This window comes from Erinaceus europaeus, chromosome 7 (assembly GCF_950295315.1).
Source record: "Erinaceus europaeus chromosome 7, mEriEur2.1, whole genome shotgun sequence".
Classification (NCBI taxonomy): domain Eukaryota; kingdom Metazoa; phylum Chordata; class Mammalia; order Eulipotyphla; family Erinaceidae; genus Erinaceus; species Erinaceus europaeus.
In genome coordinates, this window is record NC_080168.1 from 120,425,300 (window position 1) to 120,569,478 (window position 144,179).

Below are 144,179 nucleotides of genomic sequence, written 5' to 3' on the forward strand. Positions count from 1 at the left end.
AAAGCAATTTCCAAGTGTCTTTAATCAGAAGAGCAGCTGTTTTTATACTCTCCAAGTAGGGTGGAAACAAGATGTGATATAGAGAGGGTGGAGTGAAAAGTGACTGGTGAAAATCAGAGTGTGACAAGGAGAGGATCAGGGTGTGACAAGGAGAGGGGGTGGAGCAGGTGAGAATTCTACCACTAAACCACCAATGCCCTGGAGGGAGTGTGGTGCTTTATGTAAATATAAAAGTGATTTATGTAAATAGACCAAAGCTTTGAATGGGATTAAATCTATCCCTATATAGGCATATGGTTAAGCAGAAGCCAGGGGGAGCTGGCATACTATCCAACAGGAAGGGACTGGATACAGAGCTCTGGAAGTAGTCATTATGTGGAAATGGACTTCTCTTATCTTATAGTCCTGTCAATATTTCCATTTTATAAATATTTTTTATTTAATTGAGTTCAATTGAACCAGTTTCATTTGTGTGGAGTTTTATGTAGATCTGAATTCATGGAGCACAATACTGTAACAACCTGAAGGTTTAGTGAGAAGAGAGAAAGTGAAGACAATGAATGTCAAAGACTGAAGAGGAGCCCAAATTAACAAGTGTTGGATTGCACACAGACCATAGAAATCCCTTCACAGAGCTGCAAAGTGTTTGGTTTGGGTTTGGGTTTGGTTTTAGTAGTGGGTCAGGAACATTTGTCATTTTAGGCAGAACCCAGACTCCCAGGTTGTCTTGTAAAAGAAGAAGCTCCAGCACCAGGACTTGCATTCTGATGTGGCAGGGCTCAGCCCTGGCAGGGACTGACTGGCACACACACTGCAATTTTTCATTGTCTACCCCAGGCTTCACGATTCTCATTTCCAATGACAGACTGGTCCCTGTACATCTGACTGTGAGACTCAGGTGTCACATACACCAGTGAGGAGAAAAGAGTATCTAGCAAGGTTGACTGGGAGAAAGTTTTGACTTTCTTTATTGTTGTTGTTCTAGTATTTATCTGAGATCCTGTGTGAATGAATACTTGAGAGCCAGTATTCACTTCTCCATACAGTTCTGGGGATAAAACCCACCCAGAATCTCAGGCATCTAAGTCCTGTGTTGGCCCGTTAAGTGATTTCTCCAGCCTTTATTTTTTCGTCCTTTTAAAGTAATTGGGAGGCGGGGAGTGGGAGTGATGCACCTGGTTGAGCGCACATATTACAAAGCACAAGGACCCTGGCTTTGAACCCCCAGCCCCCACCTACAGGGGAAAAGCTTTGCCAGTGGTGAAGAAGTATTGTAGATGTCTCTCTTCCTCTCTCCCTCTCTTATTACTCCCTTTCCTCTCAATTTCTGGCTATCTCTATCCAAGAAATAGATAAATAAATAAATATAATTTTAAAAAAATTAAAGACATGGTGACATTCAGATGGTCTTCCACAGGGGCTGAACTAACCGTGACTTAGTTTTGCAAATCCAAGGACTTAAAAATGGGGAAGAGGGAGAGAGGATGAAAACAGGTGGGAATCATTCAGGACCCCATGGTGGAAAAAGGGGACGACCTAGTGGTGAATGACGTGTACTGATATTCTTTGGGGAAATGCACTACACTTGTGGAACAGCAGACTTTTAAAATAACGTTTCCTTAATGAAATGAAAAAATGTGAAACATTAATCCCCAATAAAGAAATACAATTTTTAATTAAGTTAAATTAAAGAAAAAATATAAACAGATTAGCAACTTGGCAAACCCAAGTTTGAAGCACACACTGTATATGCAAGAATAATGCTTGGGGCCTGGTGGTGGCGCACCTGGTTGAGCGCACATGTTGTAATACACAAGGACCCAGGTTCAAGCCCCCAGTCCCCACCTGCATGGGGAAAACTTTGTGAGTGGTGAAGCAGGGCTGTAGGTGTCTCTCTGTCTCTCACCTTCTCTATTGCCCCCTTCCCTCTTGATGTTTGTCTGTCTCTATCCAATAAGTAAATAAAGATTTAAAAATTATTTAAATATTTTTTAAAGAATGATACTCGGGATCTCTCTTTTCTTTCGCTCATTAAAAAATATTTTCTTTAAAAAATGAATAAATAAATGTGACTAATTTGAGTCTTCCTATATGTTTACTAGCAGAAACAAGAGAATAGTTATTGAAATACTCAACATGTGATTGCTATACAATAGCAGAGAGAAATCAGACCTAGACAAGCAGGATTCCTCCAGAGAACTGAGATATCTGAAGCCACGTTTCAAGAATGGCATCGAATATAAGCCGACTAAGCTCACCTGAGATGGATAGTCCTGAACTTTTCTGATCTTCTACAAAGAACTGGTTGTTAATTACAAAGTCAAAATTTCACTTTCATGTATGCAAAGACTAATATTCAGTTTTCTACAAAGCCCAACATAGCTCGTGGTTGTTTGTTTGTTTGTCTCTGATGAATTACACCCAGCAGTCAGTCCTCTGCCGCCACAATAAGCTCTTCTACGACAGACTGGAGACTCCGTCAGGAACAACAGAATGGACCCTTTTGAGGGCTCCTATAGGACCTTGCCCTCAATGTGGATCAACAATGGTAGGGAATGTTCCATTCTCCAAAGGGAGATTGGATAGCATTCTCTACCTCTCACCTAAGGATGATGGGTCCTGAAATGAGTGCAGCCTGGAATGTTCCTAGACATGACCGCAGACTGTGAGCCCCGACCTACAGAGATGCACAAGCTCCTGTGCTGACTATGAGCTCCAGATCAAATCACTGGGGTTTACAGTTAACGATATTTATATATTTTTTTCCATATTTGGGAGCTACTCTCTTCCCTGATCCAGCTTTCTAGTCCTTTTTCCAACTATGACACCATCTCCCCAGACAATAACTTAGGTCACCTGCATGTCAGATGTCAAACTCAGGCAAAAACTAGTAATGTCATGGGCACCTTGGAATATACCTAAAATAGAACTATGAGCTTTTTCCAAAACGAAGACCCCAAATCTTCATCTGTAATATTTTTGCTTTTAGGTTCATGACTAGACAACAATCTATTCTGCTTTATATCTTAAATCTTTTGCAGCCATCAGGTTCCAGATGCTATCATGATGCCAACCTAACTTCGCTGGGCAGATGACCCCACCCACCTGTTTAATTTAAACACGCTCTAGGGTGTCCTAGAGCCCCACCTCCCCAGACCCCCTACCCCACTAGGGAAAGACAGAGACAGGCTGGGAGTATGAATCAACCTGTCAATACCCATCTTCAGTGGAGAAGCCAGACCTCCCACCTTCTGCACTCCATAGCAATCTTGAGTCCATCCTTCCAGAGCGATAAAGAATAGGAAAGCTATCAAGGGAGGGAACTGTATATGGAGTTCTGGTGGTGGGAACTGTGTGGAACTGTACAACTCTTATCCTCTGGTCTTTTCAATACTTCTATTTTAGAAATAATAATTTTTAAAAGACTGGAGAAAATAAGCTTGTACAACTCCAAGGAGTCTGTAAATCAAGATGACTACAGTACAGTGATTCAGTTCCCAGTTTTGCTAAAGAACATTTTTTTTTTTTTTTACTCCCAAATATCCTAATGAATTTAAACTTCATTTTTCCTCTTGTTGATGTACGGGAGTCAAGTAAAACCACAAAGTACATCAGCTGAGTGGCAACTTTATATGAATTAGTTAGAAAATGAAATGGTGTTGGTTGTGGCATGAATCTAGACTCTGCAAATGACTTAGACTCTGCAAATGCTATAAACTAAATTTCTGGTGGGTCTGGTTTAATCATCACTGCTCCTCCAAATAAAAGGGCAAATAGGTGGCCGGCGGTAGTGCAACTGGTTGATTATACACATTATCTGGGTTCAATCCTCTGCTCCCCACCAGCAGGGAGGGAGCTTCAAGAACAGTGGGTGAAAGAGGTCTGCAGGTATAACTCTTTCTCTCCATCTCCCCTACCCCTCTCACTTTCTCTCTGTTCTACCTAGTAAAAAAAAAAGAAAGAAAGAAAGGTAAGAGAGAAGGAAAGGAAAGGAAAAATGGCCTCTAGGAGTGGTGAATTCATTGTGCAGGCATGGAACCCCAGCAATAATCCTGCTGGTGGTAATAAATAATAATAATGATGATGGCACACACTAAGTGGTTTGTTAATTATGCAATTAAGATAAAACTTCTCCATCTCACATGAAGACCATCTACAACATGGCTGAATTTATGCAAAGTAAATGGGTGAAAAATAATTATTTGGCAGATCAAATTGCTCTGTGGCTAGTTCCACTTGGCTTGGGGTAGTTATTCTACTCCCCAATGATGATAGACTAAATGTTTCACTTGCGCTCACGTCACTGTTGGATTCGCATTTTTGCAAAGCTACATTCTTGAAGATTTAGCATGACAATAATTAAAGTTGAAGAATCTGAAAGCTTTCCACATAGAAAATGATGTCCACATAAACATATGACTAAAATCCTATAATTATTCCAATTTTAGAGAAACTAACCCTTGAGAAATTTATTTCCATAAGTACATTTGAAAACAGAAACACATCACAACCTCTGAGGGAATACTTTAAGATTGTATCCAAAATGTCAATTTTCTATAGACCTATAGTCCCTTAACAGAACATTTTTTTACAGCAAAGAAGGAATATAATATATATACATATGGATGTGACATGAAAGGGAAATGAGAAAGCTTGGAATCAATCACCTACTCATTTTCCAGTAATTCTCTTCAGTTTTATTGAAGTCATGCAGGTCAGCCTAATGTAATCTGATCTGAAAATCTGCAAATGAATGATCTTAAAATTTCTCCATTTCACTTGTGAATATGTCTCTGAAGTTCCTCTGAAAAAGATTTAGTGAAATTTGGAGCCCAGCATGGATTTGTTCCTACTGTCTTTCACACTGATTCACCAAAGAGAATACTGAACAGCCTTCTGTGACCCAGTAGGCACCGTCGGTCAGAGGGACTGAGAAGAATGTGAGATTAGAAGAAGCCCCTTGCTCTTCTAATGTATCTTTTAAAATTCCCTTTCAGTTCATTTTAATTTAAACAGAATTTTGTCAGCGTGTTCTTTTCCCAACACAATAACATTTCTTTGCAAAGGCTTTGACTCTTTTCCAAAGATGAGAGAGCAAATGAGGAAGTTATTGAAACTGGAGAAGAGTTATGTTATAGTTATACTTTGCTAGCCTGGATATGTTTTATAATTCCCTAGTCAGATATCCTAACTTCTTACTTCAAACATTTTATAACATACTAGCCTTCTCAGATTGACTGGATTAGTACAACCATCCATTTCCATCTCATGAAGACTCAAAAAGAACTCACATTATTTCTTACCTTCCTTTCTTTGTGTTCAAATCTTTCTCTATAGATTAGTTTTGTATTGACTCTGCAGCAAGTAAAAAAAAAAAAAAAAAACTCTAGTGGACAATCTATCTCCTTGCCTTTTCTAGCTACTAGAAACATATTCCTTGATTCAAAAACCCCCTTTCTTTCTTTCTTTCTTTCTTTTTTATTTATTTATTTATTTTTGCCACCAGAATTATTATTGGGGTTTGGTTCTGGTGCTGGCAATATGAATCCACCACTCCTGGAGATCTTTTTTTTTTTTTTTTTTCACAGGACAGAGAGAATTTGAGAGGGGAGGGGGAGATAGGGAGAGAAAGATAGATACCTGCAGCCCTGCTTCACCACTCATGAAGTGTCCCTGCTGCTTGGGGAGCGGGGGTTCAAACCCGGGTACTTGTGTGGCTCCTTCTGCATAGTACTATGTGCACTTAACATATTTAAAATAAACACTTCCTTCTTACTTGCATCACTCTGATTTTGCACCTGTCACCCTGTATCCTTCCTTCACAGATTTTGTCTCTGTATTTCCCTGTTACATTCTTAAGGACCATTGTGATTTTTATCAGGCTCAACAACAACAAAATCCAGGACAATCTCCCTACTTGAATATCCGATGATCAACAATCTTAGAACCAGATTTAACTTTTATTGCCCTGAGCCATAAAATCTAACATACACTAACATACATCAGGGAATGTGAACACTATCTATAGAGTGCCACTATGCTGTCTACTGTTTAATACTTTTCTGAAAGTTACTCTCACAGCTACTTTGCTCCTGAAAGGTTAAATTAGAGCAACCTTTATTCATCAGGACAAGATTTCACTCCATTGTTTAAAAACTTCCCAAGAATCTAAGTTCTTGGTAACATGCTATTGTAGAAGAAGTACTGAGTGGTTTTTCCAAAAATCTGAAATCCAAATCTTGGCTAGTGACTAGTGACTAAGATATTTATCCTCTCCTGGGACTATATTCTAAGGAATCAAACACACCCGTCCAAAAAGATCTGTGTACACCTATGTTCTTAGCAGCACAATTTGTAATAGCCAAAACCTGGAAGCAACCCAGGTGTCCAACAACAGATGAGTGGCTGAGTAAATTGTGGTGTACATATACACAATGGAATACTCTTCAGCTATAAAAAACAGTGACTTCACCTTCTTCACCTCATTTGGATGGAGCTTGAAGGAATCATGTTAATCATTTAACATAAGCCAGAAAGAGAAGGGTGAATATGGGATGATCACATTCATAGAAGTTGAAAAATAAGAATAGAGGGGAGAACAAAAAGCAGAACTTGGATAGGAGTTGGTGTATTGCACCAAGTTAAAGGATTCTGCAGGAGGTGGGGGGGTGGGGAGTGTTCAGGTCCTGGAAAATGATGGTGGAAGAGGATTAAATTAGGTGGGGGGGTTAGAGTGTTATGCGGGAAACTGAGAAATGTTGCATATGTACATATAGTAGTCTTATCGGAATATTGTATGCAGCTTTTTATTCTGTTCACCTGATATTTCCCAATACAAGAATCACAAAATTACCTAGACCAGTCAGGGTTAGAAGTATGAGTTGCTCACTATAGTTTTTAGTTAAAGACCACCTTCCCAACTTACTCTATTCAATGTTATTAGTGTTTATTGCTATCAAGTTCCTGTCCACTTGGATTTTCAACCAAGTCTCTGATTAAACCTTTGCATAGCAATATTTTGTGAATATGGATTTGCTGAATTTGTGTATTTATTTTACTACTATTTTATAACTTAAATTCATACTAGTGTTAATGTTCTTATTATGCTACAGGTATCATTTATGCTTAATTTCATTTCTTCTCATTTATCATCGTGAACAGTATTTTGATAGACCATTTAGCAAGTGTAATTTGGGAAGCAGAAATTATGTATAGGAAGCTAGAAGATAAAAATCATCATTTTCTTTTTTTAACGACTTCAGATGACAGATACTGTCAAGAAAAATAACTGATTCAGAAATCTAGGGATCTAGCTCTTCCTCGTGGCAAGATCACTAAGTACGACCTGCCACCTGCCTTGTGGTTTCCATATGGTGTGCACTGGCTCAGAAATGATTGCTGGTTTCTTGGCCTGTTTCTTCAGGTCATTAATTCCAAGCATTCTACTGGCATTTTCTCCCAAATATTTCATTCCATTACAATCTTAATTAGGTTGGATTAGTTTCATTTGGTCTTGAAGCTCTATCACTTAGCTTATTACTTGAGAATGTCTACACACAAAAAAGATTTAGCCCCCTGTGCTACTCAGAAGCTTAAAGAAATGAGTCAATATCATATAAAAGCTCTTACAGTTAACCAACAATTTATTTTAGAATAAATAAATTAAGATGTTCATTGACTGTTGAAAAAAATACAGCAAGTTGATACGAATTTTCAATTCTTGGTTACTAATTAAGCTTTCTGAAGTGAAGCTTACACATCGAGATCTATTTTATTTCAAGTATTTTACATTTCCTCCGACCAGGTGACTCAGGGATATTTTTCCTGAATTGCTCTGTCTCAATAACAGAATTTTTTAAATATTTGTTTTTGCTCTATAACAATTAGGTATAAACAAAGAGAACGCAATGGGAAAAGACGAGAGAGAAAGATGGCGGCACTGCTTCACTGCTCATGAAGCTCCCACCCCCCACCCCCCACCCCACCCCCCGCAGCCCACACACAGGCAGGGACTGTGAGCTTAAATATAGCAAGTTCACTCTACCAGGTGCAGCACCATCTGGCCTCCAAAACAGTCTATTTTCAACCTTCCCCACCGGGATTCATATTGCTCCCTCTGTTCCCTTCTCATTGATCGTCTTGTAGCCATTCATTTATTATTATTATTGTTGTTGTTGTTATTTTGCCTCCAGGGTTATCACTGAGGCTCGGTGCATGCACTACAAATCCACTGCTCCTGGAGGCCATTTTTTCTCATTTTGTTGCCCTTGTTATTGTTATTATTGTTGCCACTGATGTTGTTGTTGGACAGGACAAAGAGAAATGGAGAGAGGAGGGGAAGACAGAGGGGGGAGAGAAAAATAGGCACCTTCAGACCTGCTTCACCGCTTGTGAAGTGACCCTTCCTGCAGGTGGGGAGCTGGGGGCTGGAGCCAGGATCCTTACATTGGTCCTTGCGATTTGCGCCACCTGCGCTTAACCCGCTGTGCTAACACACCAGGAACCCTGCATCCATATGTATTTTAGTAGTGGGTTTCATTCTGTTTTCTCTTGTCTTGTTTTTTCACACATTTTACTCAGGAATTTTGTTAGTTTTTTTCCCATCTCATTATTTATTTTCCTCTAGGGCTTTATGCCTCCAGCAGTAAACCATTCCTAGTCATCTTTCTTTTTCCAGATAGCAAATAATAAGACTGAAAGGATAAGAGGACAGTCAGGAAGGCACTATTTCGCCTCTCTTAAATCTCCCCCCTTTCTGTGGTGCACCCCTGTGGTGGCCAGGAGCTAGAATCTGAGAACTTATACCTAAGGTGTGTGTTCCCACTGGTTAAGTCAGCACCAGGCCCCTTGATATTACTTACTGTTGTCTACTTCAACCATATTCTGCTTCAACCTAGTACTTCTCATATGCTGGAAAAGTTTGTAGCTCATTTAATTGGGGAAATCTCTTCCTCATGCTCATGATCCTTGTTCCTAGACACTATCCCCTCCACACACACACCCAGCAAATTTTTCATTTCAATTTTATCATTAATTTTTCCAAGCCTTCAATATTCTAATCCTCACTTGAAAAAAAAAGTATAAAGAAAATGACTAAATAATGATGACTAGGAACTTTTCTTGGACCAATAAATTTCTGTTCTCTAGTCTTCCGTATACTCTGAAAATATATTCATGAATAAGGAACAGTTCTCAACTGTAGGAAGTCTGAAATGAATCTTAAAAATTAACCAGGTTTCTACGAATCAGTGATTTGGATTAAAATTACAACAATTAAGGATTTCAAGGCTAGGGGGGCTGGGTGGTAGCACAGCGGGTTAAACACATGATGCAAAGTGCAAGGACCAGAGTAAGGATCCCGGTTTGAGCCTCCAGCACCCCACCCATCTGCGGGGGTGGGGGGGTGTCGCTTCACAAGCAGTGAAGCAGGTCTGCAGGTGTCTGTCTTTCTCTCCCCCTTTCTGTCTTCCTCTCCACTCTCCATTTCTCTCTATCCTATCCAACAACAACTATAACAACAATAACAATAACAACCACAACAAGGGCAACAAAATGGTAAAGCAGCCTCTAGAAGCAGGGGATTCCTAGTGTAGGCACAGAGCCCCAGTGATAACCCTGGAGGCAAAAGAAAAAAAAAAAAGAAAAGAATTTCAAGGCTACCAAACTAGAGAGGACACTGGAGGCACAATTCTCCCTGGTGTTTCTGACCTTAGGCAACAGGCAAAAACTGGGAGATAATTATTTGTGGAATTATAGAAGCATAATTAGTTGTTCTGATTATATTTAAGCATTTGATGCCCTTAAATTTTCTGAAATGAAATGAGTAGAAATAGGAGGCATTTTCCAGAAGGTACTGGTATGTGTTTTCACTTGATTCAGGCTCAGAATAATTGTGGACTTCCATTAAAAAAAAAAAAAAAAGCAAATTAATATCCTTCTACCCACTAACGGAGAGCTGAAATATTTAATAGAATCGCATTTTTTCCCAGCATAGTGCAGATTTGGCAGAGCTGCTCAACTATAAAAATAATAGTTGTGGCAGTCTCTCCGCTCCTATATTCACCAATTGTACTAAGAGTTGGAGGCACCTTAGTCCAGTTCAGTTTCAATTATTCTGACTTCTCATTAGAGGAAGGATTGATAACTACAGTTTTGCTAATAGCATATAAAGCTTTTTGTGATCTAGATTTAATTTAGGCTAATTCCCAGCACAGTGTGAGCTACTGTACAGTCCATAGAATAAGACAACCTAATTTTCTCATTTTACATAGTTAGCTATGTGGAGGCTGGGCTCTGAGCAATTTGTCACTTGGGATTTCTTTCATATGTAGATTTTTAATTCACTCTCATTTGTCAATGAAAAAAATCAAAATCTGCCTGTCTTTAGAATAAAATATTCAAACTGGAAAAGTAAAAACTCAAGAAGCAATTAACCCAAATATTTAAAAATAATTCATGAAATAAACATAACTAGCTTTAGATATTTTTTTCATATATAACATTCCTCTGTAAGTACAGTTATTTAAATCTCAACATATACCCTACTGGTTCTTATCCAAAATAGTATTTTCCAAAAGATATTGCAAAAAAATTAAAAAACCCTTTGGTCTATAACATTAGTACATGTTTTACAAATGCAACAGAAATTGGGAGAACTCTGGAGGTTATTGCTGAGGTGGTGGGGGCACAGAAGTGTAGTGTATGAGTGATGTGGAAGTATAGCTCTACTATGTTAGAACCTTTTCAATCACTAATAAAAACAGAATGGAAATATCAGACTGAAACCATCATAAAAATGCTCAATTCCATCCTCTCCAGTCTTTGGCTTTGGGACACCGTGCTCAGTTCCAGGGTTGACCGTGTGTTTTCCTTGTCAAGTTTCTTTCTTAAATTCCACTTAGAGGTGAGATCAGCTGGTATTTATCCTTCTCACTCTGACTCATCTCTACGCTGTCTCCCTTCTCCAGTAGCTGACCTTTTTGACTTGTCTAGAATTTTAATTTGCTTTTCAGTATGCGCACAAGTATATGTTTTGAATGGTCTGAGGATAGTTCTCTTTGTTTTTTGAATGGTCTGAGGATAGTTCTCTTTTTTTTTAATGTATTTAAAATAGGGTCACAATATTTCAAAATTGTAGGGGTATTGTTTCCCATGCATTTGTGTGGATAAGACTCATCACCGCCACCCCCAAATTTCCAGTGTCATTACATCCAAGATGACACCCTCCTATCTGCCTTACCTACTCCCCTCAGATAACCACCACAGTTTTCATGGAGCCGGAGTTGATCTTATTTTTTCTGCCTTTTAGTTATTTACATTTCAAATATGAGTGAGATCATTCAGTAGCTGCCATTCCTTTCCTTACTTATGTCACTTAGCATAATCACCATGAGCTCCAGCCATCCAGTACCGCCATCTTTTTTTTTAATGATCAACTAGTACTCCCTCTTTAAATATCTGGCCTAATAGTTTCTTTATCTGATTACCTGTTGAGAATATTTAAATTCATTCCATCTTCTGGCTGATGAAAGCAGTACTGCTGTGAACATAGGAGTAACATATATCCTTTCAAATTAATGGTTTGTTTTTATTCTTCAGATAAATTCCTATGAGTGATATTGCAGGATCAGAAGGTATTTTCTTCTGCATTTGTGTTATTTTATGGATCTAGCACTTACATATGCACAAGCTCACTGCACTGGGCTAATTTTATGTTTCCAGAAAAAGACAGAGAAAGGCATCACAGTACTGGGGCTTCCACCAGAATCATAGCATCTCCCATATGGTTCTGGCATTAGAACTGGGCTGTGCACATGGCATGGCTCTCATCCCAGCTAGTGGACTTTCTGGTCACTCCCCTTTCTTTCTCTCCCTTCCTTCTTGCCTTTCTCTCTCCTCTCTCTCTCTCTTTTTCTTTCCTTCTTCCTTCCTTTCTTTGTTTCTCTTTTCCTTCTTTGTCACTGTGGCTTTACAACTCTAGGCTGACCTCTGCATATTGAAAGAAACCACAATACTGACGTTTCCCTCAAGGCGGTGGAGGTTGAACTTGAATCTGGGTCACACCCAGCTCATTATCCAGACAGGACCCTCAAAGGTTTTGGGGAACAAGAGTTCATTGAAGTTCTCCAAAATATTGCAGTTACGGAAAACAAGTGATGCTCTCGCTATGCTGCTACTAACTAGTTCCTATGGATTGTCGCCAGGGACATCAAGCCTGAGATGTCACCCTCCCAACTCCTCTAATCTGTCTCCAAGTTGTAGATGCGATCATGATTCCATCCTGACTTCTCTGGGCAGACAACCTCACCAATGTGTCTCAGAACCTCACCTCTCCAGAGAGAGCTCTTAACCCACTAGGGAAAGACAGTAACAGGCTGGAGGTATGGGTTGACCTGCCAATGCCCATGCCCAAGCAGAGAAGCAATTACAGAAGCTACACCTCCCATCTTCTGCACCCCGAACAGAATGTTGGTTCATACTCCCAGTGAGGGAGAAATGACAGTGGGAAGATGACCAGAGGGCTCTGAACTCCAACTCCATCAGGACCTATAGAGATTAGAGGGGGGAAAAGGAAGGACATTCAAAAGTAGTGGAAGGTGCAGGTTTGACTTGGAAAGGAAGAGAAGATAGGACTATGGGGGGAAATGGGTAAATATATACAGATATAAACAGACAGTTGTAGAAATAATAGTCAACCCATATTTGCAGCCTTGGGAGAACTGCTGTAGTTCCCAATGGAGGGGGTGGAGACACAGAAGTCTGGTGGTGGGAATGGTGAAGAGTTATACCCTGTTATCTGATAACTTTGTCACTCAATATTGAATCACCAATAAAAAGTTAAAAAAAGAAAGAAATTCTCATGACCTTTAATCTGATACTGGGCAACGTGGCTAAGAGCAATGAAAAGTAGTCTTTCCCAACTGAATTTAACAGCAGCCTCTTGTTATCACTGTCATTCAAGACTCATTGATCTTGAATTGGGAAATGCTAATCTCATTAAAATAACCATCGTAAAATACATGGAAATGAACTAACCTTATCTCATTCCTGCAACAGAGTAAACCTTCAGTTTTAAGAATGAAGAGAATTTACCAAGCAACATCCAAACCAAAGCTAATATTTATTTGAAAGTTATATGAAGGAGGAAGTTGCATATATGGAGCATTATGGGCCTAGGGATGGATATAAAATAAATATTTTAAACTGACTTGATATCTGCCTTTCTTTAAATGAGAGGCTGTGATAGAGAGAGGTAGAAAGAAAGTAGCAAGAGAGTAAAGCACTGCCTGCCCCTCTGCTCATAAAATTCTGACTTGTTTTGTCTTTATTGTTCTCATGTGGTGCTGATGGATTAAACCAAAGGTCTCATCATTTGCAAGACAGTGATTCTACCACTGTATCATTTCCCAGGTCCCTATTTCTATCTTTGTATGTCTAAGGAAAAAATTAAGGAGGGGGTTGGGCAGTGGTGCACCTGGTTGAGTGCACATAGTATGAAGTGCAAGGACCCATGCAAGGATCCCAGTTAAAGCTGCCGACTCTCCACTTGCAGGGGGGTCACTTCATAAACAGTGAAGCAGGTCTGTAGGTGTCTATCTTTCTCTTCCCCTTTTTGTCTCCCCTTCCCCCTCAATTTCTCTCTGTCTTATCCAGTTTAAAAAAAATGGAAAAAATGGCCTCCAGGAGCAGTGGACTCATAGTGCAGGCAAAGAGCCCCAGCAATAACCCTGGAGACAAATAATAGTAATAATAATAAGAAGAATAAAAAACAAAAGAGATTCAGCCAATATTTAAAGGGAATCATATAAGTCAGCTAATGTGTCATTGGTATTCTTCATTTTAGTGAACATATAATATTCCAACATTGCCTAATAGGGTTATAAAATATGAATAAGGGTATATTTTATTTTTTAAATTAAAGATAGAAGGAGAAAGAAAGAGATAGACAGACTGACTGAATATAACACAGAAGCTTCCTTCAATGTGATAGGGACCAGGCTTGAACTTGGGTTGCATGCATGGCAAATGAGCACACTATCCAAGTGAGCTATTTTGCCAGCCAGCCAGGATTATATTTTACTGGAACTGGAATGATAACAAGCAAATTGAAGAAGAAAGTAAAGGCACAGGTCAGAAGCCATTATGTCAAGCTGCGTAGGAGTGCCTCACAAACTCTGATTGAAGAAGTGAAGTAAGGATCTGTACCTATATGTTGTCTTAAGAAACAGGCATGAGTAAAATATTTCTCTTTTTCAATGCCTTGAAAAAGTGAGAGTCGTACTCACAGGGTTTGCTTGGGGAGGTTCAAGTCCCCACTCCCATCCTGCAGCATGGATACTTCACAAGTGGTGAAACAGATCTGCAGGTGTCTGTCTTTCTCTACCCCTCTCTATCTCCTCCTCCCTTTCAATTTCTTTCTGTCCTATCCAGTAAAATAGAAAAAAAAAAAAATTAAAAGGCCACTGGGAGTGGTGAATTCATAGTGCAGGCAGCTAGCCCCCCAGCGATAACCTTGGTGACAATGAGAGAGGAGAGGGGAGGAGAAGTCAGAGGAGGAGGAGGAGGAGGAGGAGGAGGAGGAGGAGGAGGAGGAGGACCATGTTAGAACTATCACATATAACATGCACTACTTAATATGAACTATTTTTGTAAAACACATGTTAGCAAATTTTGTTTGGTCAGAAGAAATAGCTCACTTGCATAAATATACAGTTTTGCCATGTTTCACAGCTCAGAATTGAGCTGGGCCCTACTACATTGACAGAAGTTTTGGTGCTATGGTGTGTGTGTGTGTGTGTCTTACTCTGCTTTACACATGTAAACTAATAATAATAATAATAACAACTCTTTGAGGTACATACCCTTATAAGGTAAGTATTTTTCTATTACTCCCATTAAGGGTAAGGTATCTGTGGCCCACACAGATTAAATACACAGAACAAAGTTGTATATAAATTCTGAACAAATATAGCTCAACTATCTAAATCCAGTCTTTGCTCTCAAGGTTTATAATCACTCCAAAAGCTTTACTTTCCGAAATTTTAATTTTAATTGCCAGAAGTCAGCATATCTAATAAAAGTAATTATTTTTTAACTCCTAAATGAACACTTAGCCGTGCGTGTTGTTACATGCAGTCAACACATGACTTTCCAACTTTTAAAAGGCTATCTTAAATCCAAAAAGTAATGTTCAAATAAATGCTGTATTGGGATACTTAGGTGTGCCTCTTAAAGAGAGTAGAAGTGTTTTTCTTCTGTGAAAATGAAGCTGAGCTGGAAAGACAGGGAGAGAGACGTGTGATTTGGTTTTTGTTTATCTCGGGAGCTCTCCGGCAATCTGCCGAGCTGCTGTTTTATGCAGTGAGACTTCGCAGACCATGTCAAGACAGCTTGCAGACAACTCATTTTTTATTTAGGAAATGTGTGCTTAATGGCTCCAGCGGCTGAGGTTTCCTTTGAATCAAATTTGGTAGTATGCTCGCTTTCGCTTTACTTTGTTTGAAATTTGACAGAAGAAGAATTGTGAATGAAAACGCTAGTGGTTTGTATATTTTTTTTCTCTGCAAGGAAAAGAGACAGAGCATGAACTACTTATGACTCCATATGAAATCAATACCATGGCCTTCTGTGCTTTAATTCTGATGTGTTGTGATATATTTTCTTATGGCATTATGTAATGTGATCATATTTTCCTCGGTTTTCATCTTTTATGGAGCTATGACAAATAATTTCATTTGGCAGAGCTTAATATTTTTACAGTGGGTGATTACTCTATGCTAATAATCTGCTTTAGTGTTAGCTCTGAAGATACACTGATTACAGAGTCAGTATGCTTCAGAATCAAAGCAAAAAAAAGTTGATTTTTCTCATTATGAACTGAGTGTATTCATCACATGAATAATACTCATAGTAGAATATCCCTATGTATTATCTATTCAGTGTCCACTAGTTAAATACATATTAATCTTTATACTAATGACAAATTTTATATGGATTATATTAGTATAAATGCCCTGTGGACAATAAGTCCATCTTGCTTCTGCAGAAAATTAATTTTTTTTTAAGTCTGGCTTTTGAAGTCAGTGAAGTGTGAACTAAGAAATGTCTTTTAGAAAGGTAACAATGGATAAGAAACCATCGCAGGGACATCTTGATATTATTGATCACAGCTTGTCATGATCATTCAATTACGTAGAACTCTTGTCAGAAGACATTTCCTTATTGTAGCTGAGATGTGCAGGCTCTCAAGTGGAGTGCCTTTTGTGAATGCTTTGATTTCTTTTCAAAGACGAGATGAATATTTTACATACAAAACACAGTGATTCTAGGAAGTGGGTAATTAACTCTATCGCTCATTGGCAATGCAATTATAATGGTAATCATAGTATTTATTCTATCAATAATTTAGGAATGTCATTTTTTTTATCCAGAACACATAAAAGGGGAAGCAGATATGAAAGTGCAGATATAAAAATAAGTTTCACACTTTTTTCAATCTTGATCTTAAATGATAATGAGATCACATCACCCCAAATATTTAATAAGGTCTTTTATTACTTGATTTATTTATTGACTAGGAAAGAGGGAAAGAGAGAGGAAAGATGAGGGGGTAAGATAAGAGTAATTCTCAGCACTGGTGTTAGGTGACAGGAAGGATTCAACTCCAAGATTCAAGGGCCACAGGCATGTGGTGGGTGTTCTAACAAGCTGGGTTATTTCCTAGCTCCCTAACCTCAATTTTTTTTTTTTTAATATCTGTAGCTTCACTGCTCTCAACCAACTTTTACAGAAAGAAAAAGAAATAGGAAGACAGGGAGAGAGGGATACCACAGCACTGAAGCTTCTTGCAAATCCTGAGGACTGTCTCTCCTGTGGCATGTGGCATGTGGCATGTGGCATGTGAGGGCTTGGCCCCGGTTCATAAGGCAAAGCAGCGACCCTTCCAGGTGAGACGTCTCACGGGTTTCTTTAACACTGGACAATTCACCACCCCAAGAAGACTTTTTTTTCTTCTTTTTCAATATCAAATGAGAGGGAGAGAGAGGGAAGGAAAGGGAGAAGGGAGAGAAGAAGAAGGAAAAAAGGAGAAGGAGACGGAGAAGGAGACGGAGATGAATAGCACCACTCATGAAGCTCATTTGTTGCATGTGGCTCCTGTGTGGTGCTGGAAACTCTAACCGGGTCCCTGCACATCATAAAACATGTGCTACCCCAGGTACGCTATCTCTCATTTCTAAAGACAGACAGACAGACAGTTGGACAGACAGAGGAGAAGAATTAGAACATCACCACCATCTGGCCTGTGAGTTTGATTCTCAGTAAGCTGTTCTGATTCTTCTCTCTCCTTCTCTATCTCCCCCATCCCTCTTGATTTCTCTCTGCCCTATCCAATAAACATGAAAAATGGCTGCCAGGAGCAGTGGATTTGTAGTGCCAGCACCAAGCCCCAGTGATAACCTTGGAGGCAAAATAAATAAATAAATAAATAAATAAAAGTATGCAGCTATTAGCCAGGTCAAAAATTGCATTCAAGTGCCAAGGACAGAGGAGGACCTAGTGGTGGTTGAATTGTTATGTGGAAAACTGGGAAATGTTATCCATGTACAAACTATTGTATTTTACTGTTAACTGTAAACCATTAATCCCCCCCAATAAAGAAATTTTTAAAAGTGCCAAGAAATATGTTGATTTGTTTAAACAATTAAACTGCTTCTAGAATAGCAGCTGTGATTGAAATATCACCTGATGAAGTTAACAAAAATCCACAATAACTCTCCAAGACCTTTCTCTCTTCTTCAATGAATGGGCTAGTTGGACAAAAAAATAGTGCCAATCAGCACAGCATCTTTCAAGCTTTCAAAATTGGAACCACTTCTAATAATCAGTGTTGCTTTTGGATTACTTCTCTAAGTAGACAGGGACCATGCTAGTTATAGCGTGACCTTTCCTGTCTTAATATCCTTAACTTTACAGAATAAGAAACCAATGAGGGAGGCCCCTGGTGAGCCGGGTGGGTAGACAGCCACTTTGGGCTGGACGTTGGGAGAAAGGGTGGGTTGTGTCGAGGTGCTTTTAAGCTGCCCGGAAAGGTGTGGCGGAGTGTGCGGCTCTCCTGCTCTGGCGCCTAACGGTATTAACCACAACTCTAGGACCCCAAGCCTGAGACAATGGTGTGCATTCCTTGTATTGTCATTCCGGTTCTGCTCTGGGTCTACAAAAAATTCCTGGAACCATATATCTACCCTCTGATTTCACCTTTTGTTAGTCGGATGTGGCCTAAAAAAGCTATACCAGAATCCAATGATAAAAACAAAGGCAAAGGTGACTGTAAGGATGCAGACATAAATGGATTAACAACCAGAGGAACAGCAGAAATATCTGATAAAAAAAAAAAACACTGAAGGGACATTCCCTGTGATCTCATTGTTTTGAAAATGGACCTGATGATATGCAGCACCCTCTTTGTAATTGTCTCTGACCTTTTTTTTCTGAGACCAGATAGAATGTAGGGTAGATCAAATGATTTCCTGATGCTAATAAGGAAACACATAATATTTATATTTTAGATGTATTTAATTACCCTCACCTCTAAGCTTCTTTTTCATTAATAATATGAATAAATAGAAGGTTGATGCCATTAAAAAAAAAAAAAAAAGAAACCAATGAGGAATTATGCCAGTTGCTGACTCTGTCTTTTGACTATTGTCATTCTTAATGAGCACTACTCTGGAGCTCATTAAGAATGTCAGCACTTCCTTCTCATGCATATTCTTCAAAGTCTAGGAGAAAGAAATATCTGTCGGACCCTTCTAAAATATATCTTTAAGAAGTCCCTGAGAGAGGTCAGGTGGTGGCACACCTAGTTGAGCATACATGTTACTGTGTGCAAGGACCCAGGTTCAAGCCCCCAGTCCCTACCAATTTGGGGAAAGCTTTGCAAGTGGTGAAGCAGTGCTGCAGATGTCTCTCTCTCTCCCTCTCTATCTCCTCCTTCCCTCTCAATTTCTGACTGTCTCTATCCACTAAATAAATAAAGATAATAAAAAATTTTCATTTAAAAATAAATAAAGGAATATTAAAAAGAAGTTGCTGAGCAGGTCTTATCCAGAGCCACTACAGGACTCCGACTGCTATATTCTTCCAAAGAAACTCCAGTATTTTAAGTTTAAGTACAGTCCAATTTTAAGCCTAGGTAACAGACAAAACTTGAAAAGTCACTCATAGATACGAACTAGATCCAGACACGTGGTGCAGCCAGGTCAACGCATTATCCAAATTTACTACTACTGTATATCCTGCCACCTTCACATCTGTCTGCGATCCATTATCACACACATCTCTCAGGCTTTTTTAATGTAAATTTAAAAAATCTTATAGCTGTTTAAAATGTGTATGCTAGCTCTTAATTATTCACACTTTGTGTCTGAACCCTGGAAGCCATTCAGAACTTGAGTTTGGTTATGCACCCGGATGCGATATGAGGTGGTAAGGGCAGATTTCAAGGAGAGAGAGAGAGAGAGACAGAGAGAGAGAGAAATGCTTGAAACTAGAGGGATAGGATACTTTCACTAGAGAAAACCACTCAACAGATTTTATGTGAAATACAGAAAACAAATATAAATATAATTAATTTCAGTTCACCAGAATCCATATTTCCCCAATTAAATTTTCAGTATCTGACTGCTTTCCAAATGATCTTCTAAATATTAGAAAAAATACTCTATGAGTTTGTGAACTACATCAGTGTTGGGACTGAGTCAACCACACACAAGATTAGACTTTCTATTTGTTCTTCAAAAACCCCTCCCCACACCTATAGAACACAAATTCAGAGAAATCACAGAAACTGCATCCCACAATGACCTTGGGTCCATTCCCCCCACCCCCAACTCTTCATCTGCACTATTCCAGCCTTTAGGTTCATGATTAGTCAACTATTTGTTTGGCTTTATATGTTAACTCTCTTTTCAGCCACCAGGTTCCAGATGCTAGCATGATGCCAACCAGACTTTCCTGGATTCCCCAGAGCCACAACCCACTAGGGAAAGAGAGAGACAGGCTGGGAGTATGGATTGACCTGTCAATGCCCATGTTCACTGTGGAAGCAATTACAGAAGCCAGACCTTCCACCTTCTGCACCCCATAATGACTCTGGGTCCATACTTCGATAAAGAATCAGAACACTCTCAGGGGAGGGGAAGGGATACAGAGTTCTGGTGGTGGGAATTGTGCGAAGTTGCACCCCTCTTATCCTATGGTTCTGTCAATGTTTCCTTTTTATAAATAAAAAAAAATTTTAAAGAAATCACAGAAACTTTCTGGTCCTATACTCTTCACCTACAGATTTTAAGCTCTCAAATCAGCACTTTTTTTTGCACAAGTTCTCTATTAAGGGTATGTTACATAGTCACATTGATTTCTTTTTTTAATTTATTATCTTTATTTATTGGGTAGACAGACAGAAACTGAGAGGGAAAGATGTGATAGGGAGACAGACAGAGAGACACCTGTAGCCCTGCTTCACCACTCATGAAGCTTTTCCTTTGCAGGTGGGGACTGGGGGCTTGAACCCAGGTCCTTGTGCACTTTAATGTGTGCACTCAACCAGGTGTGCCACCACCCAGCTGCAGTCCCATTAATTTCTTTAATTTATAGTAAAGTATTCTGTTGTACAACTACTCCAACACAAAGCTAAAACACCTGTAGGCATTAGACTAGATTAGAAATGTCCACACTAATAATTGAAGTAGCTGTTTTGTTACCACAACCAAAGAGCAGCAAGGTTCCTTTATTATTTGTAAAGGGTTTATACCTTTTTTTAAAAAATTTATTTGGGGATTTATGGTTTACAGTCTACAGTAAATACAATAGTGTGTACATGCATGACAGCTCCTAATTTTCCACATAACAATACAACTCCCACTAGATGCTCTTCTATCATGTTCAAGATTCTATAGACTTATATATGCAACACATGTGATCAGTAGAAGTTCACAGGTAAGCATGTTGTGGTGTCTCTCCTGCTGTGGATTAGGACTATGGACAGCTGGGGAGAGTGTAACCTCCAGTAGTCAAGAGCAAAGACAAACTCAATCCTGTTCACGCCTCTGCAGCAGTTTCTCATAATCTCTAGTCCGCAATGAACTTCCTAGCATAGCTGCGGCTTCCTTTCTGCTACTCTAAGAGCATGCAGTCCACTTGTAGACAACTCTAACTGGTCAGAGTTCAAGGGAAGAGGTTCCAGAAAATACTGCTCCACAGGTGTAGCACGCATCATTGTGTGCTTCTCAATTATGCATACATACCTTCCCCAACAAGGAAACATGTTAAAAATTGAAGATTCTCTAATTCCATTCCAGGTGGTTCACTTCCAAACAAAGTCCCAAAACCTAGACATAAACCAGGTCCCCTGAGATAGAGCATATGTTCACACATATCCATAAACTAGGGCAAAATATATGCCTGAAAGCAAGCGTACACAATATTCTGCAGTGAGTACCCCCCAACACTTCATCTGCACTATTCCAGCCTTTAGGTCCATGATTGCTTAACAATTTGTTTGGCTTTGTATGTTAACTCTCTTTTCAGCCACCAGGTTCCAGATGCTAGCATGATGCCAACTAGACTTCCCTCGACAGACAACCCCACCAATGTGTCCTGGAGCTCCACTTCCCCAGAGCCCTTCCCCACTAGGGAAAGAGAGAGGCAGACTGGGAGTATGGATCAACCAGTCAACGCCCATGTTCAGCGGGGAAGCAATTACAGAAGCCAGACCTTCCACCTTCTGCACCCCACAATGACCCTGGGTCCATGCTCCCAGAAGGACAGAGAATGGGAAAGCTATCAGGGGAGGGGGTGGGATACAGAGTTCTGGTGGTGGGAACTATGTGGAGTTGTACTTGTCCTATGGTTTTGTTAATGTCTCCTTTTTTTTTAGATAAATAAAAAAATTAAAATAAAAGTTGAAGATATGAGGGGGAAAACGAGAGAATGAAGATGAAGAAATAATGAGTCAAGGGGAGGGGGTAGATACCATAACGGTTATGCAAAGAGACTCTCATGCCAAAGTCCCAAATTCAATCCCTTGCACCACCACAAACCAGAACGGGGCAGTGCCCTGGTGTTCCTCCCTTCTAGATCTCCTCTCTCTCTCTCTCTCTCTCTCTCTCTCTCTCTCTCCCTCCACCCCCTGCTCTCTCCATCTCTCTCAAAGATAAAACAAGTAAAATTTAAAAAAAAAATAGTGAGTCAAAAACAGAATAAAGAAACTTTAAAGAAGACTGCTCTTTATTTATTTAACTTAACAGAAAACAGAGAGAAACTGAAGAGGTGGAGACTGGGGGTTTGAACCAGGTCCTTGCACTCTGTGTCATAATTTGCATGCTCAGCCAGTTATGACACTGCCCAACTCAGGAGGCTTTTTTATTTAATTAAAGCACAAAGAAGCTAACATTATAATAAAACTAATCAATATAAAATAAAAAAATCTAAATACAAAAGTTGAAGATGAAAAATCTAAAATTGGTGAGAAATTAAGATACATTTGACACATGTTAAAATTGATAGAGTAAAACCTTATTTAAATTGGACAAAAAAAAAACCCTTTTAGAACAAACAGTAAACTTTATCAAGGAGGTTATTAAGAAGTAGAACTACATAAGCAAACAAAAATTATTAGTAGTATATAACCCAGGAAAAACAAAATGGAGATTCTAAGTAGGATCTCGGTTCAAGCCCCTGGGTCCCCATCTGCAGAAGAGTCGCTTCACAGGCAGTGAAGCAGGTCTGCAGGTGTCAATCTTTCTCTCCCCCTCTGTCTTCCCCTCCTCTCTCCATTTCTCTATGTCCTATCCAACAACAATGACATCAATAACAACAACAATAACTACAACAATTAAAAGGGCAACAAAAGGAAATACATAATTAATGATAAAAAAGAAACTGAATTAAAAAAAAGACTTTAAAAAAATATGTATATAACTCATAATTGCTAGCAACATGTATAAAATACATGCAGAAAATTCTAAGAAAAAGAAACTGGACATAAAAAAAACAGAACTATGATATTTTGAATGAATCTTAAAACTGGAGTAATTAATAAACCATACTAGGCAACCAGATGAGAAAAAGAGATGTTGAATTTTCTCTGATTTATTGCCATGTAGGCTTAAATATACCTAAAACACACCTCAAAAAATTGTTCTTAGAAACTGACAGACTGGGGCTGGGTGGTGACGCACCTCCTTAAGTGCACATGTTATAATGCACAAGGACCCCGGTTCAAGTCCCTGATGCCCACCTGCAGGGGGAAAGCTTTGCAAATGAAGAAGCAGGGCTGCAGGTGCCTCTCTGTCTCTCTCCCTATCTATCTCCCCCTTCCCTCTCAATTTCTGGCTGTCTCTATCAAGATAAAGAATTTAAGAAGAGAAAAAGGAACTTACCCAAAGACCCAATCTCATGCCCCGCCCCTACCTGCAGGGGGGGAGCTTCATGAACTCTGAAGCTGTGCTGCAGGTGTCTCTCTCTCCCTCTGTCTTCCTCTTCCCTTTCTTTTTTTTTCTTCCTTTTTTTGCCTCTAGGGTTATAGGCACCTGCACCACTAATCCACTGCTCCTGGAGGCCATTTCTTTTTTCCCTTGTTGGTCTTGTTGCTGTTGTTACTGCTGTTACTGGATAGGACACAGAGACACCAAGAGAGCAGGGGAGAAACAGCCACCTGCAGACCTGCTTCAGGGCTCGTGAAGTGACCTCCCTGTAGGTGGGGAGCTGGGGCTGGAACTGAGATCCTTATGCTGGTCCTTGTGTGCTTAAGCAGCTGTGCTACCATCTACCCCCCCTTCGATTTCTTTTTGTCTCTGTCAAAAGGACAAAAATAAATTCTTTTTCTAAATTTCATTTCTTTATTATTGGCTAGAGACAAAAAGAAATCGAGAGGGATGGGGGAAATAGAAAGGGAGAGACACCTGCAGTTCTACTTGACCATTCGTGAAGCTTTCCCCCTGTAGGTGGAGCTTAAGGGCTTGAACCCGGGTCCTTCTGAGCTAAGTACAGTGTGTGGGCTTAAGCAGCTGCGCCACCTTCTGGCTCCATGACAATAATAAATAAATAAATAAATAAATAAATAAATAAATAAATAAATAAACCAATCAATACACGCGTTCCTTACTTTATCAAAACAAATGACTGGATCAAAAGATCCAAGAAAGTATTTTGAGAAGTAATGAATAAGATTTAATGTGGCTGATCCCGAAAGACAAAACCGCAAAGCAAGTAAAAAGATTATTATGTAAGAACTAGCAGACTAACGGTCAAATGGAGTAAAAATAATTGCACAAACATTCAAAGAGAAGACAGACTCACAGTGATGGTAGGTAGCAGTGAAAGTTAGCATTGGCAAGATCTCAGGGTAGGAGTGGACAGAGAGAAAAAAAGAGGAAAGTTCTTTGAAGAAAAATAAATAGTAATTGTAAAAAACTAATTACCTCATTGAGGAGCAAACTATATACTCACCTAAAGTAAAAAATTCTCCATTAACTGTAACATGAAGTAAAAATAAAATTCTAGGGAAAATTTGGTAACAGGTCAAAATATAGAGAAATAACTATTTTTAAGCTAGTAGCTTTAATTTGATTAGGAAACACATGAACATACTGCAAGCAGTGAGATTACCATAATGAACAACTGTGTTTCTATTTATACAGTTTCAAGAATTATCTACAATTATCTTCAATCTTCTGTGACATGATGGACCAGGTAATAAAGAAAAAAATCTACATATTTGACTATGCAAAGTTACGCAAAAAAAAAAAAGAAACATAAATCCAAATGGCATTTTGCAGAAGATCTGTAAAGAGCTTATAGAGAATTCTGTGATAATTAGCTTGATAAAGGTAATTATTCTTCTTTGCCTGAATCTCAACAAAAACAAACAAAAAAATTAAAAGCACAGCATTTTCAACTAAATAAGAAAATAGCTACAGATTGAATACACTAAAAAAACTAGTTAACAAACACCAGACTTTGGAACAAATAGGGGAGGTTGTAACCTCCCGTGTGTGTGTGGGGGGGGGGGGCGGTATTGAAGACACGATTTCCCCACACAGTAGCCTGTGTCCACCTGCATATTAGCTGTCAGGCAAAGGCAAAAACTAGTAAAGTCATGGGCTGCTTGGGATATACCTAAAATAGACCTATGAGCCTTTTCCAAAATGGAGACCCCACATCTTCATCTGCACTATTCCAGCCTTTAGGTTCATGATTAGTCAGCAATTTGTTTGGCTTTATATGTTAACTCTTTTTCAGCCACCAGGTTCCAGATGCTACCATGATGCCAACCTGACTTCCTTGGGCAGAGGACCCCACCATGTGTCTTGGAGGCCCACCTCCCTAGGTCCCTGCTCCACGAGGGAAAGAGAGAGGCAGGCTAGGAGTATGGATCGAACTGTCAACGCCCATGTTCAGCGGGGAAGCAATTACAGAAGCCAGACCTTCCACCTTCTGCATCCCTCAATGACCTTGGGTCCATACTCCCAAAGGGTTAAAGAATAGGAAAGCTATCAGGGGAGGGGATGGGATATGGAGATCTGGGGATGGGAAATGTGTGGAAAAGCACCCCTCTTCTCCTATAGTCTTGTCAATATTTCCATTTAATAAATAAAAAGAAGTAAAAGATGCAGTTCTTTGATGTCCCAGTTACCTAAACTGGTAAAAGGTGTGAGCTTGGGCCAGGGAGTGAAGTAAACAAGGTTTCCATGGGAACCAAGTGCAAAACAACAGAACACCATTTTGGACACCAGTGCGATTGCGCAGGGAGGTTGTGGGGATGTGGTGGAGCCTGGCAGGGCTTGACCTGAGAGGTGAGTTCACCTGGTAAGTCTCTCTCTCTCTACGGAGGGGTTGAGCAAAAAGGGGGACACATAAACCTCAAAAGGTTGGCGGCTGTGTAAGTCTTCCCTCCCCCACAAAAATATCTGGCATCTTCCCTCTGGAGCCCTACATTCTTTAAAGACATTAAGCCTGCTCCACCCTACATTCCCTGATACTATGGCCTATCTACATAATCACTGTTTTGCCTGAAACATCCCCACCCATTCCATTCTTTTGATCTATCTTCTTTCAACCCTCAAGGCCCTCTTTGCCTCCAGGATATTATTATTAATCCTACCTGTTAAAACCCTCACAACAGTTGCTAAGGAAGTTCCTACCTTTCCAGCCCCTTCCATTTTTCTCTACCCCTTTCCTAACCGTGTATGGTACTGTCAAGCCACTTCTGTTTCTGTCTTGTCTCTTCCGTGTCCTGACCTGGAGGAGGGCAGGCATATAGACCCAGAGGCTGACACCGCCATTGCAGTCTGTGCCATGTGGCTTAACCACGTGTGCTACCCCCATACTCAGGAGAGCTAGGATGAATAAAGATTTTAAACAGCTATAATTATGTATTTAGAAGACACAAGAGTAACAGTGAATGAGAAGACCAATTACAAAATGAAAATATAAAACCAAGGGGCCAGGTGGTAGCACACCTGGTCTTGGGAGCACACTGCAATGTGCAAGCTTCAAATTCAAGCCCTTTCTCCCCCACCCCAACCCCACCTGCGGGGGTGGGGCGATGGGGAGCTCCACTAGCGGTGAAGCAGGGCTGAAGGTGTTTCTCTTTCTTCCTCTCTATCTTCCCTTCCCCTCTCAATTTCTCTCTGTACTAGCAAAGAAACATAAATAAAACATTTAGAACGAAGCTATAAAACCAACAAACAGCTTTGCAGAATATAAACCAAACTGAATTAGAAAACTTAGTGACTATAGGAAGATCTCATTTTTCAACAGGTATAAGAAAAGAAGTGAAGCATGCAGGAAGAAATTTACCTAAGACTGCAGGATATAGGCAAAGAAAGCTCTGAAATCTTTCTAAGGCATTTAAAAAGCCTTGAGGCCAGAGAAATAGCATGATGGGTATGCAAAAGACAGTCGTGCCTGAGGCTCCCAGAGGTCCCCCAGGTGCAACTGCAGACAGCAACATAAACCAGAGCTGAGCAGTGCACTGGTAAACAATTAAAGTTAGATAAACACAAAAAGTCTTAGAAGCGCGTATAGAACTTGTTTATGATTGGGGGTTGGGCGGTAGCACACTGGGTTAAGTGCACATGGTGCAAAGCACAAGGACAAGCAGAAGGATCCTGGTTCGAGCCCCCAACCTCCACCTGCAGGGGAGTCGCTTCACAGGTGGTGAAGCAGGTCTGCAGGTGTCTGTCTTTCTCTGCCCCCTCTGTCTTCCCCTCCTCTCTCCATTTCTCTCTGTCCTATCCAACATGACATCAATAACAATGATAATAATAACCACAACAATGGTAAAAACAACCAGGGTAACAAAAAGGAAAAAATTGGCCTCCAGGAGCAGTGGATTCATGGTGCAGGCACTGAGCCGTGGCAATAACCCAGGGGGGAAAAAAAAAAAAAAGAACTTGTTCATGGAACCCATACTATAAAGTCCATACTATAAAGTTGCTGATTCTGAGGATCAAGGCCTGAACATACCCAGTTATGCACACCCCTCACCATGGTCAATACCTCAATTCAAGTACCACCTCCCCACCTGCAGGTGGGTAGCTTCACAAACAGTAAACAGGACTGCAGTTGGTTCTCTTTCCCTCTCTATCTCCCTCTCCCCCTCTCAATTTCTCCCTGTGCTATCAAGTAAAATGAAAAAAAAAAGTAGGGTTCCCACAGTTAAACCCACTAATGGCTTTTTTTTCTCAGAGCTGAAATCAAAAACTCAAAACAGTTTATGCCTGTTTATACCAATTAATCACACGATTTAATTAAATATTTGTAAACCCATGAATCATGCCTTTAAAAGAAAGGTTATTTCTATGACAACTGCATTAAACATTTTAGACTAGCACAATAACAATAGCTGCTGGAAAAAGTGCTTCTGAACTAGTGTGGCTGAGCAAGTTATGACAAAGTAGGACACGAAAAAAAGCTAGAAGAATTCTCAGAATATTCATAAGCATCACTTTTTTGAGATTATGCTTCATTTTAAATAAAGATTTAAGCATCCCCAGTACAAAACTGATAGCAAAAAAAAAAGTAACAGTCAATTGATAGTCAAAAAAAATGCCTGAGAGCAAAGTCAGGAGAATGGCAAATATATGAACATTTGTAACCTTTAGATTAAAATATTGAAGGTATTGCATAGTTTTTTATTCTGTTTTAATTAGCCTTTTTGATTAACAGACAAAAATGACCATTTCAAATCATGTTTGCTAAGGAAACATCTTTTCTGAGTCAATAATAACAAATAAATAACAAAAATTAGTCCATTATAGTAAATTAGCACTAGCAGGGGTCAGGTGGTGGCACACCTGGCTGAGTAAGTGTGCAAGGAGCTGGGTTCAAGCCCCGTTTCCACCTGCCAGGGGAAAGCTTTGCAAGTGGTGAAACAGGGCTGCAGGTGTCTCTGTCTCTCTTCATCTCTATCTCCCCCTTCCCTCTCGATTTCTGGCTGTCACTATCAAATAAATAAATTTTAACAATTTAACAAGATTTTAAAAGTCAGTAGTTGATATTGTGAAAGTCAGCCAATCATTTGGTAAAAATACAGCACTGTGGAATCTTCATATTTTTACAAAGATAAAATAGAAATGAGAAATTAATATGATAGAATCAAAAATATACAAAAAGCATTAAATATTTCAATACAAGTGTAATAGAGGGAAAATCTAATCATGACTATTATTTGAAAGCCGTAGGTGTTTCTGAAAACAATATAAACCAGTCAGTCAGGAATCACCTGGTCAGCACTATTAAAATAATCTGCCTAACAGGCCCTGCTATCCCCTACCCACTACAACTAAGTAATCTTGCAATAAATACCTACCCACTAAAACCAAGTAATCTTGCAATAAATAATCTTATTGATTTTTTTTTTTCTCCCAGAGTACAACCTTCTCTTTCTCACTCTGCTGGGAAATTGTGCAGATGCAGTCACATCTGCCATGTTGTCCCCTCAGGCTATTGCCAGTTCCCGCGAGAGCTGGGACATTCTCGGAGTGCCTTTCCCAATCAATCTTGTCCTGGCTTCTCACTCCTGGTTTTTGCCCTATAAAGCCCTTCTTCTTCCACCCCTCACTCTCTTGCCTGCTTTTCACTTCAGTGATTAGACAGGGAAGGTTGCTGTGCGAGGTGGCCATTTTGGCTAGCTCCATGTGACCCAAACCACTGCGCTCTCACCCAACTCTGAGGTGCCCGCTCAAATAAAGAATTGTGTTCCCTCTCTGCTCCTGATCTCCTCTCTCTCTCTCTCTCATCACTCCCTTTTACCTATAAAAGCTTTTCATTCTAAACAGCTTCCTGTAGCTTCTTACTATCCACTAAATTGGATCCTGCCATATTCGAATCGATTTTGAGCCAAATAAACATTTAAAATTTTAGTACATATCTCTGTTTGTAATAGTAAAGCAGGAGAATGGAACTGAAGGAGACCCCAGAAGTCACTAGGAGAAAAAGAACAACCCCTATGTAGGTACCTGTTGAATCCTTGAGCAGTGTTTTGCTTCAGAAGTCTGAAAGTCTTGGTTTAGCACTTTTAATTCAACAGATTTTGCATTGTAAGCATTCTAAATCCCCCCTTCTTCCTCCCTCCCTCTCTCTCTCTCCTTCTCCCTCTCCCTCTCTCCTCTCTCTTTTTTCCTTTTCCCCCCTCCCCTCTCCCCTCTCTTTCAAACATTTCCTTTTCAGGATTAATCTGAAAACAAGACTGGACTCTGACTGAGTGCTACTTGTTCAGCATAGAAACCTGTGTGACTTCAGCTAAACTGGGGCCCACTTTGAAGCCTCAGGTGGATTACATTTCATTTCACCCCCACCCTCACCCCTGGCTTTGGAGAAAGCTTAAGCACAGTGATATCTTTTCCTCTATCTCTGAAAAAGTCACCTGCGAACAGTGAAGCACCAGAAACAACAGCAAATTTCTGTTTGTTTGCTTGCTTGTTTGTTTTAAATTTAAGTAGAGGTTACAGGAAAGTGACTCAGCACATCACTGGGCCACATCATAAAAACAAGATGGAAATGAAAAGAACATCATAAATGTTTTTTTTTAATGCTCTGGTCTTTTTTTTTTTTTTTTTAAGTTTCCATCACACACATACACACAGAAAATATTAGGGCCTGGGACTAAATTTAAGTAGAGGTTACAGGAAAGTGACTCAGCAGCACTGCACATGCCTTGCCTGCTAAGTGAGGGCCTAGCCTCCATCCCATCCTTGCACCACATAAAATAACAAAACATAGTTCTGGTGATGCCTCTCGCTGGCTCCTGGGGTCCTGTGTTCACATAATTTAAAAAAAAAAAGGGTGGTTGTTATTAAACACTTTATTTTATTTTATTTTTGCCTCCAAGGTTATAGCTTAAGCTCGGTGTCTGCACTATGAATCCACTGCTCCTGGAGGCCATTTTTTCCCCCTTTGTTGCCCTTGTTGTTTATTGTTGTTGTTGTTATTGCCACCACCACCATCATTATTGGATAGGAGAAATCAAGAGAGAAATCAAGAGAGAAAGGGAAGATAGAGAGGGGGAGAGAAAGATAGACACCTGCAGAATTGTTCCACCACTTGCAGGTAGAGAGCTGGGGGGTTGAACCAGGATCCTTACTCTGGTCCTTGCGCTTTGCATCACGTGCACTTAACCCGGCTGCACTATGGCACTCTATTAGACACTTAGAAAAAAACAAGTCTCAACAAGCAGATTAATGAGTTGTAGACCTAGAACACATCACAGGGAAATTCACATAGAACCCATCTGTAGACAAACATGTTCGTTGCCAAGAGTGGCTAGCAGATAACATCAACTGTTTCATGGATACAAAATGAGGAAAAGGAAAAAGTAACAGCTATTTTTTTTTGTTATAAGAACTCTGGAGTACTCCCTTAAGTTTTCTTTTATATCATAACACACATTACTAACTACCGCCATTACGTTGTATATGCCATCCCTATCATAAATTTATCAGACAGAGAGAAACTGAGAGGGAAGGGGGACAGAATGGGAAAGAGAAGGAGAGATACATGCAGACCTGCTTCACCTCTCAGGAAGCAACCCCCTTACAGGTGGCGAGCAGGGACTTGAAATTGGGTCCTTGTGCATGCTAATAACCCCCCAATTTGTACATTTGTTTGCTTTTGTTTGTTTTGCCTCCAGTTATCACTGGGGCTCAGTGACTACACTACCAATCCACTGCTCCTGGAAGTCATTTTTTTCCATTTTGTTGCCCTTGTTATTGTTATTATTGTAATTGTTGTTGTTGGATAGGACACAGAGAAATCGAGAGCGGAGGGGAAGACAAAAAGAGGGAGAGAAAGATAGACACCTGCAGAATTGCTTCACCGCCTGTGAAGTGATCCTTCCCCTTGCAGGTGGGAAACTAGGGGCTCCAACCAGGATCCTTGCCCTGGTCCTTGCGCACTTAAACTGCTGTGCTACCACCAGGCCCCCCAAACTGTACTTTTCAACTGTCTTTCTCTAATTTCTCCCCTAACCTCTGTCTCTCATAACCACAAGTCCAGTCTCTCTTTCAAGGACTCTAAGAAAAGGATTTGTTTCTCAGCGAGAGAGAGAGAGAGAGATATCGAGAGAGAGAGAGAGAGAGAGGGAGAGAAAGAGAGAAATGAACTAGCCAGGAGCACCATTCTCACACATGTAATGGGAGGGATTGAATTTGTGAGCTAAGATTATGTTTTCAAGTCCAGAGATTAGTCACTGTGCCACCTCCCAGGCCTTCAAAGACTCTGAAACATATTTACACAAAGAGTACAACATGATGAATGCAAACCTTATTGTAAACACTTTTTCTGTAACATTGTTCAGTATTTCCAACCATACACAATCATGATTTGTGTATGGATAACACTAATTCTATGAAGGTAAATAACTACACTTAGTACTTTGGGTTTAATTCTTTACAAACACTAGTCTGAAACAATCAAATTTTGAAAAGGAAGTTTGTAATTACTCACATACCAAGTTAAATGAGTGAAAACATCCAATGCTGTTTTTATGTAAAAACAAAAAATAAATTTTGCTTGTTCAGAAAATAGCATCAGATCCATAAATATCACTTACAAAGAAAAATCTAAAATCCTCTACATATAAATGATATTTTTATTGATATTAGCCATGGATTAGTCTTGGTTTATCTAAAATAATAAATTAAACAGAAAGAACAAAAATATCTACACACAGAGCACTATATATATATATATATATATATATATTAAATATATGTGTATATATATTTTTTAAACAATGAAACACACTATTTCACTCTAAGAAAATGTTAAATATTTATTACAACCTGATAGGTTGATTCATTTGGGTAATCAATAATTAATCACTCTGAAGGCTCAGATCCTTTATAAATATAAAAGACTCTTAATAATTGCTTTACAAAACCTAAGTAGCATAGAATCTACAGACTTCATATGTCAAGGGAAATAAACACATGTTCAAAAGATATGTACTTTAAAATGAATAAACCAGGGAGTCGGGCTGTAGCGCAGTGAGTTAAGCGCAGGTGGCGCAAAGCACAAGGACCGGCATAAGGATCCCTGTTCGAACCCCAACTCCCTACTTGCAGGGGAGTCGCTTCACAGGCGGTGAAGCAGGTCTGCAGGTGTCTATCTTTCTCTCCTCCTCTCTGTGTTCCCCTCCTCTCTCTATTTCTCTCTGTTCTATCCAACAACGACTACAACAATAAAACAACAAGGGCAACAAAAGGGAATAAATAAATAAAATAAATATTTAAAAAAATGAATAAACCAGGGAGTTGGGCAGTAGTGCAGTGGTTAAGCGCACGTAGTGCAAAGCACAAGGACCAGCAAAAGGATCCTGGTTTGAGCCCCTGGCTCCCCACCTGCAGAGGAGTCGCTTCACAGGGGGTGAAGCAGATCTGCAAGTGTAGGTCTTTCTCTCCCCGTTTCTGTCTTCCTCTACTCTCTCCATTTCTCTCTGTCCTGTCCAACAACGATGACATCAGTAACAACAACAATAACTACAACAGTAAAACAAGGGCAACAAAAGGGAATAAATAAATAAATATTAATTAAAAAATAGTAAAAATCTTTAAAAAATAATTTTTAAAAAATTTTAATGAATAAACTAAATTCCACATGTTCATATTTTGAAATTTGTGCTTATAAAAGACTTTGGTGTGATGACAGGAAGGTAAAAATAATACCATCTCTAGGCATAGATTGAGCATGTGTATCAGAAAACATGCTAGCAGAGCAAACTCACTGCCAATTTCTCCTTTCAAATTATTAAATATGAATCCAAGTGACAATTAGTCTGGATAGAGAAGGAAAAAATTAACTTACATAAATGATGTGCACAAATTATCACTTTACACATTTGTATTAACTCCACACTCCAGCATCAGAAGAAATATTAGAATTAACCATATTGAGTTTCAAGTCATATATATTTTTTTCATCCTTCATTTACAATAAATATAATTTTGAGAATTATACTAATGATAATGATTGATGACAGCTTTACACTTAATGTGTGAGCATGGTTCTACATCAAGAACTTACAAGGGAACGGGCGGTGACTCAGTGGGTTAAATGCACATGGCGCACAAAAAGCACAAGGACTGGCTTAAGGATCCTGGTTCAAGCCCCCAGCTCCCCACCTGCAGGGGAGTCACTTCAGAAACTGTGAAGCAGGTCTGCAGGTGTGTATCTTTCTCTCCCCCTCTGTCTTCCCCTCCTCTCTCCATTTCTCTCTGTCTTACCCAACAATGACAGCAATAACAACAAAAATAACAACGGAGGAGATCATCTGGGACAGCAACAAGGCAGGATTAGAAAGACATCAGGAACCCACCAGATCACTGGCGAGTGCAAATACCTGTGGCTTGTGGACAGAGAGAATCCTAGGGAGAGATTAAGTGGCTAGTAACAGTCTGTCAGTTTACCAGTTGAGGCACCACCTCCAATCACTTTTACCAACAAAAAGACTGCCGAAAGGGAGGAGAGGACTCCCCTAAGACTCACCAAATGCAACTGTGAGTCTCCATTGCTACTGCCCTCAGAGGCTGGAGCAGCAGGGGGAGTTCCTGTTCTGACACTATGGGACAGAGAATTGACCAGGAACTACTCAAGGGAATATCTACACCTTGGTGGTCTAGCAGTGGGGCTGTGTGGTGGGAACCATTCCATATAGTTTTCCTGATAAGAACATAGTGAATACTTGCCTCAGAACCTACAGACTATAAATGGGACTTGTTTAGAAACTCACAGGGCCCAGCAGTGCTGCCTGGATTGGCAGAGAAGCCTAACTGAGCATGGAGCTTTGGATCCTTGGGGTATGAGAGTCCATTTGCATAACCACTGTATTATCTATCCCCCACCCTGCTTTATCTCTTTGTTAGGAGTGAGGAATTAAGCTAAGAAGTCTACTAATCATTTAAAAGCCCTCAGGCTAACATAACCTACAGGGAAGAAAAACAACAAAAGAGGCTTTTAAAGCCACTGTGCTCCAACTCAGGGATTAAAATAATATTGAAACAACTGTCAATTTCCATAACTGTGAACCATTTATGTACCTTACTTAGACAGAAGTCAATCCAGGCAACAGTGATAAATAATTTAAAAAGTACTGAGACAGGGACCTCATAAAATACTATATAGAATTGTTAAACTAACAAGAAGAAATATTGGAGAAATAAACCAGGACAAGAGTCCAGCTAAAAGCCCCCCAAAGGTTGAAGCACGAAATAGTGAGGTCAACATCCAAACACTAGTTAAGGAAATAATCACAAGAGTGAGTAAAGAGTTTGAAAGAATTGTCATGAGAAATGTAGAAACAACAAATGAGGCTCCGGAAGAAAACATTAATTATCACAAGTTTATTAGAGAGCTGAAAGCTGAAATAGCTGAGCTAATAACACAACTAGCTGAACAAGTTAATACAGTATCAGAACAGGGTAACAAAATAAATGAACTACAGAAAACAGTAGAGGGGAAAGAGAATAGAATAAATGAGGCCGAAGACTGAGTTAGCAAGATCGAGGATGAATTAGAGACAACTAAAAAAAGATCTCAAAAAGAGATTAAGAGATACTGAAAACAACAACAGAGACCTATGGGATGACTTCAAAAGAAATAATACACACATTATTGGCTTACCAGAGGAAGAAAGAGAGGGAGGGGAAGAAAGCATTCTACAGGACATAATAGTTGAGAACTTCTCTAGTCAAGACAATATCAAAGACATAAAGGTTCAAGAAGCCCAGAGGGTCCCAAAAAGAATTAACCCAGACGAAAAGACAACAGGACACATCATATTTAGAATGAAAAGGAATAAGGATAAAGAAAGGATCCTGAAGGCTGCAAGAGAAAACCCAAGAGTCACCTACAGAGGACAACCCATAAGATTAGCAGAAGACTTCTCCACAGCAACACTACAGGCCAGAAGAGAATGGCAAGATATATATATGGAGCTCTCAGTGAGTAGTCTTGGCTTTCAACCAAGACTAATGTATCCTGCTAGACTGTCATTCAGACTAGATGGAGGCACAAAAATCTTCTCAGACAAGCAACAGTTGAAAGAATCAACTCTCAATGAACCTGCCCTAAAAAGAGGTTCTGAAAGGTCTCCTATAAATAGTCAGTATGCCATATATCGGAACATTCTAAAAATCTACAAGAATGGCATTAAAATATCTTCAATCTTTGATATCAGTAAATGTCAATGGCCTAAATTAACCTATTAAAAGGCACAGAGTAAGAAGATGGATCAGAAAACATAACCCAACAATATGCTGTCTACAGGAAACCCACCTAACTCAACAAGACAAACACAGACTCAGAGTGAAAGGATGGAATACTATCATACAAGCCAATGGCCACAAAAAAGGGCAGTAACAGCTATTCTCATATCTGAAAAGATAGATTTTAAAGTAAATAAAATTTTAAAAGATAGGGATGGACACTACTTAATGCTCAGTGGATCAGTCAATCAAGAGGACTTAACAATTATTAACATTTATGCACCCAATGAGAAGCCATCTAAATACATCAAACTAAATACATCTACTGAAAGAGCTACAGCAATATATTAACAGCAACACAGTCATAGTAGGGGAATTCAGCACCCCACTCTCTCACTCGACAGATCATCCAGGTAGAAAATCAATCAAGAAATGATGGAGGTAAATGAGGAAATAGATAAACTAGATCAGACATTTTCAGAGTCATTCACCCCAAGAAACTGGAATAAAACATTCTACTCAAATCCACATAGGTCATTCTCAAGGACAGACCATATGTTAGGCCACAAGACAGCATCAGTAAATTCAAGAACATTGAAATCATCCCAAGCATCTTCTCAGACCACAGTGGAATTAAAATAACACTTAACAATCAACAACAGATTAGTAACAGTCTCAAAATGTGGAAGTTCAACAGCAAACTCCTTAACAACTACTGGGTCAAAGAGGAAATCAAGGAAGATATCAAAATGTTTCAAGAGTTCAATGAAAATGAAAACACAAGCTATCAAAATATTTGGGAACCAGCTAAGGCAGTACTGAGAGAGAATTTCACAGTCATACAAGCACACATTAGGAAACAAGAAAAATCACAAATAAACAACCTGACTGCACATCTTAAAACAGAAAAGAAGAAGAAGAAGGAGGAGGAGGAGGAGGAGGAGGAGAAGGGGAAGGAGAAGGTGAAGGAGAAGAGGAGGAGGAGAAGACAAAGACAAAGAAGAGAACCCTAAAGCAACCAGAAGGACAGAAATAACTAAAGTTAGGGGAGAAATCAATAACATTGAAAATAAGAAAACCATACAAAAGATAAATGAAAGTAAATGTTGGTTCTTCAAAAGAGTGAAGAAAATTCACAAACCTTTAGCCAGACTCACAAAACAAAAAATGGAGAAGACCCAACTAAATCAGATCATAAATGAAAGAGGAGATACCACAACAGACACCACAGAAATTCAACATATCATGTGAGGCTTCTATGAACAACTATATGCCACAAAGCTAGAGAACCTGAAAGTAATGGATGATTTCCTAAATACCTACAAATTTCCAAAATTAAATAAAGAGGAACTAGATAAGATGAACAGGCTCATCACAGCCAATGAAATTGAAACAGTTATCAAAAACCTTCCCAAAAATAAAAGTCCTGGACCAGATGGTTTTACAAATGAATTCTACAAAATATTCAAAGAAGAACTAATACCTCTACTTTTAAAAGTCTTCCAGAAGATTGAAGACACTGGAATATTCCCTTTCAGCTTCTATGAAGACAATATCACTCTGAAACCAAAAGCAGACAGGGACACAACCATAAAAGAAAACTACAGACCAATATCTCTGATGAACATAGATGCGAAAATATTGAACAAAATTCTAGCCAACCATATATAGCAGTATATTCAAAATTTTTCTCATCATGACCAAGTGAGGTTTATCCCAGGCATGCAAGGTTAGTTTGATATACGTAAATCAATCAACGTGATCCACCACTTCAATAAAAGCAAGACCAAAACTCACATGGTCATATCAATAGATGCAGAGAAAGCCTTTGACAAAATACAACATCCCTTTATGATCAAAACACTACAAAAAATGGGAATAGATTAAAAATTCCTGAAGATAATGGAGTCTATATATAGCAAACCTACAGCCAACATCATACTCAACTGTGAAAAACTGGAAGAATTTCCCCTCAGATCAGGTACTTGACAGGGATGCCCACTATCACCATTACTATTCAACATAGTGTTGGAAGTCCTTGCCATAGCAATCAGGCAGGAGCAAGAAATTAAAGGCATAAAGGTTGGAAGAGAAGAAGTCAAACTCTCCCTATTTGCAGATGATATGATTGTATACATAGAAAAACCTAAGGAATCCACCAAGAAGCTTTTGGAAATCATCAGGCAATACAGTAAGAAGTAAGGCTACAAAATTAACATTCAAAAGGCAGTGGCATTCCTGTATGCAAACACTAAGTTAGAAGAAGTTGAAATCCAGAAATCAATTCCTTTTACTATAGAAACATAAACAATAAAATATCTAGGAATAAACCTAACCACAGAAGTGAAGGACTTGTGTACTGAAAATTATGAGTCACTGTTCAAGGAAACTGAATAAGACACAAAGAAGTTGAAAGATATTCCATGTTCATGGGTTGGAAGAATTAACATCATCAAAATGAATATACTACCCACAGCCATAAAATTTAATGCTATCCCCATCAAGAGCCCAACCACATTTTTTAGGAGAATAGAACAAATACTACAAATGTTTCTGTGGAACCAGAAAAGACCTAGATTGCCAAAACACTCTTGAGAAGAAAGAACAGAACTGGAGGCATCACACTCCCAGATCTCTAATTGTATTATATGGCCATTGTAATCAAAACTGCTTATTATTGGAACATGAATAGACATACTGACCAGTGGAATAGAATCGAGAGCCCAAATGTAAGCCCCTATACCTATGGACATTTAATCTTTGACAAAGGTGCCCAGACTATTAAATGGGGAGCAGGGAATCTCTTCAACAAATTGTGTTGGAAAATATGGGTTGAAACATGCAGAAGAATTAAACTAAACCACTATATATCACCAAACACAAAAGTAAATTCCAAGTGGATCAAGGGCTTGGATATTAGACCAGAAAATATCAGATACTTAGAGGAAAATATTGGCAGAACTCTTTCACATATATTTTAGACATCTTTAGTGAAATAAATACTATTACAAAGAAGACTAAGGCAAGCATAAACCTATGGGACTACATCAAATTAAAAAGATTCTGCATAGCAAAAGAAATCACTACCTAAACCAAGAAACCCCCCACCGAATGATCTTTCCATGCCATACATCAGACAAGAGTTTAATAACCAAAATATAATATAAAGATAATAGCAGTTTTGAAACCAAAGAAAGACCCAACACTGGCCACCAGCTATAGACGAATTTCTCTCCTCTCCGTGTGTTATAAACTCCTTGAGAGGCTGCTTCTGTCACGTATTTCTCCTCTTACAGAGAAATTCCTATCACCCGTCCAAGCTGGTTTCCGCCCAGGAAGATCTACCTGCAAACAAGCCCTGGCCCTCTCAACTTACATTGAAAATGGATTCCAGAAGAATTAAAAGACAGGTGCTGTCTTTGTTGATCTCACAGCAGCCTATGACACGGTCTGGCACCGTGGTCTCCTAGTCAAGATCTCAAGATGCCTGCCTCCATGGGTGGCCAACACTATATCGTTTCTTCTCCAAAACAGAAGATTCCGGGTGCATCTGGGTGACAAGTCTAGCAGATGGAGACTTGTCTCATGTGGCCTCCCCCAGGGCTCTGTTCTGGCTCCTAATCTATTTAATATTTACATCAATGACCTTCCAGAAACTTCTTCAAGGAAGTTCATCTACACCAATGACATCTGCTGTGCAACTCAGGCATCCAAGTTTGACATCCTCTAGGAAACACTCACGAAAGACATGTCTCTGATATCTGATTACTGTAAAAAATGGCGACTAATCCCTAGCACTGCAAAAACGGTATCATCTGTTTTCCATCTACACCATGCCTCGGCCTCGTGTGAGCTTAGTGTGCAGCTTGCCGATGCAAGAATCCGGCATGAAGCCCAGCCAGTCTATCTTGGCGTTACTCTCGATCGCACCCTGTCATTTCACGAACATCTCATAAAAACTGTAGCAAAGGTGGGCGTGAGGAATAACATCATTGCAAGACTGGCCAGCTCCTCACGGGGCGCGAGCGCTTCCACACTACGATCATCATCTCTGGCATTATGCTATTCCACTGCAGAATACTGTGCCCCAGTATGGTTCCGTAGCCCCCATGTCCACTTGGTCGATTCCAAATTATATTCCTCCATGAGGATAATTTCTGGAACCATCCGTTCCATGGCTGCCAGTTCTTAGCAACATCGCCCTGCCAGATATTCGTCGGGATGCGGCATCATCTAAGTTCATTTCCCACCTCTACGCTCCACCGGACCTGCCAATATACGCGGATATCTTCGCCCACCCTGTCCAACACTTGACGTCTCGTCACCCAATCTGGTCCCCTCCGCCTACACTGAACTTCTCTGTTCCAGACTCTTGGAAACAGAGTTGGCAGTCAGCTGAGGTAAAGAACAAACACCTCATCACAGACCCCTGCAAGCGTCAACCCAGCTTTGACCTAGCTCGATTGGGCCCTCCTCAATCGCTATCAAACAGGCCATGGCTGGTGCGCCGCTATGTTCCATCGCTAGGGAGCCAGAGACAACCCGAACTGCCCCTGCAGCTACAGACAGACTATGACCCACATAGTCAATGACTGCCACCTCTCCAGATTCAAAGGAGGTCTCGAAACTTTACATCAGGCTCAACCTGACGCTGTTGACTGTCTACTGAAGAAGGGAAAATGCTAGAAGAAGACAAGAGTTTAATAACCAAAATATATAAAGAGCTTGCCAAACTCAACAAGAAAAAAAATAACCCCATCAAAAATGGGGAGAGGACATGGACAGAATATTCACCACAGACGAGATGCAAAAAGCCGAGAAACACATGAAAAAAAGGCTCCAAGTCTTTGATTGTCAGAGAAATGCAAATCAAGACAACAATGAGATACCACTTCACTCCTGTGAGAATGTCATACATCAGAAAAGGTAGCAGCTACAAATGCTGGAGAGGTTTTGGAATCAAAGGAGACCTCTTGCACTGCTGGTGGGAATGTAAATCAGCCCAACCTCTGTGGAGAACAGTCTGGAGAACTCTCAGAAAGCTAGAAATGGACCTATCCTATGATCCTGCAATTCCTCTCCTGGGGATATATCCTAAGGAACCCAACACACCCATCCAAAAAGATCTGTGTACACCTATGTTCTTAGCAGCTCAATTTGTAATATCCAAAACCTGGAAGCAACCCAGGTGTCCAACAACAGATTAGTGACTGAGCAACTTGTGGTATATATATTCCGATATATATCGGAATACTACTCAGCTATTAAAAATGGTGACTTCACCGTTTTCAGCTGATCTTGGATGGAGCTTGAAGAAATCGTGTTAAGTGAATAAGTCAGAAACAGAAGGATGAATATAGGATGATGTCACTCTCGGGCAGAAGCTGAAAAACAAGATCAGAAGAGAAAACACAAGTAGAACCTGAACTGGAATTGGTGTATTGCACTAAAGTAAAACACTTTGGGGTGGGTGAGGGAGAGAATACAGGTCCAAAAAGGATGACAGAGGACCTGTTGGTGTTGTACTGTTATATGGAAAACTAGAAAATGTTATGTATGTACAAACTATAGTATTTACTGCCAAATGTAAAACATTATTCCCCAATAAAGAAATTTAAAAAATAATAATAACAATAATAAACAACAAGAGTAACAAAAGAAAAAAAATGGCCTCCAGGAACAGTGGATTCATAGTGCTGGCATCAAACCCCAGCAATAACCCTGGAGGCAAAAAAAAAAAAGAATTTACTTACTCATCTCCTTTTATACTTAATAAGTTGTTGGTAGAAATTATTATTATATTTAAATCTAACAATAATGTAACTCGTGATTACATAAAATGTTCAAATGCACAATATATTAATGAATGTTATTTCAAGAATTAAATAAATTGAGCCTGTATAATTTTGGAGTCCAAGGGGGTATGTAGAAACAAGATGTAATTTCTGCCATTCCTGATCCTAAAATTTGGCGATAGATATCAAATTTGTTTTAAGTATTTCCATGTGCCTGACATGATGGCTTAGAATTCAAATTCATAGAAATTTTCAGTGTCCATTTTTCAGTAATTAAAAATAAATAAGTACATAAAGAGTGATTGGACTTAGAAAAAAGCATGGGACTGAAGAACTCATCCACATTCTTCCTTCTACCCATAATGGGTCAGTCTGTACCTTTTACACCTCACCTTTCATTCTCTAACAGTTCATCAGAGCTATTCCCCACTTACAGGTCCAGACAAAGCCTCCAAATGGGGGAGAGAGGCCGGTGGTGGCACACCAGCTTAACTGCACATAGTACAAAGTGCAAGGACTGGGGCAAGGATCTAAGTAGATACCTTGGCTCCCCACCTGCAGGGGAGGGAGTCGCTTCACAAGCAGTAGAGTAGGTCTGTGGGTGTCAATCTTTCTCTTCCCCTCTGTCTTCCCCTCCCCTCTCAATTTCTCTGTTCAATCTGACAACAACAAATGGAAAAAATGGCTACCAGGAGCAGTGGATTCATAGTACAGGCACTGAGCCCCAGCCATATCCCTGGAGGCAAAAACAAACAAGCAAACAAACAAAACCAGGATTCATTGCATTCTTTGAATTTATATCATCACCAGGCATTAAAAGTTTCATGATGCCCAAAATCAAGACAATTTGAAACAAAAACTTTAAAAAGTTATGGAACATATCCCAACTTAAAGAAGTTATATAACTCATCCCAAATAATTCCCTCAGTAAGTAGATATTAAGAACTAATTCTAGAATTATTTCTTCTTTGACTGGAACATAAATCAACATTATTTAACTCCTCCAAGCATGAATATGAGTTCATTATATGGAAGCAGGTACTCTATCAACACCAGAAGTCAGGACACAATCCGGATAAATGTAAGGGGCAAAGAAGCACCTTGTTCTTGGCTTCTCTCCACATGACTGTTTAATTAACTGCCACAGACCAACTTTCTGTGTTTCCACTCATGGCAGAAGCAGAATCTTCAGCTTCTAAACATCGTTCTTTCCACTTAATCTAATAGAATAAACTTAGAATTTTCCAAACCTTATTCAGTATCTTGATAGGTGTCTGCAAAACACGCTCACTCCCAGCTTGGGCCCTTTTCTCCCATCATGCACCAGGTCCCCAAGGCCCCTCCCCACATGCTCCTCTCAGCCCTCCATTCCCAGAGCCCTTTGCTTGGTGCAGTAAACCAAAACCAGAGCAAGTTTCACATCGTGGTTTCCCTCTTTGTCCCAGGTATTTTTTTTTCTGGGCATCAAAACAAACAAAGACATGAAGCTTGCTCTTAAGAAAACTACAGTCTAGAGGAAAATGAAGGTGAATAAGCAAGTAACACCTCCATATAATGGTGACTGCTAAAATAAAGTGGCGTGTCCTTTATCCCACGCTTTTTGCTTACAATACGCCTCACAGTATACAAAGCGTACTATGGAATCTCCCATTTCAAATCTTCTCTAACTTCCTCCAAGCACTCTGAAACAACTCAAAATCACTGCCATGGACTAAACATTCTGCAGGAAATAGACCTGCTTATGTTTCCAGTGTCATCACCTGACATTCTGTCCTTTGCTCCTGCCATAAACTAAGTTCATTCCAAAAACAGAAAAGCCTCTACCTTCACTCATCTCGTTACAGGGTGGTGCTGAACTTAGCTCCTAGCTGCTTTCTTCCTGTAACTGACTTCCTGTGATAACTTCGCTTCTTTAGAGAGATGTTCTGTGAAAGAGATATAAAATGTGAAAGAGATATAAAAAATAAGTACCCCATCTTTGTTTGCTCTTTATTACTATGCCCTTTAACTTTTTCATAGCCCTTGCCACGGACATGAGTACTCATTTAATATCAGTGATTCTGATGACAAAGTCCTTTTGTAGAAGCAGAGATCTGTCTTCATTCCCATGGGTCCAAAATAGCACTTGGCTTATAGCAGTTATTCCACAGGAGTCACCCTGTGATAGTTGAATATGGAGTAGGAGGGGGACTAAAGTAGGAGGGGGACTAAAGGCCTGTTCATATAAAACTTTGTAAAAGAAGTGTTTTCTTTGCTCTTTGATCGCTTTCATTCTTCACACTCAATTCCAGATGCTTGTAACACTCCCTCCTCTCATGGTACCTCTGAAGTGAGAGGAAGTGTTAGAAGCATCTCCCCATGACAGCTGTCTGCAAAACACATGCTCACACCCAGCCTGGATCCTTTTTTCCCATCATGCACCAGGTCCCCAAAGCCCCTCCCCACATGCTCCTCTCAGCCCTCCATTCCCAGAGCCATTTGCTTGGCCAAAACCAGAGCAAGTTTCACATCGTGCTTTCCCTCTTCGTTCCTGTTTTATATTTTATTATTTATTGATTTTATTAATTAATTAATTTATTTATTGGATAGAAACAGAGAGAAATTGAGAGGCAGTGGAGAGGGGGAGAGAGAGACACCTGCAGCACTGGTTTACCACTTGTGAAGATGCTCCCTGCAGATGGGGGCCAGGGACTCGAACCCAAGTCCTATGCATAGGGACATGTGAGCCCTACCTGGTGCTCCACGGCTCAGTTCCTTCTATCCTCGATTTTTAAGTTCCACCTATGAATGAGATCATCTGGTCTTCATCTTTCTCTTTTTGTCTTATCTCAATATGATTCCTTCAAGCGCCATCCTAGATGAGGCAGAGATTGACTTCATCATTTTTAACACAGCTGAGTAGTATTCCACTAGAGCTCATGTTTTACTTTGCATAAGGAACTTCTTCCAGCACCTGACTATCACAAGAAAGAACTCTAGGGAGTCGGGTGGTAGCCTAGCAGGTTAAACGCATGTGGCACAAAGCTCAAGGACCAGCGTAAGGATCTCGGTTGCAGACCCGGGCTCCCCACCTGCAGAGGAGTCGCTTCACAGGCAGTGAAGCAGGTCTGCAGGTGTCTTTCTCTCCTCCTCTCTATCTTCACCTCCTCTCTCCATTTCTCTCTGTCCTATCCAGCAAAGACGACATCAACAATAGCTACAACAATAAAAACAAGGGCAACAAAAGGGAATAAGTAAAAAAAATAAATAAAATAAAGAACTCTGAAAGAGGTAAGTTTCAAAAGTAGTGGATCAGTGCTATGGTGTCTCTCCTCCCACCTCTGTTTCTCTTTCTCTCTGTTTTTTTGTTTGTTTGTTTGTTTGTTTGTTTTGTGTGTGTCACTATATGGAAAATAAAAGAAGAAAAATAAGATTCTGTTGGAAGAGGCACAATTCTGTAGCCACGAAATCTCAGAGAAACGGTAAGAAAATAAATAACAAACAAATAAAGTAATACCAGGAAAGGTGTATAATTGGGCCTTATCAAATAATATTGTCATATGAACTACAAAGCTGGGGATATCTCAATAAATTTTAAATAATATTATATTGTTATTTATTGTTACAATGCTATCTTATAGCCCCAGGAGCTATTTATTTTGTAACAGGAAGTTTACACCATTTGACCCCCTTTCTTGAGAAGTAAGATTATTTTGAATGTTAATTTTATCACTAACTATCTTGCCTTGCTTTCTGTCAACTGCAAATTTTAGTGGTGCAGTTTCTCTATAAAAGTCCATATTATTGATTAAAATGTAGATAGTAGTCAATATTTCTCTACTGTTGAACCAGGTCCATATTGATCTTTGACTTAACTGCTATATATATATATGTTTTTTTCTTAAGTGATAATGAAAGAGATTTTGTCACATTCTGCACATACTTCTGGATCCAATTTTGAAAAGTTTTCTTTGCCATTTTTTCAAGGTAGAGATTTTTTCATTACTAAAAATTGGAGTCATCAAAAGTTGAGTCATCAATCTTAACAGCATCAACCATAACAGAGTTTAGCACTTGAGAATGTCTTATAATATGTGCCTATAAAACATCAAACTTTATTCAACCCAAATAAATACTAGAAGGGACACACTGGAGGCATTGAAACAACAAAATTGATTTGACAAGCAAGTTCTCTAACCACTAAGTAATGTGGCATTCAAAAAATATTAGCTAGTGAGTTGAGATAAAAGAAGAAAATAAGGATATTAAAATATAGAGGAGACTAAGTAATAATTGCTGGCAACTGAAATTCCTGTGTACCTGGAAACCAAAAAGGTCCATTATGGAAGTTCTATCAAAAATGAATTTACTTTAGTACCCAGATATTCAGAAAGGAACTGCCTTCACTATGTATAAAGAATAATCATCAGAAAGCAAAGGTATAAAGGAAACAACGATTGCAATTATAATCATGGGAAAATGATAATCTGCCTAGGAATAAACTTTAAAAAAAAAGCTGATAAAACCTATATGAAAAAAATCTAAAAGACCACAACAATAGGCTGAAACAAATGGCTGAAACAAATGGAAACATATAAACTTGTAATTAAGAGAATTAAACTTCACAACGACATCAAATTGTCCTAAATTTATAGTCAATATATTGTGGGGGAGACAGCATAATAGTTACACAAAAATACTCCCATGCTTGAGGCTCCAAAGTCCCAGGTTCAATCTCCCACACTACCATAAATCAGAGCTTATGTAATGTGATGTCATAACATGCTTCTAAAGTTGAACCAGTATACATAAAATGTCTGAGTGTTGTTAATCTGAATTACCACATATTCAAAAATAAAACATGATAGAGGCATTTATATTATAGAATGGGAAATTTATTGAACAACTTCAATTTTCTAAGCACCCTTTGTTGACCATTTATCATTCTTCATAGTTAAATTCAAAGGAAAATATCGGTGATCTACTAAAACTAAGTGAGGCACAAGAAAATTCAGGAGGGTGTACTCAACATTTTGCAAATGTTCATGGGGATCCCAGATATCAGAAGACGGTGGTAATGCAAGAAGCCCTTTGTAAAAGTTTCTAGTGCTCTTCTGACATTTTTTACCAGGACTTCTAACTCCTGATCTTACAGTTCTTAAGTTATTTCAGTTTGACTTCCTACAAACAGGAATTCAATCTCTCTGAAGACTGTGACTTTGTGGGTCAGGCAGCAATCAGATCAATTTACTTCTAATGCTGAAGCACAAAACAATTTTATGGAATTTTAGAGGGAAAGTAATACCTTCTACTAAGGCCTTCTATTGCTTCAGTTGTCATAAAAACTTTAGAACTGATCATCTTTCAAAGTTCTCTTTCTGACTTTGCAATTAAATGGAAAGAACCTAACTTCCAAAAAGCAGAAAACTGTAAATTCATTGAACACTTGCATAGACTTTAAGACTGTTTTCCTTCAAATCACTGTAATTTTATTGAAATGAAATGGAAACAGAAAATATATAGGAAGAGGGGAATCTAGTAAAATTATATTGTCTCCAGTTATTTCAAATGTAACTTCAAATTAAAGAAACCAAAACTGGATGCATCTCTAAATGCGTTGTGTTATCTTGAATGGCAAAATAACATAAGGGGAAAAAAAAACGTTTAGTGAAAGTCTAGTAAAGCAAAAGTTTAGTGTATATTAATTTACTATTGTCAACTTCTCTTATGTTGACAGTTGTACATTTCTTTACAAATCATTTTATTAGGGAAATAATGATTTACAAAACGGGTGTCACATAAATGCAGTATCTTTATCACCCTGTGATGGTTGTCTGCCCAGAAACTCCTGCCATAATGTAAGTCCTCCCTCATCACCCTGTCCCCAACCCTCTCCCAAATCCCTCCTACCTCCATCCCCAACCCGCAGTACTTGGTTTTGCTGTAATAGAATACACCTTGTTCGGGAGTTGGGGGGTAGCACAGTGGGTTAATCTCACATGGTGCAAGGACCAGCATTGGAGCCCCCGGCTCCCCACCTGCAGGGGAGTCGCTTCACAAGCAGTGAAGCAGGTCTGCAGGTTTCTATCTTTCTCTCCCCCTCTGTCTTCCCCTCCTCTCTCTATTTCTCTGTCCTATCTAACAATGACGACATCAATAACAACAACAATAATAACCACAACAGTAAAAAACAACAAGGGCAACAAAGGGAAAATAAATATAAAAAAAATACACCTTGTTCAAGTTTCACACTATGTTTTCTCTTTCCTTGTTGTATAAGTTCTATCTGTAAGTGAGATAATCTGCTACTCTTCCAACTTCCTCTGGCTTACCACACTTATTCCTTCAAGATCCATCCAAGTTGTTGCAAAGAAGAAGATTTCATCCCTTATTACAGCTGCATAGTATTCTATGGTATATATAAAATATCATTTTCTTACCATTCATCTGTCATAGGGCATCTGGGGATGGGATACAGAGAGAAGATCTGGTGGTGGGAACTGTGTGGAGTTGGACCCCTCTTATCCTATGGTTTTGTTAATGTCTCCGTTTTTAAATAAATGAAATAAATTTAAAAAATAAACATCACAGAGTTTCCTTTCACTAATTTCTTCCATGTATGTATGGTTTCTGTTCTAATGTTCAAGTCATATGTAATAAATAAAACAAACTCTTTTTTAAAAGTTAGCATAGGGGACACTGGGTGAAAGGCATGCAGAAATTGTATGATTATTGTCAGTGATGTCAATGAGGGCAGTAAGGTGAGAACTGAACACTAGCATGACTTTGTAAAAAATAAAAGCCAAAAAAGAAAGTTAACATATCCAATAAAAGAGGGAAACAAATTGTCTCGACTTGGCCAAGTACTTTGCTGTCTTAGTCTTTCCAAACTGGATAACTTATACACTATTAAAAATTATCTTTCACAGCTCTGGAGGATGCAAAGTTATATGTCAAGGCATCTGCTGATTTAGTATCTGTATAAATCTACCTTCTTGGGGCCAGGTAGAGGCAAAACTGGTGTAGTGAACATTACAGCACACAAGGACCTAGGTTCAAGTCCCGGGTCCCCACCTGCAGCTGAAAAGTTTCACAAGTGGTAAAGCAGGGCTGCAGGTGTCTCTCTGGCTCTCTTCCTCTCTGTCCTCTTCTCCCCTCTCAATTTCTCTCTGACTCTAGCTATATAATAATAAATAAATAAAAATAATGTTTAAAGAAATGCTTAAAAAAGAAAAAGAAATCTACCTTCCTGATCCATCAGTAGCTATCGGCTCTCTGTGTCCTAACTTAACAAAAGGGACCTATGAGTAGTCTCTGTCTCTGTCTCTGTCTCTGTCTCTGTCTCTGTCTCTGTCCCTCTCTCTGATTTTCAGCTCATTGGGCTTCCAGCCCATATGATTCCAGGGCTCCTGGAACAATTTTATTCCTTTCAACTTCAACTTCAGATTGTGACAAAGAGGAGAAAGGTAGATAGGGTAGGAGAGAGAGAAGGAGTGAGTTTCAGATAGTGACAGAGAAGAGAGAGACAATTAAAGATCAGGGAGGGAGAGAGTGAGAGTGAGAGAGAAAGAGAGAGAGAGGGAGAGAGGGAGAGAGGGAGAGAGAGAGAAGAGTATCACAGCATCATTCACCACTCATGAAGCATTCACTGGTATAGATTAACTCATTGGGTGCTGCGGTCCTTGAGTATGGTAAAGTGTGCTTTCTACTGGACACTATCTCCAGGCCCCTGGAGGCCTCTTCCATAAAGATATTAATCCTATTTATGATACTAATGATACTCATAACTTAATCACCTCCCAATAGACCCACTTTCAAACACCATCAACACTGGGGAATGATTCAACATGCAAATTGAGGAAAGACACAGACCAATCCTGACACCTACTTACTGTCTATAATAAAAACTTGAAAAATAAAAGCTCTTATTTAGAAACATTCACTTATTTTTCCAAAGATAACAAGGTTTTTAAAACTTAGGTGTAGGGTCAACTAAGAATAACAAAGAAGATCACCTGAGAACACAACAAGACAAGACTCCATTTACTTTGGAAACCCACCAAGTCATGGTGGGTGCAAACACTGTGGCTCATGGATGGAGAGGGGCCTACGGAGAGATTGCTGGGGCTGAAAGTCCAAATCTACTTGGGAGCGACTGGTAACAGTCCCACAGTTTGCTGGTTGAGGCACAACCTCTGGTCTGAGTTTTATTAACAGATAAATTGCTGACTGGAGGAAAGGATCCTCTAAGGCTCACCAAATGCAACTGTGAGTCTCCATTCTACTGTCCTTGGAGGCTGGAGCAGTAGCACAAGAGTCCTGTGCTGACATCCGGGGAAGAGAACTGACCAGGAAACTCAGGAGAAAACATACACTCCCAGTGGTCTGGAAGTGGGGCTGTATAGTGGCAGCCTTTCCACATAGTCCTTCTAAGGAATTCAGGAATTCAAAGACACATTGAATAACTGCCTCAGAACCCACAGAGAACAAACAGGATTTGTTTAGAAACTCACAAGGCTGGGATTCGGGAGGTAGTGCAATGGGTTAAGCGCATGTAGTGCAAAACACAAACGCCAGCATAAGGATCCCGGTTTGAGCCCCCAGCTCCCCACCAGCAGGAGAGTCGCTTCACAAGTGGTGAAGCAGGTCTGCAGGTATCTATCTTTCTCTCCCCCTGTCTTCCCTTACTCTCTCCATTTCTCTCTGTCCTAACAAGGAGACATCAATAATAACAATAATAACTACAACAATAAAACAACAAAGGCAACAAAATGGGAATAAATAAATATAAAAAAATTTAAAAAAAAAAAGAAACTCACAAGAATAATGACTGCTGCACTTCTTGGTCTAACTGCTGCCAGAGAAGCTGAATTGGGCCTGGGGTTTTGGACCCTGGGGGCATAGTCATCTCTTTGCATAAGTGCTGTGCTATCTCTTCCCCACCCTGTTTTATCTTTAAGTTAGGAGTGAGTAACTAAACTAAAAAGCCTACTTATAGTTTTAAAAGCCTGAAGGCTCCCATAGCCTACAAGGAAGGTAAAAAAGAAAAGAGGGTTTAACAGTCACCACATTTTACCTCAAGGATTGAGACATTGAAACAACTGTTAATTTCCATAATTGTGAACTCTTTAAATATCATACTTAGACATAAGTCAATCCAGGCAAGTGTGATTAGTGGGTTGAATAACACTGACAGAGAGACCTCATAACACACCATGTACAATTATTAAACCAAGAGGAAACCTTGGAGAAATGAACTAGGACAAAACCCAGCTAAAAGCCCCCTAAAGGTAGAAGCACTTAAGAATGAGAACAACAGCCAAACAGTAAGGTATTAGTCACAGGAGTGAGGAAAGAGTTTGAAAGTAATATCAGAAATGGGGAAACAGAAAATGAGACTCTGAAAGAAAACACTAACTATTCCCAGGTGATTAGTGAGCTGAAAGCTGAAATAGCTGAGCTAAAAACACAAATAGCTGAACAAGCTAATACAGTATTAGAACAGGGTAACAAATAGCTGAGCTAAAGAAAACAACATAGGGGAGAGAGAATAGAATAAGTGAGGCAGAAAACAGAATTAGCAAGATTGAGGATGAATTAGAGAAAACTAAGAAAGAAGTAAGAGATCTCAAAAAGAAATTAAGAGATAAAGAAAACAACAACAGAGACCTATGGGATGACTTCAAAAGAAACAATATACACATTATTAGCTTGCCAGAGGAAAATAGAGAGGGAGGGGGAAAAAAGCATTCTACAGGACATAATAGCTGAGAACTTCCCTTATCTAGACACCATAAAAGCCATAAAGGTTCAAGAAGCCCAGAGGATCCCAAATGGAATTAACCCAGAGTTAATGACACCAAGACACATCATATTAGAATGAAAAGGAATAAGGATAAAGAAAGGATCCTAAAGGCTGCAAGAGAAAACCCAAGAGTCACCTACAGATAAAAACCCATAAGATTAGCAGCAGACTTCTCCACACAAACACTACAGGCCAAAAGAGAATGGCAAGATATATATATACATGGAACTCTCAACGAGTAGTCTTGCCTTTCAACCAAGACTACTGTTATCCTGCTAGACTGTCATTCAAACTAGATGGAGGCATAAAAACCTTGTCAGACAAGCAACAGCTGAAGGAATCCATTATCACCAATCCTGCCCTGAAAGAAGTTCTGAAAGGTCTCTTATAAATAATCACATAATCATAAACATGACATATGTCAGAAAACTATAAAATTTTAGAATAATGGCATTAAAATATCTTTATTCTATAATACCAATAGATGTCAATGGCCTGAATTCACCTATTAGAAAGCACAGAGTCAGATGGGTCAGAAAACATAGCCCAACCATATGTTGTCACAGGAATCCCACCTAACTCAAAAAGACAAAGTGAAAGGATGGAAAAACAACTATTAAAGCAAATGGACCACAAAAAAGGGCGGGAACAATTTGACATAATAGACCTCAAAATAGATAGAATTTTAAAAGATAGGGATGGACATTACTTAATTCTCATAAGATCAGTCAGTCAAGAGAACTTAACAATTACTAACATCTATACACCCAAGGAGAGGCCATCTAAATACGTCAAACATCTACAGCAATATATTAACAGCAACACAGTAATAGTAGGGGATTTCAACACCCCTCAGATGTTAGACCAGAAACTATCAAATACTTAGAGGAAAATATCGGCAGAGCTCTTTTCCATCTAAATTTTAAAGGCATCTTCAATGAAACAAATCCAATTACCAAAAAAAAAAAAAAAAAAAGTTGAACAATAAACACAAAGCAGAAATTGGACTGGGTCTGGTGTATTGCACCAAAGTAAAGGGCTCTCTGGAGTGTGTGTGTGTGTGTGTGTGTGTGTGTGTGTGTGTGTGTGTGTGTGTGTGTGTGTGTAGGGGAGGGGGGTCAGTTCCTAAAACACAATCGCAGAGGAAAACCTGGGGGGAGACGTTGAATTGTTATGTGGAAAACTGAAAAATGTGAACAGGGGTAGATGGCATAATGGTTATACAAAGAGACTCTTATTCCTGAGGCTCCAGGTCTCAGGCTCATGATGAATTCACCTTCTTTGCCCCATCCTGGATGAAGCTCAAAGATATCATGTTAAGTGAGATAAGTCAGAAACAAAAGGATGAATATGGGATAATCTCATCCATAGGCAGAAGTTGAAAAACAAGATCAGAAGGGAAAACTCAGAACTTGAACTGGAAAAATCAGAACTTGAACTGGAGTTGGTGTATTGCCCCAAAGTAAAAGAGTCTGGAGTAGGGGGGGAGGGTTCAGATGCTGGAACATGATGGCAGAGGAGGACCTAGTGGGGGTTGTATTATTATGTGGAAATATTATGCATGTACAAACTATTGTATTTTACTGTTGACTGTAAACTATTAATCTCCCAATAAATAAATAATAATATAATAATAATAAACTTAGGTGTTGTTCACTGCTGTGTCCCTGGTTTGGAGAACACAATAGCCATTCAATTAGAATTTGGTGAATAAAAAATAAGTTCTTGTTAAGTAATATCTTCTCCTCCCAAAACATTATTTTTATCACATGTAATCAGAGTGAACTAAGGGGGATTATACTAGATCAAATTCATACAATAACAGGAAGACAGCAGCAGCCATTATGTACTAGAATTATTAATGAATGCACACCTAGATAGGATGGTAAATTTTTATTTTTTCATGACAGAAATAAGACTACAAGAAAGTAGTTTGCTATCATTCTTCAGTTGCTATTTCCTACATAGACCATTTTTAGCAAAAAGACTGTGTAGCTTTAAAAAAAATTTTCCTTATGATAGTGAAAATATATGAATAGGTTCTAAGTGTGAAAGTCTTTAGCTTTGTACTACAATAAAAATAATTGATTACATTAAACTGAATATTAGGAGGTCTCTAAAGTAACTGTAAATTTTATTATAAAAGTTCATATACTATGATTTTATACACTTTATTTAAAAAGCTTAGATTTAATACATTAAAATACAACATTTAATTCAATGTATTTAGGAAAATACCTAACTTTGTAACTATTATAGCAACTGAATTATTCAGAAGATTAACAGTGAAATTTACTTCACCGAGACAAAGATTATTAAATGCTTTAATGGAGTCATTCATTTGAAAGAAAGATCTTCATCTTACAATTAATTTTCCAGTTACCACAATGTTAAAATATTAAACTAATAAAAAATTCATATCTTTTTCATGTAGTTAGCAATGTAACTGAACTTCACAAAGTTCAACATCGAATACTTTTGTTTTTGAAGACTTACTTTTTTTTTTCCTCCAGGGTTATCACTGGGGCTCAGTGTCGGCAATACGAATCCACTGCTCCTGGAGGCCATTTTTTTTCCATTTTATTGGACAGGACAGAAATTGAGAGAGGAGCGTAGATAGAGAAGGAGAGAGAAAGACAGGTACCAGAAGACCTGCTTCACCACTTATGAAGTGACCCCGATGCAGGTGGGGAGCCGAGGTCTTGAACTGGAATCCTTGCGCTTCACACCATGAGCACTTAACCCGGTGCACTGCTGCCCAACCCCAAAAGCTTCCTTTCTAAATGTACTAAGAATACATATGATATAAAAGAAATTCAAGGAATACACTGCTGACTGGCAAATAAGGAGCTCTTTGTGGTTCTTTCTTGACTCAAGGAAAGTCACCTGCCATAACATTTATGTTCTTTTATTCTGTTCGTATAGTATTTCATTTTTTAGCCTTTCTTTATTAGATAAGATAGAGAGAACTTGTGAGAGGAGGGGAGATAAAGCCTCACATCTTTCAGGTGATGAGCAGGGGCTCAGACATGGGTCCCACTGTATAGTAGCCTGTAGTTTATTTTACTTTTTATTTTTGTTATTGGATAGAGATAGAGAGATATTGAGAGGGGGAGATAGAGAGGAATAAAGACAGAGTGACACCTGCAGCCCAGCTTCACCACTCCTGAAGCTTTCCCCCTGCAAGTGGGGACCAGAGATTTGAACCTGGGTTCTTGTGCATTGCAATGTGTATGCTTAACCAGGTGCACCATCACCTGGCCCCTATAGTATCATCTATATTCTTTACCTTATCTTATTGCTTAATTCATATGTAACATTACAAGCTATTTGGAATATTTACTTTGGATACTTTGAAAGTTGAAACCAAAAGCATAATAGCACATAAAGACTTTTTATATAAATGTCATAGGTTTTATATGAATTCTACTTCATTTTTTTTTCTAAGAACAGTGTCCTTCTTTAAAAATATCAATCCTATTTGTGGTAAAAATGTTCCTCAGCAACATTCAATTTTTTTTTTATCAAATAACTAAATGTATTCCATGTTTGTATTCACTGAGAATAATTTTATAAGGACTTTCCCCAGAGACTGGGGGATACAATCATTTTCCCGGTAGAGAACATGTGCACATACATCTGACCGTGTGGAAGGACCTGGGTCAGAGCCCCTGGATAACACATTAGCGCACCTGCATGGGGGAAGCTTCGTGAGCAGTAGAGTAGTGCGGCGGTGCTCCTAGTCTTTCCCAAATATACTAAGTGGGTGAAAGTCTACCCTTAATCACCACAGGACATAGTGCAGAATTATACACCTTATGGTACAAAATGAAGAGCAGCAGGGCACCTCATCTTTTTAAATAATCTACAAGTTTTTAATGTGCTAATTAAAACATCTATAGATTCCACTGCAGAAATATCAGTGAGTATGAACTGCTTCGGGAATTTAAATGGCCTCACTCTTGGTTTAAAATAATAATAATAATAATAATAATAATAATAATAATAATAATAATAACAACAACCACATTTCACTATTCCACATGCAAAACTCTTCTTTGGTCCTGAAAACCAGTGTTGTTTCAGATAAGAAGGGAAAGGTTGAACATAAATACTAGATGTTAAACTAAGTCCAAAGCATCTTTGTGTAAGACAGTCATGAAGAAAATGTCAGTGTCAGGGCCTCAGGGCCGGGTGGTGGTACATCAGGTTGAGCGCACGTGCTACAGGGCGCCAGGACCCAAGGACACACTCACTGGTCCCCACCTGCAGGGGGAAAGTTTCTCAGGTGATGAAGCAGTGTTGAAGGTGTCTCTCTTTCTCTCTCCTTCTCTATCTCTCCCCCACCCCTCAATTTCTAGCTGTTTCTATCCAATAAAAACAAATAAATACAGTATTTTTTAAATTATATTTATTTATTTATTCCCTTTTGTTGCCCTTGTTGTTTTATTGTTGTAGTAATTATTACTGATGTCGTTGTTGGATAGGACAGAGAGAAATGGAGAGAGAAGGGAAAGACAGAGAGGGAGAGAGAAAGACAGACACCTGCAGACCTGCTTCACCACTTGTGAAGCAGCTCCCCTGCAAGTGGGGAGCTGGGGGCTCGAACTGGGATCCTTATTCCGGTCCTCTCACTTTGCGCCACCTGCACTTAACTCGCTGCACTACTGCCTGACTCCCAGTATTTTTTTTAATACAATGTCAGTGTTAATATTTACTGTGATTTCCTTACGGCTAAAATAATAAATTACTACAAACTGAGGGGCTTACAGATCAGAAATCTATTTTCTTACAATTCTGAAGTTTACTAGTTGAGCACCAATGTTTATCCATGTACCTTCTTAAAGTTATAAAGAAGGGTCTTCCCAGATGTTTTCCCAAATTCTGGCAGTTGCCAGCAATCTTCTGTTACATCATTCTAATTACTATTTTCATCACAACTGTCTTCCTTTTTAGTACATCTGTGCCTGTTTCTTCATGAGTATCTCTTTTATTTTTAATTTATCACTGAACCGAGACAAGGAGAAATTGAGAGAGGAGATAGAGAAGGAGAGAGGAAGAGACACCAGCAGCCCACTTGTGATGCTTCCCTCCCTGCAGATGGGGACCGGGGGCTTGAACCTGGGTCCTTGAGCACTGTAATGTGAGCACTTAACCAGATGTGTCACTGCCTGGCCCCTTGTATATCTCTTCTATGTCACTGGATTTAGGCCCATTCTAATATTATTTCATTTTAACTTACTTCATAATTATATTTGCTAAAATTACATGTTTAAAGAAGATCACATTCAACCAGAACTTGGATCTTGAAATTAGAATTTGAACATATATTTTGGGAGTGTTAACCCAAAAATAAAGAGCCAGAGTAAGAAGGAACCAAGCATTTATTTGGGAATCAAATAAATGCAATCCAGGGCATGCTACTTCAGGTAGGAACCAAGAATATAACCAAAGAAGTTGAAAAGTTAAGGGGTTCTATGGGCAGAAAAGAGGAAGGTAACCTAGAAAGGAAAAGAAAAGAGTCACCTGGGTTCAAGAGACAGCTCACCCCCAACAAGCAAACATGCTGATGTGCAAGGCTCTGGGTTCAACCCCTGACATTATATGGGGGTGCCACAGACAGAACACAAGCAGTTCCATGTTACCTTTCCTCTCTCTTCCTCAAAGTGAAAAATAAAAGGGGGGGAAGGCAAAAGCTCTTTCTGTCCTGCCACAAATACACAAGATTCTGAATTCATTCCTTTGCACCACATAGAAAATAAAACGAGAGAGAAAGAGAGAGAAAGAGAAGGAGAGAGAAGCATATTAACAACCTTAAGCTATTCTTGGGCATACGTAATTTGTTATTGATTCTTCCCTCTGGAAAAAGTCCTTAATCATCAGTGTCTGTTTTCTGCTACTTTCTCAAACATTGTTTTGCGAAGCAATTGCCATTTGGCCTAATACAAACAAAACACTAAAGTCTTTTGTTTTTTCTTCTAATATGATGCCTCAAGTCCATTTTAAAGTATCTCTAGATAAGCTGTTTTCACAATTCAACCCATTACAGACCCTAAAGAAAAGTCCTATTTCAGAACAATTACTCAAAGAAAAATGCAGCATAATAAATAGACGAGGGTCTGAAAAACTAGGAGTGCACTTCAGCTCAAAGTGAGCATCAAGAAAGGAACCTCAAGTGGCAGAGTATGTCGACCCAGCCTCCCTTCAGAGAGTGGGGCAGGCCCTATCATTGGTATTCCACATTGAGGGCAAGGTCCCCAAGAGGCCTGCAGTCATGTCCACCATGCTGTTCCTGATGGAGATGACCAGTGATGGTGAAGAACAGAATCTGTCAGAGGTCTAGGCCCATCATAGCTGTGTTGGAATCCCAGGATTCCCTGAAAAACTCATCTGCTCTATTCTTACCTTTAGGTTCCTGATTATTAAACAATTTATTCTGCTTTATATCTTAATGCTTTTCAATCACCAAATTGCAGATGCTACCATGATGCCAACGTGACTTCCTTGGGCAGATGACTTCACCAATATGTCCTAGAACCTGACCTCTCCAGAGTCCTGTCCTCCTAGGGAAAGATAGAAACAGGCTAGAAGTATGGATCAACCTGCCAACACCCATGTTCAGCTGGCAAGCAATTACAGAAGCCACACCTTCCACTTTATGCACCCCATAATGATCCTGGGTCCATACTCCCAGAGGGATAAAGAATAGGAAAGCTTCCAATGGAGGGGTTGCGATGCAGAACTCTAGTGGTGAGAATTGTGTGGAATGTACCCTTCTTAGCCAACAGACTTGCTGATCATAATTTATATCAATAAAAAAAAAAAAAAGAAAGGAACTTCTAATGTTTGTTAGTCCAGGAATTTCCACAGTTCAGGAAACCATTCACAGAAGTTACACTCTAAATACTACCTTGTGAAGTATTATGAAGCAAATCTCAATCTCAAAACCTTTACCAGGACAGTGAACTTAGGTATAAATCAAGTCAATCGTATGGTTATAAAAAGGAGTATTAAAGATTGCAAGAAACTGAAGTGCCCTATCTAAAGATCCAGGGTTAGTCAACTTCACTCTACATTAGTCATAAAAGAATGCAGGCCCAGTGCTCCTACATGCTTCTTTTATTACTAAAGATACACATGAAATTTTGTTTCCTAGAAATATTATGGTATTGGGGCATGGGGGTTAGCATACCAGGTTAAGCACACATAGTGCAAAGCTCAAGGACCCGTGAAGGATCACAGTTCAAGCCATCCTGAGCTCCCCACCTGCAGGAGGGATATTTCACAAGCAGTGAAGCAGGTCTTCAGGTATCTTAATCTTTGTCTCCCCCTCTCTATCTTCCCCTCCTCTCTCAATTTCTCTTTGTCCTCTCCAATAAAAAAATTTTTTAAATGGAGGGCTGGGTAGTAACTCAGTGGGTTAAGCGCATGTGGCACGGAGTGCAAGTACCAGCATAAGGATCCCGGTTCAAGCCCTGGTTCCCCACCTACAGGGGAGTCGCTTTACATGCATGAAGCAGGTCTGCAGGTGTCTATCTTTCTCTCCCCCTCTGTCTTCTCCTCCTCTCTCCATTTCTCTCTGTACTATCTAAATATGACGACATCAATAACAGCAACAATAATAACTACAACAATAAAACAACATGGGCAACAAAAGGGGAAAATATATATATATCTCTACATTAAGAAAGTAAAAATTTAAAAAACGGAGTAAAAATGGCCTCCAGAAGCAGTGGATTCGTAGTGCAGGCACCAAGCCCCAGTGGTAACCCTGGAGGCAAAAAAAAAAAAAATTCTGGTGTCTAGGAAGTGAAAAGTACACTTTTTATTAATATAATTAGGTGAGAACTACAAAGTGAAAATCCATCCAAGGGACTATTCCAATGGTGAGTCACTAGTTTTTTAATCTCTCTGATTTGGGCCCACCTGATTCAAGTACAACTCTCTTGCATTAGAAGATATGTGACAGACTAATATTTCTGAAAAATAAGAAAAAAAAGCCAAATGTGAAAACTTTAACCTAAATAGTGACATAGACTATATCCCTTTGACCTAAGTACAAATATACACTAGGGAGGTGGTTTTTATTTCACTACAGAAAAGGAATCCTTCCAGCTCTTACCAAAAACCTGCCAACATCTCCCCCTAAATCCTCTGCTTCTTCCTTATGTTAGAAGGAATGAATGATTCATACTCCTCTTTCAAATGCCATGTGCGGCATCAGTCTTGCTTCCTCTTTGTCCTACCCAAAGCTGGGGCAGTCTTCTCTCCCCTTTCTCACTCCCCTCTTCTTTCTGCCTTCCATACACAGTATTTTCCCTAAAGATCACCTTTCATCTTCATCAGTCTCCAACTCCCTTGTTCCTGTTTGAATGCATGTCACACACTAAACATGCCGATAGCCAGTCAGTAATGACTTCTTCTTTGCAAAACTTAATCGAATCTCAAACTATTGATTTTATTCAGCTTACTAATATGTGTGACCTAGTCCATCACTCCCTTTCCAAATACATTTTCCTTTGACTTCTATAATACTATTCTCTTGGTTATTTTTCTCTAACATGCCTGGCTGACTTTTTTTTTTTACAGTCTCTCCTTTATGTGCCACAGAACATTCAAGAACATGAAAATAAATGTTGAACCATATCCTTGATTTGCCTGTGTCCTTGGTAAGAAACTTAGACACAGCCCATTAATGAAATATAAATAGGCAAACATCTATATGATGAACTGAGAACTGCAGTAGAAACCAGTTAAGAGGTAGAAGTAAAAAAGAGAGTTCATAAAAGAAAATATATATATTGGAGTTTTAAAAAAAATCTGGCAAAATAAGAAAGAAAAGATAGTAAAGGAAGGAACACAGAGGGCAGAGTTACCCCAGGCCCAATGTGAGGGGTGGGTTCCCTGCGTCTGATCTGATGCAAGCCTCACCTGACACGTTTCCACACAGCCCCAACCAACAACGAAGGAAGAGTTCAGATCTAAAGGAGAGGATTACAGGCTCAGCAGTTCTGCCAGTGGCAAAATAAAAAAAAAAAAAAAGACTAAATTAATGGGCAATTATCAAGAAACAGAAGAATCCCTCTTGCCAAAAGGCTATAGAGGTCAAATTTTTTTAAAATATTTTTTACTTCATTTTTAAAAAAACAGACATACTCTGGTACACATGCTGCCAGGAATCAAACTCAGGACCTCAAGCTTGAGAGTCTAATGCTTTCTTTACCCAGTGTGCCACTTCCTGGACAGAAGTTTTTGTTTATTTAGTTGGTTGGTTTGTTTTTTAATTTATTTATAAAAAGGAAACACTGACAAAACCATAGGACAAGAGGGGTACAACTCCACACAATTCCCACCAACAGAACTCCCATGCCCTCTCCTATTCTTTATCCCTCTGGGAGTTAGGACCCAAGGTCACTGTGGGGTAGTATAGAGGTTTTGATGGAAGCTGATAATACTAGGGTAGCAGTGGAAGCTTTCCTCACAGGCAAGAAGGCATCAACTTTCCACTACACAGAAGGCAGCTAGAGAGGCAAACACCAGAGGGAGGAATATCAGAATAAAATGTACCAATTTCTACCCTAATGCACAATTTTATCACTTCTTTCCCAGAGGAAAGAGTCCAGGAGACAGATATGAGGTGAAAGCTAGGTTTCCTGTTAATCAAGTCTATCAAACTGAAATTAATGTCAAAATATTTAAAATAATTCTACTGAGATTTTCAAAGTATGTTTGGTTTTTAATCTTGCCCCTACCTTTGAATTCTTGTAAGAAGTCCGTGAAAATGTTTCGACTTAGAACAATGGTAATAATCTCACAGCATTTTTGGAGTTTAAACACTATAAGAGCTTTTAGGCCCTACCTCAACCCTTCCCCCTTTTGGCCTTTCAATAGAGTTGGCCAGGGACTCTTTCTACTGTTACCAGAGGGAAATTCAAAGCAAACAAACTCAGACCCTACACAAGTCACTGCCATCAATCTCCTTGTTCAAGCCTTTGCAGGATTGTTCTCAGCAAGTTTCATTGTTTGAGCAGTACACCTGTTGCTAATTCTTTCTTGGCCTGTGTGACATTATGATCCAGCAAACCACTCTGAGGCATTTATCCAGGCGACACTCAAACACTAATTAGAAGAGACATATGCACCCCTATGTTTATAGCTATATTATTCACTGTGCTATTCACTGTGTTATTCACAATAGGCAAAGAGTGGGAGCAGGCTGAATGCCCATCAGCAGATGATAGGCTAGAGAAATTATGGGGTGTATATTCCATGGAACATTGCTCTGCAGGCAAAAAAGATGATGGTGTGTCCTTTGGGACAAAATGGATGGAACTCAAGGTGATTATTCTTAGCAAAATAAATAAAGAGATGAGAGACAACTACCACATTACCACATGCTTTTACTCACATCTGGAATCTAGAGATCTGATTTACACAAACTTTCCAAAAGAAAAAAAAAAAAAACAGAAGCAAGCTGTATGTAAGACTTGTGAGAACTCTGGTGGTTCTTTGGGAGGTGGGAGGGTGGCGACACAGAACTCTGGTGGTGGGTGTGGTGTGGACTTCTACACTGTCACCTTACAATACTGTAGCAAACTATTAATCACAAAGAAAAATTACGTGTGTGTGTGTGTGTGTGTGTGTGTGTGTGTGTGTGTGTGTGTGTATGTGAAAAAGACAATACAGACACTGAAGGGAAATAAAAAATGTTTGTAGAAAGTAGAATATAAATGGTCATGCTACCAGTTCTCAATGATATAAAGACGTCTTAAGAAGTATTTCCAATGCACCTCCATAGAAACAGAAGATCTGGGGGTTGGGCGGTGGCGCAGTGGGTTAAGCGCACGTGGCACAAAGCGAAAGGACTGGCTCCCCACCTGCAGGGGAGTCGCTTCATGGGTGGTGAAGCAGGTCTGCAGGTGTCTATCTTTCTCTCCCCTTCTCTGTCTTCCCCTCCTCTCTCCATTTCTCTCTGTCCTATCCAACAACGAACAACATCAACAATGGTAATAATAACCACAATGAGGATACAGCAACAAGGGCAACAAAAGAGGGAAAAAATGGCCTCCAGGAGCGGTGGATTCATGGTGCAGGCACCGAGCCCAGCAATAACCCTGGAGGAAAAAAAAAAAGAAACAGAAGATCTTTGTCGGGAACACACAAGTTTCTTGTAGTCAAATGACATCAATGTCTATGAAAGATACATATATGTATGTAATTGGCGTAGCAAAAAAAAAAACAGCTACACCTGGCTGGTGCACCTTCTTTGCTATGCATACAACCCAGGTTTGACCCTAGCCTCCACTGCACTGAAACAAGCCTCAGTGTTATGGTATCTCCTTCCCTCTATCTCAATCTCTCTGCTTCTATCTGAAAAAGAGAAAGGAAAAGTCAGCCGCAATGGTGGGTGGAGCCGTGAAGACAATCAGAATAACTGAGAAAGTAAATAAGCGAATGCACTATAACCTAAGGAAGACATAAGCACATTGCAAAGATACTTCATTGCCTTAGGAAACCTCTTCCTGTCTTTGCCATATGCAATTTTTGTCTGGTGTTATTCAGCACAAAGCACAGATTTATAAAAATGTTAAACCTTTTCCATATGATCACAATCTATCCACGTAAGCTGGAAACTGTTACAGAAGTCTTGTGGCATCTTTGGAGAATAGAAGAAGCAAGGGGAGGAGCAAATCTGATTAAATCTTTCTTCTCTTCGCCTAAGGAAAGAGAAAAATCCATAAAAAGAAGTCCTTAGGGAACATTGATTTTTATCTTAAAAAAAAAAACAGAAAGGAAAAAAAGGAAGAGAAGAAGGGCCCCAAAGAAAATTAAAGCTGCAAAACAAACGCTGAATGTGCTTTGCATGCCAAAAATGCTTGTTGATACTCAGAAAGTCAACCTCTGAGGCTAAAATGTCATTGGTTTAGGATAAATTCTTAGTGCATGTAGACCATAAACCTAGCACTCTACTTGCCATGACCTACATTTTGAATTTTACTACTTGAAAGTTCTGATGGGAGTCAGGCGGTAGCACAGCGGGTTAAGCACAGGTGGCGCAAAGCGCAAGGACCCGCATAAGGATCCCAGTTCGAGCCCCCGGCTCCCTACATACAGAGGAGTAGCTTCACAGGTGGTGAAACAGGTCTGCAGGTGTCTGTCTTTCTCTCCCCCTCTCTGTCTTCCCCTCCTCTCTCCACTTCTCTGTCCTGTCCAATAACGATGACAACAGTAACTACAACAATAAAACAACAAGGGCATCAAAAGGGAATGAATAAATAAATATTTTTTAAAACGTTCAGACATGGATTTAAGCTATAATAATAGGACTGGTAAAAGAGATGTCTGAATGAATAGCAGAGCAAAATTCACTAACCTTTGCAACTGAATCCAGACTTACGAAAATAACAGTCCCAGGGAAAACAACTTTAAAAGTCCATTAACAACAGCCTGCTAATTCAAAGCATCTTAAGGGTATGACAGGATGTTACACTGTGTCTAGCCTATACAACTAAAGTAACAGAAATAATGTATTCTCCCCCCACCCCAATTTTCATCCTGCCCAACCAGAATATTCTATAAAAATATTACTCATGAAATTTCTTGTGACACTATTCTTTAGTCTTGACTTAGAATCTCATATACTTTAATTTCATCAGGGAAATATACACTCAAATATCTCTCACACATGCTGTCTTTATTGATAGGAAAACAGTCTACTTTCGAGATATTCTCAGAGAATGACAGAGAGCAAATGCTTTATCAGTAACAAAAAAAATGCCTAGATTAGTGTTTTGCAAATATGTTCTCAAAAGAAGTGTGTGTAAAGTCAAGAGACCAGCAAGTGAAAAGGAAGATGGTGAATTGTCTCAATGCTGCATTTCATTAACACACTGAAAGGCCAATACATTATATGATATTTTGACAAATGTGGCTGTTAGAACATCCTCTAGAAAGCTTCCCTCTGGATTTCTTTCTTCCTTGAAGTGAAATACATAAAGGTTTCTGGGGATTAGGCAAGAGACTACTTCAGTTGTCTCTTTTCCCTAACTTACTCCATCACTCTCCTTAATTGTGTCAGCAAAACCAAACTGTACCTGCGGGAATTGAGAAAGACGAGGATCAGACTTTACAAAACCCAAAGAAAATAAGACATTTTTGTGTCTGGAAACCCTTTAAGAGACACAAAAATCTGCCTTCTATCCCTATCAGGCAAGCATTCAAAGAAAGATTAAAAGGGAAAAAAATCAAGAAACTATTATAAGAAAGATCTATTGTTCAAATGTAATGTCTTCAGCACTACAGAAGGAAAAGAAAGGGAAGAAAGAAAGAGAGAGAAGGAAGAAAAAAAGGAAGGAAGGAAAGAAAGATAAAAATGGCTGCAGAGAAAAGAATAAACTAAAACAGAACCAACTTTACAGTCAACGTGGATCATTGGAAAACCAGAGCAATAATTTAGTCTTTGACTAAGTTTAGTAGCCTTCCATTGCGTTAGTTTTCATTTGCTACATAAAGATGTCAAAAACATGCATCTGTTTCTGTGGATTAGGAATTTTGATATGGTCTCTCTAATTTAAGGTTTTACACAGCTGCAAAAAGTCAAACTGGGCTATGTTCTAAGTGAAAATACTGGGATTATAGAATAATAGTCATCCTGTGTCCAGAGACATCAGGTCTGCGATGTCAACTTTCCAGCTCCAATACTCTGGTGAGACCTTTCCTAGCTCATAAAATTCTTTATTCCACTTCAGGTGGTGCACTTCCTAACAAAGTTATAGAACCTAGATATAGACCAGGACCCATGAGATAAAGCACATGTACCCATACATTGGGGGAAATATATACCTTAAAGTAAAAGTATGCAATAGTTTACAGTGACTCAAAAAGCGCAGCAAACAAGTAGAAAGACCTAAAAAAGACACCATAAGGCACTTAATCAAATAGTTTCTACTTAGACCTAGATACCCTCCTCACCTACTTCCTTCAATCACTTCCTTCAATCACTCTAAATCCAACTGTGTCAGATAAAGTAAGGACTACAAAAGCTGGATAAAGGTAAGAGACTAGCACACTTTAATGATGGCTCTTTTGGTCACTATCAGGCCACCCCAACATCCGGGGCCCTAGGCAGGGAATTCTGGGATTCCCACATAGATATGATGGGCCTAGACCTTTAACAGATCCCTCTCTCCACCATCACTGGTCCTCTCCATCAGGAATAACATCATAAACCCTCTTGTGGGCCTCTATAGGATCTTGCCCTCAATGTGGAACAGCAATGGTAGGGACTGCTCCACTCTCCAAAGGGAGGCTGTGTCAACATACTCTATCACTAGAGGAAGACTTGGTCCTGAAATGAGTGCAGCCTAGAAAGTTCCTAGCTATGACCATGGACTGCGAGTTCAGACTGACAGGGATGCAGAGGTTATACAAGCCCCTGTGCTAAATATGAATAGACATGAGACCTAGGTAAATGGGATTTACAGTTAATGTATTTATATACTTTTCCCATATTTGGGAGCTTCTCTCTGAGCTGATCCGGCTTTCTACTCCTATTCTTAACTCTGACAACATCTTCCCAGACAGTATTCCTAGCCCACATGCATGTTAGTTGTCAGGCTCAGGCAAAAATTAGTCAAGTCATGGAATATAACTAAAACAGTTTTCCTAGCTCCTTCCAACATGAAGACCCAAATTTTATCTACTATACTCCTACCTTTAGGTTCCTTATTATTAAAAAAAATTGCCCTGCTTTATATCTTAATTCTTTTCAGCCACCAAGTTTCAGATGCTACCATGACACCAATGTGACTTCCCTGGGCAGACAACCTCACTAATGTGTCCTGAAACCCCATCTCTCCAGAGTCCTACCCCTACCCCACTAGGGAAAGATAGAAACAAGCTGGGAGTATGGATCAATCCGGCAACATCTATGTCTAATGGAGAAGCAATTACAGAAGTCAGATCTTCCACCTTCTGCATCCCATGAAGATCTTTGCTTCATACTCCCAGAAGAATAAAGACTAGGGAAACTTCCAGTGGAGGGGAGAGGATAAGGAACTCTGGTGGTGGAATTAGTATGGACTTGTACCCCTCTTAGCCCACAATCTTGTCAATCATTACTAAATCACTAAAAATAAAAAACAATAGTCATCAACACCATTTGTTTAAAGGGTATGAATTAGGTGTTCTCTCTAAGCAGAGAAGTAGATTTGGGAAGAAAATATTCCCCTAAAGATAATTTGAAGACATTCATTAACTACCAAGAAAAGCTGCCCAAAGAATGACAGCCCTTGCCAGCAATACTAACAGCAGACATTAGTCACAATCTTGGCACACGAACGGATACTAGAGTCCTACAACTTCACTTGCAAGTGGCTAAAACCAAGCACATCATTTCAGCATGTCACAGCTATGTAACATTTCAGGAGAAGAGATTACCAATCAGTTTAAGTAAGGTAGCCCAAACCTAAGGACATTTTTTTCCAAATTATTTCTACCCTGTAGCCTTGCTGTGTGTCTCCAAATTCCACTCTTCTTGTGTATTTCCCAAGTGCGTTATTATTCAGAGCGATTAAAAGCCTGTTCAGATCACTCACAGAAATCCCATAAGCTCTAGCAGTATCCTGGCCAGTTAATAGAACTAAATGAGGAGTCTTTCTCTTAACTTCAGTGCTAAAGGGTCAAATTCTAAAGCATTGATCTAACAATAGATTACAAACTGTTCCTCTGTTGACATATAGATCAAGGATTATTTGAAACTGGTTTCCCATATCCTTATTAGTTTAGAGGAACTGCAGATTGTTGTTTCATTGGTATTGACAGTGCTAAATGATGTCAATTTGAATTTGAAATGCCTTTTTTTCATCACCAAGGTCTTTCCTGAGACATGTACATTGAATTTGCCCAGTTCCACCCCAGTAGGTAAGTTTCCGCTGGAGACAAAGCTCTAACAGCTGATGAGTTGGCATCGTAGAGAGCAGCTGTAGGATAGCCTTCTGTTCCATTCCCTTAATAGACTTTGATTTTCTCCAGATTTCAGCTCCTTCAGGCAAGATACATCGGCAAAGAGAGCAACAGATGCTTTTACAATAAAAGTATAAATTAGACTTTAGAGAGATAAGAAATGTAACTAGCAAAACCCTCTAACAGTCATCATTTTACTAGTTGTAACATTAACAGTGTAAACATCATTCTACAATAATACTAGTTAGTAACAGCCAGCATTTTGGTGGGACATATGGGGAAATCAGAGTGTTGGACTATTAATGACTATTAATCAGAGTGAACTTACTCTTATTCCCATTTTAGAAAGATATTAAACTTTGAACCTTTTCATAAGCTTTATCCAAGGTATCTCACTGATAAGTGCCAGAGGCAAGATTCACACTTGGTTGTATATTCCGTGAATTCTTAAAGATATGTAGTATGGCTATTTTCATTCCAAGGAGTTGGAAATGAGAAATGAGAAAACTAAATGAGAAAAAAATTGGAACCGGAAAATAGTTAACCCAGTAGAGCACGTCCTGCCATGTGCAAGACCCTGGGTTCATTCCCATAAGTTGGAGGAGGAGGAAGACGATGACGAGAACAAGGAGAAGGAGGAGAACATGATAATTTAGAAAAATATATTCCAGTTCTTGGATGGCAGAGGACCTAGTGGGGGGAATGTATTGTTGTATGGGAAACTGGGAAATGTTATGCATGTACAAACTATTGTATTTACTGTCAACTGTAAAACATTAATCTCCCAATAAATTTAAAAAATAAATAAAATAGAATCTCTGTGAAAAAAAGAAAAAAAAATGAGTTCTTACTGTCCATATCTCAACGCATGAGCACTGACCCAAAAAATATTGCACTGATTTCCTGAAAATTATAATCTCAAGAGTACCATCATCGTTCTTAAGCATAGAAAAATAGAGCTAGTGTTCTATAATTTTAACTTGACTAGCTATTCTTTTACTATTCTTAACATGTGTCTATCATTTAAAAGTGTAAGATGATAGACTTGATAGTGCTTACAAATAAATTTGAGATATCAGGTCGCTCCTCTTTGTCTTTCCCAGGACAACACACAAGAGCCTCTTTATCATTATCTGCCACAAGGAAAACTTACCAGTGAAACCATTACCTCCTGATCTAAATAAAAGTGAAGGCTATAGTCCTCAACTCATGACTCTCTCTTTCTCTCCCTCCCTCCTTCCCTTCTTCCCTCCCTCTCTTTCTCTCTCTCTTTTTCTCCCTCCTTAGCTTGAATTCTGGACACATAATCAGGCCATTACAAATACTGCCTGTGGGAAATGTGGAAGTAGAGCCATTAATATGTTCTGCCAACTGACATACCAGATGACAGCCAACTGCATAGCATTTAGCCAATGAAACAAACAGAACTCGCATGGAGGCTTCCGTGCACGGAGGAGAGTTGCAAGCATATGCTCACCAGGCCTTTCTTAATTGAAGGTGCTGGTGTTCAGCTTAGTCTGAAGTATCTATTGTGTCACATTCCACTCAGAGCAGTCTGGAGAGTGTGAAGAAGAGAATAAAGAACATAGAGAGAAACTGTATGATGTTTACATGGGGGGGCAACTCTATGAAATGATTATGGTTTCTGTCTTTCCCACTTCCTATGTATTTTTTCATTTCCTGTGTCTTGAAAGCATGCCTAACCTGCCCAAGTGTCTCAGTTCAATAGCAGGATCAACACCTGGCATAGGATCTACATTTCCCCTTCTTTTCCCATTATCTTTGTCACTCCTGGGTAGACTGGTGGTAAACAGCACAGTTAAGAAGTACAGTACACTTCTCGGAACCTATCACTTCAAAATAATTGATGAAGGTGGAACTGAGCTTAGTGAGGGAAATGACTGCACCATTTATCAAACTATTGCCTCTTAGTTCCAGATGAGATTGGGCGTGTTCAGAGTGGCATGGCCAGAGACTGTCTCTTGGTTCCAACTTAACCTTCTCCTCTTTGTGACAGTACTCTGCAAGCCACTTTTCTTGTACAGATCTCTTGTCTGTTCAGCTTTGATAGTGATGTGAGCTAGGAGGTGTCTGCTAGATTGGAGAAGAAGAGACTGAAAAAAGAAAAGATTTTTCTTATCCTCTCCTGGTTTTCTTGGGTCTCCTAACTGTGGATCTGTGACTTTCCTATCAGTAGGTCTCCTTCCCTTAGAAAGAGAAAAGCTGGAGACAGAAAAAGGAGGCATGTTCCTTTCCACGTGGTCCCTGTGTGTCTCTTCTGAGATTCCAGCCTGCATTAGTTTCTAAGAAGTGTCGATGCAGCTTCACATCTTAATGCTGCCATGGGTAGTTCCTTCTCAAAGCAACTACTGAATCCAATTTTCAGTTTTCCCAAAATTTGCAGCACAAGGTTCATGCATATCAGCTCCTTATCATTGACACTTGCTCCTCTAAGTCTGGGCTGCAGCCCTCTGGAGCCTCTCCTGTGAGCTCGAAGATGACAGTGCCATCTCTTCAGAAAGATGTGGTCTGCTAGATGCTGTCCTGCCAAGCTCCAGATGAAATATGAATGAATAATGTCTTTCAACCCTCAGTGAATTCTAAAGACTTTCAAGCTTCTGCTGACTGTTATAATAGAGCAAATGGGAGAGACAGGTAGGTCCTGGAGCTGGAGAATTCACTTCTCAGCTGCTTTTAGTTCCTCATTTTTGCAATCTATATTTAGAGTCTGTTAATAGCGCTACCTTATTTTAACTGCTGTGTTGTCCCTAAGAGTTTATATATCTTTGAAGGCCAATACTGTAAGCTCCTGGAGGGTAGGAGCCTTTTGTTCTGTGAGCTCCATACAATGAGGGTGGTCAATATATCTGAAATGAGAACAAAAGCAAGGAATTGCATGGCTTCTGTTACAGTCCCTGATTTGTATGTTGTGACCAGCAGGTTGCTGGAAAGACTCTAGCTATAGTATGTAGAGACAGGGTTGTCCCCATGGAACAGAATGGAAACTTAATAACTACCCTAATTCAAAGAGTCAGTGGGGGGGATAAAACGTAAATAGCAGCAAGAAATGGTAAATTGCAGCTTCTGTAGGGCAAGGGGGAGAGAAGACAGAGCGAGAGAGAGAGAGAGTCTAGAGAGTTGTCATAAGATTGCTTATGTAAAGCTTTCTGAAAACAGCAGTCACTGGGGGCTGCCTACTGGCATCCTTAATATTACAGGCCAGGAATAGATGCTGTGAAGCTCTGTGAAGCTACCAAAGGGTGAAGAGAAACTGAAAGGGTGAGTCAAACAACTAAAGGCAAAAAAATACTAGACTTATGAAACCATTTATTCCACAGCAACTGATTGCTTTTCTAATGTCTTAAATCAAACAGCAGGTATCTACAGCCTTGAGGCAAAAATATTAAGCATTAGCTAACTTTCAGACTTGAAACATTGCATAAGTGGAGCTGGGATATTTCATAGGGTAGTTTCTCCACCATTTTTAACCATCATATCCTAAAACCTAATTATAATAAAATTTCATTTCTATTTTCCTCTGTTGTGGAGTTCACTGTACTCATTCCTGTGCAAAGAAAGACACTTTTCATATAACCGCTGGTCTGTTTCAACCAGTGTTCTGGAATTGTTTCTTCTCAAAACATATCTGTGTGTTTTAATAGCTAAAACCTGGAAGCAACCCAGGTGTCTGACAATAGATGAGTGGCTGAGCAAGTTGTGGTCTATATACTCAATGGGACACTACTCAGCTATTAAAAGTGGTGATTTCACTGTTTTCAACACATCCTGGATGAAACTTGAAGAAATCACGTGAAGTGAGATAAGCCAGAAACAGACGGATGAATATGGGAGGATCTCACTCACAGGTAGAAGTTGACAGACAAGATCAGAAGAGAAAACACTCAGCAGAACTTGGACTGGAGTTGGTGTAGTGCACCAAAGTAAGACTCTGGGTGGGTGGGGGAGAGGGTTCAGGTCCTGGAACAGGATGGCAGAGGACCTAGTGGGAGGTTGTATTGTTATGTGGAAAACTGGGAAATGTTATGCATGTACAAACTATTGTGTTTACTGTTGACTACAAAATACTAATCCCCCAATAAAGAAATTAGTGTGTGTGTGTGTGTGTGTGTGTGTGTGTGTGTGTGTGTGTGTTGGAGAAAAAGGAGGATGATGAGAAAGGGAAGAGAGGGGAAGAGAGAGGGGAGGGAGGGGAAAGAATGGGAGGAATAGGAAGAAAAGAGAAAGGAGAAAAGAGAAAAAAAGTGAAGATTCAAAATAAAGTAAAAGAATTTGTGGTTCTTTTACTTTCTCTTTACAAACAATAAATAGTAAGAGGTATTAGCACTAAGCATGGATAAGCTTCAAAAAAAAAAAAAGCCTTGGACTTGAGAATCATTTAGTCAACCAGAAGGAAGCTGAAACGTCATCTAGAAGATACTCATCAACTTTATTTTTTTTTGGGGGGGGGCCTTCTGGTAGAAACCAGAAGGCCTGCTAGACAAATTCTAAAAGAGCTGTAACACTCTTATCAACTTTTTTCACAGAGCCAAACATTGAGCCCTTTAGGCTTTGTCAACCATACAGTCCCTGGCATGTCGCTCTGTCATACAACAACATACTGCTGGTCTACCATTGCAATATAAAGTGATAAATAAATGAGAATCTATATTTTATCAGATTTTATTTACAAATGCAGATGATGGACTAGATTTTATCCTTAGGGGTTATAATTTGAAATCCTTCCTAATAATTGTGAAGATAGTTTCAAGACTTCAGTCCTGGTCCAGGAGCATCACATTGTCTATACACTAGAGGTGTAAGCTCAGTAGTGTGTAAGTCATGGCTAAGTTTCATGTTCCTTAGCACAAAGTGGAGACCTTCATGCAAAATAGAGGACTTCCATAAGGCACACACATACAAAAAAAAATATCTTTTTCATTCAACCTTCTCCAAAGCATTCTTAGATATTGTACAAAAAAAAAAAATCAGGTGACTAGTACGTTTAAATTCTGTGTCGTTTGGACCCCTGGCTAAGTAGCTTAGTTCTGTCTACTATTTTACCTCTAACATTTATTTACATTTCATGCATTGATTTTCTAAAGAGAATAAGACCCAGGATCAAAGAAGTGTAGATCCCTGAGATGTTCTATAAGTACTGTAGCTCTCTAGAGTAGAAAAATGAAGAGAATAAAACTAAAGCTCTAGTCCTATATGAGGAGCCAACAAAACACATTTCCAGACTTCAGATATTCTGATTCAGAGAGCATATCCAGTGTAGGAAGGAAGGAGAGACCATGTTGCCAATCAGGATATATGTCTCAGGTCTCTCTCAGTTTGGCCTGAGCCTTTGAGGACCTTCACCCTCATAACCATATAGCAATCACTCATACCAACTAAGAGTTCTACACTCTGGTTTCTCTTCAGATGATACAAATCTTTCGCCTTTTAAAAAATATTTATTTATTTATTTTCCCTTTTGTTGCCCTTGCTGTTTTTTATTGTTGTTATGGTTATTATTGTTGTTATTGATGTCATCATTGTTAGATAGGACAGAGAGAAATGGAGAGAGGAGGGGAAGACAGAGAGGGGGAGAGAAAGACAGACACCTACAGACCTGCTTCACCACCTGTGAAGCAACTCCCCTGCAGGTGGGGAGCCCGGGGCTCAAACCAGGATCCTTATGCCGGTCTTTGCAGTTTGCACCACCTGTGCATACATAACCCGCTGCACTACTGCCCAACTCCCATCTTTCGCCTTTTACCAACTAAAAGTTCTGATACTTGTGCATGCGATTTGACAATCCACTCTATGTATAAGCATGCATGTGTTTCAAAACTACTCCATCAATAGCCCCAACGATCACCACTCAATCATTTTTCTTTGAGAGCACACTCTAATCTTAGACATTTTTGACATTCCAGAGAGTTCTTTATATTAGGACTTGAATTCACATAATCCTGTTATAACATTCTGAGGAAAAAGGATTCTATTTCTTTCTTGTTTACAGGTCTTGAGCAGATGCTTCCTATTGGGAACTTACGGGATCTAACTGCTCCTTCAAGAAGCCAGATTTTAGAAAGTCTGCAATTTTCAATGTGCTTGGCTTCCAGATTCACCCTGAAGGTTGTGATTCTGGCTAGTCAAAAAGGAGAGAGCAGAAAGGAGCCATTTGAGCTATTTTGTGTGCCAGAGGCAGAAGCACATCCATCACCCTGGTCATTTTCATGGCTTACAGCTTACTCACATGACCTCTCCTCCCTGCAAAGTGGGCTATTAAACACAGTCTAGCTTTGTACTGGCAAAGGAGGGAGAGAGAATGGGTTCTGGACAGCCAAGTCTCTGCCACAACTCCTAACAAATGGATTAATCCTTTTCTAAAGGAGACAAATAGACCGCTAAGAGAGGTCAGAGAAGGGTGTCTTGACAAGTCTTTTATTTCCTAAGATAATAAACAATAATTGGATGGTTTTTCCCACAGGCTTCTTAGCTCTCTGATAACGCTTGGCTATTTATTAAAATAGCCAAGTCCTGTAAGATCTCCTTTTCCCCTATCATCTTCTACAGAATAAAAGAAATGCAGCAATAGTAATATTCAACAGATATTCCTCCACAGCTACGTTTAAAGAGACAGTGCATCCTCCAACTTACCAACACCCGACGTATTTTACGAACTGGTTGATTAGCAGTGATCTGATTCACTGGTGATGTTTCCATGGTCTCTACGGAGAAATCAAAAACTATAAAGTAGCTGACAAAAACTGTGAACACAGGGAGAGACAGGAACTTTGGAAGATATCATTCATTCCTCTGTTCTCCCTTTGTATCATGCACACACTGTTTCTTCAGATGGAACAGTTCTGACTCATTCGAGAAAGAATAGTGATCATTTTTCAATGATGAAGGTGAAGAAAGACCTGTCACAAGACAAAGATCCAAAAGACTTCTCAATCCATGATCAAGCTTTTTTTTTTTTTTTGAAAGGCCCCCTGGGAGGCAGAGGGGGGCAAATTTCTCATTTCTGTGATATAGCTCCATGGAGCTCCCTTTAGGACAACTACAAAGATATGATTTATTTTGTAGCTATTTGATTTATGCTTTTCACATCCCCTCAACTAAAAAAAATAGCTTCATAAGAGCAGTAACCTGTTTTTTTTTTTTTTGGCTCATAATTTAATTCCTGCTGTCTAGCAGCAAGCATGGCATATAAATGAAACCCCATAGCATTGCTATGTAAATAAAAGACAAGAAAAAAAAAGGTAATGCCAGATAACATAGAAACCATTCTATACACAGCATAATACTAAAAAGTTCATATACAGCTGCCCTGTGAGATACAGAAAAGGCCTGATTCCCCTCCTCCCCTCACAAAGTGAGAATTTAGAGATGGAGAGTAAGGCACCAAAGTAAAATCCCTGGGGTGAGGGTAAGGGGCAGTGGGGGTGGCGGGGCATAGGAGGGATGGGACACAGTCTTCTGGTGGTGGGAATGGTGTCTATGTACACTCCTATTAATTTGTAGTCATATAAATCACTATTTAACTAATATGAGAGGGGAAAATTGATTGTATGTCTCAAACTTTTTAAAGCACACACTGAATCTTTTTAATACATAGGCTGAGTCTTTGATATGTTGACTCTCTCAAAAGCCTAAACCAGGGAGAACAGAAGCAACCAGTGGCACAGCTATATACAAGATGCTGGGTATTATACACCAAATCCTAACAAAGGCATTTTTCAAAGTTAACCCAATTACCAAATAATATGATGATAACAATAACTATTGTCTTCTTGAACTCTAAGACAGCAGGAACCTCATATTTCCACTATAGAGCCTATATTTTCCCCAGTCCTGGAACCTTAGGGTGGGGCGCACTTACCTGCATGCTTCTCTCAATTCATACCAAATAATATTGCATCTGCCAATTCCAACCTAATCAACGCAACGAGTGCCACCTCAGCATGCTTCACCTCAGACTGTGTCCAGAGACTTCAGGTGTGGAATGACAACCCTTCAGCTTCATCCCTCGGGTGAGACCTTTCCTTTCATAGTATTCTCTAATTCCATCCCAGGTGGTTCAGCTCTAACGAAGTCCCAAAACCTAGATATACACCAGGTTCCGTGATATAGAGCATATGTTCACAAGTATCCATAAACTAGGGCAAAATATATACCTGAAAGCAGAAGTACACAATAGTCTGCAGTGAGTACCCCCCAGCACTTCATCTGCACTATTTCAGCCTTTAGGTCCATGATTGTTCAGCAATTTGTTTGGCTCTGTATGTTAACTCTCTTTTCAGCCACCAGGTTCCAGATGCCAGCATGTTGCCAACTAGACTTCCCTAGACAGATGACCCCACCAATGTGTCCTGGAGCTCCACTTCCCTAGAGCCCCACCCTACTAGGGAAAGAGAGAGACAGGCTGGGAGTATGGATCAACCAGTCAACACCCATGTTCATCGGGGAAGCAATTACAGAAGCCAGACCTTCCACCTTCTGCAACCCACAATGGCCTTGGGTCCATACTTCCAGAGGGATAAAGAATAGGAAAGCTATCAGGGGAGGGGATGGGATACAGAGATCTGGTGGTGGGAATTGAGTGGAGTTGTACCCCTCCTATCCTATGGTTTTGTTAATGTCTCCTTTATAAAATAAATAAATTAATTTAAAAAAAGAATTTAGAGACGGGATCATTTGCCCAAAGTCACCCAGGTAGAAAGTGCTGAGTCAGAGAAAGTCCAAAAGTTGATATGCACTAATCTAGGCTTATGTTCTATCTAGTTTGTTCTTTTGTTCTTTTTGTCTTTCTTATCTTATTAATTCACATCTTTTTTTGTTGTTGTTTAATATTACAGCAGAAAAAGAACTAGTGGATCAGATTTTACAAGTAGCTTTTACATTGATTTCAAACTGTAGGGTCTTCCTTAGCTAATTTTTCAATGAATCTAGTCCTGAAGAATAGAAAACAAAATTCAGCCCCTCTGGCACTCTCCTTGAAAAAAAATCTGAGGTCACAGATGCATTTGAAAAACAATATCAAAAAAGGGCTTTTTGGTTGTTTTTTCTTTTAACTCAAAAGGATATCTGATCATGCCTATTAGTATCAGCACAAAAAGCAAAATGCGAAAGAGCAAAAGCAAAATGCAGGGACTTGATAATAAAAGTAGGTGTAAAGGTGGGTAGTTTGCATGTTCTGTTTCCTATGGATGGCTACTCTTTTCTTGTTTAACATTTTACCATCTACTTTCTCAACTCCAGCAGTGTTGACATTTGGGATAGGGAACTCTATTGCAAGGGTCTTTCATGTGTATTGTAGAATATTTAGTAACATCCTCTACCTATTGAATGGCAGTAATGTCCCTAACTGTGGCCAATAATCTTCTCATTAGCAATAAAAGGAGGGGGGCCAGGTAGTGGCACACCTGACTTGACTAAGCGTACACATTACAGTTCAAGGTTCAAGCCCCTGGTCCCCACCTGCAGGAAGGAAACTTCAGCAGTGGTGAAGCAGAGCTGCAGATGTCTCTCTATCTCTTTCCCTCTCGACCTCCCGTCCCCTCTCAATTTCTCTCTATCCAATAACAAATAAATAAACCATTTTTTATCTTTTTAAAATTTTTATTAGCTTTATTTATTTATTGTATAGGGACAGCCAGAAATTGAGAGGGAAGGGGGAGATAGAGAGAGAGACAGAGAGATAGAGAGACACCTGAAGCCCTGCTTCACCATTCATGAAGCTTTCCCCCTGCAGGTGGGGACCAGGGGCTTGAACCTGGGTCCTTGTGCACTGTAACATGTGTGCTCAACCAGGTGCGCCACCACCTGGCCCCAAAATATTTTTTAAAAAGGAGAAAAACATACCTTAACTCTGGTTGAGAAGCAATGTTTTTGGAAAAATTATAATAATTTTAACACTTAATTTTTCCCAAAAACAGGAAAGACATAGCCAAATTTTAAATCTGTGAGAATTAGCAACTCTCCTCATGGGATAGGACATCTGTCTGAAGAATACCCCAAAATAACTGTGAAGCTCAGTATCACCCACTTCTTGTGGTTCAATAGTATTTAGATATAGTCTCTATGCAATATTAAGTTAGTTCAAGTTGTATAACACAAAACATTGATATTTGTGTATACTGTGATCACAATAACACCCATCACTCCACACACATATTTATCTCGTGATGATGACTTCCACTGGGATTAACGCAGAGGCTCCTGCACTAAGAACTCACTGCTGCCGGCAGTCTTTTTATTTTTTCCTTTATTTTATTTTATTTTATTTTTCTTACTATGTTATTTGACTGGACAGAGAGCAATTTGAAAGGGGTGTGAGGAATAGAGAGGAAGAGAGGAAGACACCTGCCAACTTGGCGTTCCCCACAATCCTTGGGAAGTAGGGTTCGAACCCTGGTTCCTTGAGCATGGTAATGTGAGCACAGAACCAGGTGTACCACGTCCTGGCCCCTTGTGATAACTTCAGAGCTCCTCTCTCATTTCCCAATAGACAACACAGTGTTGGTCACAACAATCCTCATGAAATACATTACAGCCCTAGAACTCATTTAAGACTTGTGTACATTTTACAGTCATCAGAAGAGATCATATTGTGTGGACTTTTCCTAAAAACAATCAGAATATGAATTTTTCAATGTCCTATGATTTTTCAAAACTCTTGTTCCACTTTAGGAATGAATTTTCACTACTTTTTCATATATCTGAATATTTTATTTCTAATGACTCGAAATGAGAATTTCTAAACATCATCCATTGTTGAAAGCAGCTGTATTACATAAGGGTTAACCTGTCACCTACTCATTGTCTGATAGGCCTCACGGTTGTGATCAAGAGAGTGCTCCTGGTATGAAAGATGCACTTATTGTTACCTATCTCACGTTCACTAACACATGCCTGTCCCTTCATTTATCAAGTTCTCAGTTTTCTAGTCCAGTATCTAACAAAGGAGCTGACAAGTTTCTCTTTCATCCTAATTGTGACAGGCAGTAACTAGCTGCTACTTTAAAATCCCCCTGTATTCAAGCTAACTTTAAGTTCCCCCCCTTTTTCATTTTAGGTTTAGATGTTAAGTTTTTGAGTGTTTAGTGTTAAGTTCCCCTTTTTCCCTACAAGTTCCCCTTCTTATTCTTGTTTTTGAAAGCCCCCGGTTGTTTGCTAAGTAAAAAGCCCCTTGCCCTTTCCCTTTTGAAAAACAGGGCTAATCAGTGAAGGACATCAGGTGTTTTGTAGAAGTTCTGTATGAGGGCTAGCCTTATCAGGACCTCTGCACAGCCCCAGCAGTATACTGGTCGCCAGATGGCCTGGTATGATGGTAGGGGGATGTGAGGACCTAATACCTGGTCAAGTCTTATTGGTTGTCTGGTTTTGCAAGGTTTGAAATTAGCCCACGCTTCGCTTTGTATGGACCCTGCTTTTTGCTTGGTTTAAAATGATTGGATTCCATGTTTTTTGTAATATGTAATTGGACATAGATTGTAAGATGGAGTGGACCCCCTCTTCAAGTGTGTTCTGAATTCTTACAAGTTGTGTGTTTTGAGCCCTGTTCAGGGTCGAGCTTGGTAGACTGCTGCCAGTCACCATCTCGGCCCAGATTGCAATTCGTCAATAAACATCTTTGCTTCCTTTCAGTGGATGGTGGTTTGATTTATGCTCGCTAACATTTGGAGGCCCCAGCAAGATCCCTCAGATGGGAATTCCTGAGGACGCCCCATCCCAGGTCCGGACCCCCAGAAGCCTTGGAAGCCCTGGCCAGTGCCAGTAAGTCAGGCCTAAATTTTGTGCGGTACTGTTTTCAGTTTTGTGCCTCCGGAGGACTGGTAAGTCAAGCTTGATTTTTGTGCACGTTCCCACGGGGCTTGGGGGTCTGTGGATTGCAGGACGCCGCTTTGAAATCCCAGACTGCAGCACTGGGAAGTGACGACTTCCAGGCTGCTAGGGTTGGGTGATAACTGGATCTGAAACAGGGTCCGCACCCTAAGGATCTGAAACAGGGTCTGACAGCCCAGGGTTGGGTGATACTTGGATCTGAAACAGGGTCCTACCACGTTTTGTCTCTTGTGGCCACACTTTGTCTTCTTTGTCTTTTTTCCACTTTGGGGATTCACGAAAAGGCTGAGCCTGCTAGTGCAACTGAGGGGTCTGGCCGGAGCTACTCTCCGGTGATTCCCGAAGGCCTAACTAGCAATATTCCTTAGTAGCAGCGGCCGGAATGATAATTGCCCTATCTTGACTGAGTGAGTGATCTGCTTTAAGTGTCTGTGTGTGAATGCTATGTGCCTCATGGCCTCAAAGATATGGGGCTTGAGTGGGCTCTAACCTGCGTGTCCGTTGGGTCGTTTCAGCTGAGTGAGGTTCTCAATTCGTTTGAGACCTGGACCGGGGATCATACAGTCACCCCTAAGCTAAGACCCCTTGAGGTCCCGCGAGGGGCCCAGCCAGGCGAGTACTGTCGAGTGTCTGACGTCCTTCGGATGTCAGTTCTTTTTCTCCACTTGTAATCTTCTGTCTTGTCAGACTCGCAGTACTTGCGGTCTGTCTCTTTGTTTGTCTCTCCCCGTTTTGTGTTACGGTACCACAAGAGGCTAAAAATTGAAGATTAGAAAACTGGAGTCTCCACTAATAGAAGTCTCCCATAACCCTGAAAGGGGAGAAGGTCCCAAGTGGACACCCTTTGTGTTGATAGGGAGAAGGTGTGAGAGTGGGAGAACGTATGAGAGCATTTTGTGTGCTGGCCAGCAAGTGAGTGGACGAGTAAAGGTGGTTCTAAGTGTGACTGCTGTGATAATTGTTACCTTGTTTCCTTACTATTCCATTTTGACAGGGAAATGGGACAGAACCAGTCGAAGACCTACCCTCTCTCCCCCCTGGAATGTCTAATTAAAAATTTCCCAGACTTCTCTCACAGGGCTGCCGGGTTTGGGGTTCAGGTGGATGCCTTCACGCTGCAGAAGTTCTGTGCCAGAGAATGGCCCACCTTTGGAGTGGGCTGCCCGGAGGAAGGGAGCCTGGACCCAGGCACCTGTGCGTCCATGCAAGATGTGATTTTTGGGGACCCGGGGCACACCAACCAGATGCCATACATAGAGATTTGGGATGGTATTATTTATAATAAGCCTAAGTATTTACAAGAGTGTCAGAAGGGTTCCAAGGAGAAGGGAGAGTCCAAAAGAAAATCAGGAGTGTACATGGTACGGGGGGACAGGAGAGCTGGGACACTTTGGCGTCCCTCCTATCCTCTTCTCCCGAGCCTCCCTGAGTCTCCTCCGAGACCAGGTAGATGGAGGAGTGGGGGGCCCCCTCCATACTCCGGCTCCTTTAAGGCCACTGCTCCCGAACCGGACTCCACCACAGGGGTCCCTTCGGGTCTCTTAAGCCCGCCCCACACTAGGACGGGGACAACCTTTGCACCTGAGACAGCACCGGCAGGAGCTTTCCCCTTAAGGGAGGCGGGGGAGTCAGATGCTGGAGGGAGGCCTTAAGAGTGTATGTTCCTTTCACTACCTCCGACTTATATAATTGGAAGAATCAAAACCCTCCCTTCTCAGTGGACCCAGAAGGAGTAGCTACCCTGCTTGAGTCTGTCTTTTACACTCACCAACCTACTTGGGATGACTGTCAGCAGCTGTTAAATACTTTGTTTATGGTGGAAGAAAGGGAAAGAATTAAGCAGGAGGGAAAGAAGCAGGTTCAGAATCATCAGGGAGAAACACTCGCAGACCCAGAGGTGGAGAAGGTGTTTCCTCAAACCCACCCTAAATGGGACCCGAACACAAGTGCTGGGTTTGAAGCCCTTGCCAGGCACCGCCAGACTCTATTAAGAGGAATTCGGGCTGCTGGACGAAAGCCTACTAATTTGTCTAAGGTGACCGAGTGTAGGCAGGAGGCGAACGAAAGCCCAACTGCTTTTCTGGAGAGGCTTTACCAAGTGTATCGCACTTGGACTCCTAAAGCCCCAGAGAATGCGCAAGCTTTCGTTCTCCAGTTCGTAGCCCAATCCGCCCCAGATATTAGAAAGAAGTTGCAGAAATTAGAAGGTTTCGAAGGGAAGTCTCTTTCTGAGTTACTGGCAATATCCCAGAAGGTATTTGAGAATAGAGAGGATCCGGCAAAGGCTACGGTGGAGCTTAGTAAAAATATGACCCAAGGTTCTTATGGCAAGAGAGACAAAAGGCAGAGAAGGGAGAAGAAGTTTTAGAAAGGAAAGCGGAGGAGGAAAGAGTTGGGGACTGCCTAGGAATCCAGGGAAAACCAAACCTTTGGGGAAGGACCAGTGTGCATTTTGTAAGAAGGAGGGACATTGGAAGAAGGACTGTCCGGAGTACCAGAAGACTAAGAAGTCTCCCCTGGAAGAGGAGACGCCCCTATTGGTCTTTGATTAGGAAGGTCAGGGCTCCCTTAGCCCCCAGGAGCCCAGGGTAAAACTCTCGGTAGGGGGAAAGTTAGTTGATTTCTTAGTGGATACCGGGGCCACTCATTCAGTAATTCAGCAACCAGTAGGGCCTACTGGACAAGAAAAAGTAAAGATTGTGGGTGCTACTGGGGAAGTAAAGAGTTATCCAAAGTCTATAGGGAGAATTGCTGGCCCTGGCCTACAGACTATCATCCATTACTTCCTGGTAATCCCTGAATGCCCAGAACTACTCCTAGGAAGAGATCTCCTCCATAAGCTTCAGGCGACTGTCTCGTTTGAGGCAGATAAGGGACCCATGGTGCAACTTGGTGGGCAGATCCTGCTCACTATGCCAGCAAGTGAGGAGTACCGGCTGTATGAGGACCCGGAAAAGGTAAACAATTTGGACTTGCTAGAGCAGTGGAAGAAGGAGGTTCCTAATGTCTGGGACAAGACCAACCCTCCTGGGTTAGCTAAACATGTGATCCCCATAGTGGTGCAATTAATCAGTTCTGCCACTCCAGCCCGTGTTCGTCAGTATCCCATGAGCCGAGAAGCCCAGCAAGGCATCAGGACACATATCCAGTGCCTGAAGGAGGCCAGTATATTGGTACCCTGTAAATCAGTGTGGAACACGCCTCTTTTCCTGGTTCGGAAGCCTGGAACAAATGACTACAGGCTGGTGCAGGACCTGCGAGAGGTAAATAAGAGAGTAGAGACTATTCACCCCACAGTTCCTAATCCTTACACTCTCCTCAGCCTCCTGCCACCGGAACGGACTTGGTATAGCATCTTAGACTTGAAGGATGCCTTCTTCAGCATCCCTCTGGCCCCCCAGAGCCAGCCCATATTTGCTTTTGAATGAACAGACCCTGAAGAAGGGGAGACCGGACAGCTGACTTGGACCCGTCTTCCACAAGGGTTCAAGAACTCCCCTACCCTGTCTGATGAAGCCTTGAGCAAGGACCTATCTAGCTTTCGGGATGAACATCCAGGGTGCAGCCTCTTGCAGTACGTGGACAACCTTTTAATTGCTGCCTCCTCCCAGAGAGATTGTGAAGAGGCTACTCAAGACCTGTTAAAGGTACTGGGGGCCCTGGGGTACAGAGTGTCTGCCAAGAAAGCCCAACTGTGTGCCCAAGAAGTAACCTACCTGGGCTACCAAATAAAGGAGGTCCAACGGGCGTTGTCCCAGGGAAGGATGCAGACGGTCCTGAAATCCCGACCCCTTCCACAAAAAGACAGGTTCAGGAATTCCTAGGGGCAGTAGGCTACTGCAGGTTATGGATCCCAGGGTTTGCAGAATTGGCCAAGCCCCTCTACACTGCCACCGGTGGAGGTGATGCGCCGTTGAAGTGGACAGAGACGGAGGAGAATGCCTTCCAGGCACTGAAAAAAGCCCTGGTGAGTGCCCCTGCCTTGAGCCTCCCTGACCTTGATAAACCTTTCCAGCTGTTCGTCGCAGAAAGTGCTGGGGTGGCCAAGGGGGTGCTCACCCAGACCCTGGGACCCTGGAAGAAACCTGTAGCCTATCTGTCTAAACTCCTGGATCCTGTGGCAGCTGAGTGGCCGGGATGCCTGCAAACAGTGGCTGCCACCACTTTACTGGTAAAGGAGGATACTAAATTGACATTTGGACAGACTCTAGAAATTGTGACTTCCCATAATCTGGCTAGCCTGCTTCACTCTCCCCCGGACCAGTGGATGACCAACTCCCGGATCACACATTATCAGGTACTGTTGCTTGACCCGCCCCGTGTCACTTTCAAGCAGATAGCAGCTTTGAATCCTGCCACCCTGCTCCCCAACCCAGAGGACGAAGTCAACCATGACTGTGGAGACATCCTGGAAGCCCTGACCTCACTAAGAGCTGATTTGACAGATGTCCCACTGCCAGATGCACTGGTAACCCTCTACATGGATGGAAGCAGCTTTGTGGAGGACGGTCTAAGGTATGGAGGGGCAGCCGTGGTCACTAACCAAGAGGTCTTGTGGGCTGCTTCATTACCACAAGGGACTTCAGCCCAGAAGGCGGAGTTAATAGCAATGACGCAAGCACTCAAATGGGGAGCAGGGAAGAAGATAAATGTGTACACTGACAGCAGATACGCTTTTGCCACTGTCCATGTCCACGGGGCACTGTATAAAGAGAGAGGACTGCTAACTGCAGGAGGAAAAGCCATCAAACATGCACCAGAAATTTTAGCCTTGCTGGCAGTTGTATGGGGACCAGAGAAGGTGGCCGTGATCCACTGTAAGGGGCACCAAAAAGATAACTCAGATATCAAAAGGGTAATCAATTGTCAGACAAGACTACCCAGGAGGTGGCAAAAAGACTAGTGGGGACCCATACCCAGCTAGTAGTGTCCTCACCCAAGGAACTACTACAAAGACAAAAGCCAGACTATTCAAAACAAGAGGAAGAATGAGGCAAAAGACTCGGAGGGAAGCCAAGTAAAGATGGATGGATGATCCTCCCAGATGAAAGGATCCTGTTGCCTCAACAGCTGGGAAGACAGGTGGTAACGTTGGCACATGGAAGCACTCATCTCGGGGGAGAAAAATTAGCAGAATTAATAAATAAATTCTATTTGATAGTAGGTTTGCCTAGGATCTCCCGAAGTGTGGCGAGCCTCTGTGTCACATGTGCCAGGGTGAATGCAAACCCCATCCAGGTTAAGGGATCCGGAACCCGATGGAGAGGAGAAGAACCTGGAGAACACTGGGAAGTGGACTTCACTGAGATGCCTACAGCTCCAGGAGGCTATAAGTATCTCTTAGTTATGATATACACCTTCTCAGGATGGGCTGAGGCCTTCCCCACTAAGAAGGAGACTTCCCAGGTAGTGGTAAAACAAATGGTCTTTGAAATTATTCCAAGGTTTGGACTCCCTTATTCACTGGGGTCGGATAATGGTCTGGCGTTTATCGCCAAGGTCACCCAACAATTGGCAGAGACTTTACAAATTAAATGGAAGCTACATTGCATCTATCGCCCCCAGAGTTCAGGGCAAGTGGAAAGGATGAATAGGACACTTAAGGAAAGTTTGACCAAGTTAAAAATAGAGACTGGCGGGAACTGGGTCTCCCTTTTACCTTTTGTATTGTTAAAAAGTAGAAATACCCCCTATGTGTCTGGATTCACCCCATTTGAAATTGTGTATGGCAAGCTGCCTACCCTTGTGCCCCGGATAGGGGCTGAAAAACTGGCTGAGGTGGCGCGAGGTAATTTCTTAGAATCTCTCCAGGCTCTTCAAGTGGTGCGTGGGAAGGCCAGGCTCACCATCCGGACTGTGAAACCTGGAACCCGGAGGGAGGAAGGCCGAGACCAAATCGTCCCCCTGTTCAAGCCTGGTGACTCCGTGCTGGTGAAGAAACTGCATCCTGATCATCTTGAGGCTCGGTGGGAAGGACCGTTCACTATAATCCTGAGCACACCAACCGCTTCAAGAGTCGCAGGAAAATGACACTGGATTCACCACACCCGCCTGAAGAAGTTTGCTGTGGACGCTGCAGACCCTCCAGAGGCTGACAAACAGAAGAGATGGCGCGCTGTGCCCACCGCCAACCCAATGAAGGTCCGACTGCTCTCGGACTAGTCCCAGTGCTCCTGTTTTGCCTCGGCTGGTACTCCCGAGCCGACCGACCTGCAGTCTCCCCCTTATACATGTGGAAGCTGGTGAATGCAGACGAACGGGTAATCCTTGAGTACATTACCTCTGGACAGGCCATATTCATTTTTGAACTTTGCGACTTATTTGGTTCCAACTGGAGCAGAAGGAATGATTCCAGCCAAATCACCAACAATGGAGGGTGCAGCACCATAGATAGAGAGCACCATCTGAGGGGCAGACCGCTCACTGTCTGCACTCAGGGACCCTGGAGCCAACCTCCCAGGGGGACTGGACCTCATGGACGTCAATATATACAACCTCAGTGTTATACAATCTCCCCAGTGAGAAACTCTGCCCCTCATATAGCCGATACATATATAGAACTCCAGAGGATCCATCGGGATGATGACAGCAACTCTCATCACCAGGAGCCTCACACTGGAGGCTCTTGCACCATAGAAGACTGTAACCCATTGAGCATAAAAGTTAAAACCTGGTATGATGCTGACTTATGGACAAAGGGTAAGACATGGGGCATGGTGGTGGATTTCACTGGGCAGAACCCCAGTACCTTCTTCACTGTTGTTTTTGACGGGTTATGTTGCTTTCGCCGGGCTGGCTTCACGGGCGGGTAACAGACGACCAGGGACTCATGGTTGAGCTGTAGGCAGTGCCGGGATAGCCTGAGGGTACTTCTTCCCGAGCTAGTGCTCTCTGGGTTGGAGAGAACTCAACTGGAGCTGATCTAGGCTGCTGTGTGGGAGAGGGATCAGGAACGCGTGCTGCACCAACTTCCGCAGGAGATACACTCTGGAACTCTCGGAGCCGGAAAGCAATTTCCAAGTGTCTTTAATCAGAAGAGCAGCTGTTTTTATACTCTCCAAGTAGGGTGGAAACAGGATGTGATATAGAGAGGGTGGAGAGAAAAGTGACTGGTGAAAATCAGAGTGTGACAAGGAGGGGGCGGAACAGGCGAGAATCCTATAACTGAACCACCAATGCCCTGGAGTGCTTTATGTAAAAGTGATTTATGTAAATAGACCAAATCTTTGGATCAGTAAATCCCTATATAGCCATATGGATAAGAAGAAGCCAGGGGGAGATGGCAACTACCCAACATCTCCCCCTTTCTTTTTAACTTTTTGCCATAGTATCAGGAGTGTGGGGCACTTTGTGAGGCAGGGAGACTGATAAGAGGCACACCTTTTTTGGGGTTCTACTGTCCCTCCTTGCTCAACCTCTCCGTGGAGAGAGAGACTAACAGGATTGACACACCCCTCAGGCTCAAGCCCTTCCAAGCTCAACCATATCCTCACAATTCCCCAACATCTTCCTCTTACTTAATGGCCATATATAACTGGGTCAATGTCTGTAAAAGGCTTCATCTCTGTCAGGGGAATAGCAGTGTAGGGGTGAACGGAAACCTGTTGGGAAGAAAGCAGAATGATAGTGTGTAAGTGTCTTCAAAAATAACTAGCACAAGACAGGGAGGGATAAGTAAGAGTAGCAAGAGACAGAGTGAGCCTGATGGGTGGAGGAGTGGGGGCCTGATAAGCCGAGGGGCTAGAGGGGTGATCTGGCATTGCAAAATCCCGAGTCAGCCTGCTACAGTCATTCTTCAAGAAGTCCAGGAGTATAAAAGGAGTGTCCAGCAAGTTCTATAGAAGCATCAGTCCAATGTCAACGGCCAGGAAATAAATGCCACACGTCTATCTTGATGGAGGAGGACGGCCACCGGAACTTTTCTTCTCTGTAGAGAGTGACCTGGAACCGCCAAAACATGATGGGCGAAACAGAAGCAGGAAGAGCAGACACCGATGGTTGAGAGAAAGGCAGTAGGAAAGTCTTGTCCTTCGGAGTCTGTGAATCAGGTTCTCCAGATCGTGTCAGGTCACATCATGGGTTTCTGGGGATGGCTGTAATTGTGGGTGATGTCAGAGGTCAGGGGTCCAAGATGGATTTCTGGGGATTCTATATGAGCAGATGCTTCTTTATGCGAAGGCTTGTCATAGCTGTAGTCAGTTACTTATGAAAAAACTTTGTAACAAATTAGAAGTTTACTACAATTGATAACTCAATGATTATAACTGGTTTAGGTATCTTTATAATTTTGTGTAAAGGTCATCTTAGGTGACCTCATGTAGCAGTCTTTATATAGCAAAGTTTTCATACCGAATTTAAGTTACATATATTGATTGTTAACTATTTTTACATTGGGTTTTTAAGCAAACTCAGGTTACTAGAGTTAACACATTTTAGTGACATTCTTTTTTTTTGGTACATTTACAATATCAGATTGATGCCAAATTTGTTGTGGATTAATTTCCACAAGATAGCTTACAGGACATTTTTGGGGGCCCTCCAAAAATGTCCTGTATAGAGAATTTGTATTTTAACTTAGGAGATGATGAATTGTCACATTGAATATTTAGAGTTTTACCTTAAACACTCAGTTACTTAAATGAATTGATTTTACCTCTTCTCGTAAAAATGTAACTTCGAAATTACGATTTAACTGTCAAGTTAATGTTTACCAAACTTGAAACACGCATATTAAATATATAGTTTATAACACACAGGAGGAGAAAAACTTGTAAATAAGATATATCATTTCAAATGTGAATTTAGAACTACTGTCATAGTTGAACCATCTTTACTCACACAGTTTAAGACTAAACATTTCATATTGATATCAAGACTTAAAAAAGAAATCAAAAGGGGGAATGAACAATTTTTGGACTGTTTCTGGACGTCTCCAGAAACCATGGCTGCGTCCAGCCGTTTGATATAAAGTCAGTTAACTTTCAGAGTACTCTGAGCACAATGGGTCATACAAAAATTTTGGTCACTCAACTCACTCAATTTTTTTTTTCACTCACTCACTCACTCACAAAACACAACTGGCCAGTCATAGCATAAGACATTCATTCAGGGGGGGGGGGAGAGTTCTGTGAATCAGATTTTTTTTTTTTTTGATTCTGCCATGCTGTATTATGGATCCTGGGGTGCATCCTGTAGCCAGTCCTCTTGCAGCCAGTCTTCTTGCAGTGTTTCTTGTTCTTCAGGGATATCAGCATCATCATGTGGGTATTGCCGGACATGGCGGGCAGGAACCCAAACAGGCTTGGAGTAATTTTGTGGAAAAATACATGCGAAACCCCTCCCCATAGTCAACAGGGGGTCAGGTCCTTTCCAAATTTTATCAAGTGGGTCTTTCCATTTGACTTTAATAGCTGGGAGGGTGGGTGGTGTTTTCCAATGAAGAATTATAGGAGGTTGGTCGGAGTTTTTGTAAATATTAAAGAGATTTAATGTAGTTAAGGCTTTTGCCAGCTGGATATTAGGGGGGTACATTTCCCCTTTTTCTTTATTTAATTGAGCCTTAAGAGTTTGATGGGCCCTCTCAACAATGCCTTGTCCCTGTGGATTATACGGAATGCCTGTAGTATGAGTAATGTTCCAGAGGGAACAAAAATCTTTAAATTGTTTGCTGGTAAAAGCAGGTCCATTATCCGTTTTAAGTTGAAGAGGTAAGCCCATTACAGGAAAACAGGAGAACATATGGCTTATAAGCTTTTTTGAGTTTTCTCCAGTCTGAGCTGTAGCCCACATAAACTTAGAGAAGGTATCAATTGAGACGAACACATATTTTTGTTTGCCAAAGTTAGGTATGTGGGTAACATCAATTTGCCAAAGAGCGTTGGCTTTTAAACCTCGAGGATTAACCCCCAGAGTCTGAATAGCAGGTGTTTTGATTAGACCTGCACAGGAGGAACATGTAGCAAGAATACGTTTTAACTGTGGCAGAGGAATATCAGGAAATCGAGCTCGAAGACCTTTAAGATTAACATGGGTTAGGGAATGAAAGTCAGCAGGATTAGAGACAGAGGCTAGGAGAATTCCTGTGGAGGCAAGGCGGTCAGCTGCAGCATTCCCTTCGGACAGGGGACCAGGAAGAGGGCTGTGGGAACATAGGTGCTGAACATACAGTGGATGGGTTCGAGAACAGAGCATAGAGGCAATTTGAATTAAAAGAGGAGAAAGTGGGTTGTCATCAATTCTTACATAAGATCGAGCAAGCCATGGAAGTAAGTTAACAGTATACACACTGTCAGAAAAAAGGTTGAAGGATTCTGGTACAGCTTTTAATGCAAGGAAAACAGCATAAAGTTCTTTGTACTGAGGGGAATTATCAGGAAGTTCAGTAAAGAGAGGTTTGGGGTATTTCTGGTCTGGATAATATATAAGGGCAGCAGCTCCCTTTTTTCCACCATCAGTGAACACTGTAGGAGCAGAGGGGATGGGATCTCGAGAGAAAAGTTTAGGTACTAGTAGAGGCAACAGAGGTAAAGAAGCTATCAAATTATTAGAGGGAAAATGATTATCTAATTGTCCTGGAAAACCCATTAAACTTATGGCAAAACGAGAATGGTGGCGTATGAGCCATTCTGTATCAGTGAGAGAAAAGGGAAGAATGATTGAATCTGGTTCCCTTCCTAAGACCTGAACCGATCTGTTTCTTCCTTGGCGAACCATAAATGCTAAGGCATCAATCTCGGTAAGGAGTCTTGGAGCTCCGCCTACTGGCGTATGAAGCCATTCGAGAACGCCATGTTTCTGCCACAATGCCCCCACTACCGTGGGGGTGGAGTTAAAGATTAGAAGATTTACTGGAGAGGAGGGGGAGAATCGAACGAGGTGCATGTCCTGGAGAGCCTGGTTAACTTTTTCCAGAGCCAAGGATGCTTCGGGGGTTAACATACGCTTTGAGGAGGGCTGTTTGTTTCCTTTTAACAGATCGAACAGTGGTTGCAGGCAGCTCGTAGGCAGATAAAGATACTGCCTAAGCCAATTCAAATTTCCAAAAAAACTTTGTAAAGAAGCAAGAGTGAGATTAGAAGGAAAAGTAACACAAGGTTTTAAAGGACGAATCTGCGTTAGGGAAATCTCTGAGCCTAAGAAAGATATTGGAGGGATTAGCTGTATCTTCTCAGGAGCTACATTAAGTCCACTTCTCTTTAAGGCAGGGATTAGAAAATCACGTAGGGCGGAGAGATCTGTATCTAATTCTCCCCATATTAACACGTCATCCATATAATGAAAAACCTTAAGGCCCTTATGAATATATGGAAAAAGGGCAGATTTAACAACCTCTTGACAAATAGTAGGACTATTAGCCATGCCCTGGGGCAGTACCACCCATTCAAATCTATCGGCAGGGCTGGCATTATTAATAGAAGGAACAGAGAAAGCAAAACGTTTACAATCTTGTGGGTGTAAGGGAATAGAGAAAAAACAATCCTGTATATCAATAGCTATGATTGGAATTCCTGTGGGAATTGCGGAAGCAAGAGGCAAACCCCTTTGGGGGGAGCCCCAAACCTGCATGGTTTTATTAACTGCACGAAGATCTTGGAGGAGGCGCCATTTTCCTGAGCGCTTTTTAATTACAAAGACTGGAGTATTCCATGGGCTCCGAGAATGACGAATGTGTCCCAACGATAACTGCTCTTGAACGAGTTCTTTTAAAATTTCTAGCTTCTCCCTAGGCAAAGGCCACTGTTCCACCCAGACAGGCTCATTAGAAAGCCAATCTAAGCGGGGAGTTCTGTTACAAACAGTGGCAGTTAGTATTGGGGGTGCTGGTTGGGTCTAGCAGTCTCACAGGAGTGAGTGTGGTGTCCTGCAGAGGTGTCTGAGGATATCACTACATCTAAAGATTCCAGCAAGTCTCTTCCCAATAAATTGGTGCTTATATCAGCTATTAAAGGCTGAAAGCGTCCGGTAGTCCCTTCTGGATCTTCCCACACAAGGGAATCTCGTGTGCGGAATGCCTGAGTCAATCCTCCAACACCATGTAAGCGTGGTCCTGGGAGGAGTTCCCAACTCTGGGGAACCTCTGCTTGTCTTAATATTGTCTTATCTGCTCCCGTGTCAATCAAACACTTAAAAGGAATATTACCAATCTTTACTGTCATAGTTGGGTGACCCCTTTCTAAAACAGGGGTGGTCCATAAAATCTCAGGCTCTGAATTCGAGCTGTTCTCTTGCTCCAGCCGGTTATTTCTATGCTGGAAGTTCCCACATACCCCGGGTTCCTCCTTCTGCTCACCCTCTGTTATTGTTACTTGGCGTGGTGGGTATAGCGACGGATTGGGTCCCAAGCTGGGCTTCTGTTTGTGGAAGAAGGGCACAGCTCCAAGCGGGCGACCTGCTTCCTTCCCTCTTGGGGGCGGGGCTAAGGGAAGCCCCATACCTAGTTTAAATCCCTGTTTACATTTGGCAGAGGCGTGCCGTTCCTATGGAACCTTGACCAACAATCTCTCCTCCAGTGAAATCCTTTCTGGCATCTGGGACAAGGCATTCGTGGTCTCTGATTCCCTGTCTGGAGGCGGGGTTGCCCTGATTGGAGGTGGGGTCGCCCTGACTGGAGGCGGGGTCGCGGTCTATTTTCTGGACATTGGTTACGCCAATGCCCTTGGCGACCGCACTGAAAGCAAGCTCCTTTTTGCTTATGTAAGGTAGCTGCATAGGCCTGTAACATAGGTCCTTGAAAAGAGCTTGATCTGAGATCCTGTGTAGCTAGAATCCAAGTATCTGGGTGTTCATTTTTAAGAGTGATACAGGCCTGTCGAAAATGCGGAAGCATTCCATCCCAGACTATGGATCGCAGAAGGAGAAAACGAGCGTCAGGATTATAAATCTTCCTTTCCAAACTCGACTGGACCCTGGCAATGAATTTAGCGAGGGATTCATCAGGTTCTTGTTGCAGGGAGAGAATGGGGGCTGAGGCTGCTCCCATGGGTGGTGTTAATCGCTCCCATGCTTTTAATGCACACAGGCGTACTTGATCAAAATACCCCGCTGGAAACTTGGCTTCCGCCTGTTGAATCCCTGTTTCTAATTGGCCTGTTCCAAACAATGCATCAAAATTACCCTCTGGCTGATTTTGAATATTTTTCCGCGATTGTTGTAAACATTCATCGCGAAAGAATGCCTCCCATTGCAGGAAGAGGGGGCCTGGGAGCGTAGCACGAGTCACATCTCTCCAATCTTGAGGGGTATTAAGGTTCTGAAGCAGGCCTTGTAAAATGGACCTGGTCCATGGGGCATGAACACCGTCATCTTTGATAGCCTGGCGTAGTTCCTTCAGGTCTGTGGCGGAATATGGATACCAGGCCTGAGGTTTTTGTCTATTGGGGGCAACATTGACCGGAAATGTGTGGACTTCCTCTGATAAGTGTGTAGTGGTAGGAGGAGTCACTGAAGTGGAAGCTTCTGGACAAGTGGCCGAAGAAGTGGTTTTGGAGGCTACAGGAGAATTCGGACATGTGTCTATCAAAACAGGGTGGGGTGAAGAAGCAGCCGTGGAGGCAGCAGGAGGTTCCGGACACGTGTCTGCCAAAATGGGGGTGGCCGAAGAAGTGGCTGTGGAGTCCAAAGGAGAATTCGGACATATGTCTTCCAAAATAGGGGCCTCAGGGCAAGATGCCAAAATAGGGGCCTCAGGGCAAGATGCAGAGGAATTAGGGTGGGTCAAGATCACAACAGGCCTTTGCTTCTTCTTGTTTTTAAGGTGCTGGTTAAGTTCTATGATTACTTCCTTTATCTCTTGGACCTCAGCCTCTAGTTTCTTAAGCCTTTTGAGAGGTTGCCCTATATATCCCTTAAAAGCTGCTATGATGATCAACAGGATATAAGGTGAAGCCCCGAGAAAAATGTCCCAGATATATAAAAATTGTATACTGGAAAAAGAATGCAGGATTTGGAAAAGATTTTCCATGGTGGAAAGATCTCCAGAAAACAATAAAAAGAAAAAAAATCACAGTGCCTTAACACAATATTGCAGATACCCAAAAGGTGTGTACTTATCTAAGATGTCTTCTTGTAAATCTGCTGCTTACGGGTCCCTGTTCCGGGCGCCAGATGCCGGGATAGCCTGAGGGTACTTCTTCCCGAGCTAGTGCTCTCTGGGTTGGAGAGAACTCAACTGGAGCTGATCTAGGCTGCTGTGTGGGAGAGGGATCAGGAACGCGTGCTGCACCAACTTCCGCAGGAGATACACTCTGGAACTCTCGGAGCCGGAAAGCAATTTCCAAGTGTCTTTAATCAGAAGAGCAGCTGTTTTTATACTCTCCAAGTAGGGTGGAAACAGGATGTGATATAGAGAGGGTGGAGAGAAAAGTGACTGGTGAAAATCAGAGTGTGACAAGGAGGGGGCGGAACAGGCGAGAATCCTATAACTGAACCACCAATGCCCTGGAGTGCTTTATGTAAAAGTGATTTATGTAAATAGACCAAACCTTTGGATCAGTAAATCCCTATATAGCCATATGGATAAGAAGAAGCCAGGGGGAGATGGCAACTACCCAACAAGGCAGTATCTCTTTATTCATGCAGGATGCAGCACAATCTAAGAGGAGCTAAGTTAAACTCAAAGTACAGTACAGTACTCTAAAACTCACAATGCTGTCTTTATATATACTTCCCAAGTAGGGTGGAAACAGGATGTGACATAGAGAGGGTGGAGAGAAAAGTGACTGGTGAAAATCAGGGTGTGATAAAGAAGGGATCAGGGTGTGACAAGGAGGGGGGGTGGAGCAAAAACATATCATGAAACAGTGGGGATTAAACCAATGCCCTGGAGGGAGGTGCTTGTTAATAGCGGTTATGTAAATAGAATGAAGTGGTTATGTAAATAGAATAGTGTTAAGCAGGGGGTATTTAAACCAAATGAAACAGAAGGGGTCTCATGCATACCAACACTTCACCATCCAGTTGGAAGTGCAGCCATGGTCCCAGAACCCCATTGGACCTTTGAGACCAATTCTTTTGGGTCAGGACCCCCGGGTCACTTCACCACCCCTGACAGTAGCGGAGGCTGGGGAAGACCAGATCGGCCCGGAGCCAACCGGGATAGTGGGACAAGGCACCAACATCCCACCTGAAGTACATCACAGAGTGAAGACGCTGATAAGGTCTGTAGAACTGATGTATAACCTTTTAAATGACTCTGCCCCAAATGTAACCCGTGATTGTTGGTTGTGTCTACACCCTGAACCCCCTTATTACATAGGAGTGGCAGCCATAGCAGAAATAGGCTCAAGCAAGGGCGACATTAAGAAGCTGACCCTCTCATCAGGAAATTCCAATGGCCCAGAGTGTAGGTGGGGAACACAATCCCACATGACCCTAGCAGATATCCAAGGAAGAGGAATGTGCATTATCACTATTAACTATAAGCTGTACCTCTCTCCTTTTCAGGGTAAATGCAATAATACCATTAGGGTTAGCAAAACCCAGGAATGGGCAGTTCTTTTAAAGGCTCCAGAGGGGACCTGGTGGGCCTGTACTTCAGGTATGGCTCCCTGCATATCCCCTTACGGGATATCTAAGGAGAGCCTTTGTGTTCTGGTCCACATCCTGCTCCATGTATACTATGCTCACGGTGGGACAGGATGGGAGCACCTAGAAAGGTGACCACTACCTCGGGCCAAGGAGGCAGAAGCGAGCCCCAGTATTAGTCCCCCTATTGGCAGGAGCTGCAATACCTGGGTCACTTGCTGTTGGAGCCACCGTGTTAGCAAAAGAGTCCACTATAGTGCAGCTGGACCAAGCGGTAAATAAAGATTTAATGACACTAGAAGGCTTCATTGAAGCCCTAGAGGGGTTGCTAACCTCCCTGGCTGAGATGGTTCTCCAAAACCGTAGAGGACTTGATTTGGTCTTCCTGAAACAGGGAGGGTTATGTGTGGCTCTCAACGAGGCCTGCTGCTTCTATGCAAATCATTCTGGGCTAATAAAGAAAACTTTGAGTGAAGTAAAAGCAAGAATAGAAGACAGGGCCCAGAAATGGAAGGAGTTGAGCGAGGACAACTGGTTCACCGGCTGGTTTTCAAACCTATTTGCCAGCTGGCCATCTTGGGTTAAGACACTGATTAGCACCATAGCTGGACCCATGATTGCCTTGCTTTTGATTATCACTCTGGGTCCCTGCTTATGGAAGACTCTGGTATCTTTGACTCAGAGGAGAATTGTTAAAACTATGCTTCTTGAAACCTATATAGAGACAGGGGGATACATTGATTATGACACAGAAGAAGAAAGAGAAGGTGAGGAAGAATCAAGGATTTGATTTGCAGCCAAGACTAGTGGGGAATGTGACAGGCAGTAACTAGCTGCTACTTTAAAATCCCCCTGTATTCAAGCTAACTTTAAGTTTCCCCCCTTTTCATTTTAGGTTTAGATGTTAAGTTTTTGAGTGTTTAGTGTTAAGTTCCCCTTTTTCCCTACAATTTCCCCTTCTTATTCTTGTTTTTGAAAGCCCCCAGTTGTTTGCTAAGTAAAAAGCCCCTTGCCCTTTCCCTTTTGAAAAACAGGGCTAATCAGTGAAGGACATCAGGTGTTTTGTAGAAGTTCTGTATGAGGGCTAGCCTTATCAGGACCTCTGCACAGCCCCAGCAGTATACTGGTCGCCAGATGGCCTGGTATGATGGTAGGGGGATGTGAGGACCTAATACCTGGTCAAGTCTTATTGGTTGTCTGGTTTTGCAAGGTTTGAAATTAGCCCACGCTTCGCTTTGTATGGACCCTGCTTTTTGCTTGGTTTAAAATGGTTGGATTCCATGTTTTTTGTAATACGTAATTGGACATAGATTGTAAGATGGAGTGGACCCCCTCCTCAAGTGTGTTCTGAATTCCTATAAATTGTGTGGTTTGAGCCCTGTTCAGGGTCGAGCTTGGTAGACTGCTGCCAGTCACCATCTCGGCCCGGATTGCAATTCGTCAATAAACATCTTTGCTTCCTTTCAGTGGATGGTGGATTGATTTATGCTTGCTAACACTAATAAGAAGTAAACCTCAGTAAATGGAGAACATCAACAAATCATTCTTGTGTTGTTGAGGTAAGTGAAGTCACAGGGCAAACTGCTGCCCCATCGCCTCAGACTGGAAAGACAGGCAGGCAGAGAGAACCTCGATTTAGCACAGCAGAACCCCACTACCAGGAAGCACCTCAGGGACCAGTTCAAGTCTCTCTACTCGGCAGTGTTCATGAGGTTTTTTGTTTGTTTGCTTTGTTGCTTTTTTTAAATTCAGTTTTTGCCTCCAGGGTTATCACTGGGGCTTGGCACCAGTGCGAGGAATCCACTGCTCCTGGTGGCCATTTTTTCCCATTTTATTGGACAGGACAGAGAAATTGAGAGAGGAGGGGGAGACAGAGACAGAGAGAGAGAGACCTGCAGACCTGCTGCACTGCTTGTGACACTTTCCCCCTGCAGGTGGGGTGAGCAGGAGCTTGAACCAAGATCCTTGTGTGGATCCACTAGGCCCATTTATCATTACTTTATTTTTTTTTACCAGAACACTACTAAGCTCTGGCTCAGTGTGGGGGTGGGGGAGGGGACTTGGGGCTTGGGGGGATGGATTGAGCCTGGAACTTCAGAGCCTCAGGCATGAGAGTTTGTTTGCATGACCATTATGCTACCTCCCCAACCCCTAAGTACTGACCTTGTAATGACCCTGAATGGGGTCAGTTGAGAGAGAATTACAAGTAATCAATTAGAAAGTAACTACTGCTTGCTTGCAAAGATATTAATAGCCATGGGAAAAGTAAAATTTTTTTAAAAGTCTGGCTATGCTTAGAGACCCCCAAGTAAACTAAAATAAATAGAGGTTATTACAGCAGACTTTTGAAATAAGGTATAGATATCAGCATAAAGGGATGGGGTGGAGGGGGTCAAGGGTCCTGATGATTGTGGACCTAGGCTGAAGAAGAGAGTTCCTGCCAACATCTGTCATTGGGAAATGACAGGCTGTACTTATGTCAACAAATCTACTGTAAAACATTATCCACCCCACCCCCGGTAAAGTGGAAGAGATACTAATAATTAAAAAGTAAATCTGTATATGTATATGTATATGTATATGTATATGTATATACACACACACACATATATATATATATGACATTTCACATTTCAGTACTAAATTGAGTCAATCTGAGATGCTTTCTGGACTTAATATTTGTGGCACTGAAATCTGTTTCAGGTTATGGTGAAAACTATCAAGTACTTTTATTTATTTATTTACTTATTTGTTTAACATTTTTTTAATCAGACCACAGTTCAACTCTGGTTTATGGTGATGCTAGGGATTGATTCTGAGAGTTTAGAGCCTCAGGCATGAAAGTCGTTTGCATAAGCATTATACTGTCTCCCCAGCTCCAACCAGCTATTATTGACTCTAAGAAAAAGCCTCCCTCTCTTAGCAAAGAGATACTCAGTGGTATTTTCTCTCTCCCATATGCGTCCCCCCCATATATATATGGAATAGAGGGGGCTTGAACCCAAGTCCTTGTGCTTTGTAACGTGTGCTCTCAAGCAGGTATGCCACCACCCAGCCCTTTCCCGTACCTCTTCTTAGTGGTTTGTAACCGCAGCCCTTTTTGCTACCATTTGAATTATATGTTTATATTATTGTAATAAGGACTCTCCCCCAAAAAAGTTATGTTATATATGTGATTGACTTGAGTTGTGAGCCCTCTCCACTTCTCTGAAGTATTTCTGAGATCCAAACCTCAGATTAGAAAAGCAAAGGGGAGAAAAAAAAAGACTGAAAATTAAAAAGAGAGAGAGAGAAGATTAAAGAGAGATTGGATTCTGTGCTTTTCATGGCATGTTATTGGTTGTAGAGTGATAAGGTTATACATTCCCCCTTCCTGAGTGTATTCTGAAATCCTGTAAATTGTGTGGTTTGAGCTTTGTTCAGGGTGGAGCCTGGTGGACTGCTGTCAGTCACCTCTTGACCTGGATTCGAATTTGTGAATAAACATCTTTTGCTTCCTTGCAGTGGATGGTGGTTTGATTTTGCTCGCTAACATATTGCTCACATCCAGCGGAGCAGCAGTTACAGAAGCCAGAATTCCTACCTTCTGCTCCCCAAAAACAACCTCGATCCATATTCCCAGAGGGAGAAGTGATAGGAGGAGGAGAATAAGAGGGCTCTGAACTCCAGCTCCATTAGCAACCAAAGAGAGAGAAGGAAAAGGAGAGGGACATATGGAGGTAGTAATGTGATTATGAGTGGCTTGGAGGGGAAGGGAGCATTGGATCAGGAATAACAAAAAGGGGGGGGGGCAACTATGTATAAATGTGGACAGATAGTTGTAGAGAAGACGGCTGGCCCATGTGGACAAACGGGAACTGTGGTGGATTGCAGTGGGGAGACTGAAGATTCAGAACCCTGGTGGTTGGAATGGTGTGGATTTAAAACCCTGTTGACATGTAATTTTGTAAAATAAAAAAATAGTAATAATAAAATTTTTTTAAAAAACGTGTCTTTAAAAAAGAGCATCAGGTAACATGGCAGCTTTTACCTCTAAGGCTCAGAGGTTCTGGCTGTCATCACCACCACCAGTAGCAGCCAAAATTGAGTGGTAATGTTCTCCTCTCTCTCTTTCTCTTATCACAATAAATTTTCTTTAAAAATCAAGAGAGAGGGAGTTGGTGGTAGCACAGCGAGTTTAGCGCAGGTGGCACAAAGTGCAAAAACCGGCTTAAGGATCCCGGTTCGGCTTAAGGATCCGGCTCCCCACCTGCAGGGGGAGTCGCTTCACAGGCGGTGAAGCAGGTCTGCAGGTGTCTATCTTTCTCTCCCCCTCTCTGTCTTCCCCTCCTCTCTCCATTTCTCTCGGTCCTATTTAACAACGATGACATCAACAACAAATAATAACTACAATAGAAAACAAGGGCAACAAGAAGGGAAAAATAAATATAAAAAAATCAAAAGAGAGCGAGAAGGAGAGATACGGAGAGAAAGACACCTGCAACCTCCTTCACTCATGAAGCCCCTACACACACACACAGAGGGTAGTGGGGGGAGGGAGGCTCGAACCGAGATCTTTGCATGGGCCCTTGTGCGTAGTACTATGTGCACTTAACCAGATATGCCACCGCCCTGCCCTCTAAAGCTTTTTAAAAAACAAAAGTAATAAAAAAAAAATCTTGAAAAATCCCAGAGTATAAAAATAACTTGCCTTTAAGTGAGTAAACAAAATTGCATCTACTTTTTCAGGAACTATGTAAGGAAAGAGAGGATGGAATATTAAAAGAATTTAAAGAATTCAGAGAAAAACACACCAAACTATTCTAAAAATTATCCTTCAATGTTGGGTAGTATGCCACCTGCCCCTGGCTTCTGCTTAACCATATGCCTATATAGGGATTTACTGATCCAAAGCTTTGGTCTATTTACATAAATCACTTTTACATTTACATAAAGCACTCCCTCCAAGGCATTGGTGGTTCAGTGATAGGATTCTCGCCTGTTCCACCCCCTCCTTGTCACACTCTGATTTTCACCAGTCACTTTTCTCTCCACCCTCTCTATATCAAATCCTGTTTCCACCCTACTTGGAGATTATAAAAACAGCTGCTCTTCTGATTAAAGACACTTGGACATTGCTTTCCGGCTCCGAGAGTTCCAGAGTGTATCTCCTGCGGAAGTTAGTGCGGCACGAGTTCCTGATCCCTCTCCCACGCAGCAGCCTAGATCGGCTCCAGTTGAGTTCTCTCCAAGCCAGAGAGCACTAGCTCGGGAAGAAGTACCCTCAGGCTATCCCGGCACTTCAATAGGAAGCATTAAAACTTTCAAACAAAAATGAAGGTTTGATTCCAGTACACTTATCTCCAAAGAAATATTTAAAAATGTTTATAGAGAGAAGGAAAGGTAAAAACGAAACATTTTTATCGACATCAAGAACGAAAAAAATAGAAAAATAAAAACATAATTTTTTATTATATTTATTTTCCCTTTTGTTGCCCTTGTTTTTATTGTTGCTGTAGTCATTGATATCGTCGTTGTTGGATAGGACAGAGAGAAATGGAGAGAGGAGGTGAACACAGAGAGGGGGAGAGAAAAACAGACACCTGCAGACCTGCTTCACCTCATGTGAAGCGACTCCTCTGCAGGTGGGAAGCCGGGGGCTTGAACCGGGATCCTTATGCTGGTCTTTGCGCTTTGCACCAACTGCGCTAAACCGCCTGACTCCCATAAAAACGTAATTTGGGGGCGGAGGGTAGATAGCGTAATGGTTATGAAAAAGACTCTCATGCCTGATGCTACAAAGTCCCAGGTTAAATCCCCCACATCACAATAAACCACAGCTGAACAGTGCTCTGGTAAAAAATAAAATAAAACAAATTTAAAAAAACGTAATTTTGAAAAATTTTATTCTACTTAATCTAAGTGATTTCTTCCAAATAATAATACTAATAATAATAATAATAGTGTATTCTACCACACACACACATGCTGCCTTCATGCCTGTGTGTGTTTACATTTATTTACATGCTTACATATAAACAACATGACGGAAGAGAAAGAGGAACTAGGGATATAAGAATAGAACGTGTCATTAATTGGTTCCAGAAGGTATGCATGCTAAACAAAAAATGAGTACTTGCTGAATTTTTCCCTTAAGGAATCATGAAAATCGAAATAACTCATTTCTGGTCCCCCTGACATTTCTTTTCTTCTTCTTCTTTTTTTTTTTTTTTTATCCAACTGTATACATATACCACTACTTTCTTCATCTTTTCTTTATTTTTTTCCTTTATTGGGGGATGAATGTTTTACAGTTGCCAGTAGCCAAATACAACAGTTTGCACACGCAAACATTTCATAGTTTCCCACGTAACTATACAAACCCCATTAGGTCCTCCTCTGCCATCCTGTTCCAGGACCTGCTATTTTATAGTTTATTTGGCAGTTTATAATGCCATGGGTTTGTTTTTGTTTATTGTTTTTGTTTGTTTTGTTTTGTTGGGGGGGTACAGATCCTTGAAACTAGACTAATTTTTTTTTTATTTAAAAAAAAGGGGGAAGTCGGGCGGTGGCGCAGCGGGTTAAGCGCCACAGGCGCAAAGCGCAAGGACCGGCATATACCTTTTGTTTGGCAAACACTAAACTTGTGTTAGTTTTGCCCCAGCTCTGCACCTTCTCCCCTATTTCTCTTCTTGCTTTATTCCTTGCATCCCCCTGTATTCCCAGATGGAAGGAATATTACCATCCTAACTCCAGCACTTCTGACCTGCTGGCCCCCATAGCTATGACTGATTTAAGTAGGGCCTCGGGCAGAAAATGTCACCTTTCTGAGGAAGCAGAAACACCAGAGCTACAGCTCAACCCTGGAGAGGAATACCAAATTTGAACTGGGGTGATTTGGGCTGTTCTCTTCTCTCCCCTAATGCAATTCATGGCTGCCAGCATGATCTCTTGGCAAGGGCTTCACGAAGAAAAGATGCCCTAGAGTGTCCCCTGTTCCATCTGTCTTTATGTTTTTATTTTCAAATACTATAGAAAGCCCCAAGCTACATTATAGCTACTCTGGATCCTTATAAACTGAAATAAGTTATTTTTTTTTCTTCATAAAAAGTGCCTTCGATGAAAAGGTTATGCTTTGTTTATTTTCATGTCTGAATATTTCTACTGCTAGCATCAGTGAGTTAGAAATAAATGTACCCAAACAAAATGTCTCATTGTGCCTGTTTCCCAGATTTATTTCCCACTTCTGTGAGTGTGCTGACCTCTAGTGTTTTGAGTGCTTATTTTCAAGTTCATTTGTATTTACTCTCTAAGTTCCCTGAGTTTGGTTCTGTTCTTAGCAGAATCTGATAAAAATGTTACACCCAGTAATAAATAACCCTTGTATGATACAAGAACTAAGGTCTTAGAGATGTTTTAAATATAAAGCTTTTTAAAAGATTGAAGTTTTTTTTTTATTATACTTACAGGCATTCATTCCTCTTGAAGCATTCCAAACTGACGGTAAACCAAAACCAAATACTTTTTTTTCCCGGTTCCAGCACTACGAATCCACTGCTCCTGGCAGCCATATGTTCCATTTTATTGGACAGGACAGAGAAAAAGTGAGAGAGGAAGGGAAGATAAAGAGGGAGAGAGAAAGACAGATAGACACCTGCAGACCTGCTTCGAGGCCTGTGGTGTGTCCTGCCTGCAGATGAGGAACCAGGGACTGGAATCTGGATCCTTGCACGGGTACTTGCGCTTAGTACTATCTGCACTTAACTGTGTGTGACACCGCCCAGCCCCGGACACCAAATACTTTATTCCTATCCAACCTCCCTTTCATACGTTTTAATCCTTGAAAAGGAAGTGCCAGGTAGTGGCACACCTGGTTAAGTGCACATGTTACAATGTGCAATGACCTGGGTTCGAGGCCCCGGTCCCCACCTTCAGGGGGAAAGCTTTTTGAGTGGTGAAGCAGTGCTGCAGTTCTCTTTCTTTTCCTCTATCTCCCTCTACCCTCTCAAGTTCTGTCTGTCTCTATCAATAAATAAAGATTAAAAAAAAAAATTTAAGTCCTTGAAAGGGCCCAAGAGATAAGTCACAGGGTACCCTGTCATGCCTAACACCCAGAATGGAGCCACAGCACTACATGTGAGGCACTATGGCAGCAGTGATAACATTATCTTCTTCTCTCTCTCTCTTCCCGCCTCTATTTCTCTCAAAGTTAATCTTGACTTGTTTATTTCTCTCACCCTCAGATTCATGAGAAATCTTGGATCCCCACTATTTTTATGTATTTATTCCCTTTTGTTGCCCTTGTTGTTTTATTATTGTAGTTATTATTGCTGTTGTCTTTGTTGGATAGGACAGAGAGAAATGGAGAGAGGAGGGGGAAGACAGAGAGGGGGAAGAGAAAGATAGATACCTGCAGACCTGCTTCACCACTTGTGAAGCGACTCCCCTGCAGGTGGGGAGCCAGGGCTCTAACCCGGATCCTTACATTGGTCCCTGCGCTTTGCGCCACGTGTGCTTAATCCGCTGTGCTACAGCCCGGATCCCGGATCCCCACTATTGAAGCCATCAGAATCCAGCTGTTTCATGCCTTTTCACCATCCCCATCAAACCAATGCTCTCTCACTGGGATTGTGGTGATAACCTAGAAGGCCTTCCTAAAACAATGACTTCCCCCCACACACATGACATCTTTCAGCTTCTAGAATGAAGCAGGAGGCAGCTTGGGGCATTCCCTTGCTCAAAACCTTCAAATAGCATTGAGGATAGTGTTTTTGCTTGGTTTGTTTTGGGTTTTGGTTGTTTCTTTTCCTTTTGTTTATTGCTCCACTCCTAACATTTGATAGATGTAGAAGGGAAGCACTTATATAAGTATTGTTGCATTAAAAAAATACATGAATTAACAGGCAAAAGCTTTTATTTATATGTAGTGCCTTTTGTATATTTGAGGCAAAACCCCATTTACCTCTAGTCATTCAGTTATCCAGAACTTGGTTAAGTGCTGTTGGTATGCATGAGACCCCTTCTGTTTCACTTGGTTTAAATCCCCCCTGCTTAACACTATTCTATTTACATAACCACTGTTAACAAGTTCCACCCTCCCTCCAGGGCATTTGTGGTTCAGTGATAGGATTCTCGCCTAATCTGCCCCCTCTTTGTCACACTCTGATTTTCACCAGTCACTTTTCTCTCCACCCTCTCTATGTCACATCCTGTTTCCACCAAACTTGGGAAGTATATATAAAGACAGCTTTGTGAGTTTTACAGTACTGTACCTTGAGTTCAGCTTAGCTCATCTTAGATTGTGCTGTGTCCTGCATGAATAAAGAGATACTGCCTACAGCTCAACCATGAGTCCCTGGTCGTCTGTTACCCGCCCGTGAAGCCAGCCCATTGAAAACAACATAACCGGTCGAAAACAACAAAGTGCTGATTTAAACAGGACAGGCAACTTCAATATAATATATATGTGAATGTGTTCCAGATGGGATTCTGTAAGAGCCTAGCAAGATATGAGGTCAAACAAGCAAAGGTGCTAGACCCAGAAATAATTAACCTGGCAGAGCATGTGCTACCTACTAGTGCCACACTGCTGAGGGCACATCTATGAATGATGAGGGGATGCTCTGGTGTCTCTTCCTCTCTAGCTGCGGCTCTCCCTCTCACAGTCTATTCATATGAAATAAAAAGAATTTGAAAGGGAAAAAAAGGATTAAGAAAAAATGGAAAACAAACAAACAAAAAAAGATCAGATCTGAAGTAATTGAATTGCATCTATTTAAGACCTTGGTGCTGGGAGTCGGGCGGTAGCGCAACGGGTTAAGTGCACTTGATGCAAAGCACAAGAATTGGCCTAAGGACTCTGGTTCGAGCCCTAGGCTCCCCACCTGCATAGGAGTCGCTTCACAGGCAGTGAAGCAGGTCTGCGGGTGTCTGTCCTTCTCTCCCCCTCTCTGTCTTCCCCTCCTCTCTCCATTTCTCTCTGTCCTATCCAACAACAATGACATCAACAACAATAATAACTACAACAATAAAACAACAAAGGGCAGCAAAAGAAAATAAATATTTAAGAGAAAAAATAAGACCTTGGTGCTATAGATAGACAGAGAAAGACAGAGAAGAAAAAGAAAGGGGGGAGTCGGGCTGTAGCGCAGCGGGTTAAGCGCAGGTGGCGCAAAGCACAAGGACCAGCATAAGGATCCCGGTTCGATCCCTGGCTCCCCACCTGCAGGGGAGTCGCTTCACAGGCGGTGAAGCAGGTCTGCAGGTGTCTATCTTTCGCTCCTCCTCTCTGTCTTCCCCTCCTCTCTCCATTTCTCTCTGTCCTATCCAACAACGACAACAACAATAATAACTACAACAATAAAACAACAAGGGCAACAAAAGAGAATAAATAAATAAAATAAATATTAAAAAAAAGAAAAAGAAAAGAAAAAGAAAGGGGCCAGGCGGTGGCGCACTTGGTTAAGTGCTCACATTACACTGTTCAAGGACCCAGGTTCAAGCCCTTGGTCCCCACTGGCAGGGGGAAAGCTTCACAAGTGGTGAAGTAAGGCTGCTGGTGTCTCTGTCTCTTTCCCTCTATCTCTCCCCCATCCCTCTCAATTTCTCTCTGTCTCTAGCCAATAATATATATATACATATATATTTAAAAAGAGGGAGAATAAAAAAGAAAAAGTACTAGTAAAACTAACGTACTGCATTAGAAGAAGCACATACTTACACATTTCATAATTTTATCACTTCCCTTTTGTTCTTCTGAGTTACTGACTCAGCAAGTCTACTGAATAATATAGGTTATTTTTAGAAGGCATAATAATGAAAGTGAAATTTCTGTTAGAATGAAACAAACATAAAAACATTTGCTACTTAAAAAAACATTTTCGGGGGTCGGGTGGTGGCGCAGTGGGTTAAGTGCATGTGGCGCAAAGCGCAGGGACCGGCGTAAGGATCCCGGTTCGAGCCCCCGGCTCCCCACCTGCAGGGGAGTCGCTTCACAGGCGGTGAAGCAGGTCTGCAGGTGTCTTTCTCTCCCCTTCTCTGTCTTCCCCTCCTCTCTCCATTTCTCTCTGTCCTATCTAACAACGAATTGCGTCAACAAGGGCAATAATAATAACCACAACGAAGCTACAAGGGCAACAAAAGGGGGAAAAAAATGGCCTCCAGGAGCGGTGGATTCATGGTGCAGGCACCGAGCCCAGCAATAACCCTGGAGGAGGAAAAAAAAAAAAAAAAAAAAACATTTTCATGGTCCGAGAGGTGGCCGGAATTGTCATATTCACTCTCCTGGGTTTGGATCAATCGCTGTGGGACTTTTCACACCACAGAGCTAATAATGCTACAAATTGCTACTAGTTTTCTTGAGTAGCAGTTACGAGACACTGACCAGCACGCCACTAGATAGAGGCTAACACTGATTTTTAACATCTCTGAAAATAAACAACCCTCTGTATAACAATGAACTTATTAGCATAAGGGCATATTCAGATATGATATTGATATAGTTAAGAGTAAAATTTGCAAATTGTATAACACAATGACAGACTTGAGATGCTCAAATATATATGTATCTAATATTTATTCATGCAAATGGAGTCATTTCCTCCCAATAATGAGAGCAACATTTTTCTGAGTATTCCGATCCATGGAAGAAGCAGTATGTGGCTAATGCAAAAAAAAAAAAAAAAATCCACCTAATAAATATTTCCCATAAAAATTTTAATATCCCTTTTAGATGAAAAAAATTCTATTTTGACTAAGAAATCATTTGGTAGAATGTTAAGTAACTTTATATCCTTTAGACATAATAATCCATTTGTTAAAGAGGAAAAAGAGAAGCTTCTGAGTGCTAAAAGGAGAGAAATTTGAAATTATTTCCCTGTGGAAAGTCCCATGAACATCATTTAGTTGACTATCTGCAGAGCTACTATGCCTTAGGCTAGAAATTTCCCATGGCTACCTGTCTAGGGAGTGTAAATTATTAGATCGCCATTTTTAAAAAGAAACATGAAAAAGCTTTACATTGTTCTGCTGTGATTTGTTGCTTAATTTGAATACTACCATATAGCAAATTAGTTTTGTTCTGATTATGTTTTAGATATATTCTTATTAAAATATTAGATGTAAATATGTTCCTGAATGAGAAGCTCAGGAAGGCAAAGGAAACGTGTGTGCTTCCATAAGCTAGTGGACAAGGAAGAAGTGAGCCTGGCAATTATCAATCTGTTCTCAAAAGCAGTGGCAAGCTATACATATAGCCTATACCGCATTGGGAATATCAAGATTTTTATTATACTGAGTTGCTATGAAAAGCATGCAAGTTGAATATGAAATTATGCTCTGATAGTATGGTCACATTACTGTCACCATATTGATTAGCAAGTGGTGAAAACCTATCAGGAGCCTTTTGGTAACAGTAAATAGTTTCCACTCATTTGCAGGAACTTGTGTGCTTCTACGTTCATAGCTGCATTATTCACAACAGCCAAAGAATGGAAGCAGCCTAAATGCCCATCAACAGATGACTGGATAAAGAAGTTATAGAAAAGTGGAAGAAGGGGGGTAGATAGTATAGTGGTTATGGAAACAGACTCTCATGATGCCTGAGGCTACAATGTCCCAGGTTCAATCCCCTACACCACCATAAGCCAGAGCTGAGTAGTGCTCTAGTAATAATAATAATAAAAAGTTATAGAATATATATTCCATGGAATACTACTCTGCATTCAAAAAAAATGTGCTATTGTGTCCTTTGGGATAAAATGGGTGGGACTAAAGGTAATCATGTTTAGCAAAATAAGTAAAGGGTAAAAGACAACAACTCGATGTTGTCACTCATGTGTGAACTCTAGAGAACTGATACACATAGAGTGGGGGGAAAAAAACAACAGAAGCAAGCAAACTGGTTTTTTTTATTTAAGAAAGGAGACATTAACAAAACCATAGAATAAGAGGGGTACAACTCCACACAATTCCCATAACCCGATCTCCATATCCCATCCCTTCCCCTGATAGCTTTCCCATTCTTTATCCCTCTGGGAGTATGGACCCAGGGTCCTTGTGGGTTGCAGAGGGTGGGAGGTCTGGCTTCTATAATTGCTTCCCAGCTGAACATGGCCGTTGACTGGTCGATCCATACTCCCAGTCTGCCTCTTTCTTTCCCTAGTGGGGTTGGGGCCCTGAGGAAGCGGAGCTCCAGGACACATTGATGGGGTAGTCTGTCCAGGGAAGTCTGGTCAGCATCTTCCTGGCATCTGGAACCTGGTGACTGAAAAGACAGTTAACATACAAAACTGTTGAACCATCATGGACCTAAAGACTGGAATAGTGCAGATGAGTGTTGGGGGGTATTCCCTGCATGCTCTTGTGTACTTCTGCTTTCAGATATATATTTTCCCTAGTTTATGGGCACATGTGAACAAACCTATCCTCTATCTCAGGGGACCTGGGCTATATCTAGGTTTGGGGACTTTATTGGGGAGTGGACCACCTGGAATGGAATTAGAGAATACTATGAAAGGAAAGGTCTCACCCGAGGGATGAAGCTGAAGGGTTGTCATTCCACACCTGAGGTCTCTGGTCACAGTCTGAAGTGAAGCATATTGGGGTGGCACTAGTTGTGTTGATTAGGTTGCGATCCATGGATGCAAAATTATTTGATATGAATTGAGAGCATCATGCAGGAAAGTGCACCCCACCCTAAGGTTGCAGGACTGGGGTAAATATAGGCTCTATAGTGGAAATGTGAGGTTCCTGCTTTCTTAGGATTCAAGAAGACAATGGATAGTTATTGTTTGGTGATTGGGTTAACTTTGGAAAGTCCCTTTGTTAGGGTTTGGGGTATAATACCCAGCATCTTGTATATAGCTGTGCTACCGATTGCTTCTGTTCTCCCTGGTCTAGGCTTTTGAGAGAGTCAACATATCAAAGACAGACTATGTATTCAAAAGACTCAGTCTGTGTTTTAAGAAGTTCTAGACATATGATCAATTTTTCCCGTCTCATATTAATTAAATAGTGGTTTATATGTTTACACTTTAATAGGAATGTACATAAACACCATTCCCACCACCAAAAGACTGTGTCCCATCCCCACCACCCCAACCCCCAACACTGCTCCGGGAAGCCCAAAGTCCACCCTCTCCTTCACCACAGGGTTTTTACATTGGTGCCCTGCTCTCGATTTAATCAGGTCCTGCTTTTAGTTTCCCTTTCTGTTCTTCTTTCTCAACTTCTGTTGATGATACTCATCTTTATCTTTCTGACTTAGCTGACTTAACATGAAAACTATTTTTAAGAGTTTTGAGAACTCTGGTGGTTATCTTTGGAAGATGGGAGGGTGAGATACAGAACTTTGGTGGTGGGTGTGGTGTGGAACTCTACACTGTCACTTCTTATAATCTTAACCCTATAAATAAAATAGTAAAATAAAAAGTAAATGGTGGGATCCAGGTGGTGGCACAGAGGGTTAACCACACATGGAGTGAAGCACAAGGGCCAGCCTAAGGATCCTGGTTCAAGCCCCTACCTCCCCACCTGCAGGGGGGTCACTTCACAGGCAGGCGGTGAAGCAGGTCTGCAGGTGTCTATCTTTCTCTCCCCCTCTCTGTCTTCCTCTCTTCATTTCTCTCTGTCTTATCCAACAACAATGACAACAACAACAACAACAATAAACAAGGGCAACAAAAGGGGAAAAAATAAAAAATAAAATAAAATAAAAAAATTTTTTTAAAGTAAATGGTTTCCATTTACCAAGAAACATTCCTAGCTAAGAAACACCTCTCACACTTTCATAGCTTCACCCTAATGCCCTTAACAATGCTACTAGGATATTATTATCATGAATGAGGAAATATATATACAGAGACATTAATATAATCCTTTTAAGTCAAAAAACTAGCAAAGGGAAAGACCAGAGAAAATTCGAAGACACACTTCTGGCTCCAAAGCCTGTGTAAGTTTATTGACCTTATTGAACTTACAGTCTTCTTTCTAACTTCCCCTAGTTGTTATCTGTCTCCCGTCCATGAAGCTCAGCCCGACATATGGCGCCCGAACAGGGACCTGAAATAAGCCCTGAAACATGGACTGGCATCAACGTGGGACCTAACCCACCCATCGCCCAGATAAGTAAACTTGGCTACCCATCCACCATGGGTTGCCTTTCTACTTATGAAGAGGTTTGCCAAAGCCTCTACTGTTTCATTATGAGACAGTTTCTCTGTCTCTGGAACATTTTACTCTGGATCACACTTCGGTTCCCTCACCGGGAACTTTGGTTTCTTATGACCGGGATCATAGAGCTTGGGAGATGCACTGAGATTTCTCCTTGGACTTTCTGGATTCCCTCTCTCATGTTTCCCGAGGAAAAGGACTACATTTTGCTCCCAGCCACAATTTGGTTCTTTATGACCATCGTAGACCTTGGGATATGCATGGAGATTTCCACTGAGACTTTCTGGACTTCTTCTCACATGTTTCCCATGGAGAAGGACTACTCTAATTTGAGGAGTGTTCTCCAGTACCCTGGCAGTCCCCAAGAATGGAGACACATGGTTAGTTCTACTCTCCTGAATGGATTCTTTCTTTGATGGGAAGACACTTTTAAAAATGGGTGCCTGAAGCAATCCAGCAGGAACAGTCAGAAGCACCCTAAATGGAATTTCAAGGAGCTTTTTGGACTAGGACGCCCTCCGGGGACTCATGATGCTACATGATGAGATCTGTTTCGTTAAGAGAGTGATTTGAATGACTGAATCTTTGTTTGACATTGACTTAAAAAAAATGCTGGATGCAGCCATGATTTCTAGAGACATCCAGAAACAATCCAAAAAATTGTTTTTTCCCTCCTTTGATTTCTCTTTTACATCTTGACATGAATCTGAAACGTTTAATCCTGAAAACTATATGAGTTATGGGTGGGGCAATGATTATGTTAATTATTCTCATGCCTAAGGCTTCTACCGTGGTTCTTCTGTTTACCTTTCCACATTTTATTGAGTTTAAACTGTTTAAACAACCTTGAAATCATACTAGAAAAGACTTCCAATTATATTGGAGTTATCAATTATAGTAAACTTCTAATCTGCTACAAGTTTTGTTTGACAAGTAAGTGAATTTCAGCTGTCAAGTCTTCACATGAAAAAGCATCTACTCAAATGAAAATTTCTGGAAATGCATTTGGACCCCTGTTCTCTGACATCGCCCACAAGATGGAATAACTACAACGCACCCCCAGAAACCAGTGATGTGACCTGGCATGACCTGAAGAAACAGATTCACAGACTCCAAAGCTCACTCTCTACAGAAAAGCAGAATTCTGGTGGCCGACACCCCCCATCGAGACAGACATGCAGCGTTTCATCCCTTGGCATTTTCTTCCATGGTCATCTACTTTGAACTGACACTTCCATCGGACTTACTGGTACACGTTGCTGTGTTTCTCAAAGTCTAACTTCAGCCAGAGCCTTGGGACTTTATAGGCCATGTCCCCTCGCCTGCAGGCTCTGTCCCCCAAGTCAGAGAACTCCCCCTCCTTATTAGGTTATGCCCACAGAGGCAAGAAACGCCCTTTGAGGCAAGAGATGCCCCCAGAGGCATGAAGCGCTCCCAGAAGCAAGAAATACCTTTTCGCCTGCTAGGCCTTGCCCTTTGAGGCAAGAAACGCTCCCCTTGGCATCACACTAGTTATTGCTGCTCACCTATTTTGTTTTCCATGTCTTATGCCAGTTCTTTTGAAAATTCCTGTATGACATAGGTTTCTGTTCACCCCCACACTGCTATTCCCCTGACAGAGATGAAGCCTTTCACAGACATTGACCCAGTTATATATTGCCATAAAGTAAGAGAGAGATGTTGGGGAATTGTGAGGGTGTAGTTGAGCTTGGAAGGGCTTGAGCTTGAGGGGTGTGTCAATCCTGTTAGTCTCTCTCTCCATGAAAAGGTTGAGCAAGGAGGGACAGTAGAACCTCAAAAAGGTGTGCCTCTTATCAGTCTCCCTGCCTCACAAAATGCCCCACAATCCCAATACTATGGCCATTAGTTAAAAAGAAAGGGGGAATTGTTGGTATCTTCTAATTCTGCTTTTAAAAACCCCTTCTGTTTCATTTGGTTTAAATCCCCCCTGCTTAACACTGCATTCTATTTACATAACACTGCATTTTATTTACATAACCACTGCCGTCTATTTACATAAATCACTTTTACATTTACATAAAGCACCACCTTCCCTCCAGGGCATTGGTGGTTTAGTGGTAGAATTCTCACCTGCTCCACCCCCTCTCCTTGTCACACCCTGATCCTCTCCTTGTCACCCCCTAATTTTCACCAGTCACTTTTCTCTCCACCCTCTCTGCATCACATCCTGTTCACACCCTACTTGGGAAGTATATATAAAGACAACATTGTTCGTCTTAGTTAGTTGTTAGTTTAGCTTAGCTTGGTATAGATTGTGCTGCGTCCTGCATGAATAAAGAGATACTGTGAACAGCTCAACCATGAGTCCCTGGTCGTCTGTTACCTGCCCGTGAAGGCAGCCTGTTGAAAACAACAGTTATATATGGCAGTCTCTCCCTAGGTAAAAGGGATAAGCTTCTACTTGGCACTGGTAACAATTAGCTTCACAAATACTACCATATACAAAGCCAATTCAAAACAGATTGAATCAGAACCAAAAGTTCTCCCAGTCTTACTGTGGGTGATCTGTTTTGATTAGCCTACAAATGGTACAAATTGTCCTTTTGAGTTCATGCCAGCAGCAAAATAGAAATTGCGGGCTTTGTTTTTTCCAGTTGGTTTAGACTCCAATTTGTGACAAAATAATTATAAGTAAAAAAAGAAACTGGCTGTAGCTGTCATTTATTTCCAAGTCAAATAAATGATAGCCTCTGGTAAAAGAGCTTAAAGATCATGTTCAAAGGAAAAGGTGTCTATAGTAAAATTTTTTCTTAAAGATAGCATAGATATATATTAAGATTAGAGTTGAAAGCAAGTTATTTGGGTCCCTCTGGTGATAATGTTTGATACTTGTCTGTGAGACGAGTATGGGCATGGAGAAACAATAAACAAAGTAGAGAAATATCACGAAACCCCCTCCAAAGAGTTAAAATCTCAGAGGATTGCTGTCTAATTTCTAATTCGTATACCCTTTTTTATTTGGCAAGAGTAGTTAGAGGTTTTAAGTGATTTAAAAAAGAAATTGGCTTTTCTTTACCCCCTTCTTCTTACCCAAATATGAACAATCATAGCAATGAATCCAGTTTTATGAAACTTGTCCTTCAGTGATAGATCTCTACATATTGCTTGGCATGGCTATTCTCAACCAGTTCCTACTAATTGTAAAGTTTTTCCCAGGATATGTAAGTATTTGATTCAACTTTGATGTGAGATTGGGGATATTCTCTCTCTCTGTCTCTCTTTTGTTTGAGTGTATGGATAATCATCTTGCCAAAAACATCTGTTTAATAGCCTATCAGTCTGAATTATGAATTCTGTCACAAGTCAGATTTATATAAAATGGTTTGGGGGCAACTATGTCCTTTCTCATTTTGTCTCAAATATGATAACAATGTGAACATTAGGCTTTAACAAATATAAAATATAACTTCTTATTATCAGAAACTTTTAGACTAAATCTTGATATATAACAGGGCAATGCCTTTGAGTGGCATCCTGTCACTTCTCAAGAGTTGGGAATTGCACATTAATTTTAGAATAAGCTGGTCAAGTCTTATGAAAAGAAACATCTGAGATATTTATTATTTTCAGAATATTTTATTTATTTTGTGAAGGAAGGAAGGCCAGAATAGCTCCAGCATTGGGTCTCCGACAAGCAAGTTGTTAATTTTTAAAAAATTATTTATTTACTTATTGTCACCAGGGTTACTGTTGGGGCTTATGTTGACAAAGGGAATCCACTGCTCCTGGTGGCCATTCTTTTCCTTTTTTTCTTTCTTTCTTCCTATTCACTTGATAGGACAGAGAAAAGTTGGAGAAGGGGGATAGAAATTGAGATAGAGGGAGTCGGGTGGTAGCGCTGCAGGTTAAGTGCACGTGGCTCAAAGCGCAAGGACCTGCGTAAGGATCCCAGTTCCAGCCCCGGGCTCCAACAATGACATAAATAAGAACAATAATAACTGCAACAATAAAAACAAGGGCAACAAAAGGGAAAATAAGTATTAAAAAATTTTTTTTAAAGAAAGTGAGATAGAGGCGTCGGGGTGGTGGCGCACCCTGTTAAGTGCAAGTAGCATGAAGATCAAGGACCCACAAGGATCCCGGTTCGAGTCCTTATGCATATGTAATATGTGCATTTATCTGTGTGAGCCACTGCCTGGCCCCACAAGTCCTGAATTTTTTCCACTAATAATTTTTCTTACTCTAGGAACTTGATAAACATAATACTGAACAGACCATGCTGCAAACAGTTGACATGTTGGAGTACATTGTGTCTGTCTATGAGTATGATATGATATTTTATTTGCTTAGGTGTTATTAATAATTTGCATTCATGAAGAAAATCTTGGTCACTTGTTAGTTTCAGGACTACACATCTTATACTTTCATTGTTTTTGTTTGTCTGTTTGCTAGTTTTGTTTTTGTCTTTTGCCTCCAGGGTTATCACTGCGGCTCAGTGCTTGCACTGTGAATCTACTGGTGAGGTGGCTATCTTTTTTCTGTTGCTGTTGTTACTATTATTGTTATTATTGTTGTTGGATAGGACAAAGAGAAATGGAGAGAGGAGGGGAAGACAGAGAGAGGGAGAGACAGATAGACACCTGCAGACCTGCTTCACTGCTTGCTAAGTGAACCCTGCAGGTTGAGCTGGGGCTCAAACAGGGATCCTTGCACTTTGCACCCTATGTGCTTAACCCAGTGTGCTACCATCAGACCCCCTGTTTTTTGTTTTGTTTTGTTTTGTTTTTTATAAATATATACTTTCTAGCTTATTCTGAACATGTGCTAATATATAAAAATACAATTGACTTTTTATCTATCAAGCTTATACCCCAAATAACACCTTTTGATAATTATAATTTGCAATATTTTACATTATATAAACATATTTGCACACGTGTAAGAATAATGGTATATTTATTTTCTTAATTTTCGTTCTGTGGTCTGTTACACTTTTATCAACTTACTGAACCAAGTCAGATCTTTAGAGGGGTCCGGTGGTAACGCAGCGGGTTAAGCACAAAGTGCAAGGACCAGTGTAAGAATCCCGGTTCGAGGCCCCGCCTCCCCGCCTGCAAGGGGGTCGCTTCACAAGCAGTGAAGCAGGTCTGCAGGTGTCTTTCTCTCTCCCTCTCTGTATCCCCTCCTCTCTCAATTTATCTCTGTTCTATCCAACAACAACAACAGCAGTGACAACAATAATAACAACAACAAGGGTAGCAACAAGGGCAACAAAATGGGAAAAATGCCCCCTAGGAGCAGTGGATTCATAATGCAGGGACCGAGCCTAAGTGATAATCCTAGAGTCAAAAAAAAAAAAAAAAACTTTAAGAAAATGGTGAATTGAAGTAGTAAAGGAACACACTTGTTCTTCAATTTGATTGAAATTGAATATATTTCTTGCATATAGAACTTACAGATTTCCTTTATTAATTTAAGGAGTGTCCTCTTATTCCTAGTTTGCTAAGACTTAGTTGCATTCCTTGTTTTTTTGTCAGCAGTGTTATCGCTGGGCTCGGTGCCTGCACTATAGGTCCACTGCTCCTGATGGCCATCTTTTTTCCATCGTTGTCGTTCCTGTAATTGTTGTTGTTGTTGTTGTTGGATAAGACAGAAAGATATCGAGAGAGGAGGGGAAGACAGAGAAAAAGACACCTGCGGACCTGCTTCACCGCTTGTGAAGCGACCCTACTTGCAGGTGCGAAGCTGGGGCTCCAACCGCCATCCTTGAACTTCGCACTATGTGTGCTTAACCCGCTGCGCTACCATCCGACCCCTGACTTAGTTACATTCTACCCATTTGATAAGCAAGTGAAATAGAGCCTTAAAAGAGCTGGGCTCCCAGCGTCTGATATAACATTATGGCAACAGAAGAGAATGACTTGAGTCTCTTATTGGACTAAATGAAGCATCCTTGCCTCCTATTCCTGCTGACAACCTCCTCTCTGATGGACTTTATCCTAGCAGTGGTCAACTGGAGGCCTTAAAAACCTCCCTGGTTGTCCCAAATCCAGCTGGTGGCTGTCCCAGACTTCCTCATTTCCAGCTTCTAAAAATCTGGACACTCTTTGGAATGGAGAGAGGTGATTTTACAATAAGGAGTGTTTCCCTAGGGCCAGGCAGTGGTGCATCCCGTTAAGCACACAAATCACCCTAAGCAAGGACCAGGGTATGAGCCCCACTTCCCACCTGCGGGAGCGGAGGAAAGTTGCACAAGCAGTGAAGCAGACGTGCAGGTGTTTATCATTCTCTCTCCCTCTCACTTTCTTTCTGTCTTGTCGTATAAAATAGGAAGAAAAATAGATAAATGAAATAGTGGGTGTGTAGTGCTGCCTCCAAGCCCTAGCAATATCACTGGAGGCAAAAAAAAAAAAAAAAGAATTCCTTGGAGTTGTTAAGTGGTTAACCTGATTAAGTGCATGTATCATACACCTCTCTCTCTCTCTCTCTCTCTCTCTCTCTCTCCAGCTGAATGAAAAAGTGCCTCTGAATAGTGAAATTGCACACACACAAGACCCAGACTACATGCAAACCCAGGCTAGTGTAACAGAACAGAGTTCTGTCTGTAGCAGTGGTATTTAGAAATGTCTTCTAAGTTCCACAAACATAACTATCTTTATTCATTTTTATTGATTTAGCCAAATTTTATTACAAAGTTTATGTACACTTAGCAAATTCTCTGGAACTTACTGACACTCGTTTTAGTATCAATTCTATGCTGTTTCCACAGACTGATATGTATTTTTTTTTAAATAGGTTCTTCAGTTGTTGAATTTAAAAATGTGTTTTTCTATTTCACTGTATTAAAAATTGTCATAGTTAGACACTTAACACAAAACTAATATATTTTTTAAAAAATTTAAAAGATATTTTATTTCATTGTAATGAGAGAGAGAAAGAGAGAGAGAGAGAGAGAGAGAGAGAGAGAGAGAGAGAGAATGACCAGAGCACTGCTCAGCTCTGGTTTATGGTTGGGCTGGGGATGAACCTGGAACCTCAGAGCCTCAGGCATGAAAGTCTTGCATAACCATTATGCTGTCTTCCCAGCCCCACAAAGCTAATTCTTGAGCTCAAGATTGTAGCTCTTTCCAGAAGCCCACTGTGTAGCTGAATTCTGTTTGTTTATTTATTTGTTTATTTACTCACTTCTGTTGCCCTTGTTGTTTATTGTTGTAGCTATTATTGTTGTTGTGTTGGATAAGACAGAGAGAAATGAAGAGAAGAGGGGAAGACAGAGAGGGGAAGAGAAAGACAAGACACTTGTAGACCTGCTTCACCACCTGTGAAATCCCCTGCAGGTAGGGAGCCAGTGGCAGGAACCAGGATCCTTACGCCACAGGTCCTTGCACTTTGTACCACCTGTGTTTAACCCGCTGCACTACCGCCTGACTCTTTTAATTCTCTGGTTTTTAACTCAATCAGCTTGAGTGCATTCCATTCAGGAAGCTCTAGGGAAAATCTACTTCCAAACTCATTCAAGTTGCTAGACAAATTCAAATCTTGCAATTGTAAGATTGAGGTCTCCATTTCTTTATTGGCTGTATAGGTCACTCTGAGAACTAAATGCCACCACGTCCCTTGTCCTGACCCCTTATCTTCAAATCCAGCTACAGAGAATCTCCTTTGCATTGACTCTCTTTCACAGGTCTAATTCCATTCTTCAGGATATAAACCCAGCAACTTTTGAGAAGTTAAAGACTAGATCAGGATCTAATACCCTGGAAGGGCATACTGAATTCAACCAGGAGCATCCAGATAATCTCCCTTTCTTCAAATCAATAGCAGAATCTAATCATAGGCGTGGCATTTTATCATATTTACACTGCTGGGAATTATACAAAAGAATCAAGGATGGTGGGACAGGAATTTTTACAGTCAACAATATTTATGCCCTTTTCCCATATTAAGGAGCTACTCTCTTCCCTGATCCAGCTTTCTGGTCCTTTTTCCAGCCATGAAATCATCTCCCCAACTTGGATCCACTGGCATATCAAATTTTAGGCTCAGGGGCAAAAAGAAAAAAGAAAAAAAAAACTAGTATAGCCACAGGCCCTTTGGAATTTAACTAAAATATGCCTACTAGCTATCTAAAAACTGGAGGACCTCCCAACTCTTCATCTGCACTATTCCAGCCTTTAGGTCCATGATTGGGCAACAATTTGTTTGGCTTTGTATGTTAACTCTCTTTTCAACCACCAGGTTCCAGATGCTAACATGATGCTGACCAGACTTCCCTGGACAGACAACCCCACCAATGTGCCCTGGAGCTCCGCTTCCCTAGAACCCTTCCCCACTAGGGAAAGAGAGAGACAGGCTGGGAGTATAGATCAACCTGTCAACACCCATGTTCAGCAGGGAAGCAATTACAGAAGCCAGACCTTCCACCTTCTGCATACCACAATGACCTTGGGTCCATATTCCCAGAGGGTTAAAGAGTAGGAAAACTATCAGGGGAGGGGAGGGGATACAGAGTTCTGGTGGTGGGAATTGTGCAAAGCTGTACCTCTCTTATCCTATGGTTTTGTCAATGTTTCCTTTTTATAAATAAATTTTTTAAAAAAAGAAACATCTTAGAATTCTAATAACAAAAGTAATCTATTATCATTAAGTTGGGCTTACTAGTTTTTTAGTTGAAACTTCCTATGTCTTGTATGACACTCAATCCATCAACCACTGAGTGTTCTGTCGAAACCATTAGCCCTATTTATTCATTTCCACTTGTAGTTCTGCCCAACTGTCTTTATAAACATTTATGTACATCCTCAATGAGCAAAAACATGTATTCATATGAAACTCCTCTTTAGATCTAGTAATAATAGTTTTCTTGTCCTAATGATACAATGTTAATACAGAAACATTAGGGCCCAAGAAATAGCTTACCAGGTAAGACATGTGCTTTGCCAAATGGGAAGCTCAGGTGAAGGAACTGACATCACACAGACTGTGTTATGGCACCAGAGGAAACTGGGGAAAATAGAGAAAGAGGGGAGAAACCTCTCTATGTCTCTATTTTAGGTGTATCTATGTAGAGAGATACATGCATAATATATATGTTTTATTTTACTTGGTACAACCCACAACAACCCTGGGTCCATACTCCCAGAGAGGTAGAGAATAGGAAAGCTATCAAGGGAGGGGATGGGATATGGAGACCCAGTGGTGGGAACTGTGTGGAACTGTACCCCTCCTATCCTACAGTTTTGTTAATATCTCCTTTCTTAAATAAATAATAAAAAAACTTCAGAATACAAAAGCATTTGAAAGTATGATGTTAGAATAGGGTAACCTGTATATTCCATCCCAGGCTGATGCATACATGATTAAGTGCACACATTATACTGCACAAGGACCCAGGTTCAAGTCACTGATCCCCACAGAGCAGGGAGAAAGCTTCACTAGTGGTGAAGCAGAGTAGGTATCTCTCTGTCTCTTTCACTTTGACTCTATCCAATAATAATAAATAAAATAGAATATTTAAAAATATTCTCTGTCTCCATCCTAAATAAATAACTATTATTTTTTTAAAAAAGCAATTCTAAGATAAGGTAGTATATGTTTATATTGTCTGCACCATTGGTTTTCTATTCTACTTCTCTCTGTGTAGTGCTTTAAGAGTTCCTGTCTTTTGTGAGGGTTCCAAGCATCTTCTCTTTTGGACATTGTCTCTTCTTTTTACATTTGTGAATCACTAAAGCCCAAAGTCTAAAGCACCAGGGATTTGCAGAACTCTCAAGACTAAACACCAGTTCTCATGTTTCCTTACTATTCTGGATTCCCTCTTAATCATCTGGTCTCCTAGGAAATCTGTTTCTCACCTGCCCTGACAAGCACTGAAAGTGTTACTTTGTCTGCATTGTTTTCTTTCCCAGTATGACAGATTTGGATGTGTTATTCCAGAATCTGTTTCTCTGAATAAATATTTCACCATACTGCTGGAAACCAAAGACTCGTGTTTTCATTCTTTATAGCTATGTAGATTTTGTTTCATATCATCTACAATTTACTGGCCACTATGTGTCAGACAGTATGCTAACCACTACCCATAAGTTTGTCAATTTTAAATCATTAAGTGATTTAACATCATCATAAATAAATCATAAATCAAGTTAATAACTACACATGCATAACTATACAGGGCCAGGTGTAGGGGCCAGAGGTGGTACACCTGGTTAAGCACATGCATTAGAATGTGCAAGGATCCAGGTTCAAGCCCCTGGTCTCCACCTGCAGGGGAGAAAGCTTCACAAGTGGTGAAACAGGGCTGTAAGTCTCTCTCTCTCTCTCTTGTTAGATGCAGTAGTTTTAAAGTTTTAAGTATAGTTGCTTTTTCTGCTTATAGTGTGAGATGGAAAATTCCTTACCCTTTCCCCTAGAAAAACAGAACCTAATCAGTAAGCCACCAGTTGTTTACCAAGACCCCGCATACAGGCAAGGCTTATCAGGACCTTTACACTAGGAAGTTGTTTACCAGAAGGCTCAAGCTGATGGCAGAAGGATGTGGTGACCCTACCTGGCTAGGTTCTATTGGTTGTGTGGTTTTGCAATGTTTGAAATTAGCCCGTGCTTTGCTTTGAGTGGATCATGCTTTTTGCTAGGTTTGAAATGATTGGATTCCGTGTTTTCTATAGAATGTTACTGGATATAGATTGATAAGGTGATGTGTTCCCCCTCCCTGAGTGTATTCAAAAATCCTATAAATTGTGTGGTTTGGGCCTTGTTCAGGGTCGAGCTGGTGGACTGCTGTCAGTCACCTCTCAGCCCGGATTCGAATTCGTGAATAAACATCTTTTGCTTCCTTGCAGTGGATGGTGGTTTGATTTTGCTCGCTAACATCTCTCTCTCTCCTCTCTCTCTCTCTTTCCCACTACTCTCTCACTGTTCCTAGCCAATAATAAATAAATTCAGGAAAACCAAGGGTGACTCAATGTCACTCTTTAATAAAAAAATAAATAGAAATAGAAATCCTGCTTATATTTAAACTCCTGGGACAATTCAGAGTTCTTCACTAGAAACTAGATGTGTGAAGAACTTTGTGTTCCTGACACAAGAGGCCTCCTCTTTGTCTTCTCTTCTATTTCCTCTATTTCTATTTTGGAGGACATACACATAAGAACACATATAGGGACAGAACAATGTGAACTTTCCACCTCCAACACTCTGCAATCGCTTCACAATCTGCTCCCCTGTAAAGATTTATCTGGGACAGAAAAGACAGTTCACTAAGGACACATGTTCTCTCAGGTGTTCTGCCCAGACCTAAGCCCTGGAACTATGTGGAAGATGCCATGGCACTAGGGGAAGTTTGGTGCCAGTCCCTTTCTGTCTCTGTTTTGTTGTTGTTGTTTTGCCTCTAGGGTTATTGCTGGGACTTTGTGCCAGCTAGTCCACTGCTCCTGGTGGCCATTTTTTCCATTTTATTAGATAGGACAGAGAGAAACTGAGAAGGGAGGGGGAGATAGGGAGAAAGAAAGACACCTGTAGCCATGCTTCACTGCTTGTGAAGCTTCCCTCCTGCAGGTTCCAAGTGGGGCTCAAACCAGATCCTTGCATGGGTCCCTGCACTTAGTATTATAAGCACTTAACCAGGTGCATCACCACCCAACCTCCTCTATTTCTCTATCTGAATGAAAACAACAGCATGGGAATGGTGAAATCATGTGCTAGGCCAAACACACACACAGACACATAAAGACATGCCTTGGAGAGATCCTATCCTGACAGTCCTCGAATGGGCTATGGATGATTTGAACAGTGAAAATTGCCATCTTGGGTATAACATCTGGCCCTAGGAGGAAAAGAACGTCTTCATATGCATATGACCCCCGAGGTCTGCTGAGGCCTTGGTTCTTGAAAGTCTCTCAAAATACAAGACTTTTGTCAATGATCCTATGCTCCTGAGGCAACAAAAGGAAAATCCAAAGATAGACAGTAGATTTTTCAGTAAATAGCAAGTGATTTATTACCTCAGAGAACATCAAAGACCAGGGTTCAAGCTCCCAGTCCACACCTGGAGGGGGAAAGCTTCACAAGTGGTGAAGCAGGGCTGCAGGTGTCTCTCTGCCTCTATCTTCCCCTTCCTCTCAATTTCTGGCTGTCTCTATCCTATAAGTAAATAAAGATAACGAAAAAAAAATAATGCTATCTGCAATAACAGCTCTCTGGAAAGCACATGGATAGGGCCAGGTGGTTACGCAACTGGTTGAGTGCATATGTTACAGTGTACAAGGATCAGGGTTCGAGTGCCCCAGTCCCCACCTGCAGGGGGAAAGCTTCACAGATTGTGAAACAGTGTTGTGTCTAGCTCTGTTCCTCTCTATCTCCCCTTCCCTCTCCATTTCTGGCTATCTCTATCCAATAAATGATTATAATTTAAAAGGAAAAAAGCACATTGTCACAATTTTCCCCCCTCCATCCTAAAATAGAAGAGACTATCACTTCCAAATGTAAGAGTTAATGCCTCCTCCCACAGTACTAGTGTGGAGTATAGAACACTACCTCATATAATACCCCATAAAGGCACTCCCGTTCATAAAGGTACTGGAAGGTTCGCAAGACAGTCCACCTGGACAGTGTATTTTTTTTGTCCTGTGCACAACCCAGATTTGAGCTCCCTGGTACTGAAGTGTCTCTTTCTTTCTGTTTGAAAACGTGGGTCTGAAACAGTACAGCCCCTGTGATGACCACAAATAAATGGAACTAAATGGAATCCTAAGGATGTAAAAAATATATATATATATAGGAGATATTTGGGGGGCTGTGTAGTGGTGCACACGGTTGAGCACACGTTACAATGCATGAGGACCCAGGTTCAACTCCCCCCCAGTCCCCACCTGCAGGGGGAAGTTTCACGAGTGGTGAAGCAGATGTGCAGGTGTCTCCCTGTCTCTTTCTGTATCTCTCCCTTCCTTCTCGATTTCTGGCTGTCTCTATCCAATAAATAATTTAAAATTTTTAATATATATACGTGTGTGTGTGTGTGTGTGTGTGTGTGTGTGTGTGTGTCTGTGCGTTAAATCTTTGTGATCAATATTAAGCCAAATTACCACGAAGTATTTGCAAGACATGGCTTCTGTCTACCCACTTTACCTCTACTATTTCACTCATCACATTCTGTTAATGCTTAACTCAGGTGTTGACATCACATTATATTATTTGAGAAAACTAATTGGTTTATTGTTGTAGTGTTAATACCTAGCAGAGTGCTTGACTTCAGAAAGTGTCCTTTTGGCAGTATTGATTGAATTGCTGACAGACATTGTATATTTCTCCTTCCTCACAAAAACTGTGTCTCCTACTTGATGGTATTAGGAGGTGACTACCTTGTGAGGACACATCCTTCATGAGTGGGATTTGTGTCCATATAATAAGGTTTTCTCTTCCTTTCCTTTCAGTTACCTATCCATATCTATAATGGAATATATTTCTATTTGAGCCATTCCACTAAGTTGTATCAGCCCCAGCAAGCTAACAAACAATGTATTCAACAAGCATTCTGTCGTTACTGCATTGTGAAATAGAATTGAAAACACCAAAGAAAATTATTGAAAGATTTTTTTTTTGGACATACCTTTGGGTTTTTTGTTGTTGCCTCCAGGGTTATCGCTGGGACTCGATGCCTGCACTACAAATCCATTGCTCTTGGAGGCTATTTTTCTCTTTTGTTGCCTTTGCTGTTTATCATTGTTGTTATTGTTGTTGTTGTTATTGCTGCCGTTGTTGTTGGATAGGACAGAGAGAAATCGAGAAAGGAGGGGAAAATAGGGAGGGGGAGAGAAAAATAAACACCTACAGACCTGCCTCACTGCCCCCCCCCCCAACATGTGCAGGTGGGGACCCGGGGGCTCGAACCTGGATCCTTCCGATGGTCCTTGCACTTCGCACCATGTGCACTTAACCCACTGTGCCACTGCCCCAAAAGATTTTTTTTTAATATGCTACAAATATAATGATCCACCATGAAACCTAGATTCAGCATTCTGTTTTAGGTTAAGGTTTACTATCTTTTTCCTCTTGGCTATTTTATTTTTATTTTTTAATTGCCACCCAGGGTTACTGCTAGGGCTAGGTGTCAGGAACAGATGAAACAAGAATGAGAAAGAAACAGAATAGAAAGACATTTTCTGCACAACTCCACTGCTTGTGATGCTTTCCTACTACAGATGGGGACAAGGGCCCTCAAACTGAATCTTCACACATGTTCACTGGGTGATCTACTGGATAAATCATCATCTGGTCACTTATCAGTATAAATTATAAAAATAGCATTTGGAGCTGATAAGACAGTGCAACCGGATAGCATGCCTGCTTTGCCACATGTACAACCCAACTTCAAATCCCAACCCCCTCTGCTCTGGAGTAAGCTTCAGGGCTCTGGTTATCTTTCTCTATCTCCCTCTCTTTCTATTCGGAAAAAAAAAAATAGTTGAAGTAGTGAGGTCTCCCTGATAACAAGAAAATTGCATTTGAAAGGTTAATTACCAGGGGTCCAGGTGATGGTGCACCTAGTTGAGCTCACATTACAGTGCGCGAGAACCCAGGTTCAAGCCCCCTGGTCCCCACCTGCAGGGGGAAAGCTTCACAAGTGGTGAAGCAGGGCTGCAAGTGTCTCTCTGTCCCTCTCCTTCTCTATCGCCCCCTTCCCTCTCAATTTCTGGCTGGCTCTATCCAATAAACAAATAAAGATAATTAAAAAATTCTTTTTTAAAAAAAAAAGGCTAACTACTTATATTGCCCTTATACTTGTATAATGTTTGTAGCATACATTTGTCAAGTTTTTGTTTCATTCACTCATTCACCCTGCAGGTGTGACTCTCTCTCTTTCTCCATATATATATACATATATATACTAAATGAGATGGAAATAAGCTTTGAAATGGTGTCTTTTTTATATTGGTAAGCATTTCTTCTTCTGAAATTATTTTATTTTATTTTATTTTTCCTCCAGGGTTATTGCTGGGCTCGGTGCCTGCACCATGAATCCATCGCTCCTGGAGGCCATTTTTTTCCCCTTTTGTTGCCCTTGTTGTTGTAGCCTCCTTGTGGTTATTATTATTGCCATTGTTGATGTTGTTTGTTATTGGATAGGACAGAGAGAAATGGAGAGAGGAGGGGAAGACCTGCTTCACTGCCTGTGAAGCGACTCCCCTGCAGGTGGGGAGCAGGGGACTCGAACCGGGATCGTTACGCTGGTTCTTGCACTTTGCGCTTAACCCACTGCCCCACCGCCCGACCCCCCTTCTGAAATTATTAAAGCTTTAAAACCTCACCCACTCTTGGGGAACCACATTGTCAATTTACATGGGTTTTTTTCCCCTCTGTCAAGTCCTTATTTCCATTATGATTGTATAAATTTTGTTTTCATAAGAGGGACATGCTTTTCAATTTTATGTGTGGCTCTTCTCAGCAGATAAATTTTTTTAGTTGTCAATTAAAAGGCATTCTTTAGCAACTGTCCTGCAAAATAAGCCTATCTGCATTTCTTCCTATAAAACACCAAAGCGCTTTTCTTTTAGAATTCTTCTAAACTATAACCCTGAAAAGCCATTGAATTTGTTTACACTTGATATGTTATTATTCCCTGAGGGGCCCAGCTTAAAATTTAGGTAAAGAAAGATTTAAGTTTTCTTCTGTAAAGAAACTTGTAAAGCAGACAGACCAACAGTGTACTTTTTCTCCTCACTCTGTAGAATCTTAGTTCACAATTAAAGAATGATTTTTAATCGTCAAACTTAAATTTTATTAAATGTCTGTGGAAATGCGTTGAATGAATTCCAGACCTACATAAATACGCAAGCAGCTGGTTGTAATTTGCATTTTTATCAGTTTTGAAAGAGCACAATGTACTTCCCTGCATATTATTTTCAGAATTTGCATTTTATCATCTTTGGCTATCCAGTATATAGTATGAAGTACGTGAATATCTCATTCTTTGAATTTTCATTTTGATAGTAAATCAGATGATGTCTGGTACTTTTCTCTTTTGTCATTTTTCTCTTTTTTTTCTTTTCATCCTTCAGGTTTACTTGCTCCCATTTCTTCTTGGCTCTAATAATAAAACATACACAGAAATATTACTATGACTTTCCTTTCTGCATTCTTCAGGGCCCCTGCAGTTTGCGCTTCTTTTGCTAATTATTGGCCATATATCTAGAAGCAAAGCAAAAACCAAGCTTTCAATGGATGAATTTTCAAAATGTCATTCAAATGAACTCCTTCCTTCCGCTACCCACCCTCCCTCCAACCTTAATACTGCGGTCTGTATTTGCATGGAGGGGTGAAAAAGAATGGGGAAAAATAAAAACTGTACAAAAGGTTGTACGCAGCACCCAGGATGAACAGAATGGATGTGCCCATCAGCCGTCTGGAGGCTCCCGCCTGGGAGACACTCCAGTCACACCAACTACAGCCCTATCGAAAGGACACAGGACCACAAGGGGAGAAAGCTATCTCAGAGCACTCAGTGCTTTGCTTCTGCTGCCACAGGTACATCCTCCTCCTATTGCACTTTCCTCACAGCAAGCTGCAGCCCTTTCCCCAAAGGCTCCCTAGCCCATTTACAAGTCTGTGGCCTTGGCTCCCAGATATTCCTTAGGGGAATGAGCCAGTGACAGCTTGTGTTTTCTGCCTCCACTCTCAAGCAGTCCATTTGCCCACTGGGAAATGTTAAAATCCCTCCTCTGTGTCCCAGCAGGAAGTAGAGGGCAGGAAGCACAATCCTTCTCTTCAGATTCTGGTGGCGATATGGGTAAGAATTTTAAAGTCTGTAAATTTCCCAGGCTAGGTAACTAAGAAAATAAAATTTATTTTGCTAGAATGCCCCCCCCCTTTTTTCTCCAGGGTTATTGGTGGGGCTCATGCCTGCACTATGAATCCAATGCTCCTGGAGGCTATTTTTTCCCTTTTGTTGCCCTTCCTTGTTGTTTATCAGTGTTGTTGTTACTATTATTGTTGTCGTTGTTGTTGGATAGAACAGAGAGAGCTGGAGAGGAGAGGGGAAGACAGAGAGGGGGAGAGAAAGACAGACACCTGCAGGCCTGCTTCATTGCCTGTGAAGGGATTCCCCTGCAGGTGGGGAGCCAGGGTCTAGAACCAGGATCCTTACACTGGTCCTTGTGCTTCACGCCATGCCATGTGCGTTTAAACGGCTGTGCTACCACCCAGTCCCCTAGAATGTCACTTTTTTGTTATTTGTTTTGCCTTTATTTTTTTATGTCTTATAATAGACTTTCTAAAACAGTTTTATATTACAAATTTTAATTTTTATAACCTAAATATAATTGTTCTGAGGGTCCAAGACTAAACTTTGAAAAGGCAACTTTTAAAAATTTTTCTTGAGGGGCCGGGTGGTGGCACACCTGTTTAAGCGTACATGTTACAATACACAAGGATCCAGATTCAAGCCCCTGGTCCCCACTTGCAGGGGGGGATGCTTCACAAGTTGTGAAGCAGGGCTGCAGGTGTCTGTCTCTCTCCCTCTGTATCTCCTCCTCCCTTCCTGATATCTGGCTGTTTCTATCCAATAAAGATAATTTAAAAAAACATTTAAAGGAAATACATTATTCTTGAAATACCAAAAAAAAAAAAAATTAAAGGCTCATTGCTGCTTTTTTTCCACTTGATTGGGGCTTAATAATTTATAGTGCAGTTGTTGACACATAAGTAGAACTCCACTTCATTTCTTGACTCTAAATACCCAGTCTCTCTGATGTTGAAAACCTGTTTAATCCTTTGTACATAAACGTAGTCCAATTAAAAGTTTGTGTGCACATATGTTTCAACCACATTCACATTTGAATTTTTTTCTCCCTTCTCCACCTCTCTGTTGTTCACTCTAACTGTAAGTATATGAACCATGGAGGGGAGGTTGCTGGTGCATGGCAGAAAGAGCATGTGATCTTTTTTTTTTCCTTTAATCATCATTATTTATTTGTTGGATAGAGACAGCCAAAAATTGAGAGGGAAGGGGGAGATAGAGAGGATGAAAGACAGAGAGACACTTGCAGCCCTGATTCACCACTCACAAGTCTTTCTCCCCTGCAGGTGAGAACCTGGGGCTCGAACCTGGGTCCTTGAGCACTGCAACATGTGTTACAACCAGGGGCACCACCAGCCAGGCCCCAAGAGAATGTAATCTTAACCTTGAGTCTCAACAATCTGAGTCATATGCTGTTGGTTAGTGACCCAGGTAATCTAAGATTTCCTCAAACTTCAGTATGTGTCCTCATCAATTCAGAGAGGAATCTTATTGTGTATGTCTTGAGATGAGGTTTCTACATTTCTAACAAATTCCCAGGTGATGTCTTTGTTGGTTTCCCTCAGACTATCCTTCAAGGAACAGGATTTGATCAGTGGATGAGGCTAGGTTTCTTCGCCTTATGTAGTTGGACAGGGCACTACACAGCTCTGATTCTACTGATGGTGCTGGGTGGGGGTTGAACGTGGAGTCTCTCTCTATGCTAGTCCTGTGTGCTACCACTGCACCATCTCCTCGACCCAATGTTCTTGCTCTCTGCTGAAACAACTTGTTGAAACTGCGACTACTGACACCTCCCTTTCAACGAGACCCAACTGCAGAAACACCTTCTTGATTCTGTCTCTTCACTCTAGTCGAGATAGTCTGTACCAGATTGTTGGTTCTTGTTCCCAGAAATACACTTTCACTTGAAACGCACAGGGATATGTGATTCTGTAACCAGTCAACCTCAGATACTGAACGTCTCTGGTGACTGTTCCTAGGCCTCATGCGATGGACCTGGCATGGTCTTCTCTCTACCCATTCACTAGATGGCATTGTGACATTCTCTCTAGAGCTTCCACCCCACCCCCCTTAGCCCTGTGTCATATTAGGAAGTGAAAAGTAAATCCCCTTGATTATGTTCAGTTTCTTATAAATCTCCAAGGGGAAATCTATCCCTGATCTCTCTGTCCTTGGAACCTGGTATGACTGGTGGAGCTAGGAGAAAAGAAGGGGATTCATACCAGATAAACGTACTGGATAAATGGCTCCACACTCCTTTCCCCTAATGCTCCTCCTTACTCTCCAGATTGAAACAGCAATTTCAATTCCATCAGCTTATATCCCTTTCAGTCTCCTTTCCTGTGCTATATGCATACGTACGTGCGGTACATGCGGTACGTGCTTCCTGCTCTCAAGTGACATCATCTTGCCCCAAGTCCTTCTGTAATTTACGTTGAACTATCTGAAGGAAGTGAGTGGAAGAAGGATGCTGAGATACAAGAAGGGTCACTGGGACTGGGGAAGATGACCACGTCCCTCCATACTCCACATGCCATCCTGCCCACAAGGAAACCAGGGAATAACAAGATGTGGTCCAACATCTTCATTTGATCCAGGATTTTCATTGACTCACCACACACAGCCCCCCATCCCCATTAGCTGCAAACACATATGAAAATGCCCACAGAGGTAAGAGGAAATGTCATCAGTTTCCCTCAGACTTTCTTGCCATGCAACATGAGTTGGGAAGAGATGGGGAGACAACATTTACCCTTAAGAGTTAGAGAATCGGGAGTCGGGCTGTAGTGCAGCGGGTTAAGCGCAGGTGGCGCAAAGCACAAGGACCGGCATAAGGATCCCGGTTCGAACCCCGGCTCCCACCTGCAGGGGAGTCACTTCACAGGCAGTGAAGCAGGTCTGCAGGTGTCTATCTTTCTCTCCTCCTCTCTGTCTTCCCCTCCTCTCTCCATTTCTCTCTGTCCTATCCAACAACGACAACAACAATAATAACTACAACAATAAAACAACAAGGGCAACAAAAGGGAATAAATAAATACAATAAATATTAAAAAGAAAAGAGTTAGAGAATCACTGTCTTTAGAAGATCTCAGTTATCTGTCTCTCAAAAAGAACAATTTTTAGACTGGATGTGTTCTAGTTCATTCTGGGAAGATCTTATATGAGAGCTTATAGATTTCAGATCATTCTGAATGGTTATTGACTGGGTCATCTGAACTCTTTTTCTGAAAGGCTCACATTTCTTGGAAGTAACGGGAATCACTGTCTACCATATGTTTGTCCAAAGCTATTCAGTCAGCACCAGGACAAGCAATAAAAAGACACTGAACATTCTACACAAGAACCACCAAATATGGTCTATAAAAAAAAATAAATAAAAAGAAAGTTATCCCAAGTCTAGGTTAAAAATAATAATTAAAAAAAAAATAAGACAGACAAAACTGGGCATCTTTTTAGAGTCTAGTTTCAGATTTATTTGCCAGAGTAGAAAATGATTGGTTAAGATTAAAATTCAATCAATCAGAGCTTGGCAAATGTCCCACTAATCAGAACTACACTAACTGAAAGCTCATTTGCATCTAGCAAAACCGGGTGTGAACTAGCCCACCTTGTCCCGTGTATTAGTACTGTCCACCAGAGGTAACATAGAGATCAAGTGATTTCTGAGTCACAAACTCCAATTTTTTTGTTTCCTTTTGTAGACGTAAGGTCTATTACAAACTACTGTTTTAATGAGTCCTCCAGGATGTCCAAGCCATTGGCACTGGGAAAGACTATAGCCACTGGAATCTTTCAGCTAACACTTTTCCATGGTTTTCCATGGAAGGGCTTTCATGTATTATGTCAAAACATAGTTTCATAGTGGTTTTCTGAAAAGTTGTGAAGTGTTTTTTCATAGAAAAATATCCAAAAATACATCATGATTTTTCCACAACCCAATATATTAAATTTTTTTAGTTTAGCATTATACACCACAGAACTTCTTTGCTTGTAGTTAAGGAGAAAAATCTGTTGAAATATTTTTGGTGACATAAAAGCAAGCCAAGGAGAACATAATAAAGTAAAGTTATTGGTAGACAAGAATCTACTAAGCTCCAAATTTTATTAACTTTAAAGTTTTCTAGAATATGATCTTTGAGTTTAAAACTTGCATTCGCTTTTTGAATTGTACGATACATCAAGAGAACAATGAAATATTTACCTGTATATATCTTTTCAGTCTTTGAATATGTTTTTGAAAAGGGAATTCTTTTTCGCCACGCTGAACCGTTATATGATGTTGGCATATATTTGTCTGAGGAAGAAAAGGAAAATAAAATTAAATATTTTATAACTTTAAAGTAATATTCCAAGAGGGGCTGGGAAAAGAGCATCATGGTTATGCAAAAAGGCTTTCATGCCTGAAGCACCAAAGATCCCAGATTCAGTCCCCAATACCACCATAAGCCAGAGTTAAGCAGTGCTCTGGAAAAAAAAAAAAAAAAGGAAGAGTTATAAACATTTCAGAAGTGGAGCTAATGTAGTTTACCACTTCTAAGTTGAAACATCAGAGACAGAAGGGAGTTTGTTAATGCCATTTAAGATATTAAAGAATATGGCCTCCCAATTCTTTTTTTAAATATTTATTTATTTATTTAGCTGCCAGGGTTATTGGGGCTCATTGCCTGCATTACGAATCCACTGCTCCTGGAAGCCACCTTTTCCCTTTTGTTGCCCTTGTTTATTGTTGTTGTTATTTTATTGTTGTTGTTGGATAGGTCAGAGAGAAATTGAGAGAGGAGGGGGAAGAGAAAGACACCTGCAGACCTGCTTCACCGCCTGTGAAGCAACCCCCCCCCCGCATGTGGGGAGCCAGGGGCTTGAACCAGGATTATTATGCCAGTCCTTGCACTTTGCGCCACGTGCTGGTAACCCGCTATACGACTGCCTGCCCCCCCACCCTGGCCTCCCAATTCTTAATTGGCTCTCCAATTCCTTGAGTAAAGCTCTTTCCCTGGAGACTTAAGTAAGAAAAGTATAATACACAAAAGTAGAAAGTCTGGATGTGCTCTGTTTTACCATGATTTTACATTAAACTCTGTCGATATTTATAAAGTCTTAAGAAAGACACAAAGACAAGTATAGGCAGTACTATCCAGTTACTGTTCTTAAAACAATTCCCATGATGGTAACAGTTTCTATCCCAGAGCAAGCTCCATGTCCCAGGGGACCAAAGCATTCATATACTGATATGACCATCAATATCTACTTTCTTTTGACAGATCTGTATTTGAATTACTATCTAGTAATGTATTTGTGTTTTCAAGTGCCACTATACAGTAGTGCTTTCTCCAAGCATAAATCATAATCTCAGGATTTGTTTTTCCCTCTGTGTTGGCATTTGTACTCATGGTGCCAATGCAGCCTTAAGTATAACTGCAGTTGCCTTCACACACACATAAACAATGGCGCCAAGTTGTTCACAGTCAGCCACTAACAATAGATCATGACAACAATAATAAGCAAAAGCTTTGTTTTCAGTTAAGGATATGCTTAGATACACCCTTACATCATTCTGTTTTTTAAAAGGTAGAAGAAAGGGGGCCGGAAGGTAGCGCGCCGGGTTAAGTGCACATGGTGCAAGGCATAAGGACCGTAGTAAGACTGACGGTTTGAGCCCCCGCCCAACTCCGCATCTGAGGAAAGGGGGGGTCACTTTACAAGCAGTGAAGCAGGACTGCAGGTGTTTTTCTCTCCCCTCTTTCTACCTTCCCCTTCTCTCTCAGTTTCTCTCTGCCCTATCCAACGACAACAATAGCAGTAATAACAGCAACAACAATAATGGGGGGGGAGGGCCTTCAGGAGCAGCGGATTCATGGTGCAGGCACCGAGCTCCAGCGATAGCCCTGGAGGCAAAAAAAAAAAAAAAAAGTAGAAAAATCAATTTAAATAAAGCTAATGTCTATTTAAATTATAAAATGTCCTAAGAAAGACAATGTATGCCTGCGTTTCAAAAGGCACATAACATTCAGAACTCTACCAATTACAGTGTCAATACAAATAACAAGAACTGGGCAGTAGCACACCTGGTTAAGTACACTCATTATCAAAAAACAACTATAAGGAACTCAGTGTCCCTTCGTTGAGAAAACTTAAATCCCAACTTCAAAAGAGCAAAACTCATGTGAGACAGGAAGAAAGAAATGGATTCAGCCCTGCCTCCCCTGTGGCTTCATACATCCTGACATACTCTGTGACTTTGCCTATTACCTGATGAAATGACTTGGAAGCAATTTGTGGATGGTGGGAGAAGCTGAGAGGTTGTCAAAAATATTGCAGTTAACCCCCAAACTAACCCTTTCAGAAAGTAATCATGAGGGCCTCAAGAAAAGCCAAGGCACTAGTCTGAAAGTGATAATTGAACAATGCAGTTAGTGGAACAAGAAAATGTCAACCACTCGAAAACAATCCTCCAGAGGGAAATAAAGCTACCCAGGGGGAACTTCTCTGAGACAAAAACTCTAGGAAGGGTCAATGTTAAGTCATCTGCACCCGACATGAGTTTTCTTCCATGTCCTTTACATCATGCACCCTCCTGCACAGGGGAAGGAATCCTCTCACCAGTTTTCTAAGATGGGATGATGATGTTATCCTGGGGAAAGAAGGGGGTGGATAGCAAAGGAGAGAAACTGCTGTCTTCAGGTGATTCTAAACAGGAATGATAACTGCAGTGGTGAATAAAGCCTAGAGCTAAACAGTCTCACCTGGAGAGAGTTTAGGTTCCTTGTTAGTGTCCCCTTTATTGTAGGATCCATTTGTGGGTCTGCTGCGGGGAGGTGCGTTCAATGAGACAGCCCTGACAGCATCTCTCTGAACATGGATATAGGGTGCGTTCTCAGCATTCCTATTTTTATTATTGCGATAACTCATCTTATTTTTAGGATTCTGAGCTTGTACAGCTGTCAAGTAAAAGAAAAGGGGGTAAGGGAATAAAGACAGCAAGAGTTAAAACAATCTGACTGCAGAACATGGAACATAGCACTTGGAGTGCTGGCTAGCACAGTGTGAGATGATGAGAACTCAAAGAACCGAGTTACTAGCACTGCGTTAGCATCCACACCAACAGATCGAACAAGCATCATGCTTCTCTTTCTCTCTCTCTCTTTTCTCCTTTTTTTTCTTGTGAGAAAATGTCACTGAGATATTTAATCTCTTCTCTGATTAGAATTTTAAGAATATCAAATGTATAGTTGATTTACCTCTCCTCATTCCTGGGCCAGAAAAGTTCTTTGGTTCATCATAGATCCATTTTCTTTTTTTCACACCTTTAAAATGAGGTTTCCTCACTGGCTGGACATCATTCACTTAGAAAAGATACAAAGTTTTACAGTTTTTTTTTTAAAAAAATGCTTTCATCTGAAAATTACTGTTAAATGATAATTACATATCTGTGCATTCACATGTCAAGCAAAAGAAAAAAAAAAACACCACCATAGTACTTTGCTTTTTTAGAACAAAGAGTGATTTATTTTTAAGTACCAAAAAAGGTCTAACATAGAAATTGACAAGAAAACTTTCAGTAAGGAACATTTCTCAGAGAAAAATGTATTTCACCAGAGATGTGTAGACTCTTTATAACATCAGAGCACATTCCCATTATAATTATAAATATTATAGTGTTATTTTAACTATTGTCAGGTTATTATTTTGAGTGTAAACCCTTTTGTACTTTTTTTAAGCTAAACTATTATTTCTTAAGAAGTTGCATTCAAATAAAATTTTTTAGAGAACATTACTTTTCTAAAATCTTAAAAGTTTGGGAATATAGATAGCGTAACCAATAGGACTCAATAATCAGATTTAAATACTAAAATCATTAGCTAGTTCACTCTAGCATCTTTTTATATCAGAAATATATATATATATATACTCAATTTTCCAGGAATTTCCTATTGTACATTTTTTCAAAGAAGGTTAAAACTATTTAAGATCTATAGAGAGAAGCATTCTTTCCTATTTCTCGGTGCAGAAACGTTCACAACTACTGCACAGAGAAAATAAACATCAGTTGCACTGTGTGGATTATATTATCTAGCTTTGCCCTAGCTCTTTACCTCAGTTTAAGCCCATCCCCTCTTCAAATATCACGTTCGATCTTTTCTCTAGAAGCTCATACCCCTAGGATTTGGAAACTGTATTCCTGTATTCTTTGTTTTTTCCCCCTCCAGGGTTATTGCTGGGGCTCCGTGCCTGCACTACGAATCCACTGCTCCTGGAGGTTTTTTCCCTTTTATTGCCCTTGTTGTTTATCATTGTTGGTATCGTTGTTGTTATTGCTATCGTTGTTACTGGATAGGACAGAGAAATCGAGAGAGAAGGGGAAGACAGAGAGGGAGAGAGAAAGATAGACACCTGCAGAGTGCTGTGAAGCGACTCTCCACTGCAGGTGTGTGTGTGTGTGTGGGGAGGGGTTGCGCTCGAACCCGGATTCTTAACGCTGCACTTTGCACTATGTGCGCTTAACCCGCTGTGCTACCACCCGGCCCCCGGAAATTGTATACTTGACAAGCGCCACTAACTGGGCTTCTTGTGGACAAGCCGTCACAGTTCCCTTAATTGCCTAGCTGAAACCCTACAGTATTATATGGCTTCAATAAACAAAATAAGGGAAAGAAGGAAAAGGAAAGAGGATGAAAAGGAAGATTCAAGAGTCTTAATTGCATCGAAAGCAGCAGCTCAGTAGACTGAATTGCAAGGAGAAGCTAAATCAAGAAAAATAATCCAGGGCCCAAGTGGTGATGCAACTGGTTGAGCACACATATTACAGTACACAAGGACTTGGGTTCAAGACCCCCAGCCCCACCTGCAGGGGGAAGCCTCATGAGTGCTGAAGCAGTGCTGCAGGTGTCTCTCTCCCCTTTCCCTCTTCTGTTTGTATCCAATAAGTAAATAATAAATAAAAAATAAATAAATCACTTAAAAAAACTGACAGGAGTGGTGAATTCATCATGTAGGTACTAAACCCCAGAAATAACTCTGTTAAAATAAATTCTGTTTAAACAAAAGGAAAACTAATCCAAAGATGATTCTTAAAAACTTGTGACAATTTCCCACTTATGGATTTAATTTTAAATGCTGTACTATTAATCTTCCAAGAAGGTAATATGTTATTAATTTTAATGCTGCTATAAAACCAGTGGGGGAAATACAGACGTCACTAAAACTTAGATCACAATGCAGGGTCAAGAATTTGTAGAAGGAGTCAGGTGGTAGCGCAGCGGGCTAAGCGCATGTGGCGCAAAGCGCAAGGACCGGCATAAGGAGACTGGTTTGCGAGCCCCCGACCCCCCACCTGCAGGGGAGTCACTTCACAAGCGGTGAAGCAGGTCTGCAGGTGTCTTTCTCTCCCCATCCCTGTCTTCCCCTCCTCTCTCCATTTCTCTCTGTCCTATCCAACAACGACATCAACAACAATAACTACAACAATAAAACAAGGACAGCAAAAGGAATAAACAAATATTTTTTAAAATGTATATAAAAAAAGAATTTGTAGAATAGCATGACTTTAATTCCTAATACTGAATCATTTTCAAACCAGTCCTTTTTTATTTCTTTTGCAAATAAACAAAGCCACAATAAGACAAATATATCTAAAGGCCAAAAAGTAATAGAAGAGGGTTCCTCTCTGCATTTCATACTGACATTCTCAGTAGCATTTAATATAAGTGTTGTACTAGCCCAGTAGCTAGGAACCCTTTGGATGAGGACTGTCCATGTTTTCTTTTAAAGCAAATTCAGAAAATAAAATATCAGCATTAGTAAGAAGCATCATCTCATGTGGCATTTCACTGTACTAACATTATATAATGGACATCCTACCTCCTCTGAATCGATATGTATGTTGATTTGTAGTTTTTGTTTGGTGTTTCAATTGTACGAAGGTTCCAAAAATATGTTTTTTTTAATTATTGATTTAATAATCATCGACAAGTCTGTTGGACAGGAGAGGTACAATTCCACACAACTCCCACCACCAGAGTGCCATATTCCCTCCCCTCCACTGGAAGCTTCCCTATTCTTTATCCCTCTGGGAAGATGGACCCAGGATCATTATAGGGAGCAGAAGGTGGAAGGTCTGGCTTCCATAATTGCTTCTCTGCTGGAAATGGGTGTTGGCAGGTTGATTCATACTCCCAGCCTGTATCCAGAAATATTTTAAATGTAATAATTTTCACTTGTTCTGTGTTTTCAAGCATGACTAATACCATCTTCCACAAATGCGGGTAGTATCAAAATCTATGTTTTCTCAAATGATAATGAGCAATAGTACAATGGAAGGGCTAACTTTACATTTTCTTTACTTTTAATTGAAATAGTCATACAAGGATGGTGGCTCCTGCGCTTCATGTAGTTAAGGATTTTCTACATAGGAAGGATACTTTGCAACTGCAGAGACAGCACAGTGGTTATATAACAGACTTTCATGCCTAAGACTCTGAAGTCCACGGTTCAATCCCCAGCACCACCATAAGCCAGAGCTGAGCAGTGTTCTGGTCTCTCTTTCTCTCCCTCCTCTCTCTCTCTCTCTCTCTCTCTCTCTCTCATTAATAAATAAGATTTATTTTTAAATTATTATTTTGGCTTCAAGTGCTTTTTCCCAATCTTGAGAACATGTATTGAAAAGTGGTAAAAATAGTAGATGAAATTGGCTAGTGTCTAGATGGAATCTATGTGTGACTAATTACAGTACAGCATTTAGTCTCTGACTAAGATGTCCAGCATAGATGCTAGTTAGAAGATTCTAAGGTGATTATAAACTATAAAGAATAGATTTTATTTTCATAATCTTAATTGTTCATATAATAGAAATCATAATTAATAATAGAAATCATAATTAATAATAGAAATCATAATTAATAATAGAAATCATAATTAATAATAGAAATCATAATTAAATGGAGAAAACCGAGTCATCAAAGGCTAATAGTATTTGTGGTATTTACAAAGTTTTCTAAGAAAATGCAACAGCATTGTGTAGGTAAAGTTGGAAAGAGAATCTGACAAGGATTTGCAGAGAAAACCTACTGGTTTTCTTTAGAGCTAGCAAGACTCTTGGAAATTATGTTGTCCAATAAGCTAATTTTTCAGTAAAGGAAATAAAAGCTGGAAAAAATAAGTTGCCTGCCTCCACAATCGGGAACAGAGCCAAAACTGAAGGCTTTAGGAAAAAACTGAAGCCTTTAAGGTTCTTGACTCTTACTTTGTGTTTATTTCTATTTATTACCTGGTTTCTTGTCTTGGCTTCTACAGCTGACCTTTATGTTTACCTTATCAGTCCAATTGTAAGTGGGTCAAGATTATAGAATGGCTCATTACCTTTCGTATTTGCACATTTCAATGTGGTGGTCTCCTTCTCTTCAACTAAAGCTTCCTTTTCCTCTACTTCAAGAAATACAATCCTCTGTGGAACAGAGCAGTCACCTCCTATGGTAATAACTTACTGTCAGTGATAGGGATATCAGCAAGTTGTACAAAGCTAACTTTGAATCCAGGAATAACTTTTACAATATCTTTTTGTTTACTTCTGCTTAAACAGAAATACAAAAGAATTTCTACCATGATATATACATATATAACAGTAGAAATTATTAACTTTATATGTTGGTAGAAAGGTATTATCTTTATATATGAATACATGTATATATATATATATAAACATATATATATATATATATATATATATGAATAATGGTATGTCTGTTCAAATACAGATAGTTCCCAGAAAATTCTCAACTAAAATAATCTTTAACATAACAATATTTGCCTTCAGTCTAAACCATCATCACTTAAAGGGGCACAAGATAAATATAATTTATTTTCCATGTAGTATATGCCAATATATTAATGCGGTCTAATGTCCCTTTAAGATCTATTTTACAAGTATCCAGTTTCTTTCAATGTTACTTCTATAGTTAATTTCTTGATCCTTCATGATATAACTCATCCTTTCTAAACTTAGAACTTTTGTTTCAAGTGAATTTCTTTTATAATGATAACCAACTGTGAGCTACCTGTATAAAAAATAAGTGGAATTAGCACAAATGGCAGACATAGGTAATGAATTCATATGTCACTCATCTAAGAACATTAAATGATATATAATAGCTAATTATCTTCTTATACGACTCTAAGCAACTATGACATATATTACTGAATGATAGTGAAATCTTGTACCCAGCACCAAAAAAAAGTCACTTTTTTTCCTCACAATCATTTCAGGTTTTTTCCAACATTAAGGACCTCTACCATTAATATTTTAAATATAATTACAGATTTTGTTTGTCATTGTTTGGAGTTTGCCTTGTTAGATATGGCTCATTATTCCATCCTACTAACTTACACACATCTACAAATTTGACAAACTTGTTGCCACAAAGTAACAATCAGTTTAAACAATATATGCTACAAATATTTATGGAGTACACATCGTGTGTGAGAGATTCTATTAAGTTTATTTAATGTAAACGATTCTATATAGTTCCTGTCTTTAAGGAGATTACATAAAGCTAATGATAAAAACATCAAAAAGATTTTAATTCCTCCCATAAAAGAGTATCATAGGGAGTAGCACAGCGGGTTAAGCGCAGGTGGCGCAAAGCACAATGACCGGCATAAGGATCCCGGTTCGAACCCCAGCTCCCCACCTGCAGGAGCGTCGCTTCACAGGCGGTGAAGCAGGTCTGCAGGTGTCTATCTTTCTCTCCCCCTCTCTGTCTTCCCCTCCTCTCTCCATTTTTCTCTGTCCTATCCAACAATGACAACAACAATAATAACTACAACAATAAAACAAGGGCAACAAAAGGGAATAAATAAAAAAATAAATATTAAAAAAAAGAGTATCATATATCAGCTTCCTTGCCAATCTCAATTTTGAATTACTGAAAACAAGTTAGTGAAGGACATTGGCAAGCTAGGGAGACAGCCTAATCATTCCGCAAAGAAAAACTGTCATGCCTGAGGCTCCCAGGCCACAGGTTCAATTCCCCAGCACCACCATATGCCAGAGCCAAGCAGTGCTCTGGCCTCTTTTACATTGTCTCTCTCTTACTGAAATAGAATAAGTAAAATATTAAAATAATAATAAGATTGGCAAAGAGCTCAGTGATATTATAAACCCTAAGAAAAATGAGAATGGGCAAAGTAAAATTAACATTCAACCTGTGAGAGATGGTTAGGTCTTCTCTTCAAAAGAACATGAATAGAACAACTGTTTACAGACATGATGGGCCTAGACCTCGAATAGATCCCTCTCTCCATTGTTATAGGTCATTCCTAGCAGGGACAACACAATAGACCCTTTTGTGGGCCTCCATAGGACCTTGCCCTCAAATTGGATCAACGATAGAAGAGAATGTTCCATCCTCCGAAGGGAGGATAGACAATATACTCTATGCTACACCTGAGGAAGATGGGTCCTGATATTGGGGCAGTTTGGAACGTTCCTACTTATGACCACAGAATGTGAGCTTAGATCTACAGGGATGCAGAGGTCACATAGGCTCCTAAGCTGAATATGGGCCCCAGATCACATCAAATGGATGGGATTTACAGTCAACAATATTTATACACCTTTCCCATATTTGGGAGCTACTCTCTTTCCTGACCCAGCTTTCTGGTCCTTCTGCCAGCCATGACATCACATCCCCAGACAATAATTAGGATCCACCTGCATATCAGATTTCAGGCTCAGGCAAAAAACAAACAAACAAACAAACAAACAAAAAAACACTAGTATAGCCACAGGCCCTTTGGAATATAACTAAAATATGCCTACTATCTACAAAATAGAGGGCCCCCCCAACTCTTCATCTGAACTATTTCCAGCCCTTAGGTCCATGATTGTTCAACAATTTGTTTGGCATTGTATGTTAACTCTCTTTTCAGCCACCAGGTTCCAGATGCTAGCATGATGCTGACCAGACTTCCCTGGACAGACAACCCCACCAATGTGTTCTGGAGCTCTGCTTCCCCAGAGCCCTTCCCCACTAGGGAAATTGAGAGATACAGGCTGGGAGTATGGATCGACCTGTCAATGCCCATGTTCAGCGGGGAAGCAATTACAGAAGCCAGACCTTCCTGTACCCCTCTTATCCTATGGTTTAGTCAATGTTTCCTTTTTATAAATAAAACATTAAAAAAAATAACAACTGTTTAGTACAAAAATTCTGTTTATAAATTGTTATCTGTGACCCCTGTGGCCAGGAGTGCTGGATTCTCTAGGTCAGCTCCTTACAGTGCTTGCTAATCCTCCAGCAGAGACCCTCAGACTCTCTTTCTCCTTCCCTCATTTAGGCAACGGGGAGACTGTGAGCTCTGATGCCCAGCCCAGGGGTGGAGGAGACAGTTCTGCTTCAGGTATAAAAGATGGGAGAAGGATGAAGGGGGCGCTGCTGCCTGACGGCCACTGTTGGCTGCACGCCCTTTTGCAAAAGAATAAACGCCTTGCTTCAACTCCTTATTTTTTGCCTTGATAATTAATTTTAATTGCACGTCATTTATAACAAACCTGACATTTCCCCTGAATTAAGCTCCGTATTCATTTCTAGTTTTTTTTCCTAAAAAACCTTTTGGATTACTCCTGCAGGAAACTAGAAATGACAAAGAGAGAGAGAGAGGAAAGAAAAGAGAAGAATACTAGGCTAAAAAGAAAGAAAAAAATCTATATTCAGACTGTATAAACTTGAGGATAAAATCTGATGAGGTGACAAAGATATGTTGAAACACAGAAAAATTCCTTTCAAATCACTTGTCTGGCTCTCATGTTTTTCATGTACAAAGTCGGATCCATGGGAAAAAATAAATAGACACTTGGGAGACTTGTAAACAGATCACTGATTCTGGCAATTGCATCACCTTTGAAGCCAGACAAGTGACTTGAAAAGAAATTTTCTGTATGTTTCAACACATCTTTGTCTTAAGTTTGGTTCAAACCTTCCTCCAAACAAGAAAGAGAAATTTGGAGAGGCACTTCTGATTCTCAACCAATTACCCAGAAAAGAAGTGATTTGTAGAACTATATCCTAGAAATATGGACTACATACCTTCAATGATAAAACAAAATTTATATGATAACCAATAATAAAACTTAAATTAAATCCTTGATATAATCAAGATGGTCTATTGCTAATCAACTTGTTCAAAAAAATAGTTTCTCTGAAGAAAAAGCAGCATTAGAGTTAGGAAGAAAATTATGAAATATAATTGAACATTACAGAATGCAAGGACCTGGATTCAAGCCCCTGGCCCCCACCTGCAAGCGAAAAGCTTCACAAGAGGTGAAGCAGTGCTGCAGGTGTCGCTTTGTCTCTTTCCAACTCTTATCTCCCTCTCCCCTCTCAATTTCTCTCTGACCCTATCAAATAATAAACAAACAAAAAACACGTTTAAAAAAGAAGTGTTAAAGGGGTTGTATTGTTATATGGAAAACTGGAAAATGTTATGCATGTACAAATTATTGTATTTACTGTGGAATGTAAAACATTAATTCCCCAATAAAGAAATTTTAAAAAAAAGAAGTGTTAAAAAATAAATAGAATTGAATAAAAATCAGATAAAGATGAAGGACTTTTTTTTAAAAAGTTGTCATATAGGAAGTTTTTAAAAGAGAAGGCAGATAGGATGAGTGTAAAATGGAGAACAAAAGATCAAATAGAAATTAATAATTGAACCATGGATTTTAGAGCAGATAGAAAGAGATGTAGTAAATAAGAGAGCAGACTGAAAGAAACCATGCAGGTTTATCCAAAGAGTAATCAGGCTGAAAAACAAAGAAAAGAGGGAGTTGGGTGTAGTATGTGGGTTATGTGCAGGTGGTGCAATGCGCAAGAACGGGCATAAGGATCCAGGTTCAAGCCCCCGACTCCCCGCCTGCAGGGGAGTGATTCACAGGCGGTGAAGCAGGTCTGCAGGTGAAGCAGGTATGCAGGTGTCTGTCTTTCTCTCCCCCTCTCTGTCTCCCCCTCCTCTCTCCATTTCTCTCTGTCCTATCCAACAATGATGACAACAATAATAACTAAACAATAAGACAACAAGGGCAACAAAAGGGAATAAATAAATATTTAAATAAAAAAAACACAGAAAATAAACCATAGTATACGGCTGTACTATGTAGCAAAAAGGTATACCACATTTACTACAAAATTCTCAGAAGATAAAAGAAAATGAATTGGACATAAGCAATATTTGAAACATAATGGTTGGTTTAAGAAAATAAACCAGGAAACCACACAGCTGAGATCTAAAAATCTCAAAGGAAAAAAACAACACTTAAGTCTTTGATTGTCAGAGAAATGCAAATAAAGACAACAGTGAGATACCACTTCACTCCTGTGAGAATGTCATACATCAGAAAAGGTAGCAGCTACAAAAGCTGGAGAGGTTGTGGGATCAAAGGAACCCTCCTGCACTGCTGGTGGGAATGTCAATTGGTCCAACCTCTGTGGAGAACAGTCTGGAGAACTCTCAGAAGGCTAGAAATGGACCTACCCTATGACCCTGCAATTCCCCTCCTGGGGATATATCCTAAGGAACCCAACACACCCATCCAAAAAGATCTGTGTTCTTGGCAGCACAATTTGTAATAGCCAAAACCTGGAAGCAATGCAGGTGTCCAACAACAGATGAGCAGCTGAGCAAGTTGTGGTGTATATACACAATGGAATACTACTCAGCTGTAAAAAAATGGTGACTGTTTTCAACCCATCTTGGATGGAGCTTGAAGAAATCATGTTAAGTGAAATAAGTCAGAAACAGAAGGATGAATATGTGATGATCTCACTCTCAGGCAGAAGTTGAAAAACAAGATCAGAAGAGAAAACACAAGTAGAACCTGAAGTGGAGTTGGTGTATTGCACCAAAGTAAAAGACTCTGGGGTGGGTGGCAGGAAGAGTACAGGTCCAAAAAGGATGACAGAGGACCTAGTGAGGGTTGTATTGTTATATGGAAAACTGAGAAATGTTATGCATGTACAAATTATTGTGTTTACTGTAGAATGTAAAAAATTAATTCCCCAATAAAGAAATAAAAAAATAAGGTCAGTACTTATGATAGATGGATCCTAATCAAAAGACAAAACTGTCAGATTGAGTTGTAAAAATAAGGACAAATAATATATCACTTAAGGAACTTTGAATATAAGAAAAGTTTATGAGGTCAGGTGATGGTGTGCACCCGGTTAAGTGCACACATTACAGTGCACAAGGACCCAGCTTCAAGCCCCTGGTCCCCACCTGCAGGGGGAAAGCTTCAAGAGCAGTGAAGCAGGTCTGCAGGTGTCTCTCTGTGTCTCTCCCTATTTCTCCCTCTGCTGTCAGTTTTAGTCTCTACCCAGTAACAAAGTAATGAAAAAAAAAGTTTAAAATCAAAAACCTAGGATAGGATACACAATAAACATATTAACTAAAAGCTGAGCATAAAGTTAGCCAACCCAAGGAAATTATGGAATATGAATTTTAGAAAATATATTTTTTACAAAACTTTTTTTAAGAAAAAAAAACTTTACAAAACTGTTTATAACAGCCCTAAACTAGAAAGTCTGTTGAATACCTAAATCCTAATACTT

The 144,179-nt window shown here is 40.7% G+C and overlaps 3 protein-coding genes, 1 long non-coding RNA gene and 1 other non-coding gene across 5 annotated transcripts in view; 2 read left to right on the top strand and 3 right to left on the bottom strand.

Moving 5' to 3' along the window:
- Window positions 1-18,010: 18,010 nt before the first annotated feature.
- On the top strand, window positions 18,011-18,461 carry LOC103107451 (UPF0729 protein C18orf32 homolog). The gene has a single exon (XM_007516251.3). It carries the CDS (start codon window positions 18,168-18,170, stop codon window positions 18,399-18,401), a length of 234 nt encoding a protein of 77 aa, XP_007516313.2. The 5' UTR covers window positions 18,011-18,167; the 3' UTR covers window positions 18,402-18,461.
- Window positions 18,462-71,773: 53,312 nt separating this feature from the next.
- Window positions 71,774-71,835, bottom strand: LOC132539651 (U7 small nuclear RNA). The gene has a single exon (XR_009550982.1). It is a non-coding gene; the product is annotated as a U7 small nuclear RNA (small nuclear RNA).
- Window positions 71,836-85,601: 13,766 nt separating this feature from the next.
- Window positions 85,602-94,212, top strand: LOC132539327 (uncharacterized). The gene is made up of 2 exons (XR_009550576.1): window positions 85,602-85,867; window positions 94,074-94,212. It is a non-coding gene; the product is annotated as an uncharacterized LOC132539327 (long non-coding RNA).
- Window positions 94,213-125,535: 31,323 nt separating this feature from the next.
- On the bottom strand, window positions 125,536-141,158 carry LOC103107413 (uncharacterized protein C12orf50 homolog). The gene is made up of 6 exons (XM_060193537.1): window positions 141,125-141,158; window positions 137,935-138,042; window positions 133,818-133,922; window positions 133,323-133,517; window positions 130,781-130,873; window positions 125,536-125,867 (listed from the first exon to the last, which is right to left on the bottom strand). The coding sequence occupies exons 1-6, from the start codon at window positions 141,156-141,158 to the stop codon at window positions 125,842-125,844; spliced, it is 561 nt and encodes a 186-aa protein (XP_060049520.1). The 3' UTR covers window positions 125,536-125,841.
- A 583-nt stretch (window positions 141,159-141,741) lies between these two features.
- Window positions 141,742-144,179, bottom strand: part of LOC132539356 (centrosomal protein of 290 kDa-like) — a 39,844-nt gene continuing 37,406 nt past the window's right edge. Inside the window, exon 22 of the mRNA XM_060193538.1 lies at window positions 141,742-141,771. Coding sequence (XP_060049521.1) covers window positions 141,742-141,771 — 30 coding nt within the window. The remainder of the gene's footprint in view (window positions 141,772-144,179) is intronic.

Excerpts from the sequence above, each read along its gene's own strand:
- LOC103107451 (XM_007516251.3), top strand. The coding sequence starts at position 18,168 with ATGGTGTGCATTCCTTGTATTGTCATTCCGGTTCTGCTCTGGGTCTAC.
- LOC103107413 (XM_060193537.1), bottom strand. The coding sequence starts at position 141,158 with ATGAATACGGAGCTTAATTCAGGGGAAATGTCAG. Across the intron at positions 133,518-133,817 it reads TGGCCCAGGAATGAGGAGAG|CTGTACAAGCTCAGAATCCT; the intron begins GTAAATCAACTA and ends TTTACTTGACAG. Across the intron at positions 125,868-130,780 it reads GACTGAAAAGATATATACAG|AGCCAAGAAGAAATGGGAGC; the intron begins GTAAATATTTCA and ends TTTTATTATTAG.